Source organism: Nyctibius grandis, chromosome Z (genome assembly GCF_013368605.1).
Source record: "Nyctibius grandis isolate bNycGra1 chromosome Z, bNycGra1.pri, whole genome shotgun sequence".
Lineage (NCBI taxonomy): Eukaryota > Metazoa > Chordata > Aves > Nyctibiiformes > Nyctibiidae > Nyctibius > Nyctibius grandis.
This window is the reverse complement of record NC_090695.1, coordinates 1,907,949-2,024,341: the sequence shown is the minus strand read 5'-3', so window position 1 is coordinate 2,024,341 and position 116,393 is coordinate 1,907,949. Positions and strand designations below refer to the sequence as shown.

At 43.7% G+C, this 116,393-nt stretch overlaps 1 protein-coding gene across 1 annotated transcript; it reads right to left on the bottom strand.

Moving 5' to 3' along the window:
* Nucleotides 1-3,858: 3,858 nt before the first annotated feature.
* Nucleotides 3,859-84,084, bottom strand: LOXHD1 (lipoxygenase homology PLAT domains 1). The gene is made up of 25 exons (XM_068423380.1): nucleotides 84,070-84,084; nucleotides 83,099-83,291; nucleotides 82,117-82,277; nucleotides 79,017-79,317; nucleotides 78,329-78,483; nucleotides 76,922-77,055; nucleotides 75,839-75,987; nucleotides 74,444-74,548; nucleotides 73,587-73,715; nucleotides 68,500-68,681; nucleotides 65,481-65,597; nucleotides 61,132-61,294; nucleotides 58,396-58,550; nucleotides 57,332-57,541; nucleotides 55,813-55,936; nucleotides 50,983-51,191; nucleotides 44,519-44,704; nucleotides 41,687-41,814; nucleotides 36,043-36,160; nucleotides 28,367-28,544; nucleotides 22,710-22,895; nucleotides 10,552-10,722; nucleotides 9,296-9,434; nucleotides 7,696-7,857; nucleotides 3,859-4,339 (listed from the first exon to the last, which is right to left on the bottom strand). The coding sequence occupies exons 1-25, from the start codon at nucleotides 84,082-84,084 to the stop codon at nucleotides 3,859-3,861; spliced, it is 4,251 nt and encodes a 1,416-aa protein (XP_068279481.1).
* Between the last annotated feature and the right edge of the window lie 32,309 nt (nucleotides 84,085-116,393).

Here is a 116,393-nt window from a genome sequence, read left to right as displayed (position 1 = left end):
GTCCTTGCTCTTGCTTCTCATCTACACTAATGTCTTTTGGATGAAGGTATGTGCATTAGAACCCCACCAATTAAGACATAAAGAATAAAAAAAAAAAGGTATAGGGTGGCAGGGGAAGCAGGAGCTGTGCATCTGCCCAGCATACAGCTTTGGGATGCTCTGCCCCAGCAGGCAGAGACTGCCTGAGCCCTACAAAAGGCCCAGCACTAGGATAATTTTGGCCTTTCTCCTCCCCGGTTCTCCACTCAGCCAAGAATGTGTTGGTTTCAGCAGCTTAATGCAAATCCAGCCCTTGGAAAAACTCCACTCTTGTCTTATTACTTTTGTAGCATTAGTTGTTGTAGCAACAGAACGACTCCCCAGAGCCAGGGTGGAGTTAAGTTCTGTGCAAACAATGGGCATTTTTGAAGTCTTTAGAAGAAAAAAGCAGAGGTTTTTTTCATACTTTGCCAAGGTTGCCTTCCTGGGAGGCCGTGAGGTTGCTGACCCCGTATCAGCAAACTCCCCCTCGGCCCGTTTAGGGCAGCATTGCCTGGAGGTCAGCGCAATTTTTGTGTCGAACATACCCATCCAAGGGATGGCAGGTGGTTTTGATGCCAACCCAAGTATCTGCAGTCCCACCTCTCACCTACGTGGTGATATGGTGACCCTGAAGACGTTTGCTCCTGCTTCAACAGGACCTCAATCCATGGTTGTAGCTACTTGCTACGTGTGATTACTCCCAGATAGGAGCACATCCCATGTGCAAGCCAAGGGTTTCTCCTTCCTCCTCACCCCGCGCAGGGATGGTGTGTGGGTCGGGAGCTGCCCCCACTGCTCCCAAGGGCTGGAAGCATGGAGCGGTACAGGTCCCACGTGTGTCACGGTGAATTTGCTCAGGGGCTGGCAGGGGTTAAACTGCTGTGATGCATCGATGCTGTAAAACCAGCATCTCTGGCATCTCCGCACCAAGTGGGTGCTGACTGGAGCCAACTGGAAATGCTGGGACTACAGCATTTTAATGGGAAAAACTCCTATTCCACTGCAGCACGTGTCTAAAAATGGGACAAATCTATTGACAGGGAGGGTTTTTTTCACAGCTCTGGTAATCTGGGGTGGAAGGGAAAGCAGCAAGATCAAAAGCCTGACCCTTTTTATTTCAAAACACCCACTGGGGAATTGCTGCTTTGCCACAACAGTGCACAAGCGCAACAAAAGCAAATGCTCCAGACTCTGCTCGTGGGACTCCCTGTCTGTCTGGGGAGCTTGAGCCCCATCGCAGCAGGGTCCCAGGGATGCAACGTGCCTGCTGACCCCAGCACCCATCTCCAGCCCTCCTGAGGTCTGTTCTGCTCCTCCTGTGAGCTCCCAGCCCCCGGCTCCATCCTTGCTCAGAGCGTGGTAGCACCAGTCTGCAGTGAGGAGGGAGAACACAGCCAGTAAAGGCTGCTATTATTCCCATCAGTGAGTAGTTGATCATTGATGAGGTTGATTACGGAGCTCATTTAAGCAACTTGCTGTGCTCCAAAACCGTCGGTTACCGTAAAGGTCTCTAAAATATATTAGTCTGAGCTATTATTTGCAAGCTGGCACAGACAGCCCTGAATAAGCTCGAGTCTTTTCGGTGGTGCCTACCGCGGAAAATAAAGATGCAGTACTTCCCTGGTAGGGCTTTGGTGGGATGTAGCAGCTTTCAAATATCCAGGAGTGATCAACAGCACCTGCAATATGCCCCTAACTCCTGCCTCAGCATCGCTAGCCTTTGCTGGGGTCTCCTTTGCCCATGACCAGGCAGGGGTTCAGCAGTCGTGCCCTGAGGCCAGGCACATCCAGATCATGTCCCAGCAGAACCATCGTCCCCAACCCAAGGACTGATGGAGTGGGTGGGCTCAGTGGCTTTAGCCTGCTCTTGACTCATTTGATCCCCATTCACACAAAGTGCTTGTTTAAAACCAGCTTCTGGGAAGGGGAACAACCTCTCCTAGGACACGGGTGGGCCAGGAGAAAGGTCCTCTTCTCATGGCAGCTCAGACACCCCGCTTTCTCCTCCGAAGAATGTGTCCTGCTGCTTTGCTCCCTGGGGAGGAAGACAGGGCTCTAGAAGTGATGATTTATAAACAGCTTTTCTTGTTGGTACCTGTAGAGATGTGAGTAGCTGGGAAGAGTTCATCTGCAGGAGCATTGGCCCTTATTGCGGGCAGAAAATCCCTTCTCCACCACAGAAAAAATCAAAACAGCAATCCTCATTAAAAGAAAAAAAATACAGTGAATGGAAGCTGCTCTGAAACAGAGTTTGTATCCAGGCCTTATAGGGTAAGATTATCCTGAGACAGCTTTGAACATATTTAGCACAGCTTCCTTGCAGTGGAATTGATTATCTGGTAGGTCTTTTGCTCTGGCTGCCATAACTGTAGGTCTCAGCTCTGGGCAGACCCAGACAACTTCAGACCAAGAGCTGAGTCTGGCTTGGGGTGGGGGGGGAACCCGACGGGTGGAAAACACCACCCAGATCCCACCCCTTGAGACCTGGCTGGGTGGATAATGGGGCCTTCCCAACCTCCCTGTGGTGCCTTCTGGAGGTGTGGATGTGAGGTACGGACATGCAGCGTTCACAGTTGCCAGAAGTGGGGAAAAACTGGGATGTCCAAGCTCAGTTTTCTCAAATATATTGGCTTAATTCTGTTATCTTTTTATTCATCTAAAAGGAGAGCCCATCGGTGGTGGAGGCCAATGGGCTTTCCCAGCTCTGGCAGGGAAAGGCACTGAAAGCAGAAGATGGCATCTGAGCTCTTAAAGGATAGTCTGTGGCTCTCCTAGTGACCTGGTTTGGCCTAAACCAGGCCAATTTTTCCTTTCAGTGATTTTAACTTTCAGCTAAGTCTCTTCTAAGTAACTACACTTTCTGAAACTAACTGCATGTTTTGCAGACAGTGTCTGCTTCTAGGACTGATAACACTTGAAGATTGTAGTTATCGCTGAGGCACCGGTAGGGATGTTGTGCAGAAAGGCTCTTGCTGTACTTAGTCTTAGAGAAACCAAGGTCACTGCTGAATTCCTCACTGCTTACGAGTGAAGAGCCGAAGGGGGGCCTGCAGGGAGGAGCAGACAGGGCAGGTGACCCAAAATTGACCAACGAAGGTATTCCATCCCATACACGTCATTCTCAGTATAAAGTGGGGGGATCATGAGGGTCTTGGCCCTTCTGCTGTTTTGGGGGCCTCTGCCTGCTTTGGGCTGCTTCTGCGGCTTGACCCTTTGGCCAGTGTCCAAGGAGGACAGGAGGACTCTGTCCGTTTTCCTGCTGCCCCCAATCCCAATCCGTGCATCACTGAATCCAGCTCTCGACCGTCTCTGGGCCCAGCCTGGGCCTTCCCGGAGCCTGCCCTGCAGTGCCGGTGGTGACGTGGCCGACATTGGGGAGCTCGATCTGGTTTTGTATATATTTGTACATATTTAATTATTCCAATATTAGTATTATACTCTTTTTCATTATTATAGTTTATTAAAATTGTTTTAACTTTCCAACCTGTAACTCTCTCTCCCTTTTCCCTTTCCCTTTCCCTTCGGGTGGGGGGGGAGGGTTAACAGAGAGCATCCTGCCACAGATTTAATAGCTGGCCCAGCTTTAAACCGTGACACCTTGTTGTGGCTTTTAATCATGAATAAGCAAGAAATGTATTTACTTCATTCACAATTTTATATGCACTTTAAAAAAAGCAGCATTACTTTTACAAAATGTTAACTCACGAAGCACATCTTGCTACTAAAAATCTCAATATAAAAGGCAGCGTTTTAAAAAGTAAAATGCAATATAAAACAGTATAATGAGAAAAATGCGCACGCAGAAGGGACCGAAACCCTCCTGCAGCCCTGCCTCCCTCAGTACCTAGGAAAAAGCTCCCTCCAGGTTAACCCATCACCCCGGTTTTCATCCAGCCACTTCCCACAGGGAAATATGGTGGTCACGCCAGTCGCCGAGTTGGTGATCTCCACCCGCTCCACCAGCCAGCCCGGTGCCAGACCACTGTTGTCATGCTCAATCCGGACTTTTTTTAGCTCCCCCATGTCCAGTGTTTCCAGGTAAAACCTGTTGGTTTTGCCCCGCTCAAAGAGGTTCCTGAACTTCTGCTTCAGCGCCCTCTTTCCCGAGTCCCCGTTCAACCCAAAGATGGTGATGAACACGTTGGCGTCGGTCCCCGCGCCCTTTTCAAAGCCTGTGACCACGATGGTCTCGTATTTGACTGGCACCAAGCTCCGGGCTTTGCTAGCAAAGCTCTCGGTGACCTTGGCACACTCAAAGACTTTGTAGTCCCGTCTCTTGTAGCGCAGAGGGATTTTCCCATTGCACCTGAAAAAGTATCTGCCGAAGGAAAATTAGCAGCATGTTAATGGTATGGATGGGCACTTTATTGGGCAAATGTGATGGACTGGGCATGCTAATAAATTGCCCAATATTTATGCTGTTTCAGTACTTTTCCATATATGTGCTAGCACTAGAGTTTCTCTCTAGAAAGGCAACCATGACTGAACATTGCAACTGGAAAACCCAACGTCTCCCTAGAGAGCTACAGACACTCTGCACATGGGAGGGTTGGTGTGGGGCACTCATTGCTAATTTTGCCTGTGCAATGGCATGTCCATTTAGAAACCCACCAAGGCAGGACGAGCAATCAACCCCGCAGCACAGGGCTGCTGGGTATAACTGAGAGCAGGGAGATCAGCAATTATCCTCTCAGGCTGGAGAGCTGGGCAGAGAGGAACATAATGAAGTTCAACAAAGGCAAGTGTAGGGTCCTGCACCTCGGGAAGAACAACCCCATGTAGCAGTACAGGCTGGGGGGTTGACCTGCTGAAAAGCAGCTCTGCAGAGAAGGACCTGGGAGTTCTGGTGGACAACAAGTTCCCCATGAGCCAGCAATGTGCCCTTGGGGCTAAGAAGGCCAATGGTATCCTGGGGTGCATGAGGAAGAGTGTGGCCAGCAGGTCGAGGGAAGTTATCCTCCCCCTATACACTGCCCTGGTGAGGCCACATTTGGAGTACTGTGTCCAGTTCTGGGCTCCCCAGTTCAAGAAAGACAAGGAACTACTAGAGAGACTCCAGTGGAGGGGTACGGAGATGATCAGAGGACTGGAGCATCCCTCTTATGAGCAGAGACTGAGAGAGCTGGGTCTGTTTAGCCTGGAGAAGAGAAGATTGAGGGGGGATCTTATCAATGTTTACAAATACCTCAGGGGCGGGTGTCAAGAGGATGGGGCCAGACTCTTCTCAGTGGTGCCCAGCGACAGGACAAGGGGCAATGGGCACAAACTGAAACATGGGAAGTTCCATCTGAATATGAGGAAAAACTTCTTTCCTTTGAGAATGCCAGAGCCCTGGCACAGGCTGCCCAGGGAGGGTGGGGAGTCTGCTTCTCTGGAGATATTCAAAACCCACCTGGGACACGATTCCTGTGCAACGTGCTCTGGGTGACCCTGCTTTGGCAGGGGGTTGGACTGGATGATCTCCAGAGATCCCTTTTAACCCCAACCAGTCTGGGATTCTGTGATTCTGTGATGGTATGGTTAAGGTTGGGCTAGGAACTTGGAAAAAGGGAATGGGAAAGATGGGAGGAGGAGGTTTAAATCCCACCCTTTCTTCATCTAGATCACTCAGCCCATCCTTAGCAGGCAAAAAAAAAACAACCATCAAGCACAGAAATGATAGGTACCAGATGCCGAAAGCCTCTTGTCTCTGCAGTGCTGCCTCTGGTGATGTGCAGGGAGCACACAGCACATCCATAAATTACCGCATACCTGGCACCAGGCCAGAGGCTGGAGCACTCTGCTTTTAATGATGTATTTCATTTCCAATGATGCAGATCATTTCCAAATGAGTTTTTCCCCCTCTCCTCTCCCTTCCCCACACTGCAGCAGGTCCTCCTGGAGAGAGTGTAGCTGGATTGCAGCACGTGTGTGTAAAATAAACACCTGGAGGAAGGGTTACTGTGATTCCAGCAGTACTGTGTTTCTCAAGCACTTCCAATACTTTTGGTGTTTTCCACAGCCAAGTAAAGCACTCCTTTCCCTGGAAGAAGCTTTGTAAATGAGAAATTCTTGTGGGAACAAAATTTTAGGCTCAGGGACAGAAAAACTGCATGAGAGTGGGGTGGAGGGGTTGCCTGATGCTGCAGTTTTATTTCCTAGGCTATGTAATATCTCATGGTCGGGAGTTATAATGGAGCATGCCAGTCTTCATGAGGGGCAAGAAGAAAAAAGATTACCTTTCTAGCCCTGTGATTTACAAGAAAAAAGCCTCTAAATACAACCCTTTCACATGCTAAGATCTACTACTAAAAGGCAAAAATCCCAGTATAATTCAAAGCTATTTCTGCAGCCATTTCATATCTCTTTTAATCCGGCCTTTGGCTTGGCTGGCTGGGGTTTTTTGGGTGTTTGGGTTCAGGCATACCTGAAGCGAGAGCTTGCTCTCACGGTGCAATCTGCTCCAGTTGATCGTTTACAACCACTGCAAGTGAAGTGCTGCATCTGCAGAGCTGGAGCCCTGCTTCAGTGCAATGACAGGCTGCAGGCTTTACCAGTATCTCTTGGCTGCCCTCTTTAAGTTAAAACAACTTTTAAAAAACTTTATGGGAGAGATCTTTGGCCCCTTCAAAACATACGGTTACAGCAGTTTCAGCATGCTCCCTATGAGTTTAGTGCATTGATTTAATTGCACAGCCGGACTTTCAGGGTTCCAGGTTTTTCCTCACCAGGAGAAAAGAACACATTTTAGTATGTAATTGACTGAGTTTTCATTCAGCAAATATTATTGTGGCTCTTCTGCTGGGTGATTAATTTGCTAGGAGAGACTCTTAGCTTCTAAAAAAAAAAGACCCGCTTCAAGGATTTCTTCTTAAACACTCAATTGTCTCAGCTGGAAAAAACTCATAGTTAAATTCTTTAACAGCAATGGAAGTATCACGGAGAAAAAAAAAAGAAATCCACAGTTAACATATCGTGGATATTTTCGCTGAAGAGCAGTTTGTTCTGCACGTGGGTGATCTTGTCTGGGTCCTGCACAGTCCCTATGCTATGTGCTCCCTGAGTTGTGAACGTCGCCCCTTCCAACGACGGGGCTTAGACCAAAGCGTGTTGGACCTGACGTGCTCAGGGCTCTCCAGACATGTCCATTTTTCCACCACAGCAGATTTCAGTCTTATTCAAATCAGAGTAGCTGAGGATTTCTAATTTGGTAGCTGACTGCAACCCAGTGGGCCTTTTGGACCGTCCCAGAAGTATCTTGCATCCAAACTGGGGTGAATCAGAAGTTCAGGTTTTGTCTTACTCTCAACTTTTTTGTAGGAGCAATTTTTACAAGACTTACCTAAAGGTCAATCTGTGCAGAGCATGCTGCAAACCCCTTAAATTTCAATCAGTCTCAGTATTTTCTACAAGCTGAGACATTAATTTGTCATAGCTGCGAGATTCACCAAGCCAACTTGTTCATAAACTTATCTGTATGTGCAAATGCCCTAACAACTCAGAAATTGCACAGGCAAGTCAGTTGTGTACCTGACACACCAAACAGCTTGTTCTTAGCTTTCTGAAAGGGATTAAGATTTGGTAAGACTTTCCACTATTGCTTAAGTCTGAAATGCTTCAGGAGGACACATGTGGAGCTGCTCAGCATCCCCATGCCCTCCATGAGCAGCTCCTTGCAGATGAAAAGGCACTTACTTGTTGCAAAGCTCCATCTCCGTTATGATAATCTCTTGGACATGCCAGAAGACGTCAGCTTTTGCAGATGACTTCTTTCCATCTTTAGGGCAGTGACCGACACAGATGGCTGCAATATCACCAACTTTCTTTGAAGAAAACTGAAATGTGTCTGTTGCTCCCCTACAGGAAACAGGAGCAGTTTCAGTTAGTATCTTGAAGGCTGACAGTTACTTGTCTCATATGGACATTAAGTAATTTGCACATGGCTATGGAAGATAGAAGATAAGCCTTTATTTAAAGTCATTTGATTTAACCTACAATCATTCAACACAAAGTATAATTTCCATATTTAAATTTAGCATTTTCTCTGATTAGGGGTGGCACTTCGAATTGTTGCCACTAGGACTTTCCAGGATAAACTTGAGCTGTTCCTCATAAAAAATCAATTTGCCTCGTTATAGATAAAGCTAAAGAATGACTAACTTCCCCTCTGGCACTGATTCATTCATTCTTGACAGATACTGTATGTGTTACACATCTACCCACCATAGCTGTTCTAAATTTGCTGGTTCAGCCACCCTTCCTGAAGCTCAGCTTGAAAACAGTTTAGAGAAACAATAGGTCTCTGTCAAACCCTTGGCTGGCTCACTGTCATGTCCCCTGTGTATCTGTTAGGTTTATCTCCTTGGACTGGTCCTTATTCCAACCTGCCTCCAAGGATGGACTGTGACTAATGCTTTGGAGAGTGGTGTCTTTAACTCCACTGTAGACACCATCAGCTGAAGGTCAGAAGGAAGCTCCTCCTGATCTTTCATGTTTCGCATGAAATCTCAGCTATGCATACTAGAATCCACATCTGCTGTAATTTCACCTTCCTTTACACAGCGCAAGAAAAAACCTTTCTTCTCTGCAAAGCAACAGAACATCAGCAATGTCCATGACTTTGAAGAGGTTTCCGTTCTCCTAAGGGCTTGCTGTGTCCTTAAACAAATTAGAAAACCCATCTCACATCTGAGCACTCTGGTCCCACGTGGGAGAAGGAATCTGCCCCATGTTACACAGATGCGCCTCCAGCTCGTCTGCACGCGAGGCTGATATTCGACTTCCCTCACGCGGACAGTGATCTTTCAGCCTTACCCCCCAGATTCGTCTGGAAAGTCAATCTGAGCAGCTCTGGCAACATTTAGCCTCCAACTGTTTTTACTTTCTCTCTGATTCCCACTGCCAGTGAGATGCTGTAAGAGGAACTAAAACATCTCCAGCTTCCTTCTGCTCCTCCCAGCTCAAAAAAACACACAGCCTCCCCGGAGGCTTGCCAGAAGCCCGTTTGTACGTACTAGTACAAAAGGACACACACAGACACACACATCATCTACATTTCCTTTTACCAGATGCCATTTTCCTATCATTTTTAAACCTGCTCTGTGTCTGCCCATCAGAAACTAATTTTACATCTTCCTTTTACTCCACGTGAGAAGCCATTAGGGTTTTTCAGGAGGGGATGAGAAACAGCATGACACAAACGCAACTCTCTAGACCATCCTGGAGAAGAGGTGGCATTTGTGGAAGACACACAGCTGGTGAGGAGTTCCTGTAGCCCACCGTCCAGTCCCACTACCTTTCAAATCGTCTTTTCTTGGAGGAATTTTCCATAAGGAATTCTTTCGAGCGGCCCAGCTTTCCTTCTAAGATGATCCAGATGTTTCCTTCGTTTTCTGCATCCTCTCTGTCGCTTGTTACTGTGACAATCTCATAGACTTTAAAGCATAATAAACACACATGTTAAACAGAAAAGGAAGAGCAGATGGCCAGAAAGATCTCTTCATTTGGCTGTCACTTCGCTTAAAAACTCCCTTCCTAATATTTATCGCAGCACACAAGAAAGCATTTTGCAACAATAAGGATGGAACCACACCGAAATCTGTGGGACTTTTGACTTTGACGTGCTTTGGATTGCATGCAGGGATAGAATATGTGAAAAAAGGAGTACTGCTCAATCAGCTAGCAAGAGTAGATGGAGCTGCTCTTGAACAAGCTGTGTCCAGCTCCCTGCTGTTCTAAGCACTCCCTTTTTAACACAGCCCAAACCCCACAGTTTTTTGTGCCACTGTTCCTAACAGGGACAGTGAGGGTATCATGTACCGGCAGGATGTGCTCAGATGCTGTGGTGGCACGTAAGTACCCCAAATGGCAATCACAAGGCTGATTTTTTGCAGGGGCAGAGTGAAATCACACTGAAGTGATGTGATTATTGACTCTCCAGGACTCTCCTGAAGAAGAGCACTGTGGTGCAAGAGTTCTTGAGATGCACTTTGCATATCATCAGTGTAGTTAAATAACTCTTGCTTGCTTTCTTGTTCACGACATTAGACACCGGTGTAATTACCTCGGACTCAGTGGAATTACCCAGAGCAGACCCAGGGCTGTGGGGTGTTAAGCTCAGCAGCCATGTTCAGCTGGGGTACTTGAGCTAGTAGCCCAGAACATGTTAAGGAGGAAGCTGAAGCAATGTTACTAACAAAGCTTTAAGGATTGAAGTTATTTTCCACCTCAAAGACTCAATCTCATTATTTCTAATGAGACCATAATCATGTGTCCTTATGGCTTACTGCTAGATTGAACCGCTGCAGATGGGCCCCTCTTAGGTTTCAACCCAGAATGAGGTCTTTTTCTTCCTCATAAATCCTGATTTGTTTCTTTCTTATCACAACATTGCACTTTTGAACTAAAGAGTACCTTAAATAATTCGCCCTTAAAGCCTGCAAATACAAACGCCTATTTCATGGGAACACTTAGTGGAGCATCTTGGAGGAGACGTGGTCCCATGGCCTCTGAGGTCCCTCAGCAAATGCCACAAGTCATCTCTCAACTTACCAGTCCGTTCCTTCAGTTCCAGGATGTCATTATTGGCACAAGCCAGTTCCCTTATGAGCTGCCCATCATCTTCCCCTTTAGCCAGCCAGCGATCACACTGGAAGCGAAATGTCTTGTCCATGGTGGAGTCCTTCACATCAATATATTCCAAGTGCCAACCTGGTGCAATTCCTAGTAAAACAACAAAATAAAAAAGATTTGGATATTTTCACACAGCTTGGATAAGGAGGTGAGATACCTCCCCATGGTAGTACCCTGCTAGTGCTAGAAATGATTGGTATTTGCTTCAGATAATGTCACCAGTGAACGTGACGTTCTGATACCAAAAGCAATGTTGACTTACTCAAGACCATAATCTGATCCCCCTTCTAGAGTCAGGCCATGCTTTTGAGCGGGTCGCTGGCTTTTGATCGGATATAAGGGTGTTGGGGCATGGTCCTGGATAAGCTAGACTTCAAGCTGTTTGGGCAAGGGACCATCGCTTGTCCTTGCCCAGCACTTTGCACAAGACAGGGCTTCTGCAGTACCAGTATCAGCAGCAGTGATCAGGGAGAGCTGGGGCTGGCATGTCCCCTGTTAACATACCAACACAGGAACCATCCCAGGAAGACGCACTACTGTGGCTTAGGGACAGCAAACCTTTACAAACCCCCAGGGAAATCATGGCCATGCAGAACTGTCTACCGGGGCCAGAAGCATGAAATCTCCTGTAAATCAGAGGGTTTGGGAGCAAAAGTTAGTGGAGCAGCTTCTGTCACAGAAACTGCTGCTGATTCTTCCTTCCATTTCAAGGGAAACATGAAGTCTTAAAGCCAAAATAAAGACATGAATTCACGTTCCACTTAACCTCCACGCCTCTACCACACACGTCTGTAGCTATTAAGAAAGACATAGCAGCATGTGCATGGTTTGTGGTGGTGTCCCTGCACATTTTGGGAGCGCTAGTAGTCCACAAACCGTAGGGTTCAGTGTCTTTCTCTATGACCTGTATTACCCCCAAACCCTTCATATTTGGATTTGAAGGTCAGAAGGTGAATTAAAACTTGCTCCTTTGACCCTGCCAGCTAGCATATGCAAGGAAATTACCCATGCTATCCTTTGTCATGCAACCAGGGTGACTAAAGCTGTGACTGGACATGAACACAGGACAGACTGAAGTAGTGGATGCTCCAGTAGTGACCACCAAATCACCTAACTTTTTCAGTGGAAAAGCAACTGGAAAATGAAGAAAAGGGTATTTGAGAACATTTTTCTGATTTCTTTGTTGAGATAGAAGTCCTTGTTGAGCCTGGGGGGATGGGAGGTTCTGACAGTTCTACTTACAAGTCCTGTTATTAGTCAGACTAAGAAAGGTTATGTTCATGATGAGAGATTTCTTACGGTTTATTATTTACATCCCAGAGACACTAAACAGCTCTGGCTCTTCCAAGAACTCACTGCCGTGTACCTGCTTCCTTAGTCTACAAATATTAATCTTCTTTTGCCCTGAAAAGAAAATGATGGTACCTTTTTGTGTTAGGTCAACAAGTCACCCTGCTCCTGTAGGCTGTGATCCCTCCACACCATGTCTTGGCAGTTCTCTACCAGCCTCACAGCTGTTCCTGTTTTGTACTTTGGATTCCTGAGCCTTCTTCATGCTAGGAAATTATCTGCTACAAAGCACAGACCTCAGCCAAGGACACTACTTGCCCCTTAAGATTCAGTGGCACAGAACTATAGAATCATTGTGGCTGGAAAGGACCTCTGGAGAACATCTAGTCCAATCTCCTGCTTAGAGTAAGCTCAGCTAAAGCAGGTTGCTCAGGGCTGTGTCCTGTCAGGTTTTTAATATCTCCAAGGATGGAGACCTCTCTGACAAGCTGTGCCAGTGTTTGATTACCTGTGCAGAGAAAAAAGGTTTTTTCTTATGTTTAAACGGAATTTCCTGTATTTCAATTTGTGCCCATTGCCTCTTGTTGTGTCACTGGGCACTGGTGAGAAGAGTCTGGCTCCATCTTCTTTACTCCCCCCGTCGATAAAATCCCCCTGAGCCTTGTCTTCTCCAAGCTGAACAGTTCCAGCTCTCTCACCCTCTCTTCGTACAACAGATGCTCCAACTCCTTAATCATCTTTGTGACCCTTCACTGGACTCTCTCCAGTACATCCTTGTCTCTCTTGAACTGGGAGGACAGTGCCATGTGCCAGTGACAAGACCTGTGCAAATATGATGGGTGCAGCACAGAATCAAAGAATCACAGACTGGTTGGGGTTGGAAGGGACCTCTGGAGATCATCCACTCCAACCCCCTGCCAAAGCAGGGTCACCCACAGCACGTTGCACAGGGTTGTGTCCAGGCAGGTGTTGAATATCTCCAGAGAAGAAGACTCCCCACCCTCCCTGGGCAGCCTGTGCCAGGGCTCTGGCACCCTCAAAGGAAAGAAGTTTTTCCTCATATTCAGACAGAACTTCCCATGTTTCAGTTTGTGCCCATTGCCCCTTGTCCTGTCACTGGGCACCACTGAGAAGAGTCTGGCCCCATCCCCTTGACACCCACCCCTAAGGTATTTGTAAGCATTGATAAGATCCCCCTCAATCTTCTGTTCTCCAGGCTAAACAGCCCCAGCTCCCTCAGCCTCCCCTCATAAGAGAGATGCTCCAGCCCTCTGACCATCTCTGTACCCCTCCACTGGACTCTCTCCAGTAGTTCCTTGTCTTTCTTGAACTCAGGGGCCCAGAACTGCACACAGTTACTCCAGATGTGGCCTCAACAGGGCAGTGTAGAGGGGGAGGAGAACTTCCCTTGACCTGCTGGCCACACTCTTCCTCATGCACCCCAGGACACCATTGGCCTTCTTGGCCACAAGGGCACATTGCTGGCTCATGGGGAACTTGTTGTCCACCAGAACTCCCAGGTCCTTCTCTGCAGAGCTGCTTTCCAGCAGGTCAACCTCCAACCTGTACTGGTACATGGCGTTATTCCTCCCTAGGTGCAGCACCCAGGCAGGCGAGTTGGATGCACCACCCAAACACACAAGACCTCCTCCAGGCTCCAGCAGCAGGACAAAGGTAACAAGGGGGTGGGCTGGCATGCAGTACCCTTGCAGATCCTCACCAGTTTATTGCCTCCTGGGCAGATCTTATCAAGTTCCCCAGGGCTCCCACCATGCTCTAACTGGAGCAACTTACTCTTCGGGGCTGTTTGGAAATTTATTCTAAACACGTTGGCAGTGTCAGCCGTTAATCTTTTTGGCAGGCTCATTTCCGTTTAAGTTCAATGAACATCTCTGCAGCATATTCAGGAGGCTGCTCCCCTTCCATCAAAACTTTAGTTAAAACAGAACAGGATGAAAGAAAGAAAACATCCCATCCTTCTCCAGCAAGAGAGATCAATGACTGCGGACCGGGATAGAATATATTGGTGATCTTAGTCCTGTTGCCAGCAGTGAACAGCACGACTGGGAGAAGATCAGTGCTAGGCAGCGCTATCAGGAAAGAGACTGAACGAGACGCACATACCCGCCTCCCTCTTCTCCTGCCTGGTCCCAGCTGTCGCTCACCAGGAGAGCTGCAACAAGGACCTGCTGTTTTATCACAGGGAGGGAGGCACCAGAGCTGACTTTCCAGCACATGTTGGAGTTCAGGGCAAACCAAGCACAAAGTGCAGCTTTCCCTGGTGTTCCCTGCAAAAGATCATTGATCAGCTCTGGACTATTTACAGAGCAAGCTCCAGGCTCTGTCAGGGGATAGACACCGAAAAGCAAATACCAACAGGGTGTCCCTTATACCACAAGGGTACCTCAAATCAAGGAGCTGGATGGTAACTCTTAGAAAAATGGTGCTACTGCCCCAAAGTATCCTTCTGTCTGCTTTAAACAAAAAATAATTCTCTTTCCTCTCACTAGGATTGATCTTTCCTTTTTCCTGTTTTCCTTCCCGATGGTTAGCAACTTAAATTAGACTAGGAGACCTGGAAGGTCTCAAGGAAAATAATTCACCGCAGGTGAATGCTGTAATGGCTATGTCCAGAGCAGCACATCTTCCCACCCTGCCCATGTCCCCTGGTGCCAGAGTGGTGTCACACAAAGGGTTTCACTGCCACAGCATTAAACCCCATTTAAAAGCTGATATGGAAATACAAAGATTGGTTCGGGGCTGAAGAAACTATTCTGCTTTACCAGACAAGGTACTGTTTTTCTCATTTCAGACTAGGAAAAGATACATTTAATTTCTTTTTGCATTAATCTGGAAAAAAATACAAAGTCCAGTAATGCACAGAGTCTAAGTGTGAGACTTTCCCTCCATTGAGCTGGCTCTGTGTGCCAGGGAGCACATCAGTGGAAGGAGAAGAAACCGTGTTTGCAGAACCACTTTTCAGTTCATGAAATCCTCGTTTCAGGATATTACCCTGTTTACACCTCCTGTTCCTGTGTGGCTTTTGGAGAGCAATGGGCTCAGAGACATTGTATCACCTAAGGAACAACAGGAAAGGACAACTACATCCCATACGGACATAACCCTAGGGGCATCAAATCCTGAGCTCACGCTGGTTTATGGAGTGGGCACCAGTGAAGGAGTGAGGAAGAGGAGCCAGAAAAATGTTGTGGATATATCAGGGCAGAAGGACTTTCCTACGTCCTGTCACAGCCTGGCCACACCAGAGAAACTGGAGGATCTCTGCAGTGATGACTCATCAGCCTTTTCCATAGACACTGTTGGATGGTGGATCTTGATCCACTGTGAAAGCCACAGCTGCTCAATCACTCTACTTTCAGTGCTTGCAGAAGAGCCAGAGCAAATATGTTTGTATCCCGTTGGCACCTTGACCAACAGTACCAGGAGAACAAGGGCTCAGGAACAAATCAACTGCACAAATGGCTTGGAGAGCATCGTGGGCTTTTCTGCAGTGACCTCAGTACAAACCGGGACCACTACATTTGTCTCCATTACTGATTTGGGGCAGAAGGGAAGAAATAGCACATATCTGAGTAGTTTCTGCTTGATTATGCAGGTCTTGGTCTTTAAAACAGTTTGTCCACTACTGTGCCTTTGTGGAAGATCCTCTATCACCATAACAAGCGTTCAATGTCTGTAACAAAAGGTACTTCACTCCAGGCCTGTTTTGCTGCCAACAAAATCCCCAGCAGCAAACCTGCCCTAACAAAACCCGTGGCTGTACCACACAGGCTCCTTAATGGTCCGCAGCTGGAAGGGACATTTTGAATAGTGTGCAAAACATTTCAAATGTAATTAGAGGAGGAGAAGAGCTTTGGGGAAAACAGAATCACTTTGCTTGCTTGACCCTGGCAGTTGTATAACTTAGTGTCAGGTAGGGAAATGCATTCTCTTCCCTAAGTGCCCTTATCCAAAAGAGCAGTTATTTGTCCCATTTATCCTCCTTTCCAAAAGGGCCCAAGCTGACAACTGGGTGATGCTGGGCAAGGACACTCTGTGTACACCTGCAAAGTCTTCACAGGACCATCTCACCTTTCTCCCAGGCGATGCTAAAAGTCTGTGCTTTCCTGACGTTGGACAGACAGATTGGAATGTAACCTCCTTGTCATGCGTTTCTGCAGTGATTGGTGCAATCGAGTCTGACTTTAGTAGATGTAACACAGATAATGACAGTACCGCTTCGTTTAACTAAAACCCCAATCTGCACCAGAAGTTTCCTTTGCCTCTCTTGGGAACAGCCACCTCTTGCCCCAGCCTACATTTACCCCTAAAATATTAAGCTATTCTGACACATGCAGAAACATGGGAGGATGGGAGAAAAAGAGTGAGAATGAACCAAGCGGGTTCACCACTCACCAGGCACCCAGTCCCTGACCTTGCTTTAATTAACTCTTCCTTGCAAAGCGAGAGCTGGTGGGATCAAATCTGTGCTGGCAGAACAGCAGCCAGGCTTGGATACACACATGTCCATGGAAGTTAAACTGTCTCCACTCTTTGCAGCCATATTCATCGACTTTCCTCTCTATCCCTTGTCTCTCTGTAGCAGATTTTCTTTGGTGTGGTTTTGAAAGCAGCTGATTCCTGATCAAGGATAATAGTTGTCATTACTGGTGCTTATGTTCCTATAGGAGTAAAAGAAAAATCCTGCTTGGGACATTGAATGCTCAGGGGCCAGTGAGGAATTGCTACTGCCCAGCTACTCACAACCATCAACCAGCACTGCTCAGCCCCCTAATTGTTTATTTTTTTTTTAATTTTCACATTTTCTGAAACATAAAGTAATGACCATTGCAAAGACAGTTCATCAGCCTTGTGTCCTCTGACATTATTTATCCCCTGCCTGGTTACATGACCATCCATCCCTAAACCCCACCACATGAGACACCACCCAGAAAGCAGTGGGAGTTTTGATAGCAGCGTCAGATCACTAGAAATGGAGCGTTAATTGTGAGGTGTTAAAATCATAGCATCTAGCTTTGCATCAGTACATCTCAAAACACTTTAAGAAGGTGAATAATTTTTATCCCTAATTTACATAATTGAAAATGAGGTACAGGAATCTGATTTACGCAAGGTCATTCAGCAAGGCAGTGGCGGAATAAAAATAGATCCATTTCGTATATCTCTCCTTTAGGATCACGCTAGTTCACACAACATTTCTCATCAGAGCAGACAGGCAATGCAAAACCTCTCACAACCTTTGACAAAGCAAAAGCTTAACACTTGGGAGAGTTTTAGAAAATAGGTCCCCTCCCCCCTTCTCTGTTGTCTATGTAACTTTTTCAGTCCAGGATTTACTCAGGTCAAAACCACCCATAAATTACTTTCAGACAAAAAAATCCCACACCTTACAGATAAACTACTCGTGTGAAAAAACACTTAACAGCTGAAAGTGAAGATATAACAGTTTCTCAGATTATATTTTTGTGATTGAAGCATATTTTATGTTTTATTGAGGCATACTTGATTCAAAAGCATTTAAAAAGGGTGCAGGATCATTTGTCCTCAAGAGGAGCAAAGGAGTCCTGTAGAAAAGAGAAGCTCTTACAGAATTGATAATTCTACAGCTATATCTGGCCTTTTAGGCTCTTTCCACTCCATAGTGAAGGGTTCTGCAGTTACAGGAGTCTGGGAAGAAATGAATGACTGCACACGGTCAACACTGAAGTCTTCGCCTTCTCTCCAAGTCTGCTGTTTTATTTGTTTACAACCCTTTTTTTTCCTACTTTATGTCAACTCCAGGCTGTGAGATCTTTGCCATGCCTTCTGGTTGTGCTATAATGCCTGTAGCACATCTTTGTGATAGGACTGTTGAGCGCAAGGAACAAACCTGCCATTGAAGAGAGAGGAAGGTGCATGGCATGTGAGGAGGGCTCTGCGGATTGGTGCTGGAGTCTCCCGAGGGGCTGAAGCCAAGTTTGGGCAATCTGAAGGACTAAGCAGCCATGGCACGGTTGCTGGTGTGCTACACAGGTCTGCAGCTTGCATGCCCATTTGTGCCTTGTCTAAGGTGTTGACTCCAATCTATCCAGAAAGATGCAGGTGTTGACGTTGCCTTCCTCTGTACTGAGCCATCAACAAAAAAAAGGGGTGATGCACTCTCCTCTCCTTGAGCAGTTTTACATACCTATCGCTCTTCCACTCACTGTTTATTTAAAGCAGAAACTATGCAACAAATCTGCCCCATGGATCAACAGAGTTTAGGAGGCAACAGTCAAGTGCTGAGAAGAGAGCTTAGAAAAGCCCTATCAGACTTAGCTGAGCTAATCCTTACAAAGGGCTAAAAAGGCAGATATTTAGGTTTCTTTTAATAATTCATGGTCTACAAGTGCCCAGAAGGCTTGGAATCTTGTCCCTGAACTGCAGTTACTGCAGCTGTGTGCTGTGAGTTCAAGGTCTGGGCAATTTAAGATCTGATCCAAGGTAGTGCTCCTTCAAAAGGTAGTAACTTCAGCGAAATAAAAGGAAAAACAAGGGTATACTAATGTTTTTTGAGTTAGGTCCAGATCAAGAAAGGGGAATAAGATACTTTCTCCATTGGAAGACCCACACAAAAGGAGACCCTGGAGCAGTTATGCTATTTAAAACTCAATTAGACAATGTCATAGCAATTGGTGTCATTGAGAAAAGGGTTCTGTTGAGGCAAAGAAGAAGTTGGGCTGCATAAGCTTGCTATTTACTTCTGTCTTTGCTCCTAGAATAACACAGAGAACTCTGGTTTATGCATAATTAGACTCTTCCTGGCTCCCCTTGGCTGATGGCAACTGAGATAATCAAGAATCTGAAATTAATGACTTCAGAAAAACTGCTTATCATCTGGGTTCAAATCTACTCAGGCAGATGAGGGAGCTAAATCCAGATTTCTCATCTCTCCTGTTGCAAGGAGAAAAAGGCAATAAAAAAAAAAAAGGAAAAAAATGCTGTTTCTAGGTAAGTAATTCCATTACTGAGATACTGAGAAATTTTAAGCCATTATTCCAGAATTGTGATTTAGTCCTTAAACCAGAGAAAAAACTGAGGCCTATATTTAGAAAGCCAGCATTTCTACAGACCTACAGATACTGATCTTGCATGAATGTAGAAGTAAATTAACAGAGATATGAGAAAATACATAGTCCCTATCTGAGATCAGGAGATGGGGAGTCTGGAAACGATTAAATTTGCTCAGGGAGTCTAAATATATTAGTTCGAACACCAGTATCTCAAAGTAAACAGGGGCAAGATAAAAAGACATGGAGCAAAACTTAAAACTAAATGTCATTCACAGCAATTCATTGTTACCAGACTCGTGCTGGTAAGCTCTAAACACCTAAAATATCAGGAACAAGTTCCTTGGAATTACAGTTGTGAAGTCTCTAAGCTGTCTGTTTCCAAATGAGCGCCAGCTTCCTCCCTAATCAATTTTACTGAAGTCAGATGAATTAGATGGGGGCTTCATTCCTCCTTTATATCTCATACAGAGATGCCACTCAGCAGTTTTTGTGGGGAAAACGGCGTTTAAAAGCATTAAAGTGGGACCATAAAACTGACAAGCTTTTCCAGAGGAGGCAAACACAATGTTTGCAATTTAAAGACCTTCTGATGGTCTTTGCTATTGCAACTACTGCCTCTTCAACTCTGAACACCCCACTGCAGTCAAATTTCTGTGAAAGGATAAACACAAGTGGGATGTGAACTGGGAGCAAAGCCACTGCAGCAAAACTTTGCTGATGGGGATGGATGCTGAGCTGGACTTCATGGCAAAGCAACCACCTTGAGCAAGCCATTTAAATGTATTTAATCCCAAAATGGGGGCAGGTTGGTTGACTTCTTGCTGGGACCAGGTGACGTTTGAAAGAAAAAGAAGCCTTGTGATGGTTAGTAGTTCCCTTAACTAGCCCATAGATGCTAAAGGCACGTAATGTGAGTCAAAACGGGCTGATGCTGTCATTAAGGCTGATTATTAAGAAAATTAGGAAAATAATATCATCCATGTTCCAAGTATTCAGCATGTGAGGAGTAATGGGGTAGGCCAGTGTGAAGCTGAGTCTTCCACAGACCATTGGCAGAGAACTGTTTAGTCCAAACAAGAAAAAAAGCCAAGTAAAGAATGATCAACATCTGATGCCTCAAAGTAATGGCAAATACAAGCACATTTTATTTAATACCCAAAGTCTCCCAAGCATCTGACAAAAAACATACACAACCCTTGACCCCCTGACCCCACTACTCCTTTCCAAAAAATAAAGCCAGGAATTTCTCACTAGTGACACAGCCAATTTATATAAATTATATATGGAGAGCAGGCGTATATGCAAAGGATAGCTATAGCCTGGGATCCCAGCAGTAATAAATACTCTACTCACCCAAAAAAACTGTCATGCTGCATTGTGTAAAAGTTTTAGATAGGATATGCCTTTCACATGACTAATGCAAAAACAATGAAGACAAACATATGTTATGATTTAAATTACAGTTGTACTTCTTGCTGGGGGGAAAAACAAGTACATTTTTGCTGAACAAAACCTGAGCGTGTTGCTTGTCCAAGGCTTAACTCTGCAGTCAGCTAGGTCTGGTAAAAACTGTATTATTTATAAATGGAAACCAGTAATATGAGGGAAATGAGGAAAGAAAATACGAGGTTGCAACGTGCGTTTATAGTCAGTTATAGTATTTTTTCAGGGTCTGGACACATGATTTACTATTTTAGCTGACTTGTGGCAGCTAGCTGGGTACATGCTCTTAGCCCACGGCAAATTTAAGCTAATTGAGTCTATTTACTGCTTAGCCTAAGGCTAAGCTCTATTACTTCCCTTTGCCACTAACCAAGAGCGTGTAGGCAGCACTTACCACAGCTCAGCTATGATCTGGCAACTCCCCAACCTGTATCAACAATGGCAGGGAGAAGGTGAACCGTGGTCACTTGTGCACGAAGGGAGAGGCAGCAAGTCTGCCTAGATTAACAGGATTTGCTTGTCACGCAGCAGAGAGCAGACCCGTGGGACTCATTGCCACGGGATGCTGTGGGTGTTAAATGTCTCCTAGAGAGTCTGAACAAGCACTTGAATGAGAAAATTCACTGAAAGTTACTTAACGGACAAAAATTATTTCCAGTTCAGGCGGTTCCCTGAGCTACGCATAGTAAGATGCAGAGGATTAGGGAAGGGATTACACACACTCGCTCAGTTCCTCCTCTTCCTCAGGCACCCAATGATGCTGCTGCTGGAAACAACTGCTGGGCTCGACAGACCCTCGGTCTGACCCAGTTCTCATCCTCCTACATGTCAGCCTGTTCGTGTGTCTGAGCTCTAAGGATCAGCTCTGATCTGGTGGGTGTATTTCTTTCTGTTAGCACGACCAATCACCGGGGAGCCACAATGCCTCTTGAGGAAAATGTTCTTTTGTTAGACATTTTAGCTGGTAATATATTTTAAAACGAATCTGCAAGTCCATGTTGATTTCTTGCTGCTCCCAGAAAGACTTCTGAACCACCCTTGCAACTGCAGAGATGCCTGTTTGATGAGCTAAAATTTCAGTGGGTGTTTTGACTTCCATTTCTTCATCTAAACTGCAGATTCAAGGAATAAGAGTTTTTGCAACTAAAATCAGGTAAAATCAGTTCCCTTACTGCATTCAGCACTGTCTACTTAATATGGTGTTACAGAGGTTAATCGACTAAACTGTCCTGTCTTGTGGGAGTGATAAATATGAACCCAAAGCTTGCAGTGGCTGGGAATAAACAATCATGTTAGGTGGATGGTTGTATTTCCCATATTTCACAAGAGACAGAGGCTACAGTAAGATTTCTTTTCACCTTGCCTTGTCTTGCCTTGCCTTTCCACATCTTTTACTAATATTGCGTGAGATGCAGCCTTCCCCATCTGCCACAACTTGGAGAAGTCAAGAAGATGATGGCCAGCATGAGCCCATACTGACATATAACCCCAGCCCAGCCATAAGCCAGCTGCCTCGGTACAACCAGGTAACGACTGAGTAGTCCTATTGCCATTCCTCCCAGGAATTCGATAAATACTACTGCCCAAACTGCCTTGTTAATACTGACCCACGTGGGTCTATGGGAAGTATCAAGCTTCACCTTTGGGCTGCAGCAAGGGCCTGCCATTAGCAAGCAAGTCATTGTTAATGCAAGATCATCCCTTTTAGATGAAGATGGGATGGGATAGGATGAGATGTCATCACAGCAGTGTAAGTGATGCATTTGTTACAAGATGTTTCTTGGTACCTGAACAACACCACAAATGACTACGATCAGTTCGAGTGTCCAGCAGCAGGGAAATGTCAGAATGTCCCTCGGTAGGGCACTGCACACTCACTGTATGATGCAGAGATTTTAATAAAGACCGGCACAGACCTCCATTTCTGTCTTCTAAAGCTCACTATGTTGTGCCAGGCTGCATTACCCCGTGTGTCGGTGTCAGGCTGATAGCATTAAATTGCTAGGAAAGTGCCATACTGGCCTGTGAAAAAGGAATTGCATTAATAGAGCCAGTGTGTTGGGATAACAGGCTGGATGGCTTTGCTTTGGAGGAGCTGTCATTATCCACACTCCAGCGGTGGCTGTTAAGCTCGGACTGAAGCTGGGGACCCATTAGAACAGATACTACACCAGCACGTAGGGAGACAGTCTCCTGCTTGAAGTTGGTATGTCTAGACAGGCAAGGAGGCTGCCTTTCCTCCAGTGAAAATGTTGTCCCGACCTCTCCCACCCCCCAAGTCACTGCCCTGACCTTTGTTGTCGTGCCAGATCCGCACTTTGCAGAGATCTCCCAGGCTCAGCATGTCCGGGAAGTTGAACTCATCCATCTGGTTCCTCTCAAACTTGTTAGACTTGTTGGACTCCTTCAGAGCCAGGGTCCCGCTGTCCCCGTTCTCACCAAACAGGATCAAGGACACGTTGGCGTCAGTGCCTGCTCCTGGAAGGAGAGAGTAAGGCACATCGTCACAAGCTAGCCTGCAGTGTAGGGCTGACACCCAGCCTCCAATTGCATGAAATGGAGGCAGCAAAGGCAGGCTGGAAGAGGCTGCAGTGATGATCAGGTTTCTCTGGGCACAGTCAACAAATTTCAGTGAGTTTGTGGAGGATCCTGCAAAGACAACGCCCCATGGTAGCTAACAAGCCAGCCCTTCCAGCCTGTCCCCAAATACAGCTGGAACGCTTCGCCCTTGTGTTTAAGGTAAGGTGACCGTGATGACAGCAGTACTAATAGGAAGCAAGAGCATCTGCTTCTGACGGAGCATGGTGCATCACGTCGCTTTGCAGAGGATGTCAGTGTCACGATTCCCATTTTTCCAAGGTGACTTGGGAAGCAAAGTGACTTACCCAGGAACATCCAGCAGCCTATGGAAGAGCGTTAAAGAACATATTTTAACTTTTCTAGCTACAAAGTATTAGTAGACATTGCCCTGGGCTTCCTACTAGGCCACAGTCCCTTTTCCACACTGTGGTCTCCTTCTGCAGACTCACAACCTCCTCCAAGATGTCCTGTAGCACCCAGGACACTTCAGCTTGCGTCTGTCTCGTGCTGCTCTCCCTGTGTTGTACGGCACAGGGATTTGAAAACAAAGTGCAGATCACCAACCAAACCACTATGGCACCTTGTGACCCACTTTCCCCTCCCATAAATCTTCTTTCTGTATCCCTGTTTCTCAAAATATTGTCCATGCTGCATTTAATGGAAAAAGTCCCAGTTTCTCATACAACAGTTTGCCCCAACAACTCCCACCAATTCTTATGTATGTGTTAGGAAAATAATAACTTTCAAGATCATTTTTATTACCTGGTATAGAATTTCGTATGCCTATGACTGCCCACACCTCGCTGCAGAAATTTTCCTGACTTTTGGAGAGTTCAAGGCCAAACCATCACCTGCAGTGACCTTGCGAACATTTTAGCTGAAGGTGTTACAACAATTTTACCTGGCACTATTTGTAATTTGACCAAAATTATTGCTTTTGATTATTGACGCCATAATAAAAAAGCAGATTCATAGAAAAAAATTTGATTGCATGTAGGCAGACATTCATTGCTGTGTCATAACCAAAGCCCTTAAATTTTGGAAAACGAAAATGAGATCATCAAACTCAAATCTGTCTTACAAAGAAACTCAGCATCTGCTGCCCTCTGTTAGATAGCCCAGCTTTGAAAACTCTAACCGCCTGCCAAGCCATTTCTTACACAGGAGGATGGTAAATCCACTTTGGGCCACAGGGACAGCATTTCCCACAGCTCCATTCACAACACAATGCAGAGACAAAGTCAGGGGGACTGAAAACTTTTTGAGAAAGCTACCACTTCTTCAGGATAATTACTTGAATACAGAAATTAGGAAGAAATCACAACTCTTCGTATAGAAGGACTGAAAAAAATATTAAAAGAAGGAAAAAAAGAGGAGAAAGAGAGTCATACAGAGAAAAGGCAAAGCAACATTTCGTGTCCACATGAAAAATTGCCTATGTTAAACTGGGGCTAATTTTCAGCAGTTCCCTGGGAAGGACTTAAGAAGGAAGAGAAAGCATCGGGGATTCAGGCAGTTCATCTGGCAGTACCTTTTATGACCCTAAAGCTTGCTGAGGTGAGGAACAAAGCAAACTAAAGTCCATTTCCTTACAAGGAGCAGGCTCCCAATTAATGCAAGGTCTCAAAAAGCACGGGACCAACTGTTTCTTAGCAAAACCTTCCCTGCAGGAAGAAGCTTATGAAGACCTCATGCCGTGACATTTCCCTCACAAGCAATTAGCAGGAGGAGATGGGAAAGAAAAAAACAGAAATTGCTGAATCGATCTGCATTTCACCTACGTGGGTCTCTGGGTTTTTGGTTTTTGTTTTTTTTTTTTTTATTGTTAATTCCAGGAAACTGTCAGGTTCATTTACGGACTGTAACAAATTTGACAACTGAAGAGATGAAGTGACTGTGGTTGCAACAGCCTTAACTGACAATGAGTGCAATAGCTCATAGGTCGATACTGGGGTCTGCAGCACTGAACTTCTTCATCAACACCCTAAACCATGACAGAGTGCATCCTCAGCAGATTTTTGGATAACATTAAATTGGGGGCAGTGACTGACATGCTGAATGGCGGAATTCCAACTCAGATGGACCTTGAGGAACTCGAGGACTGGGCAAGAAGAAATCCCATGAAGTTCAGCAAGGAGAAATACAAAGTTCTGCATCTGGGGTGGAATAAACTCTGCACGTGTACATGCTGGCGGCTTGAAGAAGACCCAGAGGTTATAGCAGAAATATTCCTGTTCAGGCTGAATCTAATTTAACAGCAAATTCTCAGTGTTCAATGCAAAAGACATATTTAGCTACATCAGGAGGAGCATGGCCAGCAGCTGAAGGGAAGCTCTTATCCTCTTTGCTCGGCACTGAAGAGCCCATACTTAGACCATGGTGCCAGTTTGGATCCTTGGGTCGTGTCGAGAACTAAGGAGCTCTCAGCAGACTGTTGCCGACATGAACGGGAGCTGGGGCACACAACCATGAGGAGAGGCCAAGGGGCAGCTGAACAAGGGCCCCTTGGCCATGTGGAGGGACAGTGGTAACAACGACAGGGTCATTTGCTGTGGAGATGTCACACCATACCCCAAGGACCCACAACCACAAGTGGCTGAGGAGGTTCAGGTTGGGCATCAGGAAAAAAAAAATATTTCTCAGGAAAATGGTACAGGTCCGGATTAGGTGCCTGGGAAGGCGATGGCATCACCATCCCTGGAGGTCTTCAAGACTCGGCTGGGCAGAGTCTTGGCAGATTCCTTTGAGAAGGAAGATGGATGAAATAACCTCCAGAGGCTCCATCCAACAGAAGTGTGTATGATTTTATGACTCTTATTGAGCAGCTGCATCATTTTAAAATGAACTGTAGGCTTGAGTCACATCCTTCTGAGGCCAAAGAATGTCATACTTGTGACTTAACAGAGACTTGGATAAGGTGCTAGGAACTGACACCAACTGTCCTAAACTATGTAATTTGTGGGCTGTAGCTGAGCTGACAACATAATAATTAATCTTATAACAACAGAGGTAAAAACCTCCTGCTTCATTAATGCTTGGAAAATGAGAAAGCAGTATTTATTCTTTCTCCATCTTTATTACATTACCATGTATATGATGCCTGCATATAGAACACAGAAAGTTGTGCAAATCAAAATTAACAGGTGAGTACATTTTTGTGCCACAGAAAGAGCCATCAGGTGCCCCGGCTCCATTGCATGTGTGTCTGTGGGTCATAGCTTAAAGAAAATAAGATTGTGCTTCACTTCTCTCATAAGATCAAAAGTAAATCAAGATCTTGGTTTTTACAAAAGATTCCCCATCTGACTTGGGATGTGTCTGCCGTAACAAACTCTTCTCCCCTTGTCTGCCTGTATTCTGATAGATGCTGTCTGAGGTACTTCTGGCAGTCTCTGGATTTGACCTTTGAAAGAGAGGAGTCATTCCCTGATGCAACCTCTGTATGTTACATGATCATCCAAGTTGAATGACTTCTGGAAAGCCGAACTGTGACTCAAAGGTTTCTTTGAGGAAAAAGTAAAATGAGACTTGTTAAATATGTGTGTAAATTGGGGAGGAAATGACTGCTGCTTTCTAGTTTGCTGCAGGACATTTTTTGTGTGATGCATTTTCCCTAATTTTAGCCATCTAGCCTAACTTAATTGTGTTGGCTCTGTCTGAATCTGATTAAGAGAGGGTGACAGAGACTGTCCAGAAGATGTCCACTGATTAAGACTCCTCTCCCAGATGACTTGACCAGAGATAGTCCAGACTAGAAGGAACTAAGATCAGAAGTATAATTTTTTGGAGAGTGTCAAACAGATGAAATGAATTTTTTTTTTTTCTCAGTGTCTCTGATGCTCTGGAAATTTGAAAGCTATTGCTGAGAAGAAATAATACCTAGAAATAAGCACGTCTGATTCTATTCACTGTGTAGTATTGCTGTCCTTAGACAACGTCAGTGTGGCAGGAGATGATATAACATGTTTAAACTAACCATCAAGGATAAAATGTCTTTCTTCCTGAATTAGTCCAACCAGGAGTAATCGTGGAATACATAATGATTGAAGAGGGGAGATGGTTCATGACTTGTACCCTCTTTAGATAAGCTGGATAAAGTTCAGCATTATGTCAGTGTGCTGTGTGATCTAATCACAAACAGATTCTCTGAAACCTCTCTGTAATCTGCTCTTTCCTACTGGTTGTCACTGTTCATAATGAAATAAAATGTTTCATCATTAATACCCGTCATCCTTCATTCAATGGGAAGGGCAGATCTGTCTGCTGTTGCTGTTACCTTCTATTATCCTCTCATTTCTATTTCCATTGCCTTTGTGAGTTAGGGCTGCATTTCACAAAAGGTCACAGAAAGATCTACCATTATACTAGATGGATTGCCAGATACATAAACAAATCTTCCTCTCTCTCTTTTGTTTTTCGTATTTCACTACATGTTTTTCAGACAAGCAGCAGGCAGAAGAGAGATAAAAAATGGTGAGGTGCTACAAAGACACTCTGCCAGGGGAATTTTGATATTCTCAGATCAAACCTCACAAGCTGCATAAATTACCACTGGTAAATCCAGGGGAAAAAAAAAAAAAGAAAGAGAGGTAGAGACTAGGAGGTGATTATGTGCACTGGTGTGGCGGAAATCCCTTAGAGGTTCAACCTTTCAAACAAGGTGTCCACAAGATAATGTCTAGCTTGCCCCATTTTGGTATGAGGCAGCTTGTATGTGACTGCAGATTTCATTCAGCAGCCTGACAGAAGTTCTCATGAAAAGAGGCAGTGATCCCAGGAAATGACATAGAGATCCCATTTCTTGGCTCTTGAAGCTCTGCAGCTTTCTTTGTACTCTATTCCACCTCTTCTATCTGATGTGCATTTAAGGATGGTTATTCATGGCTTGAGATAAATGGTCTCAAAACACTTTGAAAAGAAGGGTGAATTTTTGCTCCCTTCTTTGGGCAAAGTAGATAGTGCTGACCAAAAACCTGGAGCCCATCAGCTTGACTATAGTCTGTTTTTCTGTCCTTTGTGGATGGACTTGGCCTGCTCAAAAAGAAAAAGGAGGCTCCTGACCATTGCAATTTCTGTTAAGGTTTCTTCAGAGGAAGCAGCAAGCAGTCAAATATAGGCCTTGTGTCTAAATATCTTATGCCAGTGCTCAGATGAGGATGAATTCCACAGAATAACGCTGTCATGATGAACAGCCAGACAAAGTTGTTGTGTTCCAGGATAGTAGGGCTAGACTATGCTTTTTTAAACATAATATCAAATTAAGCAGGAGATGTTTTAGTAGGAGATGGTAAAAATCAAAGTTCATACTAGAAAAGTATGGATACATACTTTGAAAAAGTGGATACATAAAATATCCACCACGTACATACCTCCAACATCACTGGTTTTAACCTGAAGAGTGTATGTCGTGTCCTCCATCATCTGCTCATCGTTTATCACAGCTGGCATTTCACACACAAGACTTCCCTTGGCATTTTTCAGCTTTGACAGCCATTCACCATAGGTAAATGTGGCCACTTCTTGATTAGTCAGGTTCTTCAGGATGATCTGTGAAGAGCAAAAATAAGGGAAAAAACTCCAGTGAAACTTCAGCTACTGGTTGAATGAGGGCAAAGATCAAACTTATAAAGGGCACAGTGTGGTGGGACATGGGTAGGGCTCTGGTCACAGAATCACAGAATCAACCAGGTTGGAAGAGACCTCTGAGTCCAACCGTTGCCCTGACACCACCCTGTCAACTAGACCATGGCACTAAGTGCCACGTCCAGTCTTTTCTTAAACACATCCAGAGATGGTGACTCCACCACCTCCCTGGGCAGCCCCTTCCAATGTCTAATGACCCTTTCTGAAAAGAAATTCTTCCTAATGTCCAACCTGAACTTCCCCTAGAGAAGCTTGAGGCTGTGTCCTCTTGTCCTATCGCTAGTTGCCTGGGAGAAGAGGCCGACTCCCACTTCGCTACAGCCTCTCTTCAGGTAGTTGTAGACTGCAATAAGGTCACCTCTGAGCCTCCTCTTCTCCACGCTAAACAGCCCCAGCTCCCTCAGCTGTTCCTCATAGGTCAGACCCTCCAGACCTATTAAAAGCTTCATATCTTCAGGGCAACCAAGCTGGTGAGGTTTTTAATAACTCTATTATTCCAGAAGATCTCTGTACAGGTTTTGAAGGAATAAACAGAGCTCTCTCCTATGAACAATACCTGCTGTGGTGACTTGTCCTGAGAAATGGTCTTCATAATATTGCACCTTTTCACACATGGGGTAAAGCATAGGAAGAAATTTGCTTCTCTGACATAAGTTATGGACAAAGATCTTCTCTAAGAGAGTCAGACCTTTCCTGGAAGCCAGTGTGGAATAAACTCCAAAGAAGAAGTAACAGAGAGTTATTAAAAACCTCACTACCTCTCCTTAAAATACACAGTATCTTTCTTTCACCTGCCACTTCTGTGCAAACACATGGCAATTATTGTAGAGATAGGCAAACCAGCCCCAAACAAGTTAAAGCAATGCACAAGATGAAATTAGGCCAGCAAAACTTGATGCTTCACACATTTCTCCCTCTGGGAAAAGGTGACAGAACAAACAGTATGTAACAGATATTAGTCAAACTGTCTAATATGTCACGGGAAGGAGCTCAGATGCTGTGGTGATAAGAACAGAATAAGAACCTGTTTAGAACAAGCCAGTGAGCTACTCCAGCAAACACTGAATAAAATACCCAGCTTTATGTGTGCTGTTGAACGTGGGCTCAGCGGAGCATCAGTCTGCTGGGAGAAAGACATTACCTTGACTACAGCAAAAACCTAGCAGTAAATTCTCACTAAATTGGGGGAGTTGGAGGGAAAGGAGGAGACAGGGTTGCAAATTACCATTTTTGTTACCACCTAACAGAAACAGAGACCATACCTGAGTGAAGCAGTGCATCAAGAAACAGTGTCTTGCAAGGCACATCTCTGCAAAGGCCATGAGCCCAGATACGTCAGAGAAGTGTGACATGATATTAGGAAGAAACAAATCATGGAGTCATAGAAAATGTTGAGATAAAAGGGACACCTGGAGGTGTCTAGTCCCACCTCCTGCTCCAGGCAGGGCTAACTACAGGGCTACGTCCAACAGAGTTTTGAAAACCTTCAAGGGTGGAGGTTCCCCCAGCACTGTGGGCCTCCATCCTAGGGCTGCATCACTCTCATTGGGAAGATTTTTTTCCTTATATCCGATCAGGATTTTTCTTGTTGCAACTTGTGTCCATTGCCTCATGCCCTTTCACTGTTCACCTCTGAGAAGAGACTGGGTTGATGGTCTCTGCAACTTCTATTTAAGCAGCAGAAGACTGCAATTAGATTCCCCCTTAGCCTTTTCTTCTAAAGGCTTAAAAAACCCATTTACCTTAGCCTTTCCTAGTGTGCCATATGCTTCAGCCCCTTGACTATCTTAGTGACCTTCTGTTGCACCCTCATATATCAGCCTAAGAAACTTATAAAACTTATCTTGAGATAAAAAGTGCTCAGATTCTGTCCTCAAACTGCATGTGTCCACTCCATGCACTTCTGTTGACCCCAACCTATCTTTGCCAGAGCCTTTAAGTGTTCAAAAGAAGAACATCGCTCCAGGTTATAAAAAGCTATTTTAAAGAGGGCAGTAGCCACACCGAAGCTGAATCAGGAGCCATGTTATCTGTGCATTGTATGGTTCTGTGGGTAGGACACTCTTCTTGGGTTTTCTCTCTGCCTGGTGCTAAACAGGGATCCATAACACAGCACCTTCATTCCAGAGGTACAGGACATTTTGGGCTGTTGAAGATGTGCCACTTTTCTAAAAAGCTGCTTATTCAAAACTGGTGACACTATTATTTTGTGCTCAAAAAACTGCTCTGTGAGTCAAGAGATGTCGAATCAAATCCTGGCTTTAAACCAAGAAGAAATCGGGTCTCCACCACCCCAGCTGGTGCCCTGTCCGCTGGGGCACAGACCAGAAGGAAGTCTCCTCTCTCAAGGATGTGTGAACGATGTCTACATCCTCTTAGGAGTCCAACCCAGAAACGTTTATTTGGTTAAAATTTGCAAATTTGAATTGTGAATAATCTCAGGTTGACTGAAAATGCCTTTTTTTCACCCTTGGTTCATAAACTGCTTGCTGGAATCAGCTCTACCTCTGCCCTGCTTGGGAATGACAGCGACACTGTTAGTAGCAAAATGTCCTGAGCAAAGCTTGCAGGGAAATATCAAGAAAGCAGCGGGGGGTAGAAGCAGATTAGATCTGCCAGCTGGAGTGCACTCGCAGACAGAGAGATCAGACCTCTCACAAATAACCAGCTCATGCCCAGCACTCCAGATGCTGTCTGGGAAAAACTGTCTGGCTACTAAAACCGCTGGAGCAAAACGCCCTCTCTTTCCATCCCCAGCCCCTCACCCAGGATGAGTGATTTCATCCATATGCAGTTTCATGTAAGTAGTTAGCACCAACAGAGCGAGCAGACTCTGCTATCTTGTTCTGGGATAGTGCTCCAGGCAGGAGCAAGAGATCAATTTTGCGAGCTTCATTTGCTCAGGGGAGATCACAGCAAGGGACATGGAGGCAGTAGGAAGCCTGTGGCAGGCTGATTGCTCCATCACAAGATGGGTATGTTGCCTACCTTACCTAGCATGAACTGCCTAAATGCTAGGCATCCAACTCAAGCACATCGTGTTGGCCCTCCCTACAGTCAGTGGTCAGAGCTGGGCATCACCAGGGAAGCAACACATCCCACCCAAGCTGGCAGCAGGTAAACAGCCGTTCAAGGCATCTCCCTTTCTCAGATCTGTCTCTCTGTTGACTGGGTCTAAATAGTTTGGTAGAAGAGGTGAAAGCTGAGCGTAGCTTTTTCAATGACTGAAATAGCACAAAATGAATCCCATCCTACAAGGAGATGTTCGTGGGTGTTGCACACACAGAGAATGATGCAGGATTTTGATTTGGATCATGGGGGTCAAGAAAGCCATCTCAGGAAGCTGAGCTGAGCTGAGGCTATTTTTATTTTCTGTCTGTTCCTCTCAGAAAAATTAGCTACTGCTTGGCAATGAGACTGCTGCTTTACATTGCATCTAAGCTATTTTTTAGGATACCTAGAACTTGCTGTGGACATCCTACAAGCTTTTAAGCTCAGATGTTATCACTAATTATGCATAGGTTTTAACTGGGCTGTAGAACACCTATAGAAATGAAAAGGAAGCAGGAGCAGCATGTATGAATAAAATGATGATAATTTGCTTTGTAGTTGAACAAATATCGCACCTGATAGGAACTTTAAACCAGTAACTTGAAATGAATTGTGTGCCGTATGCTGTAACAGAAAGGTTTGAGACATCGAATCATTTGATTTACCTCAACCAAACTGTCTCCCAGCTGCAGTGTAAAACATGCTCTGCAGGGGCTCACACCCCACTAACAGCAAAATACATAGGCCCTGGATTTCCTCTTTAAAGACTCAGTCACATGTTTTTATGGTTCTGTTGCATGTTATTAGTCTTCGCTTAAAAACAGGGTCCTCTGACTGTAAAATAAAAAGACTTTGGTCTGTTGCAAAGAAAAACAGTCAGCTTCAGCTACAATGAATTGTCTTGTGTTCTCTTAATCTCCTTTATACAAAGGAAAAAGAACTGAATAAAGATCAAGTCCCACATTGAGGATTATTTGTGACGTTTGAATGCAATGCAATTAGCGCTTCATTAAGACAGCTTCTTATCTGCCTGGCTTTGACAGCACAAAGTAACATTGAAATTCTGAGGGAAGCAACTCTGCAGAACTCAAGTCTTACAATTCCTGTTATTTCACTCAAAGAGCTCTTATCCCTTCTTATCTCTAGCTTTTCAACATCGTATCTAAGACACTGGGCAGCAGGTGAAACCATCATGAGGATTGAGGAACCAGCTGTCCCAGGAGGAGGCTTCCAAAGCATGCATTTAGATAAGTTTCCTAATTAGAAGTCACAAATTTTTATGCTGAGGGAGGTGAAGCACTGGCACAGGTTGCCCAGAGAGGTGGTAGGTGCCTCATCCCTGGAAACATTCCAGGTCAGGCTGGACGGGGCTCTCAGCAACCTGGTCTAGTGGAAGATGTCCCTGCCCATGGCAGTGTGGTTGGACTAGATGACCTTTAAAGGTCCCTTCCAACCCAACCATTCTATGATTCTATGATTCTATGATTCTATGATTCTATGATTCTATGATTCTATTCTATTATTTTTCAGAAACACAGAGTTGTTGGTAGCTTGATGTGGAAGAACATGAGATTCAGCATTAGGTCAGAGGAAAATGTCCAAACTCTTTGTCGCTCCCAGCAGTGGTGAGATCAGAAAGTGCTGTTCAGCTTTAGAGAGTTTTGGTATGTCTTTCTGTGCAGAGCAATAATCAATATAATTCATTCTGTCCCAACACATCACTAATCAAATCTTGTTCTCTTTAGAGGATTAAGTATCAGTGTTTAAATCTTATTGCCACTTTTGGTGCAGTTTGAATCTTTGGCACCAAGTTTATTACTTTGCTGAGATTCTGAATGAAATTTCAATGTATTTTATCTAGACAGAAAGGAAAAAAAAAAAGAAAAAATACTCCTTCCCTGCTTGTAAATTGAATCTTTTGGCTGTGTATAACATCATTGATAATTCATGCATTTTAATTGGTATTTATTCACTTCTATTTCTGGTAAACTAAAAGCAGTATAAATTATGACCTGTAACAGTTTACAAAAAGACCAAAGAGAATTAAAAAGATCATTTATTGTTATTTTAATGGAACAAGAAAACTGAGACTATCCTGTAGATAAATGGAGCAACAAATGGTTAATTACAGGGTTGATGGCTTAATCTAGCTTCTCATTTCACTGTGCTAGTTAGCACTAACTGTGAACCATCTGTCTGAGAGTTTAGCACTACTCCCACAAGTATTTCATTATGCAGTTTTAATATGCACTTTTGACAGAAATGGAAATGGGCTCAGATCAGTTTTCATGTCACACAAGGCTACATAAGTTTTCAAGGCTGGAATACAAACCAGAGAACACAAATCCTTCCTCCCCTCTTCCCAAGCACTCCTGTCCTCACTCTCTGCCTGGGAATGCAAATGCTATGTTTACCTTTGCAGGGAAGGTGGGAAAGAAAACTAATAAATAAAGTTCTCTGCTATCACTGGAGCTAGAAGATCCCCCGTGCTCTATTTCTCTAAGAAAAATAGAAAGTACAGGTACAATTTTCAAAAGCTTCTAAAATCCTGGTCTCAAAGAGTTGTGTGCATGGTCTGCCTGTTGCTTCTGTAGAGCTCTGAGAGGACTATAAACCCATCACCTGGGTCCAAATGAGAGATCTTTTTGCCTGCTTCTCTAGGAAAGCCTTGCTTTGGGTGGGACAGTCCAGCAGGCTAGATGACTGGACAGAGCCGGCAACAGGAAGGTGGGAAGGTGCGACCTGCCACTAAAGATGCTATTGTCCCTTGCCTTTGATCTATTGTTAATACATGACTGCAAGATCTGCAATGTCTCTGGATGAATAAGCTTTATTTGATTTCTTTTTATATGAATGTGATTTATAAAACTCAAGGGAAAGTATCCGGGAACTGGCAAAGGGAGTTTGACCAAGATGACTGAATCAAATCAGAGAACAGATTAAGTTATTCCTTAATCACTGAGAGAAAAATTGTGTGTCTGTGGCATATATTCAGAAGATATATGCTGGAGGTCTAATGCTTTGGAAAGCTGCACAAGAGCTGCTGGGAAAAAAGTTAGAAGTGGCAATGCTGAAGTACAAAAAAGTACTGCACCACAGAAACGCTTTTTAGACCGTGCTAAGGTAGGTGAAGAGCAGTTCATCACTTGACTGGAAACTGGTAGCCACCTAGGACTGGTGTTTAGAAACACATTATTTATGGGAAAATGAAGGACAGCTTCAGACTAGTCGAAAAGGATAAAGGACCAAAAAAGAAAATAATTATGCTCTATTCTTTCTGACCATGGGTTAAGTCACTGGGTCTTAACCTATTCTCATAAAAAGTCAAGATAACAGATATCCAGAGGGATATCTACTGCAGAAAAAGCATCCTAAACAAATACAGCAGAGATGTGTTCCTCCCTTAATGACATCCGATAGTGTGAAATCAGCACATTACTTCATCTCTATCTTAGAAATATAATTACAGGGACACATAACAAGCAAACTACATTTTACTTCCTAAATATAAGTGATGTTTACATGGAGCTTGTGGTTTGGTAGGGAAGATCAAGGTAAGCACTGTGCTTTCGTGCAAGATAGGACACCAGGGAAAAAATACAACCAACAGAAGCAGTGGGAGACATTTTGCAAGCTCTGTTCAAAATGCAAGAAGAAAATGACACCTTACTTGTATGAACAAGAAAAGAAAGAAATCTGCCTGTATGCTAGAGGGAGAAGGGAAGGGGAGAGAATCATAGACTCATTTTGGTTGGAAAGGACCTGTAAGATCACCAAGTCCAGCCGTTAACCCAGCACTGCCAAGCCCACCACTAACCCATGTCCCTCAGCACCACATCTACATGGCTTTTAAATCCCTCCAGGGATGGGGACTCCACCACTTCCCTGGGTAGCCTGTTTCAATGCTTGAGGTGGGATGCTTCACCTGAAAGGATGGATTATTTGGAAATGTCCCACCCTGCCCAGGCCCACACTAGCTGTCCCTGCCTGGCAGAGGGGGATCCACTCTCCCATGGGGTCAGAGCAGGGCAGGGATCTGCAGGAGCTGAGGGTTCATCCCGGGGAGCTGAAAATATTGCAGGTACCCTGGTGGCAAGCCAAGGCTCTTGGCAGGGAGGGAGAGCAACATCTAACAGCAGAAACTGTGGTAAAGCTTTACAGCACAGCTTTTGCCCTTGCTCTTTTCTTTTTTTGACTCCCTTCCTGCAGGAAGAAAACATGAGAAACCACATGGAAAATGTAGGAAATCAATAAAAGCAAGTCACTCGCTGCCTTTCTCCTCTTTCTCAAGGGCTGAGAGGCTTCAGCAACAAGCAGGTTGCAAAGAGATGTGCGACGTGAACTGCATTACCCTTTCCAGGAACCAGTGCGGGCGAGTCCCCTTCCCATCCGTCCGGATCCTCATCTTCCTGAGGGGTGCGATGTCGGCTATCTCCATAATGAAACTGTTCTCTTGGCCTCGCTCAAACCTGGAGGGATTGAGAGACTCATGAGGTTTCCCGCTGCTTTGCAGCATCGTCACGTCTGGATCCCCTGCCCATGCTGCAACTCGCACCTCACCAACAGCCTCAAATTAAAAGTTTATGAGTGCACTTTATTGGACTAGAGCTTTTCTGTCCTGCGATCACCAGCTACTGCGTTTTTGGCAAGACACCTCAGTGCAGGTTTGACAGGGATTCCTCCTCCCCTGGAAAACCAAACCCATACGAGGCACCTGGAGTCATCCCAGGCAGCCTGTAGCATACATTATCACTCTGTTTGTAACCAGGACAATACAGACTCACAGTCAGGTTTCTGCACATCGCCTTCCTCCTGCCATCTGCCCACGTGCCTGCCCTTAGCCCGTCCCAACTAGAAGGCAAAGCAGTTTTGCTTAATCTTCTTTCGCTAAGATGCAGCACATATAACTTTGCATTTGCTGCGGTGATAGACAGTTGCTGCAGCTCAGCTAAATATGGCAACCTGATTGCAAGTCGGAGCCCAACGGCCTCAGTTTAGTAAGAGCAGGCAAATTGTGTTAGAAAGGACCCAAGACCGACCGTCCTGCACTCCCCTCCTGAATTTGGGGAATTTGGATTTGCAAACCAGCTCCGTCTTTGGTAAGAACCAGGATAGGTTTGTGTAACATGGCATGAAAGATCTTACCCTATGCTTGGCTGCTGTACTTAGGTGCAAGGATGCGTAGGAACTGCTCATCCATAGCAATCAGCAGAAAGCAGGAAAAGGGGAAAAACTGACATATGCTTCTTGAAGAAGATATTACACTGGCTAGAACCACAGCTACCTTGCCTCCCTCTTAGCACCAGTGGTGCTAGGAAGAAAGCCTTGCTCCAGTGCAAGTGCTGCCTCAGGCTCAAAATTACTCTGTTTAGAGCAAGTGTATCTTCCAGGTTTGCCCCCCAAATACTCTGGCAGACCTGCTGTGGGCTTGGAGATGGAAATCCAACCCTTGATAAGCAGAAGGGCAAACTAATCCAGGGGGTCTACCAAGCACCACCATGACCACTTCGCTGTTGAGGTTCCTCCTTCATGCAAACTTCTCCTTGTGAATGAGTTACCTGAGTCTGCTGAGAGGTTTGGAGAGAGCTCTGCAAACTGTAGGATCTACCATAATATATACAATCCATAACGATGATCTCTCGTTCCTGGCAACGTACTTAGCCTCCTACAGCTGTGCATTGCCAGGATATGGAATAAAAAAACATTTCTTTACCAACCTCTGCTCAGATTACACCCTGCAGCATAATTGTGATTATCCTCACACCATTATCTGAGCCTGCATAGCTGCAGATGTTAGCAATAGGGATTGGCTCGAGCCTCTCAGTTTTCATCCAGGCATTGCTTTCCCTGCACTCCCAGAGGCATTTGGATAGGGCGTTTTGGTCCCAGTCCATTTCTAGTTATTAAGGGTTATGTTTGCCCTTTGAAAAACTCCCCTCTTTTGTTATTTGTTCTTCTGTGGTACCAGATACCAAGACAGGCTGTCTCACTATGAGAAAGAGAATGTGCTTTTGTGCCTGGACTGGATTGATTTCCACTTCTATTTAAGAAAAAGGTGTGACCCTTCCAGCCTGAATTATCCCATGATCCTGTGATCAGTTTTCATTACAATCACTATTACTTACAAAGCTTCATAGAATTCTCTCACTCTGCTCCTTTCCAGGCTGAGCAACTCTAATCTAAACAGTCAGTCAGCAAAACAAACCATTATTTATCTTCAGTAAATGCTATGTTTACAGTTTGTAAGGCCGATACTCACCTGCTACTTCCAAGTTATTATACTAGAGGGAAGCAATTGCTAAAGTGGTAAACTGGGTGACCCAAGAGCTCTTTTCTATCCCTAATTTATATAAACATGAGCATAAGCCTGAAAAAAATTAAGAAGGGAAGAAGTACCCAGACAAGCTGACTGCTGCTATTCCTTTTCCAGGACACTGAAGCATTTATCTAAGGGATTTCACTAAGCTTTCCTACCCATGTCTGCACTTATAAATATTTCTCCTGCCCAGAGGTCTTGGCAATAATGGTAATGTAGTTAAAATTGCCTTAAATCTGCAGCAAGCTAGACTGTTCTTCGTAATGCACTAAGCTGCTGTGAGTGAATTGTCACTGGATGGCACCAATAAAGATGAAGTGCCTTTTACCGTTTAGTTGCACTGGCTCTCACCCATCTGTTGCTGCTGGTGCAAAGGCTGGCGAGATAAGCTGGCAGCCCACAGCTTGGACATGTGCACTCTTCTCTGGGTTAAGCACTGGCTGGATGGCTGGGCAAAGAGCATGGTGGTGAACGGTACCGCATCTAGTTGCCGTCTGGTGATTAGTGGTGACCCCCAGGGCTCAGTACTGGCTCCAGTCCTGTTTAATATCTTTATTGATGATCTGGATGAGGGTATCAAGTGCACCTTCAGTAAATTCACAGACAATGCTAAGTTGGGTGGGAACGTTGATCTGCCAGAGGGTAGGAAGGCTCTGCAGAGGGATCTCGACAGGTTAAATAGATGGGCTGAGGCCAATGGTATGAAGTTCAACAAGGCTCAGTGCCAGGCCCTACACTTTGGCCATAACAACCCCATACATTTCTACAGGCTGGGGGAAGAGTGGCTGGAAAGCTGCCTGGTGGAAAAGGACCTGGTTGATGGTGTCTGGATATGAGCCAGCAGTGTGCCCAGGTGGCCAAGAAGGTCACCAGCATCCTGGCTTGTATCAGGAATAGTATGGCCAGCAGGACTAGGGCAGGGATCGTGCCCCTGTACTCGGCACTGGTGAGCCAACATCTCAAGTACTGTGTCCAGTTCTGGGTCCCTCACTTCAAGAAAGACGTTGAGGTGCTGGAGCGAGTCCAGAGAAGGGCAACGAAGCTGGTGAAGGGTCTAGAGGGCATGTCCTATGAGGAGCAGCTGGGGGAACTGGGATTGTTTAGCCTGGAGAAAAGGAGGCTGAGGGGAGACCTTCTCACTCTCTACAACTACCTGAAAGGAGGGTGTAGAGAGGTGGGGGTCAGTCTGTTCTCCCAGGCAACTAGCAACAGGACTGGAGGACATAGCCTCAAGCTGAGCCAGGGGAGGTTCAGGTTAGACATTAGGAAGCATTTCTTCACAGAAAGGGTTATTAGGTATTGGAATGGGTGACCCAGGGAGGTGGTGGAGTCACCATCCCTGGAGGTGTTTAAGAAAAGACTAGATGTGGCACTTAGTGTCATGGTCTAGTTGACACAGTGGTGTTAGGTCAAAGGTTAGACTCGATGATCCCAGAGTTCTCTTCCAACCTGATTGATTCTGTGATTCTGAGATTTCCATGCGAAACAAGAGCCGGGGAAGCCTGTGTTGGTAACAGCTGGATGAAGACTCATGGTAGTGGTGTGGAAACAGGCAGTATTTGTATTTAGGGACACACATGTCCTCTGCAGAGGGAGTTAATGAGATGATGAGAGCTCTGTACAGTTGGAGGTGTGACACAAGGTGCCTCCAGCTAGCAGAGATGTGCCAGTACATCCCCAAAGAATAGCACAGCGTCCTGGGGATATTAACATATTAATAGCTGTGTTTTCCATGTCCTACTTCTTTATACAGCCCCAATGAGCTTTCATCACCTTTTGCAGATATCCTACTGGCAGAAGACAGCCCAAGCAACTAATAACTTACAAACTGTGTGGTCCTCCTTCATTGCATTTTCATATCCTTACAGCAGAGGTTATCCGACCTACTGGTATAGACAAATGTGATGGTCTTTTATAGGCCACGTATTTTAAGGATATCACTTGCTTGTTCAGCAGGAGTGAAACTGCAGTTCCTCTCTTGAGGGGCTGGAGACGTCTTGGTCCCCTCTAGAGATTTTTTCATTGATGTAACCTGATGTGAATTTTGCTTTACATTTAAATACAAACAGTCATGGTCCATTTTCCCACTTACTAGAATTGAATGTTGGAATTAAAATAGTGAAAGATAGATCAGTCAGGGATTGCCTGGGGTCTTGGAAGGAGGATGTCACCGATGATAGCTGGACACGGTGGTAACCCAGGCGCATTGCCCCTCATGTTGGATGTCTCTCTGTGGTGGAGAGTAAGGCCAAGAGCTATGTCTTTCTGAGTGACTCAGCGTTGTTTCTCACGGAGAAAGAACTACATGTTTTTTCAGAGCAAACAAGGCTCGTGCTTGTTACTAACTAAACACATGAAGGTTTCAAGCTTAGCTGAAAACGCTTGCCCAGACACCCACTCTGCTATGACAGCTGCAAGTAAAACATCCCCTGAGCAAACACCTCTATGCAGGGAGCCTTATCTTCAATTATCCAGCCCACATGTGACACACAAAGCTGAGGTGGAGGAACTGCATCACCAGGAGGCTGGGGAAGAGCCCAGCATCACCTCAGCAAGCTGAGCTCAAGCCATGTGGCCAAATGCTCCAGCCCTCCTGACACCCTGTAGGTGCTTTGCTGAATAAGATCAGAGGTAGTCAAGTAATTAAATGTAAGGCTGATGAAGCCCATCTCTAAAAGCTGGTTAGTGCTGTGTCGATTCTTGCCAAAGCTTTCAGTACGGAGGGAGGTGCTAGGAAGGAACAGGAAAGCTTGAGGAAATGCATCAGTGGCTTGTGGGTTTTTTTGGCTTACGGAAGCGCTAGCATCAGACTAGGATTGCAGTGTTTGTTAGCTGTTTACGCTGAAGAAAACATGAGATTTCACCTTTTTAGTAAAATCAGAGCACGCAGTGCAGCACTCCACGCAGCTCATGGCCCGTTTCCCTCTCTCCGCACCATAAGGCCACATCTGGGCAGACAGATGTCATCGTGTGTCCCTTTTGTGCCAGCTGCAGCCAAACCAGCTCTGGTTCAGCAGCCACGTGGTTACATGAGTGTGGCACAGAGCCCAAGCCAATCAGCCCACTTCTCAGCGGAGCCCTCAGCTTACCAACGCAGGCGCTGGCATCCCTCACACAGCTTCTGGACCAAGCTGGCTGACATCTGGCCAGCAAAGCAAATGGGAGGAGCAGACGGAGCAGAGTCAGCACCTTCCTGTCACGGCCACTTCCCAAGGCAGGTATGTGCACGTTGGTTTGTCTGTCTCTCGTTATGCAGTTACTCTTGCATTCCCATTAAATAATATTTAAATTAAATTACTTATTTTTCACAAAAGATGCATTTAACGGAAACTGCACCTGTGCAATGTCCACGGTTCCTTTTGGAGTTGTTGCAAGGCTTCACAATTCATGTTTTTGTTCTCAATGCTTATCTCTAAAGCCACTGAGGAACAGGTTAAACAAGACTTCTACAAATGACAAAGGATGGTTTCCCTGGCTACATTGTGCTCTCCTTTCCTCTGCTCTGCTAAACATACTACAATAACACTTAAAAGAGGCCCAGCTCTGAATCTATGAAGTCAATGGGAGTTTATCTTTGTTTCGGTGAGAGCATGAGCAAAGCCCCAAGCGCTTCTTGGCTTGACACCAGAATCTGATATCATTCCACTTCTAACCCACAAAAATGACAAAGTTAGTGTACCTGTCTCCATTTTTTTCCAGCTGCATCTCCTCAGTGGTCCCATTGGATCCAAAGACAGTCATGAAAATACTGGCGTCAGTACCGCCGCCTTCAATGTCTCCCGTCACAACAGTGACTTCGTAGAGGATCTGGTGAGGATTTGAAACAATCAGAAGGTCTCATTTGAACAGTTGTCCTTAACCCACGCAAAAGCCTTGGCAAAACGCTAGACAGGCTCTGCAGGAGATCTCCTTCTTTGCCAGAAATCGTTACAACACAGTTTCTTGGTTTCTCTCCACACGGTGTTTCTGAGAGGCAAAGTTAGAGATTGAAACTTGCTACAGCACCTTCCTCTCTGCATCATCTATGACCTTTCCTGCAGACTTTCTCAGCCTCTCTTCTCATTTTGACAACCATATGCTTGGGGAGCGATGAAGACCTGGTAAACTGCTTGTCCACGGGAGACAGAACCCTCGCATCAGTGTGTGGACCTCCAGCTCTCTGCTACTGGCATCTCCTCCTGGCCACCTCCCAGCTCTCCAGACCTCTGTACTGCACCAAACTCTCGCTATTTTTAAAAAAACAGCTCCCAAAGACACAATTGTTTCTTTCCCTTGACCGCAAAATGTTTCCCCCAAGTGTTCGGTGTCCATCTGGGCGACATTTAATCCAACATCACTAATAGTTTTAAAGTCTATACATCTAAATGATCTGTACAGCAGAAAAATGCATCTATCCTGTTTCCCAGTGGTAGGTGCGCTGCTGCATCGAATGCAGAGAGTTCGCAGATCTCGTACATTAGAGATATGCCAATTTGTGAAAAGATGTTTTGCCTAATTTTCACCTTATTAGCCTGACTTTGTTCTTTTCTCCTGACATGTGAATAATAAGATTCAGAATAAAACATTCCAAAAATGTGCAAGTCCCATCTGCTGTCAGTGGCATTAAGACTTTTAGGCCACTTTTCGATCCTCTCAAGATTGTACCTACGGTAACAAGACCTCTTGATCTAAGAAGTGGAAGAATATCAAGAAATAGCCAAAAAAACCCTTATTTCAAATAGTGCACTGCTAGATAAGTTTTATTGGCCTGAATTCTGATTGCCACATACATAAACAATGCAAAGAAATAACTAGATGGGAAAATTATGTTTCATGTTTGTTCAATCCTGAGTAACCTGTCCATCAGATATTCACCTACACACATTTTACATCATAGCAGAGCATCATATTTGCTATAGGTAGGAGAAGAAAAACTCTTTTACCAATGCATTAGAGGTTTTTAATTACTATGGTGGACATTGAGTAGTTTCTGTATGTATGGAAAGGCAAATACTCAATTTAAAGCACAAAGAGGGACTATCAAGCCAAGAAGAAAGTTAAATTGAAAAGGGTACATATGGCTGTGCAAGAGTCAAGCAAAAGCAAACCAAAAAACCATTAACTTTCCCAAAGTTGTTAAATGTATTAGTCTTCTTTGAAATCTAAAAAAAGAAAATTAAACTCAGTTTCTAGCTACAGCTATTTACGAGGGAACAGTCCCAAATTCCCTCAACTGGGAGGCTGATCAGAAAGTCAAATGCGCACTTCTGATTCCATGTCTCAAGCATCTCCCCTCATTTCCTTCAAACCTTTCAGCAAGTTTCTGGCCCAACGTCACAGAAGCAAAATGAGTTAGATATGTCTATTTTTGGCATGCTTATGAAAATAAGGAAGACTGAACATAAGTTTTCATTAACATCCACTTCAATCTATGGGCAAGCCATCAGCTCACCGATAACAGTGTGGAAACCTTATCCAGGAGGTTAAACAGCTGATGGGAAGTTTTTAAAAAATTGGGTTTTAACCTTGGTATTCAGTCTGAGGCAGTATTTTTTTTCCTCTTAAGTCAATTCTATCACTGAAACCTGTGTTGAGTTGTTGAATACTTCACAGATGCTAAAAATGTAGTCACGCTTTCATGTGTCTGGGGAACAAGAAAGATTTCAGGAGAATATCCTTAGCTTGGGAAACAAGAGCTGCATAAAAAAAATTAATGTACTATGGAAGTGCAACCACACTGCAAATAGAAACACATCTCTAGATATTTTAGATTGCCAGACAGGTATTAAACACAGTATTATTGTCCCATTCGTCCAGACTGTTATTTCTGTTATAAATCTTACATCCAAAATCAGCATAGCTCAGCTTTCCAATTTGTACTTGGTTAAAATATGGCATAGCACACATTACTTCAAATTTCATATATATGGATGAAAAGACTATATAGTTTTTTTCATTGCTTATTCAACCTTAATCAGTTATTCACTTCAAAGATCAAATTACAAATGTCTGTGTGTTTCAACAACTTCTGATTATTATTAGTTTCTAACTGAATTCAGCTTCCCTAATCTCGCTTTAGAAAAGCTGATATGTAGCCACACTACGCAGAGATTAAAACATCTCCACTGCTCTAATTTGGTGACTTAGAAGTATCTCCTCAAACAAAACACAAAGATTGCACGAAGGTGTTCACCTTGCAGTTGCCCCCACCCTGTGGGTACCAGGTGAAGCCTTGGGTGCTCCAGGCGTGATGACAAAACGAGGACATGCTGCTGAACCATGTCCTACCTGCTCTGCCCTACCCTGTCCTTCTGCCTATGCAATGGCTGCATCCAGCCAGCATTATTAAACAGTGCTCTAATGATGTTAAACCTTTCCTAAAGATTTTGCTAAAGGAATAACAAAGAAAACTTCTGCAAATAAAAGGTTCAAATGACACTCAGAAGTCAAAGTATGAGAACTGCTGACACACAACCTATATCACCACAAGTCCATGCAACAGCTAAAGATACAGGATGAGCCTAGAGCCTACCTTGAGGCCAACGTTAATACATTCTGCATCCAGGATGTTGAGGATTCGTGAGGTGAGTCCATCACCTTTGTCTCTGGCCAGCCAGCACTTACAGACAAAGTTATACATGACGCCTTTGGTGGGCACGACGATGGCGAGCTCTTCCACCAGCCAGCAGCTCTCAGGGGTAGCGCCATCGTGCCCCACCTGTGAGAGTCAGTGAGAAAACACCTGCTGGTTAGAGATTTCTTTGGAGGAGAGACCCTGACTGGGTGTTTTAAACAGTGATGAAAGACCAGGAATGTTGACTATATACACTGTCACAAAAACCACTTCCAGAGTGGAATGGAGCGAGCTGTGAAATAGGTTGTGCCATTGCTGCCCAACAGGCAAGACATCAGTATACAGGATAGCTGATGTGGGCAAGGAAGCTCAGGGCATCTGCTGCTGTGCATGAGGGAAGGCAGGACACTGCCAGTCCTAAAAGTAAGCAAAGGGAACGTGAAATAGGTAGACGGCACTGACCTACCTGAAAACATGTCCACTCCCTTGCTACGCTGCCTCTGCTCCATTGACTTCTACCTGCTGGTTTGCTGATCTCTGCAGAGCCATTTCTCCCTCTTTTCAACCCCTTCAGCTGCTGTTGCAACACTTAGAAGTGACTATCCAAAGCTTCATAGCCAAGATGAAAGACACAGCTAGGCAAACATCCACATGCATTTTTCAAGCACTCCTTCCTTCTCAAATCCATGTCTAAATAAAGTTAAATATGTAACAGCCTGTTTCTCTGCTCCCCGTTTCCTTAAACTGCAAAAGGTCCATGTTTGTATAGAAGCCAACAGATGGACCTGATATCTGTAGCTGGTTGATTTTCAAGGACCACCTGCTCCACACTCAAGAATGGTGCATCCTGAAGAGCAGGAAGTCACACAAGAGTGGCAGGAAGCCTGCACCTATGAACAAGGGGCTCCTGACAAAACTTAAATGGAAAAATGAAGAATACTAGAGATGGCAGCAGGGGCAGGGAACCTGGAGAAATACAGAGACACTTCCCAGATGTGCAGGGATGAGGTTAGGAAAGCCAAAGCCCACCTGGAGCTGAGTCTGGCCATGAAGAGCAACAAGCAATATTCCTACTGGTATAACAGCAGCAAAAGGATGCTGGTGGTACAAACGTCTCAAGAAGCCACATGTGTCCCTCTTAAAGAACATGGGCAATTTATCCCAGGGCAGACTTATAAGCATAATTATGTATCTCAGCTGATGTACAAAACTCAGTCAGCCAGTCATTCCAATGAGATATCTGTACATAAAAGGTTGAATAACAGAGCTACCTACAGTTCTTTATTTTCAGAGAAAGTGTTGTTCGTGTCATTACTATGAAAATGAGGTCCTCAGCTTGCTCTGTTTTTCTTTTTTAAATTATTAGGATATTTAGGGTTGCTCAGAAAATAATTTTTAATAACAGGTTCATCTAGGGTGATATATCTGTGGCATTTTTTCCTCCAAAACAAGTGATATTTTTTATCTGTCTCAGCTATCACTGCTATTAGGAGTATTATTACTATACTAATGTCTGTGCAGCTGCAGAAAATTAGAGTTAACCACTAGGGAAATTCAAGTCTACAATGGATGCATTAATTCTCAGATTTCTGGGGTGTGAGGTGAATGGGAATATAACACTTGCCTTCCCATTCCCTCTCTGCCAGCTTGGCTGCACCTCTCCAAACCCAAAGCCCCTCTGAGAGTCTGCACACAACCTCTCGAGACCTGTTGCAGGATGATACAGATGAGGTGACAGGGAAAGTTCAGTGCAATGACTCTGCAGTGAAGCAGGGACAGAGCAGCTGGAGGGAAAATCCCGATGAGCCCATTAAAGTCTGCTGCTCTCCTGGGTTCGTTACAGCCACTTCCTAGAGCATCATTCCAAGACATTGTTAGGTACCAGATTTTCACAGCAACCTTTAACCTTTGGTATCAGTGACAGGGCAGAAGAAAGCATCCCGCACATCCAGCTGCCTTGGAGAACCTGCACACAAGCAGATTTCCAAGGTCTCCAAGAACAATGTTGTGAAGTCTGGGATAAATTCATCCAGTGCTGAGCCTTCCTTATGGCTGGTCTTTTAGAGCAGAGCACTGAGATTTGTCTTTCAATTCCGAGCAAATCTTTAGATAGGCCAGGCCAACACAGTGGATGATCCAAAGCCATGGCCACACCAGCAGCATAGCCTGGATGTGCGTACCAACATCACGATACGTTGTTTGAGCTGAGATGTTTGAACAAAGTTAGAATGACAGAATTTCAAAGACAAGTAGATCCTTAGGCTGTTTTGAAAATCTTTGTAACTCGTTCCCACTTTCCTTAAGGGACTGTTGAGTAATTCACATCACCAAGACTAATATGCTGTATTGGGTTTGCATGGCAAGGTTTTGGTAGCGGTGGAGCAGGGGGGGAGGGGGGTGGGCTAGAGGGTGGCTTCTGTGAGAAGCTTCCAGAAGCTTCCCCTATGTCCAACAGAGCCAATGCCAGCTGGCTCCAAGATAGACCCACCGCTGGCCAAGGCTGAACCCATCAGTGACAGTGGTAGCACATCTGTGATAACATATCTAAGAAGGTGAAAACAAACTAGCACAACAGCAATAGCAGATGGAGAGAGAAGTGAGAACATGTGAAACAACTCTGCAGACACCAAGGTCAGTGAAGACGGCGGGGGAGGTGCTCCAGGCACTGGAGCAGATATTCCCCTGCAGCCTTTGGTGAAGACTGTGGTGAGGCAGGCTGTCCCCCTGCAGCACATGGAGGTTAACGGTGGAGCAGACATCCACCTGCAGCCCATGGAGGACCCCACATCAGAGCAGGTGGATGCCCAAAGGAGGCTGTGACCCCATGGGGAAGCCCATGCTGGAGCAGGCTCCTGGCAGGACCTGTGACCCCGTGGGGGACTCACGCTGGAGCAGTCTGTTCCTGAAGGACTGCACCCTGTGGAAGGGACCCACGCTGGAGCAGTTCATGAAGAGCTGCAGCCCATGGGAAGGACTCACACTGGAGAGTCCATGAAGGACTGTCTCCTGTGGGAGGGCCCCCAAGCTGGAACAGGGGAAGAGTGTGAGGAGTCCTCCCTCTAAGGAGGAAGGAGTGGCAGAGACAACATGTGATGAAGTGACCGAAACCCCCATTCCCCGTCCCCCTGCGTTGCTGGCGGGGAGGACGTAGAGAATTCAGGAGTGAAGTTGAGCCTGGGAAGAAGGGAGGGATGGGGGAAGGTGTTTTAAGATTTAGCTTTTATTTTCTTATTATCCTGATTTGATTGGTGATAAATTAAACTAATTTCCCCAAGTGGAGTCTGTTTTGCTGGTCGTGGTAATTGCTGAGTGATCTCCCTGTCCGTATCTCGACCCACAAGCCTTTCATTATGTCTCCTCTCCCCTGTGCAGCTGAGGAGGGGAGTGACAGAGTGGCTTTGGTGGGCACCTGGCATCCAGACAGGGTCAACCCACCACAAATGTACAATTTGCACTGAGCAGCTCACAATCACATTGAAACCAATCACAACAACAGGGGAAAAATGGGAGAGAATTGGAGCAGTAGATAGAAGGAAAATATGTCAAAAAAAAATTATTTCCTGCTTATTCTGGAAGGTGCAGAGAATATTAGAGAGACCTGAGGGTCTTCCAGGATCAGGTCCCTAGTCAAAGAGGGACTGGACTTGTAACACTTGTATATCCTTGGCATTACTCTGTGCTTGTGATGAAGAAAGGCTCTGAACCAGAAGTGGTTTAGAAACGCAGATCGACGCAGGACTCTTCTGATCATATCTGTGTCTCTCTGCAGCAACAGCAGTCTAGGAACAGAGATACTTTCATTCATTAGAAAAAGAAATATTAAAACTAGTTTTGAGAACAGAGTGTAAAGTGCCTCTACCCAATAACTTGTATTATTTATTTTCACGTCAGCATGTCTATTAAAGTACACCAATAGCAAATATTATATCTGTAGGCTTACAAGACAGATATAAATGAGCCCCTTTCAAATTACTTCATGTTCCACTGTTTCTGCTTTCACTATAGTGTATTTGCAGCAGGAGAATGATAACAAACTAAAAGTGGCATCACGCTGCAAATCTTTACGGTCCTACTAAATCCTGCCGTCTGCTCTCTGGGTTATGCAGAGGGCTTCTGGAAACTTAATCCCCATGCTATGCTGTTTTCACATGGTAACTCATATTCAGAACTTCTTGCCTTCTTCCAGAAGCAGCCAAATGCCAGATCTGAGAACGAACTGTTCCTCACTTTTCCCTAGTAGATACCTAACAATTTTCTGCAATGTCCCTGAACACTGCAATTTTCTACAAGGAAAATACGGACTGATTCCATGGCAACCACGGCAGACTGGCACATCGATGTCGTCGCTGGGACGTGGATCAACAAGGAGGCACCTTCCAAGCAGAGGGCACTGCATGAAGGAAGGCAGAAGGCAAGAAGTAGGTGGCTCCTCGAGCCACGAGCTGGGGGGGTTACAAATTCAAAGGGAAAAATGAGCAAGAGGTGAGGCAGCAAACTGGTGAGATCACTGAGGACAGGGGTGAAAGAGTGCAGAAGACCTTCAGCCAGCTTGAAAGCTGTGTTATTTCTAACTCTACGTTTCACTTGCAACCTTTTCTTTTCTTTCCCATTTGTAATACTTTTCAAATTATTTATGTTCCTTGCTTCTCCACCATTGGGCTGTTCTCCAAGGATGGATTTTGAGGCACTGAGTAATTTTTTTTTTCTTAAGAAAAAAATCTTTAAATTTTCACTTCTCCTATGGAGACAGGCTGAGAGAGTTGGGGCTGTTCAGCCTGGAGAAGAGAAGGCTCTGGGGAGACCTTCTAGCAGCCTTCCAGTACCTGAAGGGCCTACAGGAAAGTGGGAGAAGGACTTTTTACAAGGACATGCAGCAATAGGATGAGGGGTAACGGTTTTAAACTGAAAGAGGGGAGATTTAGATGATATATTAGGAAGAAATTCTTTGCTGTGAGGGTGGTGAGACACTGGCCCAGGTTGCCCAGAGAAGCTGTGGCTGCCCCCTCCCTGGCAGTGTTCAAGGCCAGGTTGGATGGGGCTTGGAGCAACCTGGTCTGGTGGAAGGTGTCCCTGCCCATGGCAGGGGGTTGGAACTAGATGACCTTTATGGTACCTTCCAACCCAAACTATTCTATGATTCTATTTCCAAGTATCTCCTATTTTCTCCTATTCTCTGCCCATTCCTCACCCTACTCACTGTCTCTTCCAGCACCTCATTCTATTTCTTTCTTCATCCAAGTCCTTCTGTCTCTCTGACACTGAGGGGTTAATACTGGCTTTTCCCTGCCTCTCTATCCCAGTCTATGGCTGTTTCCATGTGCACACAGTCTGGAAGAGAAGGACTTATGTACTTGCTTCACTTTCAAAGTTTGATCTAGAGACGGCTAGATAGAAAGTGCCACTAATACTCATAATATCCAGGCACTTGGAGTGCATTAAGAAAATGGCTTGATAATAAACTCAAATTTAGTATAGGGACTTCTCAAGCTGCCAGAATCCATTGCTTGAATGAAAGCTAATGGGAGTGCTTCAGTCTATCAGCTGCTACAACAGGACATACAACTGCAAAGATTTTTTTAAATTGATTAGGATTTCTCTCTTTATATTTCTTTCACTCGTCTCTTTCTGAATACACAAGTACGCACACCAACAGGCAGGTTTACTGCAACACAGGGCATGGAGTAAAAACAAAATTAAATGGGCTCTTGAAGTCCTCAAATGCTGTGAGTTTCAGCACTCAGGGAGCTGGAGCAGGCTTTCAGGAGATGAATCTGCCATATGACACAAGAATGATGTACACAAATGCACTGGAAGATTCATGTGAAGTTTAAGCGCAGTGATGGAAAGTCTATGCAAATTCTGTCTCCCTGAGCCACAGCAGAAAAAATGGCTCCTGTATCAAAATCTATTTGTGCAAGTTACTTACGAACAATGATTAATTTTCTTCTCTAAGCCTGGGACCTCCAAGCTGTGAAAACAATTTTCATGTTTAGCTAGAAAATTATACAAGACGCGTTTCTCACCGCAGGCACAATTTATGAAACTCAACTGGAAGTACTGTAGAAGTCAGCTAGGAAAAAGACTGATGGAGGGGTGCATCCTGGGAACATTCACTGCATCTGTTAACAACAGGGCTTGACTAAGAAAAAAAAAGTGCTAGAGATGGGACAAAACTGGGACGTATTACAACTTCCTTATCATTCAAAATTATCTTCTCCCTCCCAAGGATCCTGGGTTTGCCGGACTTAAAGGTTATTTATCTTCAGGGTCGGCCACATGTGAAATCTCATTAGCACATCCCTATTTACATTCCTTTTAGACCCTAGTGCCTTTCTTTCACTGGTAAGAACAACAGGAATACGTGCTTTCTTTGGCCACGTATTTCATATGCCTCCAGTGCTCACGCTGCACTCAAAAAGTACCTCCACTTTTTTGATCTCCCCAACTTCTAGGCCCCAAACAGAGAATTTCTCTACGGAGCCATCTGCAAACTCGTCTTTTCCTTCTGGGAGATCCAGCCACAGCCGCTCCGTCTGTACTTTCTGAGGACCCATGATGATGATGTACACTCGGCTGTCGGTGCTGGAGTCATATTCTGTGCCCGTCGTGATGGTGATGTGGTACGGGATCACTGCAACAAACAGAGGTTTAGTCATCAGAAAACCCACACACCTACGTATTTACATGAGACTTTAGAAAGCCAGGGAGTCATCCCATCAGAGGGAGCAGTTGTGCATGCTAAATAGGTTCACATCCTATTAAATTCATGCGGAGAAGGAATAACACCATGCTGCACTGGGCCACAAATGTGCATGGGAGACTACTTTCCCATGCACACTTGGGACTGAATTCTGCAAGGCTTAATTTCCCCAGACAACTCTACTGGCTGCAAGGAGGTTATAAGGGTATAACGCAGTCCAGATTTTTCCCTAATCGATGTCAGAACAGCGAAGGGCTTGAATCCTTATTTACACCAAGAGACCTTCCTGAAGATGAGACTGAGCACCTAAATCTTAAACAGGCTATTAGACAAAAGCGATCTCACACTCAACTGCTCAATAAAGGCAAATAAATCTACACTGACTCCAAGGTAAACAATCACAGGCTGAATGTCCCAGTACAACTGCAAATGTTCTCCTTTGTGCTTCATTCAAGGATTGCTATGATCTATGGGGCAGCTCAGGGTTTCAGCATCCCTTTGCGAATCCCAGCTAACTATGAATAATCCTTGTATCAAAAGTAGGTCACACAATAATTTTATCTATTGCATAGTAATATTGATCAGGAGAAAAACCTTCAGGACAAGGCTTGGGACTTAGCAGGTTTTTCTGTGGTTTTCAGAGATTTCTGTTCAGCTGTTAAAAGGGAGGAAGTGCCAGACTGCTTTTCAAGTGCTTTCCAAAAGCTCATTTGGGTAAGCCGAGCAGGCGGTGCAGAATTAGACGCTGAATAGTCGTTTGATTTCCAGAACATTTGTGCAGGGCAGTTCAACCCATTCTGACAAGAATCAGAGCCCTGAAACTTGCCTCATCACAGGCTCTAAACTCAGCCTGGCTTCATCGTTGCTTTTTCAATTTAAAAAAAAGGTTTATAAACCTTGACAAAAAACTTGGTTGGCTTTCATATCATCTGGGATTGACATCTAAATTTGCTTTATGTTGACTATCAACATTTTTGGGGTGGGGGTTGTACTAGAAACTCACATCAAGCTCAGAATATGTGTGCTATATCAGGGAAGGCATGAATACATGCTGACCAAATCTGTTCTTACCTCTGGACAAAGCAGAACCCAAGGAGACTCATTCTGCCCCAGTTTGAGGTTTTTGTGTATCAACACAAATTGAACTGATGATTAGGCAAGACTTACCCTCCCCTTTATGATATCATTTACATTTCAGTGTGCACATCATCATAATGATAATGCAATGCGTTCTCCACAAAATAACCATTGGAGCTGCTGGTATTAGCAGGAGAAAGGGTTTAGTTGTAGGCAAGATAGATTTTATAAGAATATGATGAGGGATCATGTTTAGAACAGCTCCAGACTGCTTTTTTAAACAAAGTATATTCTGAATAAGGACAAAATTTCCTTTTATACAGTTTTTACCCTTTTCTCCTAGACAGACTAAGTTCACAGAACTACCAGCATTTCCAACTGATGTTGTATCCTCAAGCCAAAGTAATTGAAACACCTATATAAAAAATAAGAACTATGAGAAATTGTTATCACTTCCCACTTTAAATATTGGATACAAAGACAGAGTGGTTTACTACCAGGCAGTAGGAAACAGTTTGCTGTTCTTTGCTCTAGAAACTAGAATGGTGATCCTTTTGTTTGTTTATGTCCCCTTTCCATTGTCTCCCTCTTTCTATGGGACTCCATAGTTCTACTTCTTCAAACATGGAAGAATGCAAAACCTGAGGTACGTGGCCACAGCAGGACACCACAGGTCCTTCAGCCTATCATCTCCCTTTGCCCCCTGCTTCCTTGAGTCCCTGCACAGAGTTCAGGCTGTTTGAGGGCACGTGTTCCCCTCACAGGTGGTTGGGTTTCGTTAGGGATGTAGACCACAGCATCTCTAGCACTGCGTTCCAGCATGAAGGAGGGTTCCCAGTTCAGACCCAAGCAGGTTCCTGGTCAACAGGACCTTTCTCTGTGCTCCATCCTCACATCACCTCCTGCCTCTCAAAGGTGTTCACCATCTTGAGCATGGGAGAGTCAGAACTGGGCTGCTCAAACTGTCAATCCTCTTCCCAGGCAACTCCCAGTACCATTTCACCTAATCAACTAATTAACAGCTGGCTTTTTATCTGGCTCAGGAGGTAGCTGTCTGGCTCACACAGTCCTTCTTATCTAGCATTCCTTCAAGATGCAGTTTCCTTAATGAGGCCATGTCGCTGCAACAGAGATAGTGGTGATGACAAGCTCCAGGACTCAGAGAAGAAAGACCACCCTGGCACAATGGGGATGATGGGAACTATCCTGGCTCTGCTGGAGATGGGTTCTCATGGGAGATGCTGATGTTTTACCCATTATTTGTGAAACTACATGGAATGCTAACATGGCAGATGTTATCCATTGTCTCACCACAGAAGTACTATCAGAAGGAACATGGGAATCGCTTATTTTTCATTTGAACACAATGTGGGATTACAAAAGAAGGGTTGCCCCGAGACACATGAGTTGTGGATCAGGTTAAGCAATGTGCAGCATTACGTCTGCTTCACAACTTAAAGGCTTGGGACATGCAACCCAGGTATCACATCACAACAAGGTACTGGGCATCAGCTGAGCTGCAGTAACCATTTGTGTGAGTTCCCTTGGACCATGTCAGTGAAAGCTATCTTAAAATCCTAAGCCAAATTACACCATTTTACACTTGGCTTACCATGGAAGTTTAAGACAAGTTTAATTATTTTGCACTTGCTGTGGACTAAGAGCACATACACAGACAGTAACTCTGACTCATCTGCTGCCCAGTTACTTGTTACAACATAGTATCTTAACCATACATCTAAAATCTTAATTTAAAGCTAAAAAACCCCATGTAGGATGACAACAAACCATAGGTGCAATTTAGATGATAAGTCATTGTCCTGGAACAGAAAGGTGGTTAATCAAAAGGTACATAAATACAGAGAAAAAAAGCCTGGGGGGTAATGAAGATAAGGAAATATCAATGGACCAGGGAAGTTTTCCACAAATATTAACTTCAACTGATGGACACTCATCTTCCAGGCTTCATTGACAGCCAGGACAAACAAAACCTGCGCAGCTTTCCCACTTCGTATCGGACACAGACAAGCAAGACTAGCGTCCCTGCATGAAAGCTGGCCCTTGAAGACACAGTCCAGCATATTTCACTTTTTATAACTTGCAATCCAGAAACAGATTTTTCTTTTATATTCAGCTTTGCTTTCTCTCAGGAACCAGAGCCTAAAGATGAAACTTTACACTACAGACATCAATTGTTTCCACCAGTTATTTGAGCAAGAACCTCAGTCCAGAGTTCATGGACTCCTTGTCTTTCAGTGATGGCATTTGCAGACTCTCCTCTTCTGTGCAATTATAAGACAATCCACCTTACAGAAAAAAACAAACTTGCCTGAGCGCTCCCAGTCAAAGTCTGTTTTCTTATCTATGCCCTTCCTCTGCTCCCTGTATCCCATTCCCCTCCCAACCCAACAACAGCTGTGACACAGCTACATGTTGTAAGGAATAAGATCTGATGGGTTCTAAAATAAATCACATTTAAATTCATATTAAACAAACGCCCTCGGTGATGAGGCACTACTAGCCTGATCCTGAAAAGGGGAGATGGCTTAAGAGTGGCAAATAAGGTCTCAGGAAATCAAAAGCTTTATTTGGTAATTCAGATCTAATGTGCTACATGAACATCACCTTGAGTAGGTCAAAGAGATATAGGAGGAAGAAACCAGGTGCTATCAGCAACCAGAGCTACTTTAAGGAATCATGTGGAAAAATGCCTCTGATAATCCAAGGGAGGATCGTTTGGTGATAGCATGTCTGATTATGGTCCCTTCTCACTGCAAAGAGCTTTGGATCCTTTGAAGGACACTTCAGACAAAATTATACAAAACCTGCATAAATTCTTCTCTTAACTCTATGCGACCCTGCTGTTCAGAGGGTAGTGTCACTTCTCCCCACCTCTGAAGTGCTGTCTGCAATGAAGTTGGTAGTGCAGGAGGAGGAAGACAGAGTATGATTCTTCATGTCGGTGGGTTCCTTCCTGAAGAGACCCTACGGATGTTATTGACTAGTTCCTTTTCCACATTTGATGGTGTGGATGCACTCATCTAACTTTAGGCATCTAAGGGTCATGATTTGGGATTGTACTTGCCCATAGAGGTCCCTTGAATAATCACCTACCCAACAATATTGTCACACTGTCCAAAGCACCACACTTTTGGAGAGCTTACATCTGCTGGCAATGGAGAAGTTAATTCTGCCAAGCTACAGCATCACAGATTTCCATGGGAGAGAAAGAACAGGGTTGGAAACACTGAAGTTGCTGTGAATTCATGGCTTATTCCACTGTTAGGGTCTGAGACCTACAAGAAAAGCAGCAAACAGAAACACAAGCACTTCCCAAAGCGGTCACCACACAAGGTGAAGAGAAGCAATTTGCTGTTCTGCCTCTCATTCCTCTTCACCAGGATGAACGCAACCTCTCAAGCACTGAAAGCCAAGAACACATGCATGCATGCGATCAAACACGGTGCTCACTCACATGAGCCTTCTTCTGCCGCCTTGACCAATCTGGATTTTTTCGTCTCCTTCAGGTTTGCATTGCTATCCTGACTTGACAGGCTGCGAGACGAGCCATCCAGGCTGTTTTGCTCACTGTCATAGCTCTAGTTGGAAGGCATGTATGAGAGTGTAATGAGATTGAGTACTCAAGTGTTGTCAGTTGTTCCCATGTGCCTCCAAGAACAACATGAGAAGAAATCCCTGTAGTTCCCCAGGTAGCTTTTTGCTCAGTGTATCTCAGATAAATGTGACTTGTAATTTACTGCAGGTCATTCATTTATTTCATTGGTAACCTTGACAAGCCATTTTGGATGTGTGCTATAATAAAAGAAAATATAACACACCTAATGGACTTTAATGGTGTGGTGTGTCTTTTCTCTTCTACCTGTGTGAGCAATAGCCACAGAAAATTCAAATGGATGGGATGGTGCCAGATTTGCTTATCAGGGCACACATTGTGGTGTCAGACTAGTTGACCTGATACAGGTCAAAGAGCCTAAGAGGGAGAGTATTGTAAAGATGAAACATCTATTGTATTTGAGGAGTTAGTGCAGATGCGTTCAGTGCTGTTGTCCAATAAATGTGAGGCTCTTACCACACAGTCATGTAATTAAAAAGTTATTAGCTTTTCCTCATTACGAACTAACATGAGCAACAGGGTAAGTGTGACCACAAGAACTCATAGCACTGTGTGCTGCAGTTTTATGAGGGAGCATATGGCAATACTCATCCATGGTGTAACTCTTCTTGCAGTCAGGATGAGTCTGGCCCAATTTCATTGATGATAATTTTAGTAGTAACCATCAATTAAAATGTTACTGTATTTTGCAAAGTGGACTCCTTAAATACAACGGACCTATAATCAGCTGCTTTTTTTATGCCTTGCTGTATAGAAGCAAGGGAGGTCTATTAATCTTGTTTGATAATTTTAATTAGTGTATGTACCTTGAATTCCAATTAGCTATATTAGCCTGATAAAGCAACAGAGAATGTGCGAGTAGAAAGGGCATTTCACTAAAAACCATTCTATGCTTTGAGTGGTAGCAAAGAAACCAGATTTTTTATGTTTGGCATTTATGGAAGAAGTTGCTGAAAAGATAAACCATCCAGTCCAATGAGGATGAAGTCAAAGGACCCAATATTTTGGCTTGAGGACTTTGAATAGTGGGATCCATAACTAACCTACTTTGTGGGCACAGCAAGGAGAGCAGCAGGGAAGTATACACTCTTGTGCATCAGCAAGGTGTTTTGACTCTCAGCTGAAGAGTTTCACTTAGACTCCTAGATTTTCCTGTTGAAATTTCAAATTATAGAGCTAGTGATACTGGGCTGAGAGTGGCCTTATTTTCAGCACTTGTCTAAAAATCACTAATTCGTTTTGGACAAATTAAAAAGTGTAAGTCCCTAATGACCTGTCTTGGACTTCAACCAGCTATTCAATCATTTTATATTTATTAGTTGCAGTGGGTTAGGATCACAGCTTTGAGCCGTAACCGTACCTGTTCATAAAGCGTACGCTCTATCTTTTTGTCCTCTTTCTTTTTAGACAACCAGCGCTCACACAAGAAAACGAACGACTCCTCTGTGGTCTCATCCAGGATCTCTACTTTTTCCAGGAACCAGTCGGGACTGAACATCCTATTGTCATGACGAATCTTGATCTTGTACAAAATGCCAAGGTCCACAGCCTGTACGGTAAATGTATCCTCCTGCAAAGTGTTCAATAGCAGTTGCTTCTGTTAACGGGCTCTCAATAGATCATCTACCAGACAAAAGCAAACAGAGACTACAGAGCACAATATGCGTTTAAATTCCATCTCACCTGATAGTGTTTGTTTGAAAGCTTTGTGGCAGTCTATAGAGGCATCTCTGTATGCTAAAACTATTCTGCAGGGAAGCATTTGAAGCCTGCTTTCTGCTATGAGTGAAGCTGCACAAAAATGTCACTTTTACAACCAATTACAATATTGAAATCCTGGAATTTTACATCCTGGTATTTAAGTCTAAGTAAGGCTTCCCTTTCTAATACAATCAGATTGGTATGGGCAACCCAGATAAGACAATCTTTGCCATCATTATATCTGAGTATCGCCACATGAGGCTGTGAATATGACTCATGGACTGACCACAGAGTACGACTTTTGGAGTCATCTCGTCAAACACAGCCACAGTTTATGTCCCATCAGTTTATCATGCTCTGCAGTGAATTACAATATATACTATGTACATGCAAATCAGTTGCACAGAGGCTATGGGAATGAGAGACCTCAGGTTTTGTGTGCTCTCAAGTCTGCAGTTAACAGTTCAAGCCAGTTTACACAGACCAAGTTAATAATTTGTCTATTGGTCACTTCAAAGAAACATCTACTCCTTTGCTGCAGTGCCTGTCAGTCATAATACCCAGCTGACAATCCATACAGAGCATTTTAAGAGGTAATGAACGTGGTAAATTGAATCAATCAATTCATCCCTCATAGGAAAACTCAACCTATAAAGACAGTCATGGACTTGTTAGGTTAAAAACTGTGAAATGGAAAGTGTTATTAACACATTGCATTTGTACCTGTCCTCTTTCAAACTTGTTGAAGTTCGTTTCAGATTTGCTGAGTTTTCTCTCTCCTGTGTCCCCCAGATCTCCATAGATATTTAGGAAAACATTAGCATCTGTCCCAGCACCATAGATATCTCCAGTGAACACACTTATCTTGTACGTGTGAACTACAGAAAGAAATGGAGATGTGATTTCTGGCCAGGTGAATTATCAAGGCCTATCTTAGATACTGAATTTACCTAATAAAATTGTCCCCAAACTTTCTGCTCATCACTCAGTTCTTGGAGGTTTAAAATCCCACATGCTTTATCCTTCCAGGCTTCTGATAATGATCCAAAGCTTGGGGAATCACTGGGCTGAAATTTGCTGACTTTCCTTTTTTCCATCTAATCAGCTCCTGTGTAATGTTTTGATCACAGAGTGTGCAGTTAAAAATGCAAAAAATCTTTATGGAAATTACTGGGTACGATGTCAATAGAGGTGAGGGAAGTCTGCACCTTTTCATACTGAGGCTCAAGGGACATACATCTGAAAACAAGTGATTCAGTGTTGTGAATACTTAATACTCCATCTTCCATAAACAAACTCTAGGGATTCAGATGTGCAATTACTACCAGAATTAATGGCATGTATCTCTATAAATCCCCCAAACAGAAAGAGAACAGGTTTCTGGGTCCTTTTGCTGAGACAGTATTTAACTAAGGAAGTGTTGGAGCTATACCGTTTAAATATCCTTTCTCTTTAGCTTGCTCAGTGATGATCCAATAAAACTTCATCAAATCTTTAGAAATGTGCTTTACTAAACCTGTTAAATACTCCTATTTTTATTTTTCTACTCTTTCCCCAATTACACAGGGAAAACAAACAGTTACTGAAAGCATCCTCTCCAGGAAAACAATTAGGGACTGTACAAGTCTGATTGCCCTGGTGGCATGCAAGCCCTAGAGAATGCCTCCTTGCAAATCATAGGGCAATACAAATGAGGAAGAAGCACAAAGTCTTAGTTGGAATTCTTTGTACATTAAGAGCATCAAATAAAATATCTATATTGTCTTTTTCTTCTGTACCTAGCTTTCCCAGTAAAACAGGGCCTATTCTGCTTCATAGTCCATGAAAAATTTCCATTGATTTCTCTAGGAAATGGATCATGATGATTCACCAGGCTAGGTGCAATGCCAGGTTTTCTGGTGTGCCTCTTCATATTATATCCTACAGAGTTACAGTTTCATATTTGAAAGGGAACTGCTACATTAGTAATGAAGGAAGCAATGCACATAGTCTAATTAGTCAATGCATCCCTGTTTGGCTTTTGCTTGCCAGTTCAAGAGACCTTCAGGACTGAAATGCATTCTACTATATAAAAGATAATCCTCAGAATACCACAAGCTGATTTTCCATTGCAGTCATTTACACTGTGTCACTGCCCAAGATGTGAGGACTCATAGAGATGCAGAAGATATAACTCCCGTCCCAGATATTTTATATCTAAAGCAGAAGTTCCTAACCTTAGCCCTAGCTCTCAGCCAAAAGAAACCTTCAGTTATCCAAAAATCCTATTCCATAGATTATAAAACTTGTTTTAAGGTTTTGCCTTTAGAAGGAAAAAATAAGTCACCCAGGTTAGTTAACACGTGGTAACTAAAGCAAGGTAAAGCAACACAAGTTAGTAAGTTAAAGAATATGGCATGCAGGCGCCTAGCAGTCATGCCACTTACTAATTGATATTAAAACTGGTTTTGCATTTACTGGAAAAAAAATCTCACATGAGCTACCACGTAGTTCCTATCAGGAGGAAAGATCACACCTGTCTCTTCTAAGGGCACAGTGCAAAGGCTCCAGCTTTCCCTACAGCAAGGCAGCTCCTCCCCTGGTTGTGGAAACACTTAGAATCTGTATGAATTCCACCCTGACAATGGTGCACTGTAAATGCAAATCAGCTGAGAGAAACAAAACAGGGAGAGGAATTATTTTCTCTGTTGAATCATCTTGTTGCCAGATGCAAGAACCAAGAATGAAAATGGCAGCTGAATTCAATTTGCTCTTCTCAAGATGTAGGAAGGTTCATGACTTCTCTCAAGGGCAGAAGGAGCTTGGGGTGGGAAAAGGAGGTCCTAGAGGAAAAAGAGTTAGGAACAGCTGAGCAACAAGTTTAGGATGAAACTACAGTTCTTGTTCGGTTGCTTCAGCTACCAGGAGGACCGAACACTGAATGTGAACACTTTATAAGATGGGCTCAGAGCTGCATAAGAATTTATTCTACTCCGCAGAGGCACTTTAATGAGGTGAAGGTGGCTGCCTAGAGCCAAATTTTTAGAGGGTGTCCATAGGTACCTGAAGAGCAGCAGGAAAAACAGCTTTGGGAGGAAAGAGGAGCATGAAGCAGACTGGTAGGGTAGGAAAGGGAGGGGCAGAGTGCACAGGGACAGGTGAAGTTGAGCAAATGGGTAAAGATGTTTACAGAGCCTGGAAGACAAGAACAAGATGGAGGAAATTTGTTAGGCATCAGAGGAGATGTGCAAACTATGTCTGCGTGAATGGGTGTCTGTGACAGGTTTATAAACACCCTACAGGAAAATAATGATATTATTGCTCAGAAGTGCTTCAGGTATAAGAGAGGCCAGAGAACAGGAAGGGAAAGAAATGTGAACGGTCATACCAGCGTCGCATTTGCTTGAACCACACATCTACGTGTTTTCTTCCAAAAAAATCAGATGAACAGGTCCCTACCCACTCCTAGGACTACATTACCTTCCAATGGGTCTTCAACTTCTTCCTCTATCTGCTTGAGTGTCCCATCCTTCATGAGTTTTTCAGTAAAAATATCAGATGGTACCAGTTCTCTGACAATCTCGCCGTCATCTTCAGACTTTGCAAGCCATCTTTCACATGGAAATGTGACAGTTTCCGAGCCCTGAAGTAAACATGACAGAAATAATCTCTTCAAAACAAAGTGAACACATGTTAGCATTTCCCCTTTGAAAATACTCTGACATGTAGGCGAGGATTTTCAACTTGTATATGTATGCATGTGTATGTAGATGCAGACCTGAAATAGTATATAGAAATATAGGTCCTCCAGAATGAGGACATCTGAGGACTCTGAGAAGCGCTAAACCTGTAGCAGAGAACAGTATTCCCAATGGCTGTGTGAGATGGGCTGTATGATCCAGCAGATCTCTGCCCTTCCCAGTTTTTGATCTTGCAAATTCCTAATCAGGACTGCACTATTCCTGCTGAAGCCGTTTTTTACTGAGACTCTGCAATCCCTCTTCAACCCTTATTCAGGCAGCATTCTCTTTGAAGTCAGTAGGGGTTTTTTTCTGAGTCAATACTTCAAGATTTTGCCCTATAATTCTGTGACTCAAGCTGGTTTCCAGGCAGTTCCCATACGTGCATTAGGAGGAGGAAAATAGTGATTTAATTTTTGATCTTTTGTTTTGACTTCACTTTGGTGGAAACAAATATGATTTCTATCATCAAACAAACAAAAAACAATAGAACATGTGTTTTCCACTTGGTAAACAAAATTAATCCCAGACTACTCGTTAAGAACAGACTCCTGTAAGGCCTCCAAGATGGCAAGAGGCAGGCGGCTTTCTGTGTGCCGGGCACCGCAGGCTATGCCTCCATAAAGAAAGGGGCATGAGCCATCATGCAACTTGCAGAGCCCACAAGTCTGAACAGAAAACAAAAGTTAGTTTTAATCTCACAGTTACTAAATAAACGAAGAAAAAATGGCCCTTTCCTAAATGACAACTTAAGCATTTCTCTCCTAAGTAGCACAGGGGCTTTCTGCTGTTTCCAGCACTCTGTGCCACCACTTTCATGTATAACGTATATATGAATACTGCCCACCTTAATTACTCTCATGTAATTATTTATCAAAACAATACCGGGTCCTTTCTTCCCTATTTTTACTATTTAAATACTAAAATATTAATACATAATAAAAGAAGGGAATAGCTCTCACTGTAGCAATGTTGAATAGAATTACCAGTGTATTGAGCCTTGAGCTGCCGGATCCTGCCCTCCCTGACACGGTCACTGGGGAGGAATAGGTTGTGCACCTAAGATCAGAGGTGGACTAAAGTCACTGCTAGCCTGGTATGAAAAGGTCATCATACCACTGCGCACAGATCCCAGACAAGTCAATTTGCAGAGGCTGAACCCTCCAAGGGGCTTGTGTGATCGAATGTCTTGAGTCTGCAGCAGAGCCATCCTTTGAACCCACACAGCCCAAACCTTCTTTATGTCAATAAAACACCATTTCTCCTCCTTTCTGCTGCTCCCTGTAGTGCTGCTGTTTAACCCCAGGCTTGCAATGTTTAACTCCATAAGGCGGTTTGGAGCATGGCTTGTACAAAACGGTGTCAAACAAAACCGGCAGCACTTTAGATGATTTCGAATATTTTATTTTCAAGTGTTATTTGAGCTGTACAAGCAAAATACAGCACCTAATGACTGGCTACAGCACTACTTCTGCCTCCTCATTTCTGCACTGGCTGTCTGACCACATAACCTGTATTATCTCACTGTATGCTGAGCTGATGAACAGTGCTTATCTGCTCACCTACAGTCTGGGAAGAGAGGGCTTTCCACCACGATGCTTCAGTGCCGAAACTCTCTCCTCCTAGTAGAGATCCCACTTCAGTCACGTCTCTCACCAAAGCTTTTAACTGCTCCTAAACATTGATAATGTTGGCTGTATGTGCCATTGATATGAACACTGTTTATTTGGTAATAGGATATCTAGGGACTTGAGTGCCTGCACAGTGGGTCATAATTTGCAGTTACTGCAAGAGTTAATTGTATCATTATTGTTAATCACCATGTCATTGCCACAGTTTTTATTGGAGTTTCCTTGTTAGTGATTGCATTAATATTTAAGTGACATAAAGTGCACTGTTTTATGTTACCCATGGTAAAATCCTCTTGCAGCTCCGAACAGAATTTCTTTCATTAGAGTCTGAGTCTGGCCCTAAGCTAGAGGCAGGGTATGATAGTGTGCTAAAAGTCAGTACTTCGCCCTTCTCCAAGTTGTAACAAATGAAATATAATTGTCAGATATAATTGGCATGCCAAGACAGAGTTTTATTGGCATGCAGCAATCCTAGTTTCCTATCTAAGTGCTTTCAATTTAATCTGAAAAGTTACTGACCTCATTTTTCTTTTGCAGCATTACACATACATCTAGACACATCTTAGCAGTCTAATCAGGTAGCACAGCTTTTAGAAGTGTTGGCAGCGTATTGCTATCCTGTGGCAGGTCATAATATCCTGCGGCTGATCAGCGGCACCATGCAGTGCTCTGCTTTCTTCTTTTTTCCCATGCCATAATCAAAAGATCAGCAGAATTGTAAATCTCTCCATTTTTAAGTCGTTCATGATTTTCGTCCCTTCCTCCACCTTCTCAGGTTTCTCACCATGTCTCTTTCAAAGGTGTTGTAATGACTGCAGAGCCACACAGCCCTGAGACCCTTTCTGGGCTAATGGAAGAGCAACCAACATGGAGCTCTTGGGATCTTCTCAAAGTTCTCAGTCAACAATAGGTTTTGAAAGAGGCAGTCCAGGAATATTTTTTCCTTTGGTTTCCATACCTTTGCGCATCCCCCTCTTCATCTTCCCTAGCCTATGACTGATAACAATATCTCCAAAAACAATGTCATCTTGTTCATTAACCAAACGAAGCTGTACAAGGCAGGGGTTAGTCAATACACAGATAGAGGGTCTGATAATAACAGACTGGCAAAAAGGTGATCATGAGAAAAAACCAACAGGTATTGGCTTGTGAAGACGCTTGTACAGGAGGATACAGGCTTGAGCATGATGAGGAAGGTTCAAGGTAGACCTTTGAGTTGATCATGAGGCAAAGAGAGTAAAACATGTCCTGGAAATTTTGAAGGAGGAAGCAAGATGAGAAGTAGGTTCACCATAACTGAGCAAGCTGTGCTTACACCAACCCTTCCTATTAGAAGTCACTTCAGGATGGGGCAAACCTGAGCCTGGAGGTGGAGATGAAAGCTAAGATCCCTTTGGAATAAGGGGAGAAAGAACAAGACAGAGGAGAGAGCCCAGGTGTTCCCAAACACAGCTACTGCTACAATTCTGAACTGGTCCTGAAGCGATGATTTTTTTCTGAACATCCCTGCAGCCAGACTCATTCCTGTTCTCACAGATGGCATCTGAAAGCAGGGCAAAGGAACAGTTTCTTATATGGACAAGATCAAGATGACCAGTTCGGCTGCACTGCCTTAATCCTGTTGACATGAGTAACCAAAAGTCCTAGGACTTAAATTGATGTTTTTTATATGAGTGATTCAGAGACTTGCACTGACAGGCATTTTTCCTTGTCTTAATTGTACTGGCTTCCTGCATTTATTCTTCCAGAACTAAGGGACTGATGAAATTCTTGTCCATGTTTATCAACAATACTATTTATTTTAAAATTATACACCCACTTACCACTTCCGTGTGATTGTTCAAAACAAAACTACACAGGAAAATATGAAGCTTTGGCCTCTCATGTCACCCAAAACCATCATTGTCTAAGCTAGCCTTGGGCACTCTGGGATGTCCAGTGACAGTGGTGCAGTGCAGCACAGCGACATCTGCTCAGCCTTGTAATTCTTCAGCTGTATTTGCACAGCAATAGGTACAAACTTGGGAATCTCCCCTCTCAGTCCAGCAAGCAAGTCTTGATAATGTTGGTTCCAAACTCAGCAGGCAGATAACTCCTTCACACAAAAGATAGAGTGGCAAACACCTCCAAAAGGTTGAGGAGCAACATCACTGCTTTGCTCCCACCCACTGCCGGGAGGAAATAACTCTATTCTAGTCAAAAGGTACAATGAGAACAGCGTTTTTTTAAAAAAGCAATGATTGCTGAGTCTTATAATCAACATTTGAAGAATAAAACATGGTAATACATGTTTGTCATCCCTAGATGCCCAAGCTCTAGCAAGTTCATCAGTGTGCATTGCTCTTTAGGGAGGCATTTTTCACTGTTAATCATGCTTTGTATGCAGAAGATGTGCTTTGGGAAATGGAAGCTGCTGCTAATGGAAACATATTGCAGAATGCTGTGTTTTGCAGCCTACCTTTCCATTTGGCAAGAGTCTCCGAATCGCCACATGGTCCAAATGCCATCCGGAGTTCAGTCCTCCACCCTTGTGTCCTATGCGAATCTTTTCAATAATGTCACCAACATCCTCCAGCTACAGAAAAAAAGAAAAAAAAAGAAAAAAAAAAAGAGGAAGATTATGGCATGAACAACAGGTGACTTTTGAGACACTACTTCTTTAGCTTATTTCCTATTTTTCCAGTCTGTATGAAGTCCCAGGGGAGCAAATATAAGTGTTGATGCCAATTATGCCCTAACTTGCATTTTAGATGAAGAGTTTCCCTGAACTTCTGTTCCAAAGATGGAGACAATCTCGCTCTACAGAGATTACCCACTGTATGAGATAGGTTTGGTTGTACAGCAGCAAACCTGCATCTCAGGCTTCTCTGTTTGAGTGGGAATGAAGGTAACTTTTTAGAAATTGCAATGCTGATGCATCTTGAATTGTTCTTTTTGTACTCTTTTCCTTTTTAAACACTTATGTGCACTCCTGTAACACTGGAAGAATAGCTTTGAGGTCAAAGTACAATATTAACATCCTGGCATTGTATATTATCTCTCTCCTGTTCCACCACAGAATCCCAATGCCGTTCTGAGTAAGTCAACAGGATCACTATCTTATGAAGTGGCTACTGTTTTTTTATGCCTTGCCTTACCACTTGAGTAATTTGTTACTAGTTCGTTACTTTTAAGTCACATCCCTTCCAAAGGCTTGAACAGGAAAAATGATATCTGCTCCTAAGTAGCAGCTTTTGGTTATTTTAGTGCAAGGTTTTGTACAGTTGGCCTTTAAAAAAACAAGGCTGGCTGCAAACCTCTTTTGCATGTAGGAGAAGCACACTGAGCTGTCTTTCTGTCCATAGGGACTTGGAGTCTTTTTTTCTTGGAAACATGAGAAAACTGAACATCTTCATTTGCACCACTGGAGACTATTCCCTTCTCTTCCCAGCTGACAGAGTTGCCCCATGCTGAAGAAAAGACATCAGCAATTTTAGGAGACTCCTCGACCCAATAAGACTGACTGCACTACTCAAGGAGTTCACACTCTGAACAAACTGGTTTTAACTTCACCAACACTGCCCTGACTTTAGACAGCATAAGCATCAACTGCAAAATAATTAAGTGATCCAAACTCATTTCTAAAACTCATGCATGCACACAAGTATATATTAGAGGAAAATTATTTTCTTCCTCCTTTGTCCTGTCCAAATATTCAATTTTCAATGAGGCTTTTAATCAATACACAGCAGTAAAGTGATGCTTGACCAGGAAAGATTCGTGTTAAAGAAGAAGTGGTCTTTCCTTCGCTGCATGCATCTCCAACAAATCATCACTTGGGAGCATAGCTGCAATCAGTCTCTCATCTTTTTTGCCTCTTTTGTAAAATACAAAATGTAGGGGCGGTTAAAAACACTAAAACAAACAGGCAATTCTCAGTTTGTGTTTCCTGAGATCCCCAAATTGTTTTTAAGGTCTGTTGAACTCCAAATTATGGCTCTGCACAAGTAGGTGAAAGAAGAATATATTTTGCTTCATCACCATCTCCTGCAGCAAGAGGAACTGGTGAAGAGAGAATGTAGTTTGAGTACAGGTTAATATGATCTTATAAATTGGGAGAACAGATTGCGTTTTCACTCACTTCATCTAAGAAAGTACTGATGTTTCATATTCTACCAAACCTAAAATAAATCTTACGGATTAAAGAAATAACAATAACACTCATTTTAAGGTTTATACGTATGGGTTAATGCAACCTCTATTATGAAAAGCTGCACAGAAATTCCACCAAAATAAGTCTTTGTTTTTAATGAATCACAATGGGGATTTATTTTATGATTCATGCCATATAACAACAATGTGGGCTGGAAGCATTTTAACTTGTTAAAAAGTTTGGTTTAAGATTTGCCTTCAATTATTTTACAAAAACAAACCAAACTCAAAACAGAGAGAGGTTGTGCATTCCTCTACAAAGCCAGCGTTGGTGTTGCATCCAGGGAGGGAAGGTGAGGACATGAAGCAGTGCCAAAAGCATAGGCCAAAGCAGGACTGCCTCTGTTTTTGCCTGTCACAAATTCTCAGCAACAACAACACATTATGAATAGGAATTGCTGAATACTGTAGATGTAAATGAGCTCACTCATTTATGTGCACTGGTATTTGTGTACAGTTGTGCAAACACTTCAGGAAATATTTGATAAGACCTTTCAAAAAGTTGGCCTCGGGTATTCAAAAATCACGGTGTCTGCAGCAAAGTAACAATCTCTCTGAGGATACAGAGAAACAGAGCATGATGCTGAGGTTGCCATAAAGTTAGAAAAAATGAACAGACCGTCCACCCCAAATGAAGTGCTACGTAAGTAGTGAGAATCATGGATCAGATTCCTTCAACATAACCTGCTGAAAAAGGAACATGAAAGGGTGCACAGGCACCTTAAACACAAGGCAGCTAGTTTCATCGGTACAGCAAGCATTTGTTTCCTGTTACCTTTCAAAGTATTGCAAACTGCAAGAGAAAGCAAATATGCAAGCAAGTAAGAGTGATAAGGAGAGGTATACGGCATGATAAGGATAGATCCAGCATGCATGGAGACTGACACCCTCTCTTTACCAAGTATAGTCTAGGAAATGGAAGAGGTAAAGACCTTCTAAAGTGACTCTCCACTTTACCGGGAAGGGCAAGCCGCTGTACCCATGTATTGGTACATCTCAGCTCCATGATAAAATTGCACCAGCCTTTACAAGGCTTAACGTGGCTTTAGGCCCCAGGGACACTGCATGTTGGTACTTTTGAGTTGCTACTAATTGGAGGTCAGTGAGAAAAGAGTTGATCCAGTATGCAGTAAGTCTGTTGCAGAACAGAGTTTTGAACCTACATTCTTCAAGTAAAAGAGCTGAATAGCTTTCCCTTAAAGAGGACAAGTTCCCACTTCACTCCATTTTCTCTTCTTAATCCCCTTAGGGCAAGCTAAGATGAGAACAAGCACCTTTGATCTTACCTCCACAATGAACTGATTCACTGAGTTCCTTTCAAAACACATCCTTTGCTCTCTCTTGTTGAGGCACAGGGATTTCTGCTGAGTGCAGATCCCATCGCTTCCATAGAGAACAATGAAGACATCTGCATCTGTGCCAGCTCCAAAGATGTCGCTGGTGTAGACCGTGATCTCGTAAGGAACGACTGATTTAGGAAATGGCAGAAAATTAAAACAAACCAACAGAAGTTAGTAAGCAGTATATCAATGCTCCTAAGAACCTTTGAATGAATGTTGAAATTAAAAAGAAAATGAAAAAAATGAAACTAAAAAAAGAAAAAATTAAAGAAAAAAATGGAAAAGTAATGAAATAAAATCTGGATTAGAAAACTCAACAGTTAAAGAGGACAGGGTAGGAATCACACATTTATGGTCACTTAGTTATCAAGCTGTTCAGTACTGTGAGAATCCAGAGGAACCTCCTTTAACCCTGTAAGGCAAATTGACCTTGATGCATGTTCATTTACTGAGATTTTGGGGTTAACCACATGATCAGAAATCATTCAGTACACTTACACCTGCCAGCTAAACTTATTGAAACAGGGTTTACTCCAACAGCTCAAGTCTTAAAGCAAAACGTGAATGCACAAATTTTTGAGCAACTAGGCAGATGGATGAAGTTAAGCCAACTGGAGGCAGTCTATAAATATTCAAGAGAGCCTTATTGTTAAAAAACCTATTATTTTCATTACTAAACAAGGGACAAAAAAATCAATCATAAGGAAAAGAAATAAACCCCTCTGCTGTCTATTCTGATCTAGTTTTCTCTTAGTACCACTTTCTTCTTAACACCAAGGCAAACAGGGTAAATTACTAGCAAATCAACGGTGAATGCAGGGCAGTAAGGATCAAGCCCATAAATGCTTCCTTATTCTCTTCCCTTGGTTTCTCCAGAATGCCCCATGACTCCAAAATCTGATTCCGCCTTTTGTCCTTTTCTATCTTCACAGCTTCTCAGTTCTGAGTCCTGCTGGAGCATGACTCGGACTTGCTCTGGAATAAGACTGCCCGGAAAAAAGACTGGGGCTCTGTTCCTGGCTGTGCTACAGATTTGCTGAATATCCTTAGTCAAGTCACTTCCCACCTCAGTTTCCAAGTTGAGATGGCGTTTACCTCGCAGAGTAAGACACCTATGTTCAGATGTCAGCACATCAAATAGGTGCGTACATCTCCAGATGTAATCACTAAATCAGTGGAGTTTGGAGAAAGAATCAGACAAGCAAATGCAGGCATCTTCCTCAGGGTCAGCTGAACCGTTCTCCAAATCCACCATCTGTGAATGACCAAACATCAATTGATGATAATGGGAAATCAGACACTCCACTTTCATGAGGACATTTAAATTCAGGTGTGCCATCTGGGAAACTGTATCCCATCCCTACCTCTTTTAAATCCTTTCTGAAATCTACAGAAGAAAAATGCCAGGTAAGACTTGGGCACCACTGATTAGCTTCAGGGACTTCTCCTGCCACAAGCAGATATAATCCCTGTAGTCCACATCACTGCCCATAAGCACAGCCTTTGACACCCAGCGCTATTACCAGGATCTGCTCTTGGCCATCCCTCTCCCATACATCACCCACCCAGCTTCCACCGCTTCCCATCCCTCACTACAATCTTCTCAGCTGCTTGTCATCTGCATCCTCCTGCACTGCACCGACTTCAGTCATCTTTGCTGCTTACACTACAGTATATTGTGCTGCATTTCAGGTTCAGCATCCCTGTTAGGGTAGAGAGAAGGTTTCTGGTACCATATTTGTTACTGTTGGAGTAACTCTGATTATGCGTATCAGAGACTAATCATTCATTAAAAATCCAGACTCTCTACATACAGCTCTCAGGAGAACAGAGATGAAGACGTTTCCTTCTACAGAGAGTCAGCCTGGAGGTACTGAATATTCTTTCTGCCCAGCTCAATGAAATCTGCTCTGCTGTGCTGCAGGTAAAATGGAATAGTTTCTCCAATATGTAAGAGAGGGAAAAAAAATCCCGGAGACCAAAAATCACATGCTATGAATTATGAATTAAAAATGATCTTCTCTGCTGAAGTCTGTGGTGCTTGCTCTTGTTGCTTGAATATTAACGTCGGCTTAGAACTGAATCAGCAAAGCAGCACTGTAACAAGGTCACTTGCAGCACAACTTTCAGCTGTCAGACTCCCATTTCATTTACATGGCAGTTTTAAAGTTGTATCCCCACAGGCATGATTTTAATTGGGCTGCTGATGACATGTTTTCATCGTTTGTTCAGTGTGAAACAATTCTGGCACGAGTCATCATAAAACAAATCAAACCGTTTTAGTTACCTCTGGCAAACTGAAGCCCCCAGGTTAGTAGTTAGGAAACCAGAATGCAGTAAATAGCACAGTGGGAATGGTTTAAACGGTGAAACAGCCTAAGCTGACACTGAGTTTGGTGCAACCTTTTTGCCAGAGAGGCCTGACCGTTTTCAAATGCTGAACATGGATGGCCGACAAAAATCATCTTTACATGACCTATGTACTCAAAGGCATGGTGTGCCACAAACATCATTGTAATATACATGGACATAATAAAATATATAGTCAACATCTGCATCAAAATATATATTGACTGGGATAAAATGGAAAAACCTGATGAGAAGCACATACAAGGTCTCTAGGTTATATTCACTACTATGAACGTATTCACTATATCTATCTACAAATTTATTTTTCAAATATATTTTTCAAATAATTTATTTTTCAAAAATAAAGACTGTTACATCTTCCAGTTGACTGAGAAAAGTGAGGAAGGGAGCAAAGAGTATCCACTCCTCTGCTCCAGACAGCTTACGTAAAGAAAGCAAGACATGACAAATAAAAGATAGATTGGTCAAGGCATGGGATCAAAACAAAGAGATGACTTTGGCAGATCCTCAGAGAAGAAAGATAATTTTAGCTTACAGACTGCAGGATATGAGGATCTGGACATTGGAGGATAAGCCAGCCAGTGTGAAAGAGAACTTTATGAACCACATGAACCACAGTGTTGGCAGTTAAAAAGAAGGAGTCAAAGCAGTTGATAATCATCTGTGTGGTTATTCACATGACTATTTATGAATAAGGAAACTGAGGCAGAAAAAGAGAGATTGGGCAGCTCTAACTTTTGATGTCTAAATAAGGAACTGTGGGACATAAGTCTTTTGATACCACCAATGCATACAATGAGGGATGCAATGAGATAGGAGATATCTTTGGTGTGAGCAACTTCTCACTTGTCCAGAGTCATCTAGGAAGCACCTGGCAGGGCATGGGGTGGAAATGAACTCTCAGGTTCCAGACCTCATCCCTCATCATTGTGGCATCCAACCTAATGAAGGGAAAAGGCAATTTTGCTAGTCCTTTGAAGGTGGGCCAGGAAATATTTGTCAACAGCTTGAAATGAGGCAGATCAGGGAAGGCCAAGTCAAATACAGTCCCCAAGCTGTGAGTTCCCTGCACAGTCAAGGATGCACATGTGAAAAGGGAAAGAGAGGGCTAGAAAATAAGCAAAATAATGTTTCCAGTCATTTATTTCAAGAAAGCCATGTTATCTGAGTCTCAATGTTCTGGACACTGGAAAAGAAGTTGCCTGAAGAGAAGAGTTTGAGGTGCCATAGCAGACTTGAAAATTATAAGCTTAGTACTCAGAAGAAGCTCCCAAAAGACAATGGGTTTACCCCAAATATTAATTTAGACAGGAGTGAAGTGAAGAGTAAGGAGAAATTAGAGAACGCTAAAAGAGGTAGACTGCTGCAACGCTATCAGAAAAGCACCACACCGAAGAAACTCTGGAAGAGGGTCTTTCAGCAAGAGAGGGGTGTGCAATGCCAAAGGGGGAACCAAGGCTTGGAAACGAGACCAAAGTGTCTGCCTTGACAACAGAAGCAGCAATATTAGAGTGGAACAAGATCAAAAGGAAACCGGAAACAAGGAAGACAGCTTGGAATGGGCTGAGGACTTGGAGATGAAAGGGCAAGAGGGAGCAAAAAGACAATCACACAGAGCCACGTGGCTTCTAATGACTCTGATTTGGGAAATACAGGAAATGTTAGCCTAGAGCACCCAAAGGAACCTTCCTGTAGCAACTGGAATAGTCGGCATGTGATGCATTTATAAGTTTTTCAAAGCCAATTCAAGGGAGAGGCCAAGCCTATAAAACTGCATGAGCTAGTGAGATACTATCTTCTGTACTGATGAGTGTATCCTGGGGAACTGGCATTCTGCTCACATGGGATATATTCCGTTGTCTGCAGTTTTGCAGGGAAGATAATTCTCTCAATGGCTCCATCATCCTCCGATTTATCCAGCCAACGGCCACAAGGGAACTTGAGGCGCTGTCCCAGTGATGGGGCATCAATCTCCACCCATTCCAGAAACCAGCCATTTGAATTACCTGTGGTTGGAGAGATAACAGTGAATAACCCGCAAAGCCTTTACAGATAACAGCAAACGAAGCATTGCATTCCAGAACTCTGAGAAATAAATCTTCCTCTCTTTTGCCAATGGAAAAATAGAATAGATACCATAAAGATCATTGCAAGTGATTGTCCAGGTTTGAGGTGATGTGCTTTCATTTTTATTTGTATCAGGTTAAAGATGTGCACGTGAAAATGCTAATTAACTCCATTGCTTCCCTGGTTTTAAGTAAAGATACATCTATGTCTAAGAAACAGATAGGACTTGATGACAAAAACAACAAAAATATTGATAAAAGAAATGAGACAAGTCTATAGGTTCCATGTGGAACAAGAAAAACTACAAAGTTTTGTGATATATGAGAAAACTCTCTAAGGATGTGGCTGCAAAACTAAAGATCCTCTTACAGAGGGAGAGCTTGCAAAGGTACCTGCACATTGCCACCACTGTGCTCTTCTTGCCACAGCCATGGGAATGGTATTAGCAGCAAAGATAGTAGCAGCAACAGCCAAAGTGACAGCAAGGATCTGTCACTAAAAGGTAAATTACATTTCGGGTCTTGGAGGCAGGTTATTTTATACAGCAACGTGCCTAACGCACTAGAAATACTACATTACAAAGCAGATTATCTTACCTTTATTGTCATGGCCTATCTTGATTTTTTTCAGGTCTCCAATGTCCACAGACTCCACTGTAAACTCATCTACCTTCCCACGCTCAAATTTGTTCTTGTTAATCTTCGAGGCCTTTAGGCTGACTATCCCTGTCGTGGTGATGCAAAAGGACATTGTTCAGCATGTGAAACAAATCCTCTGGGAATGTCAACAAGTGGAACAGGGGAAGTGGCTTAAACCTAAAAAACGGCTTTTCATCTCAAGATCTGGGCTTTGTCCTTCCCTCCCTCTGAACCCAAATCTGTATCAACACCCAAAATATACATAATTCCTTTCTTGAGTGATCCTCTGGCAGTGCCACGGGCACGATGCTGTTGTGCTCTGTTCACAGCTAAAGAAATTGGTCCTACCCATCAGTGCCCTGTCACTCTCACAGGCATCCGAGTTACTGCACGCACAGCTCTGCTGCTTCCAAGAGTATTTGCTCATCAGCTGATTAAATACTTCTGTGCCACTCAAAGAGGCAGAGGAGAGCTGGATTTCAGGAGCATGCTGATTCATTGCTGAGGAAAGCAAATCATTCACTGCATTCACTACTCAGTAATGTAGTCCCAGTCAACTGTGCTGTTTCTATAATTGAAATTAAAGCCTTTAGATCAGCAGCTGGTGCAAATCAGCGTCGCAAAGTTTGACAGTGATTTACAGCAGCTGGTGGCATGCTCCCAGCTATCACGATGTATGCAGAGACAGCGAGAACATTAAGTTGTGCTAAAAAGGAGTGAGGGATGGGTATTGGGGAGACAAAAGGAAACCTTGACCTGTCTTTTCAGGTATCCAGCAGTGAGGTGCTATCCTTTTCCGTCACGTGAAGCCATACCTGTATCGTCTTTACTTCCATAGAGAGTGATGAAGACGTTGGCATCTGTCCCAGCATTCTTCTTGTCCCCAGTCTTCACTTTCACAGTGTATGTTGTTGATTTAGCTGTCAGATAAAATATCTTAATTTAAGAGTGTGAAGTCTGAGCAGAAATTAACTCTACTTTTCATTGCATATGTGTGTTTGGTTTCTGTTTCATTTTGACTGATCGCAGCCACGTTGTAATCTCTAATTCCTGTCACATGCTGTGGTAGCTCCTGGGGTGAGCTGGGCTATCTGGTTGCAGAGTCTTCTACTGCTCCAGTCATTCAGTACATTGTCTGCATATCTACAGATAAGAAATCTGCTGAAGCCTTCCCATTTGCTTCCTGGGAATCTCTAAGGCTCCTCAAAGCTGCCTCTGCCTACACTATTTTATTAAAAAGAACATATCCCCCCCGCTTTATTCTGTTAGCACCAAATGATATATGTGCATATAACACATACCAGAAGGTATGTGCACTTTGACATATACAGCACATATTCACGAACACACCCTTCACAATAACGTCATTAGGGAGGTTTCTATCGCACCATAATCAAGCAAGTGCAGTAAACTCATAAAAAATGTGGAAAAGTCTAATATAGCCTTCACTGTGCTGCAAAACATACTCAAGATTTCCAAAATGACACCTTTCTTCCATAGTTAGACACATGTATCCAAGATGCTGCTCAGCCAGCAGGCGCTCCTGAACCAAAGGGCTAAACAATTTGTTGAAATTTGTCGGTATACAATTTGTGGAAATTATTCAAGTATTCAAAAGCATCTGAGGGGGAAGTTAGGGGAGAGTTTAAGACCTTTCATTGCCAGTGAAGCCAGCAGAAGTGCTGAGCACTCAGCACCTTTCAGCACCAGACGAAGGAGTGTGTCATTGCTCTGTTACCATGCAAAACTATGTATAAGAGAGGCAAAGTTACTTTGGAGGACAATGGACACAAGCAGCAAGATGGAAAGTGAGACAAATTGAAGTCTCTTCCCTTTCTCTGGTCATGTTTGCTCTCTGCTCGGTTTCATGTTGAAATGTTTAACCATTCCAGTCCATAACATGAAACGTCTGGGATTTATGCTGTAGATATTAGTAACGAAAGTGCATTTCGGTTGAGAGATGATGACTAAACGTGTTATCCATTTTCCTAGCTTTCTCACTTTGGGTCCAATCTTGCAAGATTATTAAATCCCCTAAAAATGAGGAGGGTCCACTCCTCACTGGCTGACACGCACTTCATTCACACCTGAAAACTTGGGACAACATTACTCACAGCCCACTGAACCCTAACCATTAATGCCCTTAGCACTGCTAATAACTTGGTTCCTTTTCAACCCCGTACTGGAAGAAATACAAGGCTAACATAAACCTTTCTGTTCCAGGCCCAGCGTTGCAAGAGACTGGCCATCATTTTCCGAATCTTTCTTTACAAATGCTTCATCCACTGGGACCAGCTCCCTGACAATCTGACCGTCATCTTCCTCAACTGCTAACCACCGCTGGCATGGAAAATAATACCTACAAGAATGACAGCAGCACCCAGCACTTACACAGGACTTCACAGGCTTTAATAACATAAATAAGCACAGATTAGAGGCTACTTAAAGAAAACAAGATTACTCAAAGCTCAACAATACATCTCTTTTCATCTTTGTGCTTTGTTTTTTTTTTGTGGGAACTGAAGCCGTAAATAGGTTAGTGAGCACTTACTGAACAGTGTTGTTTCTGAGCTGTCAGCCCCATATGATTGATTCTTTTTAGTTTTCACTCCCAGAAGTAAATAACTCGAGGGAACCTCTGGTCTCCCAGGCATTTTATGTTTATGAAAAGCGGACCCATCTTGAGGTCCTTATGAGCAGTCCCACCCACCAGAGCATTGTGCAACTTTCAAGCATGTGACTTCAAGCATGTGACTTCAAGCATGTTCCAGCTCAAAGGCAAGCCTGTATTTCAGGTTTGTAACAGCCTAGGCTTTGCTTACCCAGCCGTCCATGAAAATCATGGGGATTTGTTTAGATCAGGACTTGATTTTGGCCCAGATCTTTGCACTAGGTGCAAAAGACAAAGGAAATGTGAGGTCGGGGACTTCCACAGTGGAGCCTTGAAAGGCAACATATGAGTGCAGGCTCTGCAAGGGGACCTCTTCAGGAGGGAGAGTCCCTCCCAGGAGAAATAGAGAAAAGCTGAGGTTCCCTTCCATACACAGCTGGTTCCCAAACTGAAGAGATATTGGGACATCAAAACCCCACGCAAAGGTACCCCAGAATGGCACCACGCTCAGTATAACAGCCCAATCATCACAAGGCTCCCCAAGGATGCCTGATCCCTGTGAGTTGGTGAGGAGCTACACCGCCACCCTTCTGCATCTCCTCTGCCTTCCCGCTGTTCTGCAGGCTCCTGAGAACGTGCCCACTTTTCTGACTGTGTGAAAAGGGTGCAACAGGCTGCTCACGTGGTGCTCTCCTTGAGGTCAACAATCTCTACTCTCTCCAGGAACCAGCTTGGGCTAGCACCAGAGTTATCATGGCGGATCCGCACCTTCTTCAGCTCACCCAGGTCAATGGCTTTGATGGTGAACACATCCACCTGCACAGGAGGCAAGAGGCAAGTGACTGTGTTTCCCAGAAAGGGGGAAAGAAAGGCAGTAATTGAACAAGGATAATCTTTTTCCCACTAAAACAAAAGGTGTTTGTAAGTCCCCCTTGTATTCTTCAGGTGGATGTACTAAAATAACTACAGAGCTGTGAGCTCTCCCATCAGCACTCATTCTTGGCTCCTACAAGGCAGTAACAGCCACGGAGCTGCACAACCCTTCACTCCTTTTTTACCTCATCCCCATTTCAGCTTCCTCTAGGTTTAACTCATCTCTCCTAAATCTCATTCCTTCCAGGCTTAGTATTTTCCCCCAGATTGAATCTGGAACTGGACACAAACATGACTCCACAGAAACTCTGCTGTGCACCTCCATGTGCTTTGTTTTCAAACCGCAGAATTTCTTCCGTTTGTCATTTACTACAACCAAGAGGTTCATTTATTAGTTGTATTAGTGTGACAGGATCGTCCTTGTTTTCATAATACTTTAAACATCTTAATATGATTAACTCGTTGGTAGGCTTTGGGTTTCTACTCCCAAGAGCAGAGCGCGTTACATTTGCAGCTTGGAGCTCTTCACACTGAATGAAGAACCATGTGCAGGTTGCAGTTTCACCAGTGCCGAGCTCATAAATCACAGCTAACAGCTTATTTAACAACCTTAGGCTCTTTTTTGTGATTGCAAGTTTTCTACAGCTGCTTATTGTTTCCGTAATTTTCATTATTCAAGATTATTCCTTGAACATTTCCTGGCTATAATAGTGGCTTGTTAATTGTTCATAAACATTTTTATGGCAAATATTCAATCTACAAGAGATGTTGTTTAATTGGATTGGATTATAATGTAATTATAGAACACCATGTAATATTGCTTTTATTCCCTGACTGGTTGAGTAGAACATTTAGAATCATATTTGCAAATTTAATACTGACATACTTGAGCTGCCTCGCAAATGCTCTCCAATATTAATTTAAAGTTTGTGGTTTTTCAAGTATTCCTGGCAGGAAATATTATTACCAGAACGCTTACAGGAAGCAGGCGCAAAAGGCGCCTCCGATGTAGAATTGGTGTTTAATTTTCCCTGGAAAATGTTTTGAGGCATTTTACTTTAAATAATATATTTAAGAAATAAAACACATCTGAGCTTTAGGCTGAAAGAAGAAGCCAAGCCTTGCATAGAAAAGACTGTAATGAAGGGCCAGTGTGACAACTGAGAGAGCTCTGCCAACCTTCTGCTCATTTGAGTGAGTTGAGTTCATGCGTTACCTGTCCCTTTTCAAACTTGTTGAGTTTATTCGACCTTTTCAGCTGGCGCTCACCCGTGTCTCCTCTTCCTACACCATAGATGCTCAGGAAGACGTTAGCATCTGTCCCAGCCCCCCACACATTCCCAGTGAGAACATGGACTTCATATGTATTCTCTGCAAGTAAAATTGCAAAGGCAGATCAGGAGGAGCACAGAAATAGCCATATTTCATCAGATCTATGGCTCACTGTGAAAGCATGTGGCCCAAAAATGATGGCACAGTCAGCTTTAAGAAAGATTTTGTCTGGAGCTTGTTTGCATCTATCTTAAAACATGAGCAGCTCCAGCTTTCTCCAGCTCCTGTCATTAATCATACAAATAGTTACAGCTTGCTAAACTGCCAGCCACAGTGGTAACTTGTGGGACTCATGACCCAAGTGGCCCAGACAAGCCTTGGAGAATCCTATAGAAGTCCTTTAGGATGCTCCCATTTCAGGCTGTCTCCTCCATCCTCTGCCTTATTTGAACCACTGTCCTCTTCCTCTCCAGAGCTGATCAACCAAACCACGGTGTAAGCTACACTGCAGGCTTGGGGCTTTGGGATGGCCGGGGGGCCATAAATGGTCCTGCAAAGCACTACAGTGTGGCTATCATCCTTCACACAACTGCTGTATCCACATACACATGCACATTCCCTCTAATATTTACCCTCCAGGGTAGATTCTTCATCAGGCACCAGCTCCACCACAAGCTCCTTATCTCCTTCATCTTTAGCCAACCAGCGGTGTGCCACAAACGTATAGACATCCATTGCTTCTTCCAGCTTGGTCTCCTCTTCTTCCTCCTCATCAGACTTCTTCTTTTTCTTCTTCTTCTTTTTATCAGACTCCTTCGTCTTCGTGGTAAGCCGCTTCAGCGTGACGCTTTCCAGGAACCAGCCATCCCCAATGCCTTTCCCATCATGGCCTATACGAATCTTATAAATCTTGCCAACATCTGCAGCCTCTCTCTGCCACCAAGGGAAAGTTAGCACCCAGGAGGATATAAGACATTTTAACTTCATAAAGTGCATTCTTAAAAATGAGCATTGCCTCTGTCACACAAAACACTAAGCAAGGATAAGATCAATTTTTTATGCAAGCTTACCTTTACTTTTTCCTTCCTGTTTTATTCTTTCATACTTTCCATCACCAAGTCTCATCTGAACAGACTGAGCTGAAGACATTCAGAGCAACCATGGCGAGGACAGGAGCTGAATCCACTAGGCTCCCTACTTCTCCCTTGCTCTCCTCACCAGTATTGTCTCTATGTTGGCATTAAAGGTGAATATGCCAAAATATCATACTAGTTTTTTTACAGATTCTCAGTGTCTGAGGTATTTTTTAAATGAATAATAAGATAGATTTAGTACTTAGCATGAGATGTGAACCAAGCAAGAAGCAATAATGGTACAGGGAAAAGGCAGTAAACTTGGACTCATATAACCTGATCTCTGACAAAAACCATTGGCTTTGACTGCTCTTCTCATGTGGAAAATTAGAAAAGAATTTTCACACTTTGCTAGTGTGCAGAGAAGACAGAGTCATTAGTGAGTACAATGCATCAGTGGCAGAAGGCTGTATCAGTAAGTTCTTAAAGATTTCCGTCTTTCTAGTTAATACAGCAGACACAAAACCTTGTTGGTTTAGATTATTTGTCTAGATTACTGACTAATGAAGTTGGATGGAAGGTTTTACTCCACACAATCCTTCAAAAACCAATGAATTGTTTCTGATCATTGCTTATGCTGTTAGGCAGTGTTTATGTTATAAAACTTGCAAACATTTGCTTCAGGCTGAAATCTGGCAACTTGGCATATAAGGTTTCAGTCTAGAAACATTTTTTCTGTAGTAGATTAAAACAAAATCAATTGCACACAAGATGCTTATCAGAAAACTAAAATTGATCCAGGTGTCCTGGCATAAAGAATGTGTCTTTCCTTACACTGCCTTACTCGGATTTGCTATAATCCTCCTGCATGACCTGTCTATAACTGATGGCATTTCCTATTAGCATGTAGCTCACAGAATCTTATTCTTGCCCATATCTTTCTGTAAATATTCATACCATGAAAGAGAGAGAGGATCTGTTTATCAATACTTCAGAGCTTCTGCCTTGTGTGCTTATAAAAAAAAAATCACAGAAAATGGGCAGAACTTTAAAGTCCGTCAATAAACAACTGAGAGAGGATATAAGCATGGCTATGCAAACAGAACACTGTACATATGGCTTTATTATAAATCTGATATTGGCTAATAGTTTTTACTCATAAATTTTGGAAAGCTTATTTCCTTTAAAATCAGAGAAACGTAATCTTAAAATTATAGAGAGTCTTAAAGAAGCAAGCATTTATAAGGTGCTAGTCATCTTAAATCCCAAAGAACTCATTAAAAGTGGATAAACATCACTAACTCCATTCTATAAAGCAAGAAACTGAGGCAGAAGGAGGTGAACTGATCTCAAAAATTCATGTGAGAAAACTGTAGTAAAGCTGTGGATAAAGGCACCTCCATTTGGCCAGTGAAAACGGGAAGGTTACCCCAGTCTTGACAATTCAGGGGAGGTTCCACAACTAGCTCCAAGTAGGTGCTGAACTGTGATGAGATGGATCCCACCTCTGTGGGACTGCAAATTCACAAGGAGACCTAGGCACCACCATGCTGAGCCTTGTGCTGTGAGCACATGTGACAGATGTGCCTTAAATCTTGCTTCCGTCTGGACTCTGTGCTTTACTGTCCAGATGTTGGTGTCTCATGAGGTTACTTCAATACAGAAGGATGTGGCTCTGACATGCCCTGACAGCACATCCTGACCTTGCTGTAAGCCCACATCAGGGCAAGAACTAAGACCATTCCTTTCCCCTAGACCTTGGTTTCTCTGGACAGAAAATCCAAGCAAGCAAGCCAGAAGAGGACGGCGGTCCAATGTAGCCAGGCCCCACTCAGGAGAGGATGTCCAACCACACTGCGGTGCACACCTGCTGCTCAGCCTTGTCAGCCTGGGTCCTCTTGCTGGATCAGCCAGGTACTGGCTTACACACTTGAGTCATCTTCCTCAATTTCAACACAGTCCAAGCACTCCCTAACATACAACGCTACCCCACCGCCTCTCCTGCTTTGCCTGTCCCTCTTAAAGAGCTTATAGCCATCCATAGCAGCACTCCAGTCATGAGAGTCATCCCACTACGTTTCTGTGATGGCACCTCGAGTGCCGTGTCTGTGCGGTGCACATTGGACTAGTGCTATAGGCAGTAAAATCCATGCAGCACTCACACGTTCACAGAAATTACAGCAGGAAAGCTCTGCAGGGTTGGGCTGAAAACAAGTAATGGCGTGCATGACCACAGGCAAAGTCAGAATTCTGTATATTCTCTACGGGGTTTCTTTTTCACCAGCTAGATAAAGAAAAGGGTCAATAACATGTGGTCAGGCCTAAAATAAAAGTTTAAGGTCTTTTGAGATCTTACGTGAGTACCTCCTTTTGAAAGTAAAGGTAAAAAAATGTTGCTATTAAACCATATTCTTCCATGACACCTTTGCTACCAGTCCCTCAGAACATGAAAGTCACTCCCTGAAACACAAAACTTCCCAAAACGAATACAAAACCACCCAAAAATATGGATAGAGGACAGCAGATACCAACAAACCTGGCAATTTTGTTAAAAAGTGAATTGTTTTCTGTCATTGGGGCAATTATTCTGTTGATGTCTCGGTTTTGGCTGGTCATTTCTTTCCCCCCCTAGAACTGGCAACAACTGCCTTCATCATACCTTGAAGATATCTGTGGCTCCCCGTTCAAAGTTGTTTGATCTGTTTTCTAAGATGATCAATTCAGTCTTGCCAGTCTCTCCATAAATCTGCATGAAGACTTTGGCATTGGTGCCTGCGGCCCGCACGTCTCCGGTAACTACAGACACCTCGTAGTTTATCACTAGTCCAAAAATAAAGCAATTAATCAGCAGAGAAGCTCAGATAACAGCATTCCCGAGGGCTCAGGTTCAAAATTAAATTACCTTGTCTTAACCAATGACCACGTAGCCGACCATTTGCTCTGATCCAAACCAAATGTGAGATACCACAACTTTTCACTGAGGACTAACCTAATAGGTTTCCTTTTACAAGTATTAAGCCAATGTCAGAGGGATGCAAAGTAAAACCTTAAAAGGGATTTTCGTTTCAGTATTAACTACAGAGTGGTTAAATGGTGTCCTTAATATCACACAAGGGAGGGAGTTACACAGAGCAGAGGAAAAACACAGCATCCTTTCTCAGGATCCCAAGGCGAATTTTAACCGTAGCCTTAAGAGAAAATGAATCTACTGATAAAAGTCAAATAGACAGTAGGGATTTGGTCGTTATTTATCAAACAGCTTCTCTCTCCCAGGCAATAGGGTAATACAGGCAGGACAGGACGTGTGCTGGTACAGGACTGGGGCAGCGAGGCAGATAAATGTGAAAAAAGCAGAACCCACTGGTATTGCAATGAAGAAGCACAGAGCCTTGTGCTGTGTTATGCTGCCCAGGGCGTACATTTTTCATATGAACTCAGGAAATGGAAAACTCAGTAATGTTTTTCGAACTGTTTTAGAAAACAAAACAAGAGGAGAATAATTTACTTCCCTCATCGACATAAGCTCTTTGGGACAGGGACTTTTTGGGTTTAGTGTCTAATGCTGTGGTATCCTGGTCCTTAAGAATGCAAATTTATTTGTATATAAAACAGCACACATTTCTCAATGTGTCTTCTCTTACATTTCTCAATAGGCACAATCTCACTTGGGTAGACCTCCACCTCCACCCTGCCATCAGCCTCATCTTTGTCGAGCCACCGGTTGCAGGGGAACATGTACTGCCTTCCCTGGACTGGAACCGTGATCTGGACACTGGCCAGGAACCAGCCAGACCGGAGACCCACGTTATCGTGTCCTATCAGTATTCGGTTGATCTTTGAAAAAGCAAACAAAAACCAAGAGGGCAGAAAAAAAAACCCAACACAACAGAATTTACTTAATATGTAAAAATCTCCTTCCCCTGGCACCCTGCTCTTCCACTGTATTCACATAAATAATTTATATATGTATTTAACTATAAACTTAACACACTCTTTACATGCCAGCATGTATGCTGGACTGCTGATGTAATAGTCTATACAGAATCACAGAATCACAGAATGTTAGGGATTGGAAGGGACCTCGAAAGATCATCTAGTCCAATCCCCCTGCCGGAGCAGGATTACCTAGACCATATCACACAGGAACGCATCCAGGCGGGTTTTGAATGTCTCCAGAGAAGGAGACTCCACAACCTCTCTGGGCAGCCCGTTCCAGTGTTCGGTCACCCTCACCGTAAAGAAGTTTTTCCTCATATTTAAGTGGAACCTCCTGTGTTCCAGCTTGCACCCATTGCCCCTTGTCCTGTCAAGGGATGTCACTGAGAAGAGCCTGGCTCCATCCTCATGACACTTGCTCTTTACATATTTATAAACATTAATGAGGTCACCCCTCAGTCTCCTCTTCTCTAAGCTAAAGAGACCCAGCTCCCTCAGCCTCTCCTCATAAGGGAGATGTTCCACTCCCTTAATCATCTTCGTGGCTCTATATACCAAATGTATTTCTTAATATCCAACGTAAAGGTCAGAGATTCTTACATCATATTAAATCCTGAGCGTTATATTGATTCTGAATTCAGACACTTGCACAGACCTACCTGCAATTAATTCTTACCTTCCCAATATCCATCGTATCCAGAGTAAACTCATCCACTCGACCACGTTCAAAATAATTGCCTAGATCATTATCAGAGACTAAGAGAGGCTGTTTACTGGAGTCTCCTTTGTCACCGTAGAGTTTGATGAAAACTTTGGAGTCTGAGCTGGCACCAGGGATATCTCCTGTCTTCACACTGATGTGATAACTGACATCTGAAGAGAGATCCATATACAAGACACAGACACGTGAGTGGCATTTCCAGTGCTCAGCAGGCAGATGGCTTCAAACAGGTATAGAAGAGGAGGGCTCCAGGTGCAGACATGGAAAGGACTTTGCTCCTCCATTCATGCATCCAGCATCTTGGGGCCACACTGGATAAGCTGTCACACCTTGGAGTTATTCACCAAAACATGAGAGATGCAACAGTTACATTGATAAGCAGAAAATATTCTGTACTCCTTCTCACTGTCAGACAATTACTAAGCCATAAAAATGAGCTTAGGCAAGTGAGGTGATTTCACCTTTTTTACACTTACAATTTAATTCAACAGCTTAGACTTTTTTTCCTGAAACAAAACAAAAAGCATCTCAACCTGAGTTCTGTAAGTGCTGTTTTCTAAAGAAGAATGTAGTGTTGGAGCCCTGTTTCTCCAGAAAAGGGCAATGTAATCTGTTTGGTGATTTTTTTGTGGGAACACAATGTTATTTGATGGAATTTACTCTACTAAAGCAGCGGCAATTCAAGATCCTTCAGAGAAAGCTATACAAGAAAACAATTCTTAAACAAATTACAACATTAAAAATCAAAGTTTCTTTCTACATATATAATGTTGCAATTATTCTCTTTTATGCACATTAATCCCATTCATAAACTAGGATTTAAGGGTCAGAGGCATTTCCCCCAGAGTGACTTCTTGCAGTTTCTTGCATAAGAATGGCGAAAAAAGCCCATCAGATTTGCTGTGAACTGATATGAATCATTAAGTAGAACAAAGCAAGTAAATACGTGCACACACAACTCAAACCCAGACCTTCTTTTTTCAATGCTAAACTCACTTTTTAGTATTGGTGACTCCCCAGCAGGCACTAGTTCTCGGACGATCTGACCATCATCCTCGTTTTTGTCAAGCCATCTGGTTTACAAACAGAAGTAGGTTATCTTTGACTAATTAGGACCTATCAGACCTTTCAAAATCTAGGCTGGCTCCACACATAGTAAAAATCCACTCCATAGTCAGGAAGATATTTTTACAGGGCTCTGTATCTCTGTTAAGTTTGCTGGAGCTTGACAAGTCCCTACGGCAGTCACACTTTAAACCTCCATTATTCCAAGAACAGAGATCATGAGAGCCCTGCTTGTGGTGGATAAGCATCTTCCCTGATGTCCATCTGTCTGGAAAGCACAAACTCCATATCCACAAGTTATTCCTGTAAATGGGCAGTCTCAGTTTCTTGAAAGCATTGACCTTCATTGACCAGAAACGCATGCAGCCTTTATTACTAGCTGCCTTGACCACAACCTTTATAGCATCTAAGTTACTAAAACCCCCCTTTTTTATTAGTGTTCGCTTACTCTACTTTATCGTCACTTTTCCCTTCCTTACAGATAAGTATATAACCCTTTTTTCTCTGCCAGGAAGGGGATTAATTATGTTGTTCCCATTTTCAGGGCTGGGTATGTGGAGGCAGCTGGCATGAGCAAAAGGAAGGATTTCCTTTGTTTCTCAACATTAATCTAATGATCCAACTAGACTCATTTAAGAAAAGACTGGACATGGCACTTAGTGCCGTGGTCTAGTTGACATGGTTGTGTCAGGGCAATGGCTGGACTCGATGATCCCAGGGGGCTCTTCCAACCTGATTGATTCTGTGATTCTGTAATTAAGAAGAAGAGCCGGGCACAACGCAAAATGTAGCATGATCTCAAGAGACAAAAATCTGAAAGGAATAATGGAAGGGAACCAATAGCTAATCTGGTAACCTTCACAGCTGCTCCTTCAGCTTGAAGAACGAAGGAATTACAGCCCCAACCCCATCCTACGCCCTACAGCAACTGTTGTACGACAACAGCAAGGGCCCTAGCAGAGGTTTCTCACTTTCCTCATCAAACCCACACTGCTGCAGCACTCAGGATATTCCTGTAAACATCTGCTTAGGGTCAGGTTTCCCACAGCGGTGCACTGGGGCCATTTCAGTCCCCGAACATCACGCTGTGAGAGCAGGCACAGTTCCTAGAAAGCCCATCGTTCCCAGGTAAGCAGCTATCTGCAGCAGCATCTTTTGCAGTTAAAAATACTGCTTAAAACTAGTGGGGGTGAATGAAGGACAAGTGAGCAAGCTCTGGCAGGTCATGTAGGGTCTTTAAATTGCTATAATAATTCCCAGAGCTAGAAAGAGAAAAACAAACCCCCAGAAACTGTTTCTTTTTAAAGGCGGCCACACAGCTATGTGAATGACACTAGATCACAGAAGACCTGCGTCTGAATGAACACATGCAGTGCAGATGTACTGCAAGCTTCCTGCAACGTCACCGTGCCATGCGCGTTCTCCTTGGCTGACCCTCGCACCAAAAATGAGGGGAGCTCACTTCCCACTCCAGTTTCCACCTTTGATTTTGCTGATGAGCCAGCACACATGGAAACCAGCAAACGACCCTCATAACAGGGATCTGGGGACATGAACAAATGCCCACTGACAGCTGGAGCAAACCTATGGTATCTCACTGGTAATAAGCCTCCACATCTTACAGTCATGGTCAGTTGGACTTGCCATGGTGACCAGGAAGTAACCAGATATTTTGGAAGACCAAGGATGATAGGTCTGTGTTTCATCCATCTGAAGGAACATTGCCTTTTTAGTCTTCTCCTCTCCCTTCCCACCCAGAGGAAAACAATAAACACAAAGAAACCATGCAAAAAAACAGCACCAGGAAAGAAATCCAAACATGAGCTAGAGCCAGCCGGTCACAGAAGTACTAGCAGCAAAGTCCCCATGCAAAAGAGGTGCATACAGCCCCACCACACACACATGCATCTCCACTCCCAGCTCCCCTCTAAGCTTTGGCAGGTTGTCGGGTATGCAGTCTACCCCGTATTCTTCCCTTTCACTCCGTAACGCAGGTAGCCATGTGGCTTGAAAAGGGCTGAAAGCTAAGGGGGTCAGCATGAAGGTGATGAAGATGTGAACATGTGATGATCACACGAGCACCATGTGAGAGCATCAGATGCGGTGTTGTGCCTCAGTGGAGGCTGAGAGGTGTAGTGGGGATAGAGGATCAGAAAAGTCTGTGGGGAAGACCATGAAAGTGATGTCAAGAGGTGAGCAAGGGTAGAGTGCAAGAAGGACAGAAGAGGAGCATGCTAAGACATCAAGTTGTCTTAAGAAAGGAAGTCTTTACTTATGTTTTTGGGGTTGGCAGATTTTTTTTTTACCTGTTAGAACTAGTCCTTAATACCTTTGTATCATGTAGTTCTTGATGCTGGCTCAGGATTTGTGTTCTTGGACAGGTATCCAGTGGCTAAGGGATCACATCATCTCAAAAGTCAAGATGCTTCTGTATACATGGATGTTAACTGGGAGGACCCACAAAATTCGAGCCTGAACTCCACCACCCCAAGACCACTGAATTCAGCATGGCCTTCAGGAAGGCAGAAGCTCACAAGGTAGACACACTTCTGCTCTCCTGCTGCTGGTTTTTGTGTCCTGCAAGCTGCTGTTTCTGCTGTCAGTGTACATGCTGTTGTTTTCTGTCACCTTTGCCATTGCTGATGTTTTAGGGAAATGTGGGATGAATTTCGGTGAACAGCTTCTGTGCCAAGGTGGAAGGATGAAAATACATCCCACAAGAAACAAATCTCTGTGTGCAGCATGGCAAATGCTAAGTGCTTCAGCAGTGAGGACAGATGAGAAAAATTAATCCTAAAAGGAGCACACATCCCTAGATAAAGAAATTCCCTCTACCAATGTTTGTAGCTACTGATGGCAAGAGGAGGAGTATGTCTTGGACCAGAGGAAGAAGAGGGAGGTTTATCAGCAGAAGTGGCTTAAGGCTTCTTACTCTGTTTCAGCCAAGAGAAGAGCCAGAAGTGACAGAAGCTCTATTTTCTCAAGAAGATGACTTAAACTAGTGACAGAGGAAGTATTTGGATGAGCAATGCCATTGTATTCCTTCCCTTCAGCACATATACTGCAATGTCCTAATTTTACTTCAACATAATTCTAATAGCATATCACTGAGCAGCAGATTGCAACCAGGGGTTTATAGTCTTACACTGAACACAAATGGATTGACACATTATAAACACATCAGGTTGCAGAAAATAGAATTTTTCAGTGCCATCACATTCCTGGTACAAAAGACCTGTCAAAATCTTTTATTTTACCAGAGCTTCCGTTCCACTGATATCCATACGATTTCAGTGCACGTAATTCACATGCCACTGTGGTTTTTGCAAGGGTATAGTCATGTCCTGTATCATATAATTAGTTCTAAAGAGATATTGTATGTCCAACAACCCAAAGCGGACAAAAATATGACATGAAAGCCACTTCAGAGAGAATTTATAGAGGATCAGAGAGTCAGGGAAGCACTGGAAAAAAATATGGTATGACATCATATTTAGCATTTGAAATCCAGCAGATGATAGCCTGTGTGCAATTGGAATGATTAGCACATCCATTAGATTCAGGTACCTATGTATTTGTGCGTGTTTTTAAATATAACCTATATATATATAAATATGTGTGAAATAGATATTTCAATCTATTTTTGAGACAACAAAAGGAGGTTTCTCTTGATCCTTTGTGTGATGAATGCTTTTGGCATTTGATTGAATAAATGTTCTGTCACAGGAGCCTCCTGGTGCATCATCCCATTCATGGTCTGTGTGTTCTTCAGAGAATTAACAATGTTCCGTTATGCTTGTGCTGGAGGAAAATTAGGATGGCGCAGTCCATATGCTTAGAGAAGAATGTAACGAAGTATCATTGAAGATTTCAGTGGGGCTGTAATGATTTATAGCATATAAAATTCTATCCTATCACGAACTCATGACTTTGCTTGATTGAAAATTCATTTCTGTCTGGGATATAAATATTATGAAAAATAGCCTATTTTAGAAAATGTCATCTAGTCCATTTCTGGACTTCCACCGGGCCTTGAGGAGAAAATGAAATCTGAAGAACTCAGTTCTGAGCTTCAAAAAGGTTTGGCTCAAGTTCTGGGGCGAAAAGTGAACTCCTTCATTTTGAACTTTCCAGCTGTATTCATAAACACAATGCCTAAACCACATCAGGCATGGTAAGGTATAAATTGTTCAGTTGTGCCACTGAACAATTCAGTGTTCAGTCCCTAAAAGCATGGATATTATCATGTCGTGTGGTCGTAAGAGAGGAATAATACTGCAATACATCCAAGTGATGTAGTAGTAATTCTGCAAACGACGCTTGGAGGAAGTTACTTGCATTTACTTCTTGCAAGCACAGATCAAATGGCTGCTTTAAAAATCACTGACTCTAAGAAGAGCTACAAGCCATTCCCTTTACAGCCAACTGTTTTGAGTTGAAAGCACAGGCCTGGGAGTCATTATTTCTCGTTGCTCTTCCTGAATCTGACACAAATTCACAATTAATCCAATTAGCTTCTTTTTATCTCTGCTAGCTCCCTTGTAAAACAAAGATGTTTCTTCTCATAGAGCTCTTGTGACTATTAGGTAAGAGATGTTCCTAAAGAGTGACAAAAAAAGGTTTCAAATTAAAAAACAAAACATAGCCATGTATATGAATATGTAAATAACCAGAGCAGAGACTTCAACAAGTTATATGCAATGAAGATCTATAAGGATATCCTACAGACATTAGCTATAGGGGAAACTGCTTAGCCAGCTCTTTGCTATAGTATCTTCTCTCCATGTGCTGGTACAGCCCAGTTTTTACAGAGGTAAGAAGCCTGTGAAGCTTTCTGCACAGGTGAGATGTGTTTCTGTTGGAAGGCATTTTGTCCTGTAGCTGTCTCACAGTAGCAGCTAAGTGGCAGAAAGTCAACAGAGTAGCTTTCAATAAGGACACAGCAGCAGCATTTGTTTTCTCCAGACCACGCAATTGTGCTGTGTAGAAAAGTGGAAGTTAATCAGGTCTTGGAGATGAAGGCAATGAGAGCATCAGCATGTCCACTGGCTGGCCACAGACTGGCCGAGTAGAAACAGAAGCTTCCCTGGTGTCCCCAGGATGGAGTCTCTAGCTAACCACGCTGGCATTGGCTCACTAAAAGAAGACTGCTCTTTGTGGCCAAGTCTTCTTCAACACCTTGGCTCTGAAGAGGCAAGTGAAGCAGGCCTCTCTGAGCATCTGCCAAAGCAGTGAGGACATAAGCTGTCCTTGGCCTACAGGACTGGAGGGGAACATCCAAATGCTGCAGGTCATGGAGACGTTTATTCTTCATATGGAGGATGCAGTGGGTGAGCACCTTCTCCCTCAGATATCTTCAGACTCCATGACGACACCCGTATACTGCGATGATGCCCCAGTCTCTCAAGAGACACAGGCACCAAAGATAGTGAGAGGGAGCAGCTGTCCCTGTGTTTGGAGGTGATCAGTCATGTTACCTTCTCAATCTGAGAGGAAGAGATAATGCTAGCACAAGGACAGCAAATAAAGCTGCATGAACAACACTGATATCACTTAGAAAAAGAGAAAGGTAAGAAAAGTGGAATTCCATCACTTGTGACCTGAAGTCTGAATGCACCCCATTAATATTTTGGGGATAAGGTCTTGGGTTTTCTTTCTCCTTCCTTTTTCAGTCCCTGTCCTGAAGGGAGTGCCCTGTGGACTCTGATGCTTCTGACACACAGGTGTAAATCTAAGGGGAATGGGGTCATCACTCCAAGCCGAGGGAAGACACCCAGTTAAACAGTCAAGTAAGGAGATGATTCAAAAGGAAATCTTTAAAATGAGCCAGCTGCACAGTGCAGTTAGACATAGAAATATCTCTGAGGAGTCTGAGCAAAACAGCTCTTCACGTGGACATTTCATGTCCAAGTAAAAACCTGTCTCTCTTGCCTGCTTAACTCAGTAAAGCATATGGTTGTTAAATATGCATCAAAAGGCAGCAATGACAACGTGGTGGTTTGTTCTTTGAAAAGGGAAAGGCTGGCTCGCTTTTCACAGCCAAGATGACATTGCATATGCTGCTCCGTGCTGTCTCCCCGGTGAGGTTGCTCTTTGATGTGACGTGGCTTTAGCAATGCAGAGAGGCTGAGGCTGGCTCCTGTTTTGTGTTTGGCTGCCTCCCCTCAGTACACTGGTGTTCTTCCTGATTTACAGTGACAAGAAACAAGTAACCAGCTTAGAGGTTTTACCTTTGTTTGCAGTTTGAAATTAATTGTGTTTGTGTTTTACAGTTCCACTTGTCCCCCAGGAGGTGACTTTTTAGAATGGGTACTTGGTGTTGGTAAGTGGAGCTCGGTGGACTTCCATCTTACAGGGTGAACATCCTGAGAGGGCAAGTGGGACTTCACAGGACTTTACAGGACACTGAACTACACTGAAGTTAGTCTCTTATATTTTCACCCCGTTCTTTCTGTTTTGTGCAGTGACGTTGAGGCAGACCCTAGTTAGTGCCAGGACAGATGGTCCATCTCATTCCCCATGGGTAGCCTCAGTACAGCACATTTCTTTTGGCTGCTTGATTGTCTAGGAAAGAGAAGAATACATTTATAACCCACCCACAGGGGTAAGTTACAGCGCTCTGCTCTACCACTATCTCTGCCTGCATGATATGCATTTCTCTTCATGCAAGGAGCTCTCAAGATGGCAGCATAACAATTTTTGCGTTCTCTCAACACAAAAATAGCATCCCATTGCTCCTGGAAAGATGGGATGTGCATGTGAGGGACCAGAACCTCGTCCCACACATGCAATAAAACTAGCAGATTGCAGCGGATTGCAGAGCGTGTTTCTGCAGCAGGCAATTGCAGTGACACTGGATGTGGTACTGGAAGGTTGCATTTTACCTTTTGGAAACTCTCTGTGTTACTGAGCTAATTGCTGAGTTCACAATTCAGATTGCTCTTCGTTTGCTAAGGGGATTTAACCGTATCTTAAACCTCCCAATCCACACTCTTTGCTTTCAGGCTTAGCAAAAATAAATGAATGAATAAATAGAAAGGATTAAGCTGTGCTCAGAAAATTCCAGTCTTGGAAAAACAGCTAGGCTCTTCAAAGTCTGACAAATGCATAGATGGAGGCATAATTTGCAAGTGTTGTTTCCAGTACCTGTAGCAGGGGAATTCCACAGCCTCACTTTCTGGCTGTCCTTCTTCCCTCACTATCACTTTGGCAAGGTACCAGCCACTGCTTCCTCCTTTGCCATCATGCCCTATCCTCACTCTCCTCACCTGCTTCAGCGTTACTGCTTCAACGAAGAATTCATCAGCCTTTGAGAAGGAGAAGAAAAAAGGTAAGGCAATATTTCTCCTTACAAACAAACAAACCAACCAAATTTATTATTGCAATCAAACCAACATCAGCGTGCTGCAAGATAATTCTTCACAAGATGAAGGAGAAAGTGTGAATTAATCTACCAAAGAATGAAAGCTTGAATATTTGTACTAGATGTATAACATTAGATTTACAAATATATGATCTGCCAGCACTTTAAATCTCCCACATCTTTGCATGCCCTCCACAACTGTAAAAATAGAAAAGTAATTTGATTATTCAGAAGTTCATACAGAGAGGTGGGACATCCAAGTTCAAACCCCTGCTCAGATATCAGCTTTCTGGGAAACCCAGAGCAGGTCACTTCAGACCAAATCCACAGAGGTATTTAGAGGTACAGTTCAAAGACTTCATCTGACGTTAAATTCAGATGACACAGACTACTGAGCACAATTTCAACCCAGCCATTTCCTGGCGTGCAAGCATCAGGCACAGCTGCACGAGGGCATTTCCAGCTGCTCCATGAGTTGTGTTCAGAGGTTGTTGTGAACTTAACCCAGCAGCTAAATACCCTTAATACCCCACAAAATACATGAATTTTATGTCTATTTTTTTCCTGGAATAGGGCTCAAATCACCAACATATAGATTAGCCCAAGTGATGGCCCCACAGGACCAGAGTTCTGTTACCCAAGATGATACTGGATGCAGCAGTTCCCGATGGCTGAAGGAAGAGAGATGTATTAAAAGAGCAAGTTATTTCTCTGGGAATCAGGCCAGACAAGTATCTATGATATACGTGCAGATGCGCACACATGTATGGTAAATACCTGTGCAAACACACAGTATATCTGAAACATACAGCCCAACAAACAGACATGACTGTGGTTACCATCTGGCTGAGACACCTGCTAGGTAAGAGAAAGCTAACCAAGCACTGCGATTCGTTCATTCTTCATCATCTCCCAAAAGCCCATGAAGCACATACGGTGGTAGCATATCTCCAGCTAGCTCCCAGAAAGCGTGGGGGCAAGGCAGGATTTATTTAAATATTTAAATTTATTAAAACAATCATAACTTTTCCATCATTCAGGACTCCAAACTGACCTTTAAAATAAAAAGAACTAAACATACTATGCCTGGTTTGAGTATTAATGATGGGCTTACATACCTGAACAAGCATTACTTACATACTCAAAACCTGCTGAATTGAGCGTTTAAGTACTAAAACCTCATTGAGTCAGTCTAAGTCAATGAAGTCTAATTCATTAGGCCTGATGTTCATCTTACTTAATGAGTAACTAACTAAATGGATCTGCAGCCGGGCAAACACCGAATTTAGAGGCATCTTTAGATTTTACCTTCTATACAGGCTGTTAGTTTGCATCTGCAAGCAAACTTTTCAAGTTAAATTGGTAATCAAAGTACTATTGGTTTAAGTGGCTGTAGATTAGAGGCTGCACTGACTTAGCTACATTTCTTTTTAACAGGGTATGTGAGTTAATCAGTGTAGATATACTCATTCAGCCTCTTCCATATATGAGCTCTAAAAGTGTGACAGGATCAATCCCTAAACAGCTTCCAATTAATTCATCAGCTTTCAGCTCCTCATGCAAAAGAAGCAGTTTTTCATTAACAGATTCCAGTTTGGTTTATATCATCTGGATACTATTAATCACATGAATTGATTTCCAAAATTATTTTTCCTATTTTTTTTGCCCCTTCATGCAAGTTATCCTATAACTCATTTGTGGGAGTAAAAATAAAATAGTCATCATCTGTGTTTAAAATACTTGTGTCTTCTGTAAACCAAACAACTTTTTAGGAACTCCATTGAAACAGTCTGCAAACCACCACCAAAATATGACTCATTTAGCCACCATTTTGACAAAACAAGGCTTCAGCAAATGACAAAATGCTGTCCTTCACAGTTTGGACCTACCTTTTAACAATAAAAAAATCTATAATGTAAAAGCATAGGTAAAAATGTGATTTTTGCAATGTTCATGTCTGCAAACCTTTTTATCACTTAGAAGCAGGATGATCTTTCCTGCAATGTAAATGCCATGTTTCTCCATGGACGAGTCTTACAGGCAGAAGAAAACCTTGATGAAAGTTCTTTTAAAGTCTAAAAAAACTCAGAAGAATTTGAAATTCTGGACACTCAAAGGCAAATTTAAAGTGTTAGTGTGTATTTCAGAAGCCTAAATTCAATGGTTAATTTTGAAAACATGACCTCCTTTTATACTCATTTTCTTTCCACTCCAACACTTGAACCAAATAATGACACAAAATATGGGAAAACTGCAGAGTTCTGTGATCAGACTCTCAAAATCTCCCCCGGGAGATACTGATTACATTTTACCAGTTTAAGCTGGACCCTAGAGATCCAGATGTGCCTCATAATTGAATACGTATTAAGCAGGTTGACCCCACAGATCAGATCAGCACACTATTTGCTTGTTAATGCTGCAAGGGCTTTAACTAAAGTTTGACCTCTTCATTACCTCCAGCTTTCCATGGAACAAGCTCAGTCTTCAGTTCAGGCCATTTCCACTCCCTCAGTTCAGGACATGGGCATACAAAAACACAGTGACAAATAGATTGAAAATAAGACACAAAAATTGTGTGCAGCACGGTTAAGGGGAGACTGGAGGAAATATAAACATGTTAGGCTTTCGGTTCTGATTTTCACATTAAATAAGATGCTTTTTCTTCCTTTGCCTCAGGAGCCACATTTTTGCCGTATTAGAAGGAGGGGGAAAGGCTCCCTCTTGTTCTTGAAAGATTTCCTGGAAGCCTCCCCCAGTCTGAAGATGCAGTTTCAACGTCAGTGCTTAGCTGAGGAGCAAACCAGGAGACTCTTTTATGAACATACCAATGTCAAGCAAGGGCACCCTGTCCCTGACCTAACCCTCCCTTCAACTGCAACCTGTCATGACGCTCTGTGGACATGATTTATTTCTCCCTACTGCCCTAGCCCAAGTTGGCAAGGAAAGCAGCCAAGTTTACAAATGCACATCTCAAAACAAAAAAAAAAAGTCTACAAACCATCACACACTTTCAAACCCGTCTTAAGGAGCTGCTGTGTGAACTTACGTTGCCTTTTTCAAATTTATTGACAGTGTTGATGCAGTTGTAGAGAACGCGCTCTCCCGTGTCTCCCTGGTCACCGATGAGGCAGACAAAGACGTTGGCATCTGTGCCGCTCCCACTTACCGTCCCAGTGCAAACTGTCACCCGGTATTTTATCACTGTGGAGACATAAATTAATAAAAAACTTCAGCAGCACAATTAATTGTCATTTAATTTACTGCATTTTCCACAGACTTGCGATTAATTTTAAGTGTTCGCACTTCCATTTGTTGCTTCTACTGATGTATTGAGTTCTACGCTTCCATGTTATCACTAGGAAAAGGAAAAAAAATAGGAAGGCATAAAATGTTAAGAAAACCCATAAAATCCCTCCAAAGAAGGACAAAAAATGCTGTCCCCTTCAGGTAAGACCTCATGAATTGGAGTGCATAGCCTCCTTGGGGCCCCAGCCCTCCTACCTCTCCTCCTGCCTTCCCAAGAGGGTCCCAGTGATGGGGGATCTTGTAACAATGCGTTTGGGGCAAGGTAAAATTTTCGGCATCCAGGGGCATGACCAGCAGACAAAAAGGATTAAAAAGGGACAAGGGCTCAGGGATCTGAGGAACAGGCTCTTCATATTGGCTTAATGGGGCAGGACAAGCCCAGTTGGCCACATCTCCTTCATATTTTCACAGTGCCAGGAGTCTGGATTGTGTCTTGCCTCCATGTCACCTTTGAGATCTTTATTTAGGATTTTGCTGAATGGATTTTGAGCTGTCATGTTCCTTCCCTCACCCTGCCCTCACCTCTGCCCTCCCATCCCGTTGGGTGAAGGATTTCCAGAAGAAATTTCACAGCAAAGAACCAGCCCACAGATCGACCTTCAGGACAGAGACTTGTTTCTCCAGTGTAGGGAAGCGACAAGAAGCAATGCTCCCACCCTCTCTCCCAAACCCACCTGCAAGCCCAACACATGGGTGCTGCGTCTCGCCTCTGCTCAGCACAACTGCTCCTCATGGCAAACTGCCTGCATTTGAACTCAAGCAGCCCTCTCAATGGTTGATTAAAAATACATTTCAAAACCAGGTTTATTTACATTTTAATAACACCTGCAATTACAATTATTCTTCATCTTCTGAGGAACCATTCAGCTGCATGCAGATCACCGAGTTCATTAGAAATTTCACAAAACAGGGGACTCTCGGTCTACAGAGTGTGGAGCCCCATTGGGTGCTTTGGTGGAAATAAGAGAAATCCCATTGCCCACCTTGAGTTATTCTGCTCTCCAAAATTCTCCCTCCAAGTACATTTAATTCTTGTGACACAAGGTCAAGAATAGAAGTGACCACTTCAGGAAGCCAACACAAAGTTCTGAGGCTTTCCTTAATTAAGCCTTTAGTCTGAGCATAGTTAACCCAAAAAATATTTCCAATTACTCACATGTACTGCAAGGTGCCTATGCTCTTGCACCACTGCTCTCTGCAACTTTCTATACATTTATACATACAGCTGCCTAAATATGCACATAATTAAATAAAACTTTCAAGCCCCAAAATTTTTGTTAAATTTTAGATTGCCTTTCAGCTAAGGTTGCTTTCCATGAATATCCCTTCAAACCTGGCATTTCACATTTTAAAAGAGATTGGAAAAAATACAAATTTGAAAAAAAAATATATGTCTGGAAATGATTATGCTGTGGCCAGATCTCTCCCATCTCCCAGCACAGAGAAATCTGCTCAGAAAGAGAGCCTGGGATTTCTGAGACTTCATGCAGCTAATGATGCACACAGAAAATACTGCAGAGAGAAAGTGCCAGAAAGAGAAGCTAATTGAATTGCATCAGTCTGCCTGTGCATCCCTTACACAAAGAGGGTTTCTTTCTATTCATGTCCTAAGTGAGCCCCTTCACGGAGCCCATGGCTCTCACCTGGCATGACTTCAGTCACTAGAGATCCCTCCGCAGGGAGCTCCCTCACGATCTCATTGTCTTCTTCATTTATATCTAGCCAGCGGCCGCAGCTGAATGAGTATTTGTCTTTTGTCAGCGTTTTCAGCAGAGTTACCTTCGTTAAACCAAAACACTGCGTGAGTTCAGAGGCTTAAAGACAAAAAAGCAACATGCTCCTGACAGGTTTTTTTTGCCCGAGAAGCAAGAGTAGGTAGCAGCAGAGAAATTATACACATTAATAATGAGACCATGGTTCAGATTTGCACACCGCAGCGATGGACGGAGCAAAGTCTGTCATAGCTGATGGCTTTTCGTTCCTCCGTTCTCCAATCGCTCGTTGTGAAAATTTTGATGGATACTGTGGCTCTTAGTAATTGCTTGTCATATGCCACTGTATAAACCCACAGAGCAAATTGTGGATGGCGCTTGCACTGTTGGTCCCCGCAGCTCAAAACCAGTGCGTGGCACATGTAGAAAACACCCAGAAAATGGCAGCAAGCACGATCAAAGCTCTGCAGTAGCTTCCAAAGGAGTAAGGAGCAAGTAAGGTGGGGCTTTGCAGATGGCTGGAGAAGTGGGTGAAGGAAGGGTATGATGAAGGTCTACAAAGTCACAGGTGGCATGGAGAAGGCAGAGAGGGTCAACTGTTCACTCTTCTGCTACAAGAAATATAGGGCATCAAATGATGCTTGTAGAGAGCAGTTCAAGCAAACAAAAGGACACAATCAACCTGTGAAGTCCTTGCCAAAAGCTATTATGGTTGTTAAAAGTTTAAATGTTCAAGGGGAGGCTGGAACCTTTGAACAAATAAATGGAAGAGAAACCTACTAAATGCTTTGTATTTAGTAGATCTGTTCAGGAAGTTAAGTCTCCAACAGGAAATAGTTGAAAGCTGGAAGAATAGTAAGAGGAAGTTTCATAAATGCTTATCCTTTTCCTACTGTTCTCTAATCGTGCACTTGTTTGACACAGGAGAGAGGATGTCAGGCTAGATGGACTTCTGGTCCAACCACTATGGCTGTTCTGGCTTTCTTGTAACAGAAGATTAAAGCCTGCCCCAACATGAAGCAAGCCTGGCGTGAGATGCATGAGGACTGGAACAAAGCATCGTTAAGGCTTCATCTGAGTTCCTAAATGCTAAAATAAATGCACAAGTGATGGGATTCATATGCCGTGAGCCTGATGCATACAGAAAACATCAGGCTGGCTGTATAAGGGCAGATTGATTTCATGCCTCTTCACCATTTTTGCTTAGACAGTTTGGCCCAAAGTGAATCCTAGACATAGGATCAGATCCCTCTTGTCCTCCCGGGACACAATTTCTGTGCAGGAAAAGAGGTTACTCCAAGAAAAAGTATAGCTATGGAAGGTCTAAGCATTCTTGCTCATCATCTGTGAACAAACTAATAGACACGATTGCAGTGGCCCAAAGTCTGACCAGCACTTTCTTTGTGATAAAGACCACAGCCAAACACCTTCTCGCACCATATGGTGAACACAGCAGTACTCGATGCCCGCTCCCCACTGGAGAGGTGTTTGGCTGTGTATGCTTTCACAGCTCCCTGACAAGGCAGGAGAGCAGGTTCTGTCAAAGCACATTAGAGGCACGCAAGAAAAATCTCTAAGCAGTAAATTGTGATTTATCATCATAGTTATTTATGGCTGTGTGGCAAAGTGTATGTTTTGTTCAGCGCAGAGAACATCTTTCAGGCTCTGCAGAAGGAGTGTGGGTGAAGCTTAGAGATGAACTTGCTGTCTTGCAGACCCAGATGAGGGCTGACAGCACAGTAATCATTGCTGGTAGAGCAAAGGACATGTGGCTAAAGACCGAGCAGATCACCCTTTTCATTTCCCAAACAGTATGGTGCTGCTCTCTCCTGTCAAGTCTCCACAGGCTCCTCCAGTCTGCAAGTGTCTATCTCCTGCAACAGGGCTGTCAGCACTTCAGGGCAGATTATGCTCCACTGCAGAATATGTCTCTACCATAGTCAGTGCTTTGTTATGACCAGCCTAAATAGACCATAGAAGGAGTGGGTTTGCCTCTCCGTGCAGTAATGATGTCTAAGAGTAGGAAGCTTTCTGAAGAGCAGGAGGAAACCTCCCTGGCACCAATGAGGGAGGACTACAGCGTGCTGACACTGGCAGGATGGGGAAACGTGCTTTTCATCATTGACCAGGGCTGTTGGCAGCTGTCATTTACCATTGCTCTCATTTCCCATGGGCTGAACTAAGAGGAACAGGAAGGAGAATGAATTTCTTCCAAAAAACACGCAATTATTCCTTCTCTCCCCGCATATTTTTGCAAACGCTACAACATGCTCTCTTCACATCTCGTTTTCATGTAGGATTTCCACTTCCACCGCTTGGCCAGCACCATCTGTAAAGGAAGGCACCTCTGACCACTGCACATCAGACCCAGCTGCCAGCTGGGGACTGCAGTGACCCAGAACTGACACTGCACACCTCTGTGACTGACCTGGCTTTTCAGATCTACTTTCCCTTGCTGTCCTCTCACCTTATCCAGATGCCAGCCAGCAAAGGGATTTCTTTTCTCATGCCATATCCGAAGCTTGTAAAACGTGCCCAGATCAGGGAGCTCGATCTACAGAGGGAAAAAAAACCACAACATTATCTATTTCTGTAAGTCAGCAAAGCATGAACACAAAGGACACCTCTGAACATCAGTTAATAGCCAAATCAGAGAGGAGTCAAAAACTAAAGTAAAAAACCCCCTACGTTCTTTAAAAGTAATAAACCCTGCTCCACAAAGATAGCTTGATGCCTCTCTTTTCAGGAGAGGAGAACATACAAATCGAATCCAAACACTTTTGATCATGAGAGCTCCTTGAAACCATTTCTCCCAGTAAGATCTAAGGCCAGCTCTCAAGCTTCAGCTTTTTCTCAAACAGGGTCTGTGAGGAACAGCCACACTTTCTTCCGGAGACATCCACAGCTGCTGGTAAAAATGGGGTAAATATTTTGACTACAGCCATGCCTTAAAATCCTTTGTTTCTCAATTTTCTCTATCTAGTCCCCAGTTAACTTTTAAACATATTTGCTCCTAAACACAAAAAGACCCTTCCCAGCCTCCAAACACAACGTTGCTCAGCCCTAAATGTTCATGGAGGCTCACTTCCAAGGAGACCGAAGACCAGATCACCGAGGAGAGGAAACACCACTGCTAATTCTCCTGTAAATAGCTAATGACCACTTAGGCACTGAGGGGAAAAAATAGATAAATTAAGAGCTTTAGAGAGGCACGGTCTAAATGGGTGGAGCAGTCCATAACATGAGTGGGGCTGTGCCTGAGGGGGAGACTATCTGCTTCAGGAGCCACAGAGGAGATGTGGTACTTAGTTTCACTGTGACTTGAAGGCATCATCACCTGAGCACCCAGGAACACCAGCCTAAGCCCTGTTTGGAGAAGACAAACCAGATGGTGGGGAAATTATTTGCATCACCACCAAAACGAATGACTTCACTTCAGAAGGATCTATTGAGGTAAAAATCTCATGCTGCTGATTTTCTGTACAGGGCTGAAGTTAATACCCTGGAAAACAGTACCAAGCCAAATTTATCACTTGCACAAGATTCATACCATGAACTTGTCAGTCTGTCCAGCTTCAAAGTTGTCTGAGTTGTTGTCCAGCTTCATCTCATCTGACTTCCCCTTGTCTCCATAAATCTGGAAGAAGATGGTGGCATCTGTCCCTGCATTCTTAATATCACTTGTCCAGATCCAGAGAGACCAGGGGCTTTCTACAAAGAAAGGTTGAAGACATTTTGTTTACAAAGTATTTTTTAAAGGTGTCCTGGTAAAAAACATAATTCTCATTCTTTCCCTTGGGTGGTAGAGAGGGCAGGATGGTATGAAAGAAGACCAGGACATTTTATACTTTTCTGCACAAACGTAATCAGCTGCTACATGACATACAGGAATGAGATTGTCTGGAAATGTAATTCTGTGTTTTCATTTAAAATAAAATGAGAAAACCCATAAATCACCAGTTTCCAGGTGAACCATATTCTTCTATGTCATACATTACTAACAGGGTAAACCAGGGATGTGGTTCATCTCTGTAGTTTCAGTATACTTCTCCAGCACCTATAACTCTAGCTTCAAAGACCATTTTAAAGCCAGGGAAATGCTATCAGCTTTCACTTTGTCAGAGAAAGAGTCTCCAGTTACTCGTGCTTGGTGCAGTGCAGCTCCAGGTAGCTCCTAAAACTTGCTCCAGATTATTTGTGCCTAGAACAAGGAGTAGTATGGATACAGCCACATATCACTTCATCCTGAGCTAATGAGCCTTCCTGAGACTGGACCAATTACCCCAGATACACCTTTTGCAGGACAGGCTGGCTCAGAGACCTTTCAGGTATCTGTAGCCAGGCTGCATCATATGGCATAAACATGCTCAGAGCAACGTAAAGATATTTTTCAAAAACTTTGAAATTATTTAAATGCCCAAATTCCACCCACCTTCAGTTAGCACTTCTGTTACTCTGACATGCCCAATGATTGTGGTAACGCTTCAAAATTTTTATCTCTTGAGTCTTCACCCAACATTTTAACTGTAAGAGCAGTCCACCTGCAGCAACTTTACATTGGTGTTCATACCAGAGGATGGTTGCACATGTAAAGGTGATGTTATTTCCTCTAAAGAGCCCCTCATCGTCATTCTTTATTGATAATAACGTGTTTCACTTCTGCAGGACTTTCAGCACTTACTGGAGAGGGAACAGGTTTCTTTCCTGACTCAGCCATCAGCTGAATTATTAACAAATCCTAATGAAAGAACTGCTAACCCTTTTGGTATGCCTGAGCCCACATGAGCACGGCTCGACCTTCAGAGCCCAGAATGGAATATAAAAATATGATGACATGCATATAAATTAGATTTTTACTGATCTACTGAGCGTTTGACCGTAAAAAAAGAGGAGAACAGCTACTCAAAAAAAAATGAGGAGGAAAAGGAAACTCTCTTTTAGAAAAAGTTTTGCCCTTATTTTAATTATATACAAAATATTGATGGCCACTCCCTTTCGAAAACACAAGCAAGTTTTATCTGAGCTGAAATGAAGCTAAGGCAAGTTTGCTTATGGCGTGTGATACAGCAGCCTGACCTCCCTGGGGAAAAGAGCAAGGGCAATTCAGACACCAGAGACTTCTCTCGTCTATCTGGTTTGGCCTCCCTGACCTCTTGCTGAAGGAAAGGAGAAGAGGAGTGATGCATGAAGGGAGGGGGAAAGGGGACCTTGTAGCAGAATTAATTGCTGATAGAGGGCTGTCAGGGAGAAACCACACAGGGAGAAACGTGGGTGAGCTAGGTCTGCAGCTGCCAGCAGAGACGAGGCGTTTCCCTAAGTACCCGTCCTCATCCTCCCAGGGCTTGCTGGGCATGTTCCCCTGTTCCCTAACCCTTCACACCAAGGGATCCAGGCAGTCTGGAGATTATCAGCGCCAGAGCAAATGTTCCCCAGGGCACAAACACCAGGGAGGGCTATACCTGACACCATGGTTTCCAGGATAACATTCAAGATAAGGGGGAAAAAATAAAAAAAAATACTGAGAATAAATACAGGCTACATGTTGAGCTGCAATGCGCTGGGGGAACAGCTTGCAAATGCTGTGCAGGGAGCCGTTTCACCATGGATACCCAGAGTGAGGTTGAACCAAGCTTTGATCAGCTCCACGGAAAGGGACAGTCCTGCATGCACGGGGAGATAGGCGAGATGACATAATAGGTCTTTTCTAACACCAGGTCTTCTGCTTCTATAATCTGGCAGCTAAAGGTCACAGATTTCTCAAGGCTAATGCTCTCTGTCTATCTCCTGCACTGCAGCATCAGGGGAATTAGCCTGTCAATAACAATCAGAGCTGATAATAGAGGGTTAAAGGTTGCAGAAGCTTTAGTTAAATGGACCGAGTCAGAGGCGCAATGTGGTTGTAACACTGACTAACATTTAGATAAAGCTTATTTAAATGAACTGCTGTTTAAGCAGGAGCCCACCCGAAGCATTCTTATTAAACTGTATCTATTATCCTAATTAAAACATTCTGCTTACACATACACGCTGGTACAGGCAAGGCAGCAGAGACCTGTTTTGCTTGGTGAAAAACCAGCCAGCGAGACTGGGTGCTGGAGCAGTGTGTGGATGGATGAACAGTGCCAGTATGCTCCAAATATGTTAGAAGTTTAATTTTAAACTCCCCAAACCAGGATGTTCAAGCTGAAACTAATGCAAAACTCACAGAATCACAGAATCACAGAATCAATCAGGTTGGAAGAGACCTCTGGGATCATTGAGTCCAACCATTGCCCTGACACCACCATGGCAACTAGACCATGGCACTAAGTGCCATGTCCAATGTTTTCGTAAACACCTCCAGAGAAGGTGACTCCACCACCTCCCTGGGCAGCCCATTCCAGTGTCTAATAACCCTTTCTGAGAAGAAATGCTTCCTAATGTCTAACCTGAAGCTCCCCTGGCAAAGCTTGAGGCTATGTCCTCTAGTCCTCCTCTACCTTACCATGGGTCTACCCATGTTGTATTGCAAGGGTGACACTCAGAGTGCTGTCATGTAGGGGGGTCACAGGAGGCTCCTGGGCACTTGTACCTACTTTTCTGTCTTCTCTTGCGCAGGGAGACCATTTCATAGAGCTCCCGCTCTATAAGACCGTCTCCTTCATCTTCATCCAGCCATTTCCCACATGGGAAGGTTTGCTCAGTACCAGTGAATGGGCAGTAAACCACCACCTAGGAAAAGAGACCGTGAAGGTGAGTCTGAATATTCTGTTACTGGCAGCCCACAGGATTTGGACACTGAAAACTTAAGTAACTGAAGCAAAGACAGAGCTGGAGTTCTTGGTCCTGCTCTCAAAATCAGATTTTCTGGACCACATGAACTGGACTGGTTGCACGATTACCAACTTGGAGTATATCTAGAACCCATTTGTCATTTATTCCCACTTTTCCAGAAGTTCACCTAAATGAGTCAAGAAGAGGCAAAAACACCACCAGGCGAAGGGAATGGGAACAGGCAGTGTGGCTGCAGGAGTCAGCATCGTGTCAGTGTGCAGCACATGTCCTGCACCACACCAACGCACGGTAGGGTTTTGCAAGAAACACAAGATACAAAAAGCCTTCAAACACATCCTAAGCTGATTCTGCTTTCCAGGAAAACTGCATTTCCCCCCCTGCTTCAGGGTAGGTAGCTGCCGCACTCTGCACCCTCCCATTAGCTCCTGCTGATCTTGTACGTGACCGCACATCACATACTGCTCCACTCCCTCCCAATAAGAACGGTGGCCAGCCACCTTTTTTTAGTAAGCTCCAAAGCAGCATCTAAAAACTTCAGGAAATTCTGAGTATAGATGATAACTTTGAAATATTCAGTATAATCCAAGACTGCATTTCTGTCCAGCCCCTTGGGCGAACACTTGAAGGTGCTTTTTGTGCTGACCAAAAAATAATCTCTATCTTTGTGACTGCAAACGGGCAATCAACCCAATTAGTGAGTGAGTGACTTATGCATCTAATGTGCCTTTGAGGCAATCAGCTACTACCATGCACTATGTATAATATTGACTTGTTAAACTGGGCAAGTTGTCATCCAAATAGAAGCAAATTTTTTTTTTTTTTAAACTGTATTTGGTTGTTGGGGTCAGGTATGAATAGGAAACAATCTGAGAGCTGCCTACAAACAACTTGGTCTCACCTTCTCACAAAACCAGCCAGAACTGACGCCACAATTATCATGCCCAATGGTGACTCTGCTGAGAGGGCTGAGAAGAGCAGCTATCTCCACGTTAAAGAGATCTGTCCTGGCACGCTCAAATTCACCTCCTTCCAAGAAAATCTTCCCACTGTTCTTTAAGCCTTTGGAGCCGTGGAGGATTACGTGGATCTTGGAGTTTGTGCCAGCTCCTCTGATATCTCCTGTCACTACAGCAACGTTGTACACAATACCTGAAGGAATCAGGAATTCAGTTAGGAAGAAATGAAGGGAGAAGAAAAGGCTGAGAGTAATAATTTTGATTGGATTTACACTGGGGTCTACTGGTTTTCCACTGGTCTTTTTAGCTTTCGACGTACACACAGTGCAATGCTTAATTTGTTTTCCTTCCACACATACCTCTGGGAAACGCACAGCTACCTTCAGACTGTCCAAGAGAAACAGGTTTGTGGTGACAAACTCTCTGTGGCATGGCCCAATGGAAAAAAAGTAGGAGATTTTTTTATCACCATGTGGTGATAATTAGGTGAAGAAAGGCAAAAAATTGAATCGGCAACTAAGTCACTTGATTTCGAGAGGTACCAAGCAGTGGATATGTCAGAGAATGTTTAAAGGACGGAGAGGTGCTGCTTTAAACAGTGGTGGCAAGATCTGTAGCATCACAAAAGTCTGGAAACATGGGGTCAGCAGCCTATAATGCTGCTGAAACCAGCAGGACCTTCACTGTCACTGCGAGGGCCTAAAGATCTCAGGAAAGCAAGGCTTGAGAGAGGTATTAGCCCAGCTGAAAGAAAGAAAAATATTTCTGAAAAGAAGTCTATATGCATAAAAGTTCACTTTTTTTTTTTCTAGCTCTAACTGTTGGTATAAGAAAGATAACACTTCTTCCTACAAGCCTTACTTCTCAGAAGGCTCGTTGGCAGGCATATCTTGGGACTGTGTCATGGCACCAAATGAGACACCTCTGTAACTACAACAGTGTTTCAGGGAGCATGTATAAAATAGTTGAGGTCCAAGCCATGATCTTCCTTTGCTTAAATCACCCAGAAATTTCAATAGAGACTTTCAATGAAGTAGAAACATCAGAACTCACTCTCTTCTGAACAACCTTCTCTTTCTTTGAACTTTATGTTAAAAATTGTATTCAGGCAATATTTTACTGTGCATATATCTTCAACAAAACTCATGACAGCAGGGAAAAAAAGCACAGTTATGAATGGTAAAGGAATAAGGGAAGCTTTTATTAAATGAATTGCATTTTTTCAGATTTTTCCTGTCTTCCCCTAATTTTTCCCAATATGCATCCTGCAGTCAGGACTCTGCACCCAGACCACTTTCCTCCTGCATACATGGGGGGAATACAAGATGTTGAAGACTATGCAATGTAGTAAAGAACAGCTGTTATGTGCATAGTCAAAGTGTTTACCTTTATGTTAATGAGTAAATACAGGCAGAATACTATACAAATAAACTTCTGCTTCATAATAATTTGTTTTATTGACTTTACATCCAGGTTTCTTTTAACAGAGACATAACTTTTGGTTGTCTCTGCTCTAACCATGCTGGATAATTAAAAAGGCAGTTTTAGGGCTCATCGCTGCCTTCCTTCTTTTGTAAAAGGATGTGTCGTTCCCCAGCCAAGAACCTGAAGTACCATATGCACTACTGTGTGTCGCGTTGGTGACTGTGGAAATAGCAACCCACTTTCTGAAAGCTGATGAGTGGCTTGCTGAAGTACAAGCCAGATCTTTCACCCTTTGCTCATCAGCCCCTTATCTAGGTGCATCAGGTGATCAATCAGCATGTAGGTCCCGCACAGCTTTACCAGTGAGATGTGGAGGTGGGAAATGTGATGGTAGTTCAGGGACCCTCACACAAAACTCTCTGTCCACTGCAGGTCTCCCTGAGCACAAGGCATTCAATCCTCTAGAGAAAACACAGCTAGCAGTATTAATTAGGCCTTTGTATCTTCGCATTTTCCCACCATGACTTTACCTGTGGCTTCAGTGCCCCCAACAAGAATGTCCCTCTGGATTTTTCCGTCATCTTCATCTAAAGCAAACCAGCGTCCAACTGGGAATTGGTACACACATTTATTGCCAATGTCTTCAATGATCACCTAAGAGAAAATAAGCAGCGCTTTGCAAAGTACACAGGGAAAAAGCAAAAGTGTTACACAAGGGGTGACAGAAGAGCAGAAGCTTAATGTACACACTTTCACCTGATATTTAATATATTCAACACTCAATGAGATCCCTCTCTGCTCCCTATTTAGTACTGAAAGAATTTCAGACAATCCGCGAGTAAAAAAACCAGTTTTTTTCTTTTCTTTTTTTATCCAGTGAACTCAATCTGTATCTCTCACAGTGTACGAGACCAGATGTCTCTGCTAGCAAAACCAGCTGGCTGTCCTGTCTTTCTTCTCTCCAGAGCCCGTTTGCTGGCTACTCTTCTCCATCAGCTGAATGGCAGCTCTTTGTTCTGCTTTGGGAACAGACTGCCTTCTTTCTCTCTCAGTTTTAGAGCCTTGTTATAAAATAATGCCAAGGAATTTCAGGACAAATCAAGACCGTCGGACCAGCTTGTGTGATCTAGTGACACTGTATTATCCCACTCAGTTACTCCAGGATGGGACCATTGCAAAGACAGCCATGAAACCTTGTGGTAGGAATAGTTTCTAATGTGGAAGGATTTGGCTCTTGGCCCTACTCTAGAGACATACTCTACTGACAGAAGCCAGGGAACAATCTTTTCCTCTTAGCCAGCGTTACCCACTTGAAGTTTCTTGCACCTCCTGCTGAGGCATTTCTTACTAACATCTTTTTCTGGGTTCCTGAAGCTTGCCATAGAGTTACTGCAGTATTTTAAACAAGCAGTGAAGAGTAGCGAAGATTTTCAGCCAGAAAAGAAGAAATCAAAATCTTTACTCGTCTGCATGGCTTATATCTCAGAGAAAGAACATTCACTATTAGGGATAGAAAGTCATTGCCACTTTTCTCTGCCTTCACAGCAGACAGGGAGAATCTGAAATCTGTCCTTTCTGATAGATCTGTGAAACCATTCTTTGGGAAGCAGAGCTTCCCCTCCTGTCACTCATCCCCCACTGTGCTGTTGCCTGTAGCATTACCAATTCTCGTTCACCTCCGTAGACACGGACAGCAGTGTCTGCCACGGCTGGGATGATCAGCATGAGAGAGCAGTGCTGTGCTGCAGTGTTAGAGACTAAAATATGTGAGGTTCAGAAGAAATATCAACTCTCAGATTCCCTTCTACCTGCTGATCCTCTTTGGGTTCCTGTTAATATCTTTATTAATATATTTAGAGGTAGAAAACCACCTCTGAGTATAAGCCACACTGAAAACCCAGGGAACATGAGAAGAACTTCTAATTATGCTTAGCAGGTTCACCCAGGAGTGACAATGCTACAGTCCCCAAATATTGGAGCAAATTGGAGAAAAACATCTACCAACAGTAGAAGATAACTGGGCAATGTTTTAGCTTATTCCTTCAAGCTTCCAGTTGAACTTGCAAGGCAAAAGTTGCCTTTTAATTCATCACAAACAGCTCAGTGGTTCCTGTGGCAGAACGTAGGATTAATGTGTTGGCTGCAACCAGTCACTACTTCAGGCTTCAGGACTTAAGCAACCTAACCAACATCAAAAATCATGTCATGCAGACTTCATCTGCAATGTGAGAATGAGGGTCCTTTTTCTGTGGGTTTTTTCCCTCTTTTTATTACAGGGAGTGCAACAGCTCTATTTTTCATCCTCTGCATTTTTTATGGACAACCAACATAATAACTTTCAGAGCAGTGTACGGTGATGGTGGAGAAGCATGTGCTAATATTTGCATTTGTGATACATCAAACCACCTTGTTATCTAGGATTTACAAATTTGGGGTCAGATCTTCAGTGGATTAAAGCCAGCTATGTTAAACTATACCAGCAGAGGAAAGAAAATGAGATTAGAGGAAAGAGTCATAGATTTCTCCTTTTAAAATATTCCTTCAACCATTTCACTAAAAGCTGCAATACCTTCACACCTTAGAGCAGGAGATTAAAATGAGGAGGAAAGTGGGAGTGGAAGGAAAAGATCTTTGTGGCAGGTATATTTTTTTTTTTCTCTACCAATGATAAATCACTTAAATTTGGCCAAGATATAAGTCTTTGCAAATTTCCAGTGTGAACAGATTCAATAGATATTTCTTAGACTCTGATATCTTTACTGTCTTGGTAATGAGTTAAGTCAACAGAGTAGGGGGGGCTTGGAGGACCCGGCTTGGAGAGCTCCCTCTCACCTGTCAAAGAAACTGCAGTGACTGGCACAGAAGAAATACAATTAGAGTAGGCAAATTCAAGTCTTAAAAACTGAATTTTCTCACTGCCATAAAGTAGCCTGAGATGCTCGACAGCTTACCTAAACCCAGTGTGCCTCATTTTCTAACTACCCAATTTGAATCTGATTTAGATGCACCAGACTGGCGTGCACCAGACTGTTGCCAGCACTTCATCAGCCCAGCTTCGCTCTGCAGAAAAAGCAAGTGCTGGAGAGGGTACTTCTGGAAAGGTGGAAACTTGATTTGTGCCTTTCTCAGTAACCAGGAACCTGTATCGCCAGCAAACACCCTAGCATTTCTTGGCATGAGACCACCAAGGGGATAAAAAGTGGGACATTTTGATCCCAAAACATGCTTATGTTGAACATCTAGGGAGAGACTAACCTTGTCAAGGAACCAGCCAGCAGACCCGCCCCTGTTATTATGACCTATATTAATTTTCCTTAACCTTCCCAAATTCGGAGCATCGAGTGTGAACTTGTCTTCTGCTCCCTTTTCAAAGTTGTCTTTGTCGTTGTCCAGTTTCCTCACACCTGAGAAAATACAGAAGAACCAAGGAGGAAAGGGTTACTGGCACATGCGTGTTTGTAAGTGAAGGAGTATTTAGGAATGTCACCACTGACTGAATCAAATATTCTCCAGGTACCAGCTCTCTGCAACCAGGTTTCAAGGTAAAGGCAGAGGAATTTATATTCTAATAAAAAATGTACCTTTTCTTGAGCACACAAAAGGCCAGGATTTTCACTCTAATGTCACAGTTACTTACAGCTCTCAGAGCTTTCAGAAATATATATCCAGATGGCTCTTGCATCTTTTTTTTTTTTTGTACCACCACAATTCTCTTTTATTTTTAATGTCTTTAAAAATCTCCAAACTGTTTAAAAAAGGCTTTGGTCACAAGCTGCAGACTTTGACATTTCAGGACATAGGATTCTTTGCTGCGTCACACAGGAAGGATTTATTTTCAAATTAGGACCCAACCAGGGGTATTGCCTTTTCCTGATCTCACAGGAGCTTGCCTTTATGAAAAGTATTAAAACTCTGTCCCCAGTTGCAACCAACGCTGTTCCTGTGTGAGAGATGTTGCGAGTGGGATTGAAGCCACCCAAGGTACCAGCCCAGGGAAAGGTGTCAGAGGGCAATTCATCCCACTTACCTTAGAAGGGGATTAATAATTTTCTAGAGGTGTTATTCTTCTGTGTAGATATGACAGAGTGCCTGGATAACCGGCTTAGATTTAGACTCCCACTTTCAGATGTCTCCAGCGAGATCAGATTAATCCCCTTATAAAAGTCTGGAGAATTAATCAAGGATGAGACCTATCCACTAGCTTTCATAATCTGTTCAAGGACACTTGGCAGACATCATGTCATTTTTTCTTGAATTTGACAGGATAGGGGCAGTATAGAAGAGAAAGAATATTTGCTAGCTGGGTCTCCAGGAATTTCCACCCACTTTGCTCCATGGCGTGACCCAGAGAGTTTGGTCTGGGCACATCTTTTAGCAATATTCAGTTAAAAATATTGTTTAAAAATTGAATTCAAGTTCCTAGACCACTGTTGTAGTATAATGTATATTAAAAAAAAAAAGCATTATCCACCCAGGGCCACAGAAAGGTGGGACATGCAGCTCTCACTGCATGCACTGTAAATACACATTGGTGTTGGATCCCTCAGTGGACTGGCACTTTGTGCTGGTGGTTTATGCTGCATTTTCCCAGGGTTTGGGGTTTTTTATGTGGTAGGTAGCTACAGTCATGCTCACAGCCCAGCTACGACTGCTGCTCTGCAGACGCAGCCTCCAGAAGCTGTGGATGTGAGAAACCCAGAGCTAACAACACCATTTGTTGTGCCTTTCACTCAGCCAAATTATTCCGCATTTGCCAGATTGCTGCTGTGTGTTGTTCAGATCGCAGGCCCGCAGAGCGGGAAGAAATATTTTAGGAAATGATTTGCATTTGAATACCTGTGTCTCCTTTCTCACCGAAGATATTAATGAAGACATCCGCATCTGTTCCACTGCCACTAACTTCGCCGGTAAAAACTCGGACCACGTATTTGTTGACTGCAAGGAGAGAGGCAGAAATCCCAACACATTAATAACTCAATGGTCTGATACAATACATAATAGTACAAACCAATTCAGGCTGTGCTGACGCTGTCTTGAGAGCACATCTGAACCATAGCTCCTGGATCCTGTACACTGACCCTCTCCTCTACAAGAGGGATAAAATCCACAGGCAGAGCACTGACACTGGGTATTCACTGACCGGGGCAAGAGGAAAAGGTCACTCAGTTCCTGGCCTTGACATTGAAAGCTGAAATAGATGAGAGGAAGGTGCAAATTTTGATGTTGATACATGACTGTTAAATGCACTCGGACCTACACACGAGCCTTGCTTTTTCGAAACATCAATGAGTTACAGAGACAGCCATCTGCCCAAGCTCAGACCTGACCCTCTGGTCCGCATGCTATCCTAGAGCTATTTTTGCAGCTTAGCTTATATTAAGCCTGGCTGGTGACAAGAAGTCTTTTGAGGAAAGGTCAGTCACACTTCACGAGCACAAAAATTTGAAGGTGACCACCCTGCTACTCCACTCAGCTTTAAAAACAATAGTCCAGTCCTTTCCATTTAATGGAGGAACAGCAGTCAAACCCAGGAGCTGTGACACTACAAAGCTATATCATGTGTGGCACCAAGCAATGCAAAAATCTCATGAGTGAGACACAGCATGAACATTTCACACATGCCGCGTCAGAGAGTTTGAGAAGCAAGTTCTTCAGAGGGATCAGGATGGGTCTAGCTTGGCTCCAAAGGACAGCAAGGGCGAGCTCAGCTTCTTCTGAAACCAATGAGAACACTCCCATGGCCTTCACTGTGACTATATTTGGGGCAAACATGAGCAACTTTCAAAATCTACTGCCAAAGTCTACCTGACTACCTTGTTCATCCAAGCAAACTCAACCATGACAGATATCTAGTGCCGTATCCTCTGTGCAGAACCAGTGCTGGAGAAAGACAGCAAGACACAAAACTGATGAAGATTAATGCAAAAATCTACTACCGAACAGTACATGACATCATAGATTCCCTCAGCAAAGTATGTTGTCCCCTGTATTACTGAGCCCTGTCTAGCTGATACTGCAAGCTCTGTGCTACACCACCTCTTTATTTCTGAGTCCTGGGCATGCTGCTTCTGCAAAAGGGACAAACACACAGGCCACCTCACACATACCTCCCTTTCAAAAATAAAACTTCTTGCACCATCATCCATGGTGAGCAACTTTTTGCCTTTGGCAGGTGCAAAGTTCGGGGAGAAGCTTGTCTGGACTTCCCAGCCGACACCAGAAATGAATTCCCTCAGGAGCTAGGGACCACCAGAAACCCTGTGTTACCACTCCCAGAGCAGGTCACCTGCCTCCTCCACCATAATCAGTGTATATTAAAAATTATTCTAAAAGACAGCAGACGCTTTGGTGCACGTGCTCCCGCTGAGGCAGAGGACGTGAGAGCAAGTGTATGAGAAGCAGTTGTTGGACCAACCCCTGAATCCTAAAGATATGCTCAGCTCCTGGGGTGAGGAGTATAAGGGCAGAGTCCAAACAGAAGGGAAAATCACCTGTCACGGTTTAATGAATGTGCTTTGAAAAGGAGAAAAATTGAGCTGACATTCTTGGCGCCCCGTCACAAAACATGCCATTACAAATAAAATAATAATGATAAAAGTGCAATAAATACTAAATAACAAGAAAGAGGCGGGCAGAGCCAGGCTCAGACAAGGGAGAAAATGCCTTGATGTTTCTCTTTAACTCTTTTTCTTCAGTTCATAGAGCTCTTACAACCTGCTAGTGATAAGCCGGCACCAAAGGATTTTATTTGCATTAGCCAGAGACGGAGATGGTGAAATTTACAGCTCCCGTTTGGCCACTAAGCTCCTCTAACTAAAAGTGACCCATTGTACCTTGGGGTCTTTAATCACAGACCACATTTTTCAAGAAGCTTTGCTCCTTGCACCTCCTCTAGAATATTTATTCTGATGTCATTGATTAATTTTCCACTCCATTTTTCAGGGGCCAGAGGAGCCCAGCAGGTTAGGAGACCTCACCTGCACTGCTGTGTCCAGCTCTGGGGCCCCCAACATAAGAAGGTCATGGAGCTGTTGGAGCGAGTCCAGAGGAGGCCACGAAGATGACCAGAGGGCTGGAGCACCTCTCCTATGGAGACAGGCTGAGAGAGTTGGGGCTGTTCAGCCTGGAGAAGAGAAGGCTCCAGGGAGACCTTCTAGCACCTTCCAGTACCTGAAGGGGCTACAGGAAAGCTGGAGAGGGACTTTTTACAAGGGCATGGGGTGATAGGTTGAGGTTTTAAACTGAAAGAGGGGAGATTTAGATGAGATCTTAGGAAGAAATTCTTTGCTGTGAGGGTGGTGAGACACTGGCCCAGGTTGCCCAGAGAAGCTGTGGCTGCCCCCTCCCTGGCAGTGTTCAAGGCCAGGTTGGATGGAGCTTGGAGCAACCTGGTCTAGTGGAAGGTGTCCCTGCCTGTGGCAGGAAGGATGGAACTAGATGATCTTTAAGGTCGCTTCCAGCCCAAACCATTCTATGATGATCTATGATTCTATGATAAAAGGATCCACAAAAAAGCCAAGCATCAGCAGCTGAAGTTAGATGACCCTTGTAGGATCAGGCTTTATGCCTCTGACGTATAGACCAGAAGGATGCCTGAACACATGCAGAGCACCAAGGAGGTCATGTAGAGAACACGTCAATGCAGAGCAGTGACCAAAACCAGGGCAGGAATGGTGCCTTGTATAGCTTCTGCAGAACTACATCTGGTCAGCAAACAAAACCTGGGTGAAACTATTTGCCAGATCCAATGCCTTGAAAGGTTTTTTCAACATCGCTGTATTTCAAATCTAAGGTATATAATGACATCATTTGACAACCTGCTCAGAACACCAAGTGCTCCCAAGGGCTCTCTACACACACGGCGTTGCTGTCAGAGTGTCAACTTGAAGACCCCACTGACGGAGCTGACTCCTGAGCCCACAGAGATGGGCAATACATCGGGTTATCACTCTGGGCTGGTGGCAGTCACAGGGCACTGTGCTGCAAGGGTTTGATGTTGTCCTCTAAAATATAAGCAAGGCTGGGGTGCATGGTATGTGCTTACATGCCTCTTCTCTGTGCTCCTTGCAGATGTATTTCCACAGGCAAAGCTACTCCAAGAGTGTTAGTGGTCCTTGGCTTAAGTCACTGCACATCCCTGCTTCACAAACTGCAGAATCATGCCTCCCGTGTGCTCACCAGGTTTTCCCCTCATTTTTTTTCATATTTTCCCAACTCTGAAACCGTGTGCACTCAAGCCAGTCCCCATACCTGCCCCACTCAGCTCTGCATGCAGGACAATTTTGGTTCCTTCATCTTCAGGAAGCAAACGGGGTCAATCCTGAGCCACACTGAATTTTTGCCAGCACTTTCTCCCTCTCTGAGCAATTCAACACTCAGCTGCAGCAGAGAGAGCAGCTCTTCATTCTGCTCAGGGGTCCTTCTGTGCTTCATACACCAGCCCATCCCTACAGAATTACATGGTGGATGTGCAAATTTAAATAGAAAGGGACACTACATCTCAAAGAGACAGCAAGGATTCAGCTGCAGGAAAAGGCTCTCATTGCAGCCAGGCAGAGATCTGGCTGAAGTCAAGCACTCTTCATTTTAAGTATGGGTGGATGTTGTTCCCTCTTCTATAAGCCCTTAATCATGCATTATTTAAAACAGCAACATCATCTTTTCAAAAATACCCATTTGGCTTTTTTTAATCTCAATACATGGCTCTGAGTTCATCTGCAAAACAGAGACCAAGATGTTGCCTGGAGATTGTGGTTTTTTTTTCCTGAATGCTTCTCCTAGCACTGGGAACATGCAAGATGCTAATGTACGGCTAGTAAAAGCCGTGACTTCATTTAGCAGTGCGTGCCCTCTGCAGCACAGGCACGGCGATGGGAGCTTTCCTAGATGTGAAATTAGCAGCTTCAGAGGCACAAACTGCAAGATGCCAAGAGCAGAACAGCTAACAAAAATTTAGTAGCAAGACCAGTAACTATTTTCTGCTTTCTTTCCTCTTCCCATTGCAACACACAAGTGTCCCGTATGGTTACAGCACCTTCCTTTTCTTTACAGCTGGGTGTCTGCTCCATTAGAGACAATGCAGCTCCCCCTGACATCTCTCATCCAACACGCTGACACACACAAAGCTGTCCCAAGAAGGTATTCAGAGACGTTGCCAGGATGCCATCTCAGGGAAGCAGTGGGGTGGCACTAAACTGATATGACCCCACTGCGATAATTTAGCAGAGGTGTGACAGTCAGGCAGCTTGTCTGTTACTAATCAGCTCAGCCACAGCTTTCAACAGCTAAGAGGGAAGATTAATATTGCACCGTGGGCTAAGTCAGGCTCTTTCCACTGAGAGCCAAGGGGTTTATTTTTGTGGAGAATAACAGTGAAGGGCTGTGATGCTACAGGCACTCCAGCACTGCAGCCCTCATCCCCACACTTCCAGGCTGGTCCCTGCCATCTCCATCCCAAGGGGCCAGGGATGCAGCCCAACACCTTGTCCAGGATCTTTTTATCCAGCCCCAGCACCCCTGGGTGCTCTCATGCTACCTCTTTGCTGCCTCCAACTGTGGAAAATGCATGGACACAGCCCAGCAAAATCCTTCCACCTGCAAGCTGCAGCTGACTGCTCAGCCATGTGATATGCATCTGTTAATGATGTTAATCTCTCCTATGGACACAGGCTGAGAGAG

Excerpts from the sequence above, each read along its gene's own strand:
- LOXHD1 (XM_068423380.1), bottom strand. Across the intron at positions 82,278-83,098 it reads GATTGTGCCTATTGAGAAAT|TGATAAACTACGAGGTGTCT; the intron begins GTAAGAGAAGAC and ends TTTTTGGACTAG. Across the intron at positions 57,542-58,395 it reads ACAAGTTTGAAAGAGGACAG|GAGGATACATTTACCGTACA; the intron begins GTACAAATGCAA and ends AACACTTTGCAG.